Genomic DNA, 143,419 nt, shown 5'->3' on the forward strand with positions numbered 1-143,419 from the left:
TTCAGAAAAGCAGACTTTGACTCCCTCAGGGAACAGATGGGCAGGATCCCCTGGGAGAAAAACATGAAGGGCAAAGGGGTCCAGGAGAGTTGGCTGTATTTTAAAGAATCCTTATTGAGGTTGCAGGAACAAACCATCCCGATGTGTAGAAAGAATAGTAAATATGGCAGGCGACCAGCTTGGCTAAACAGTGAAATCCTTGCTGATCTTAAACGCAAAAAAGAGGCTTATAAGAAGTGGAAGATTGGACAAATGACCAGGGAGGAGTATAAAAATATTGCTCAGGCGTGCAGGAGTGAAATCAGGAAGGCCAAATCACACTTGGAGTTGCAGTTAGCAAGAGATGTTAAGAGTAACAAGAAGGGTTTCTTCAGGTATGTTAGCAACAAGAAGAAAATCAAGGAAAGTGTGGGCCCCTTACTGAATGAGGGAGGCAACCTAGTGACCGAGGATGTGGAAAAAGCTAATGTACTCAATGATTTTTTTGCCTCTGTCTTCACGCACAAGGTCAGCTCCCAGATTGCTGCACTGGGCAGTACAGCATGGGGAGAAGGTGACCAGCCCTCTGTGGAGAAAGAAGTGGTTCGGGACTATTTAGAAAAACTGGACGTGCACAAGTCCATGGGGCCGGATGCGCTGCATCCGAGGGTGCTAAAGGAGTTGGCGGGTGAGATTGCAGAGCCATTAGCCATTATTTTTGAAAACTCATGGCGATCGGGGGAGGTCCCAGATGACTGGAAAAAGGCTAATGTAGTGCCCATCTTTAAAAAAGGGAAGAAGGAGGATCCGGGGAACTACAGGCCAGTCAGCCTCACCTCAGTCCCTGGAAAAATTATGGAGCAGGTCCTCAAGGAATCAATTCTGAAACATTTAGAGGAAAGGAAAGTGATCAGGAACAGTCAGCATGGATTCACGAAGGGGAAGTCGTGCCTGACTAACCTAATTGCCTTCTATGATGAGATAACTGGCTCTGTGGATGAGGGGAAAGCAGTGGATGTGTTATTTCTTGACTTTAGCAAAGCTTTTGATACTGTCTCCCACAGTATTCTTGCCACCAAGTTAAAGAAGTATGGGCTGGATGAATGGACTGTAAGGTGGATAGAAAGCTGGCTAGATCGTCGGGCTCAACGGGTAGTGATCAATGGCTCCATGTCTAGTTGGCAGCCGGTTTCAAGTGGAGTGCCCCAAGGGTCGGTCCTGGGGCCGGTTTTGTTTAATATCTTTATTAATGATCTGGAGGATGGTGTGGACTGCACTCTCAGCAAGTTTGCAGATGACACTAAACTAGGAGGCGTGGTAGATACACTAGAGGGTAGGGATCGGATACAGAGGGACCTAGACAAATTAGAGGATTGGGCAGAAAAAAACCTGATGAGGTTCAACAAGGACAAGTGCAGAGTCCTGCACTTAGGACGGAAGAATCCCATGCACTGCTACAGACTAGGGACCGAATGGCTAGGTAGCAGTTCTGCTGAAAAGGACCTAGGGGTCACAGTGGACGAGAAGCTGGATATGAGTCAACAGTGTGCTCTTGTTGCCAAGAAGGCTAACGGCATTTTGGGCTGTATAAGTAGGGGCATTGCCAGCAGATCGAGGAACGTGATCGTTCCCCTTTATTCGACATTGGTGAGGCCTCATCTGGAATACTGTGTCCAGTTTTGGTCCCCACACTACAAGAAGGATGTGGAAAAATTGGAAAGAGTCCAGCGGAGGGCAACAAAAATGATTAGGGGTCTGGAGCACATGACTTATGAGGAGAGGCTGAGAGAACTGGGATTGTTTAGTCTCCAGAAGAGAAGAATGAGGGGGGATTTGATAGCAGCCTTCAACTACCTGAAGGGGGGTTCCAAAGAGGATGGAGCTCGGCTGTTCTCAGTGGTGGCAGATGACAGAACAAGGAGCAATGGTCTCAAGTTGCGGTGGGGGAGGTCCAGGTTGGATATCAGGAAAAACTATTTCACTAGGAGGGTGGTGAAACACTGGAATGCGTTACCTAGGGAGGTGGTGGAGTCTCCTTCCTTGGAGGTTTTTAAGGCCCGGCTTGACAAAGCCCTGGCTGGGATGATTTAGTTGGGAATTGGTCCTGCTTTGAGCAGGGGGTTGGACTAGATGACCTCTTGAGGTCCCTTCCAACTCTGATATTCTATGATTCTATGATTCTATGAAAGATACAGCACGCAGGGCTGTTTGCTCCCCCTGCTGGCCTGTCAGCACAGCCATATCCCCCCTGGCAGGGCTCCCAGTGCTGTGCGGAGAATCAGCCCCCCGATGGAGCACTCAGCTCGCCAACAGCCTGACCAGCAGGGTCCTTCCTTCCCCCACTGCCTCTGGCTGGGCTAGCACCATAGGTGCCGACTCCATGGGTGCTCCAGGGCTGGAGCACCCACGGGGAAAAATTAGTGGGTGCTCTGCTACCCACCAACAGCCAAGCTCCCCCTACCTCTCCCATGCCCCACCTCCTCCTCCTCTCCTGAGTGCGTCGCGTCCCCGTTCCTCCACCTACCTCCCAGCGCTTCCCACCTGGCTGCCACCAAACAGCTGTTTGGCAGCGTTAGCAAGCTCCGGAAGGGTGGGGGAGGAGCGGGAACGTGGTGCACTCAGGGGAGGAGGCAGGGAGTGCGGGGTTGCTCCGCCACCTCTCTGGCCAGGCTCCACAGCCAGTGAAGCCCCTGCAGTCAGGTTCCCTCGGCCCTGGTGCACAATGCATTTTAGAACTTAACATAAGAACATAAGACTGGCTCTAGTGGGTCAGACCAAAGGTCCATCCAGCCCCGTATCCTGTCTACCGACAGGAAGCAGCTGGGTTATGTCAGTACCAGCAGCAGCCTGGAGGTGTTAGATGCCTTTTGACACTGCACGGGCAGGAAGGGACAAGCTGGCGGGGGGGAAGAGATGGGCTCCGCAAAAACACGAGCCAGGTCATCCCCCACTCCTCCCTTGTCGCTGGAAGAAGCTCCTATCCCTTCCCTCCTGCACAGTGCTGAAAGACTGCTGCTGGCCCCATTCTGGTGTAAACCCTGGCAGAAATCAGAGGGCATGTGAACCTGCGTGCCCCGCCACATGTTGCCTTGGGAAGACGCGGTGCCAGCTACCAGGAATGGTAGATCCATCCCAGGGGCCCAGCCAGAGGTGACAAGGGTCACCCCCTTGTGTGAGAGAGGTGCACAGGAATGTGTGTGTCACCTCTCCTTGTGTGAATCCCAAAGCCTTAAAGATAAGAAGGTAAATAAAAATAATCTAACTATGCAGTATTTCTTTTTAATAGGGGCTCAGTCAACTTGATGTTAATTTGGACGTTTGTCCTGCATAGTTCTGATTGATTGCCGCTGAACTCACTTGAATACAAGTAATTTTACCAGGTGTCCTGTATTCAGCCTAAGGAAATATGGTCACCCTACCCAAAGGTTTGGTAAAAGTTTGAGTTGGCCCCTAATCCAAGTTTGCTCACTGCCCCTAACTCAGATTGGTGACCTGGCCCCACACACTCTGAAGCTAGGATGTGCTGGGGCAGCTGTGTGGTTGGGGGGCACTGTTATACCTCTCTGAGTTTGAGAGGGAACCTACATAGCTTCAGAACTTCGGGGGACTATTCATCACTGAATGATGTGATTCAACTGTATGTTTTGGACCATGCGAATCAGTCACCATGTGGAAGGCACCACCTGGCCGCTCTGTTTTATAATGGCCTCGTCTTGAAAAATGTAATTCAATAATACCGAGGTAGTTGGTGCCAGCCAAGAAGGAAATCTGCTTGCCTCAAAGGCAGAGCTAGCCTGGCTCCATGGGTGTAACTTCACCTCCAGAAATGAGGTCTGGATGTGCACTGCTGTGCATGCATCTCACATGGCTGGGAGCGCAGCCAGCACCCGGCCCCGTTCCATGTTCCAGGCCTGCCTGCTGGAACCAGCAGCAGCTCCTCTTGGTGCCAGGAACAGGAGGGAAGCCTGGAAAAGGATTTTGAAGGTGGGGGGACAAATAGGACAGCCTGGCTTCATTCATAGAATCTCAGGGTTGGAAGGGACCTCAGGAAGTCATCTAGTCCACCCCCTGCTCGAAGCAGGACCAACCCCAACTAAATCATCCCAGCCAGGGCTTTGTCAAGCCGGGCCTTAAAAACCTCTAAGGATGGAGATTCCACCACCTCCCTAGGTAACCCATTCCAGTGCTTCACCACCCTCCTAGTGAAATAGTGTTTCCTAATATCCAACCTAGACCTCCCCCATTGCAACTTGAGACCATTGGTCCTTGTTCTGTCATCTGCCACCACTGAGAACAGCCGAGCTCCATCCTCTTTGAAACCCCCCTTCAGGTAATTCAAGTCTGCTATTAAATCCCCCCTCACTCTTCTCTTCTGCAGACTAAACAAGCCCAGTTCCCTCAGCCTCTCCTCGTAAGTCATGTGCCCCAGCCCCCTAATCATTTTCATTGCCCTCTGCTGGACTCTTTCCAATTTGTCCACATCCTTTCTGTCCTGGGGGGCCCAAAACTGGACACAATACTCCAGATGTGGCCTCACCAGTGCCAAATAGAGGGAAATAATCACTTCTCTCGATCTGCTGGCAATGCTCCTACTAATGCAGCCCAATATGCTCTTAACCTTCTTGGCAACAAGGGCACACTGCTGACTCATATCCAGCTTCTCATCCACTGTAACCCCCAGGTCCTTTTCTGCAGAACTGCCACTTAGCCAGTCGGTCCCCAGCTTGTGAGTGTAGCCTATAGGATTAACCTGCTTGCTTGCATATATATCTATCTGTTCTTATAGTTTAAGTATTTGGTTTATTGTAATAGGTTTATAGATTTATATTCAAGTAAGTTCGGCTGTAATGCAAGGGACCTACAGGTCTTATTCTGTATGTTAAGCTAAGGCAAAGTTAGCATATCTATATCTGGGACCGTTCACCCAGATAGATAATGGTAGAATGGCAAAGGGGGTTTCCAAGTCTGTACCCACAAACTTAGCAGGCACACCACAAGGAAAGAACCGACATAACCAGGAGAACAAAAATAACGTATGTTTGTATGATCTAATGTCATTAATATGTATCAAGTATCAGAGGGGTAGCCGTGTTAGTCTGGATCTGTAAACAGCAACAAAGAGTCCTCTGGCACCTTATAGACTAGCAGAAGTTCTGCCTGGTAGCCCAGGTACCCCTGGAAGCGAGAGGCCGCTTCAGATGGAAGCGGCTGGGGGTGTTGGAGAGCCTACCGTAGCCGGTAGTGTTAGGCAGGGACTGGGGCCCACTACCTGGAAGGAAGCGGTGGGGTGCCCTGAGGGAGGGGGCGAATATCCCCAGCCCAAGGATCCCAGGATGGGGGGATGAGCAAGGTCCCAGAAATGGCAAAGAAACTCCTAGACAACAAAGCCCAGAGAGGGTGGACCTGTGGGAAGCGTATATGGGGGAGCAGGCTGGCCAGAATCCATCAGATGAAGGGACGGACCCAGGGAAGCCACCCTTAACACCGCTCCCCACAGAGGAGGCCCCGAACCCGCAGGAAGGTACGGGGGAAACTGAGGTGCAGGGGGCCCTGCCCGAGAGTGGGGAGAATTTAGTACCCCGACCCGAGGTACAGGAGGAACTGGGGGGGGGGTGCTGTGACTGGTGTGACGACCTGCGGGTGGAGGCGGAATTAGGGGGGCCACCCCTCCGGGAGCAGTGTACATTCTGTGGAAGAGGGGTGGAGGAATCACCAACAGAGGTGGCCGGGGAGCACCCGGTCAGGAGTGGGGAGTCTTCCCTGAAAGGGTCCCCCCACGGGTAGAAGGCGAAAGGGCTGAGGGGCGAAAGGGCTGAAGTAGGCCGGGCCTTGCCCGTCTTAATGGGGCAGGCATGTAACAGGAGCTGGCCAGGAGACCTGTGCCAGGCCCCTGTTAGCCCAGCTCCAAGTAAGGAGTATTAATTGGGGCTGGCTGGGTGTGGCTCGCCAAAGGGTTTAAGGAAAAACACCTGTGGGCCTAATCAGCCAGGAGACTATATAGAGCTGGCAGGAAGGAAGTGGGGGGAGGAATAGGGAAAGAAGGAGCCTGTGGTTGGAGTTCCCTGCTAGCTGAAGAGACTAGCTGTCCCCCAGGGAGCTGGCTGTATTGAATGAACTGTATATAGATGGTGGTGGGAACAAATACTGCAAATAAAAGGGCATTGGTGCTTGCACAGAAGCGGTCTCTGGCTGTTTTTTTGAGAGGAGCGGTGAAGGGCACCATTACAGTGAGAAATGAAGTTTGGGCATAGAAGGAGGGTTCAGACCCTTGTGCCCTATAAAAAAGGGCCTTGCTAGAGAGCCTGTACTTGTTTTTCTTAAAACTTTCTACGTTCCAAGGGGACTAGGCTAAGCTTGGTTTTCCTAAGCTTTTGTTCTTAGTTTTGTGTATTAGGGTTTAAGTTTAAGTTAGTTAAGTTAACTCTAAGTTAGCTCCGATAGCTCTTAGCTCCAGGTTCTTCTAAGCTCTGCCCCTCTCACCCAAGAATTTAAAAACCTGACCCTCCAGAGGCGAGGCTGGGCCTGTGTCTCTCACCACCAGGTTATCACGGAAGGGGGATTTGTAGCATAGAACACCATAATGCCATATGTATCTCTTAAATAGCAGTAACACAATTGTAACTTTGTAACTCTGATTATTTTACCATTTAATTACTACTTCGTTTATCTTAATAAAAAGTCTTTAAGGCTCTATCTGTCTCCGTGTGAGCTGCCTGTCATACCCACGAGGGTCCTTTGTAAATTCGGTGGAGCCTGATTCAGGACAAGAACCTTATTATCTTCTGATCAAACAGATCGGCGAGCTTAAAACCCACACTATCCCAATTAATATTATTAACCTCCTCAATCAGGCAACAGACTGGCAAGCAGCCAGGAGACTCGAGGAGTGTGTGACAGGGATTTTCAGGGATTCCAGGCATCTTTAGACCCCCAGAATCTCGCCTGAGGAATAAGTAATGAGTTAGAGAGCAAGATTGTGTGTTTCACTCACTCACTCTTAAGAACACAGGAACCTGATTTCCTGTGACTGCTTCTTGGCACCGTTCCCAGTATTTCCTGTTATGAACTGTGGTGTGACTTAGTGTTTTAGCTTAGAGGTTTTGAATTTAATCTTGGAAGCTAAAGAGTAATAGCGGTATTATTTAAAGTGATATGCGCTTTTAAGGGGCTTTGTTGAAGGTTGAAGTTATAATGAACGATACCGATAAGATATTAGCAGTACATCGGACCCGATGACCTACACTAGTTGATAAATCTGTGTATTAATTGCCACCAAGAGGCTGCAGTAACTCAGAACTTGTACAGTACGAGCTACCTTATTTCAGTTCCCTCAACTCTCCCGGGCTGAACCTCTGATCTATCTGTCTCAGTTCCCCCCAGCTCTTTGGCAGGTCCTGAAAGAGGAAAGAGACCTCTCGATCAGCTACGAGCCATTGAGGGAAGAAAGGGGAACGCGCCTCCACCCCTCTATTGTTTACATGGGACTTATTGAACTAAGCGTAAAATCCGGTTTGGGGTGTTGTTTCCTGTTGTTTCTGTAAAGGGACACTTTCAGTTTTCAGAGTAAAGAACAGCAGTGTTCATGTATTTATCTATCTATCTAGTTTATTACATAGGCTAATCAATAGTGAAGTTCTAGAATTGAAATGAGTTCTATGTTACGTGTTAAGGTGAGTGGAGCAAGGGCAAGAGTAGAGACTGTTAGAGTTACCCGCAGTCTGGCTTTAGAAAACTTCGCCAGGAAATCCATTCAGGAACATGGAGGAGGTTTAGTACAGGTGAGGAATAGTGAGATGATCTCTGAGCATTGTAACCCATGGGGTTTTGTGAGTGAGGTGTTTAATGTAGAAACAGAGCAGAAAAAAAGAGAGGCTAAACTGGTGAAGGGAATAGCTGTTGAATGTCTGCTAGAGGCTTGTAGTTTGCTGGGAAAGAAATGGAATAAAAAATTAGAGTTACTCAGGAAAGCCCTGCAAACTTTGGATGAGGGAGGAAAGGTTATTCAGGATTTAACAAATCAGCTACATGTAGTGTCAGAGGAGCAGTCAATACTTTTCCAGAAGAAGCAGCAGTTAAAATAAAAATAAATAAATGAATGAATGGAGATATCCCATCTCCTAGAACTGGAAGGGACCTTGAAAGGTCATCAAGTCCAGCCCCCTGCTTTCACTAGCAGGACCAAGTACTGATTTTGCCCCAGATCCCCAAATAGCCCCCTCAAGGACTGAACTCACAACCCTGGGTTTAGCAGGCCAATGCTCAAACCATTGAGCTATCCCTCCCCCCAAGAGAAAACGTTAGAATGGTGAAGGTACCAGGTACAGGACGCAGGAGAGGAAGCACGGAGTTGGCAGGAGCAAGTGGCTGACAGCTTAAGCTCACTGGACGGCAATAAATCAGACCGTGGTCGGCTGTTGGAAAGAATCAGAGAGCTGGAAAAGATAGGAGATGTGTTAGAGGAGGACAGAGAATCTGTTCCCATCCCCGTTGGCATGGTGGAACCGACGGAGACAGAGAAACCTGCAGGGCCAATTGCTAGAAGTAGGGCGAGAGAGGGAGTTCAGTCTGATACGGTACCTTCAGAAGCAGAGTTGGAGATTGAGTCTCAGGAGCCACAGGGAGAGTCGGGAGAGGAAGGTGGCAGTGCAGAAGCTACTAGCAGTCTGCAGATAGAAAAAGGAGATCCCAGGGTGTCATCAGAGGAGGTGGAGTTGAATGTCATCATAGAGGAAGCGACTAGTAATGTAAAAGGGGGAGGAAATATCTTCTCCTGTGTTAGAGTCTGCCCCGATAGTGAAGAGGGAGCGCCTTTAGAGACTGCGATTGTTCAGGGACTAGAAGATGAGATGTCACAAGTAACACAAGTAGCTAGTGCCTGTGATGTAGTAATCTCTAGGTTACAACAGAGAGAGATGCAATTCCTGCTCCTCCACCCAATGTTACATTGGCACCATATAGATCAGGAGACCCAGCCCCTTTGGGTGGACACTTATTAACATTTGGGTGATCATCAACATTGCCTAGGTCCCTAGAATTTCGTGGACCTTCTACACCCGCTTGGTATATTCTGGTATCTCCTGGTGTACCGGTAGAACACCCTATTACACCAGATCTTAATGGACTGAGAGATGTCCTGCCTCAGTGTGGAGATGCCTTGAGTGTAGGATGTAGAGGTTTTACGGAAAGTTACCCTGCTCAACCAGGATTCTTTCCAAAGGAAAGTTCTGGTCGCTCTGATAAGGAAAATGTGGACGTGGACAGGAGAAGTCAAAACATAGAAATTATAGATTCCAACTCAAATAGAAGCCCAGATCCAGATCGGGAGAAAAGATCCCCAGATTCTAATTCTGATTGCCCTGTAGCAGTTGTTACAAATATTAAGACCCTAGATCTGGTAGCTAAGCAAGTAGGGAAGATGGAGGATTCTTCGGTTGCAATGCATGCACAACGTGTACAAGAAACAGCAAAAGTGTTTGGCTTCCCAAGGGAAGATTGGGTTAAAATCTTACAACTCACAGTGAATCGAGCATTAGGGAGTCCTTTGCCACCTGAGTTTAGGGCAGGAGAGAGCTCTTTTAAAGACACAGTAGCCCTGTTGGAACATAATCAGCATCCGGGGCAGGCTGGAGTGGCATTCCTGTCTAACTTAAAGCAGAGACCTAATGAGTCCCCACATCAGTTTCACCCTGCCGTTAAGTGCAGCATGGCACAGTCACGTGGCAGAGGAAACAGAGGAGCCACCGTACGTTAGTTTGTTGGTCGATAACTCTCTTCCCCATTTGCAGGAAATGGTTAACATGCATGTAACTGATAGCACTTCTTTGAAGGAGGCATTAGCCTTACTGGCCAAGGCACATTCTCAGGGAGACCTTAAAATAGGTCAGCGTGGAGCCCCTGTTGCAATACTTCAGGAACCACGGGCTGACCCCACCGTGAGGATTGAGGGACCCCCAGGGTTAGGCCGAGGTGTTCCTAAATTCCCTAGGTACCAGCGTTGGCAAAATGACCCTAACCCACGTAATAATCCTGGATCTTCGAGTGGGTGTGCCCCTCAACAGGGTTATGCGTTTGGACCCCATGTAGGGGCCTGGGACCGTGTCCCTTTCTTTTCAGATGTCGCTCAGAACAATTCACACCTGCAGAGATCCAAGTCACGCCTCCCCACAGAGATGAGGACTCAGTTGTAATGATGTTTAAGACAGTGCAGCAGACGCTTGAAGCTCAATGACGGGATATCCGGGAACTCTGAGCACGCATGAATAAACTGATGATGGAAGGCCAAGGCCCAGCACCCTCAAACTGTCCGGTGGCATCCGTTGACCCATTTCCTTCTCTCCGGTCGACAGCCTCTCCTCTTTCAGAGTTGGCTGCCTCCAAAGAGACAGAAGGAGAACATGTAGATTATTTGTCTGCATACTCTACAAATTACTAGGCATGGTGCCAACTGGCCCTGAGTGTAGTCATAGCCCCTTTAGGCAGGGATGCAAGCAGGAGACCCACAGTATCTGCAGTGGTAGGGGGCAGCTACAGGAATTTTATTATAAATACTGGGGCAGCAATTAGCATTATCCATGTCGAGGATCCTAGATCCTCTTCTCTCTCATCAGGGCGTACAAAAACACTTGCAACTTTTGCAAGCAATCAGGTTGTTACCACACTTTCTAAACCCATTGAAGTACAAATAGGTCACCTAAGAAAGGTTCATACCTTTGCGTTGACGAAATTAGCAGACCCAAGGAATTGTCTATTGGGAACTGATTTCCTATACAAACAGGGATGTGTCCTTGATTTGGGTAACCAATTGTTGTGTCTTACTGTAGAACAGGCAAAGGATGTTTCACCAGTGATCATACCTGAATGTGACATGGTGTCTCCAGTGGAGGACTCTGAACCTGAGGGGTATGATTTGAACAAAATAGTGGCTAATCATGCAGACCAACCTGAGTTACAGGCTTTACTTCGCAAGCATGTGGATGCCTTTGCTAAACACAAACATGATTGTGGATGTATGGCAGTCGCTATTGTTGTGAAAGGAGGAGATATATCAGCCCAAAGACAATATCCTTACCCAGACCAGCAAACCCATACACAGGAAAGACTATCAAGTCTTTACTGACACAGGGAGTACTACGTAGATGTACTTACACTGCCAGTTCCCATATTTGGCCTGTAAAGAAACCAAATGGATCTTGGCATCTCACAATTAATTACAGACGCCTGAATCAGGTCACACCCACTTGTGCCCCTACAGTGGCCAAAATGCCAGATCTAATCAAGTTCTTTGATCCAGAGGCTGTGTGGTTTACTGTCCTTGACATCAGTAACAGTTTTTGGACATCACCATTGGCCCACATTTCACAGTATCGTTTTGCATTTAGTTTCCAGGGGGTTCAATATTCCTGGACATGATTACCCCAGGGGTATAAAAATTCTCCAGCTTTATTCCATGCACAAATAAGGCGAATACTGTCACAATTTTCTAAACCAACTGTTCTGTTTCAATACGTATATGACCTTTGTTTAGCAACACGAACCAAGAAAGAGCATCTGAAAAGACTTGACGAGCTCCTGCAGATCCTAAAGGAAGCAGGGCTAAAATGAAATCTGGCCAAGGCACAGCTAACGGCCAATCATGTCTCTTTCTTGGACCGCACCCTGACAAAATGGGGTAAAACCCTGGTGTAACAAAAAGTGGATACAATCCAAACATTGCCTTTACCACAGGACCCAATGGCTTTTTGGGTTTAACGGGGTACCACAGGGATTTCATCCCCAATTTTGCTTCAATTGCAGGTCCCTTGTACCAACTGTTAAATAAAAGTGTCCAATAGAAATGGAATGAGCAACACACGGAAGCAGTATCCCAGCTAAAACACGCCATTGTCAAGGCTCTGGTGTTGATCACTCCAAATCTTGAGATACCCGATCATCTGGAGGTTGCGATCACTGGAGCAACTTCCTCCTCAGGACTTAAGTGAACAGCATCCGACAGAATCACGACAGCTGGAGTCCAGCAGATTGCAACCATAAACTGGACATTGATATTTCTGATTTACTACACCCTTATCGTTGCTCTAAGGGTAAGACTGAGCCAAAATCAGGAATTTGGGACATGAAACCAGACGACACGGTCGTGCTCAATGGCCTGAGCATGTAAAACAAAACATACCAACACAAAAGGGGCGGACTAATATACTCAACCCAGAACTTATCCACAGTCCTATACACCAGGTTAAGGAGATTAGAGGGAAAGATGTCACCTTTGAATATCAATTGGTTGGAGTAATCTCCTTGCCATCCAGTGGCTGGAAAAAGCTTTGGCCCTTAGATGATAACTCAGAGGGGGAGGATGTAAAACCTATACCTTCTCACCAACCAATTCAACTTCCCTGAGACACAGAATACCTTATGGAACTTGAAGAAACAAAGCTATTTGTAATACTCTGATAATGCGGCGGAGTTTAACCTTATATAAACTTGAATGAAGGACGATATAAAGTGCTCATTATAGCTACTTTTCAGACCAAATCAAAAAGTAAAAGATATGTACTAAATGTAACATTTAAACTTAAGGTTCCGGATCCAATTATTAACCATAATTATAACAATCCAATACCACATGATGCAACTTGTCCAATGATAAACCCAGGACCTGCTAGTGGTCTCTCCACAACGTCCATAATAGGGGAAGTAATTACTCAGGTTCGGTTTATGCATATTCCTGTAGTGTTAAATTTGTCTAATTGGTATCTAGGAAAATTTAGCTATTGTCAGCACACCAAAGTGGCTTCCTTTTTCTCAGTACGACTTGTGGATAAGATTGCAGCCTATCAACAACAAGTGCAAAATATTGTTCTGTTGGGGATGGATAATGAAATCCATAAACCACATACCTCTAGGAGAAAGTGTAGCGTAAATCTTCTTAGAAGTATAGGATCCCTAACAGGACTGTTTGGTTCAGAAAGTTGATTTGGAACCGAGCAGATATTTGAAAAATTCGCAAACATATAGATTATGTGTTACAAGAGGAAGCCAACCAAGTGGTCAATCCAATGTTACAGGAAATAAAGGGATTGTCACAGAAAAAGCGATTTACTGTTTATAATATGCATGACATAACCCAACTATTTAATGAAACCCAATGTAAAATTAATCAGCTAATTACTTTAAACAGTAATCAGTACAGGGATCAACATTTAGGAAAGGAAATTATATGTTCTGCATATGGGGAATACATTGTAAATGCGATCACTGGTACATTGCAATCCTTAAGATTGGGAAAGGTTCCTGACTTAATTAAAGATGAGCAACTGTTAAGTTGGTATTGTCCCAAATGGTTTCAAAGGCTGGAAAAGGAACGATCCACATGTTTAAATTCATGCCAGCATTTATCAGTGGGTGCTATGAGAAAGATGGGATCTGTGACATCTCTCCCCAACTGAGACGGTTGTTCTCTTTCTAAAGATTGTAGGATGGCACGATCCTTGTATGTCTCATTCGCAGCCTCGTTACCAGTGTTAGACTCAGACAAGGATGTGTACAGGCAATTGGAGCTGTCCATTCTATAGGTCACCTTGAAGGTGACATCTATAGGGAACGCACCTCCCTTGGTGGTCTATCGCACTCCAATTCAGACCTGAAAAGTACCACTGATGGCCTGTTGCTCTGAAAACGGGCCTCAGTATATCTGTAGGTGTAACGTGTTTGAGACAGACACTGTTCTGTGTGGACTATGTGGATTTAGTTGGGGAATGGTCCTGCTTTGAGCAGGGGGTTGGACTAGATGACCTCTATGCTGGCCAGGATGGTGTTTTCAGGAAGATCACCAATGCATTGTAATTTCCTCAGGAAGTCGGTGGGGTCTCGAAGAGAGCTGGGAGTGCTGGTAGCGTAGGGTCTGAGGAGAGAGTCCAAATAGCCAGATAATCCTGCTGCAAGAGTGCCAATGCCCGAGATGATGGGGTGTCCAGAGTTTCCAGGTTTATGGATCTTGGTTAGCAGATAGAATACCCCTGGTTGGGGTTCTGGGGGTGTGTCTGTGTAGATTTGTTCCTGTGCTATAGCAGGGAGTTTCTTGAGCAGACAGTGTAGTTTCTTTTGGTACTCCTCCATGGGATCAGAGGATAGTGGCCTGTAGAATGTGGTGTTGGAGAGTTGCCTGGCAGCCTCCTGTTCATGATCCGACCTGTTCATGATGACTACCGCACCTCCTTTGTCAGCCCCTTTGGATTATAATGAAAACATCATCCTGGCCACCATGGATGTAGAAGCTCTTTACACCAATATTCCACATGAGGATGGACTACAAGCTGTCAGGAACAGTGTCCCTGATGAGGCCACAGCACACCTGGTGGCTGAGCTTTGTGACTTTGTCCTCACCCACAACCACTTCAGGTATGGGGATTGTGACGGTACCTCCCATAAGGCTTTATGGGAATATGACATAACTGGAATATGTTTTGTGCTGCCTGTGCCATGTAACAAAGCTCTGTAAAGGTTATGGTCTACTATATCTATTAATCCTATTTGTACACATGTATCATTTTGTACTTGAGGTTAAGAATATGGGCTGTATGCTTGCTTGATTTCTAAGTAAGCTTTGTGAGGCATTTGGTCAGCTTCTTTAGGAAGGAATTCACCAGGTTAAGTACCTGATCAGGAAACACTTGGGGAACAATGCATCTTGGAATGCTCCAATCCACATAAGAAGTCTTCCTGGAGACATACAAGATACCATGTGGACAAGGCTTCCGCCTATAAAGACTGTGAGTCATGCATGGACATGTGACTTGCCCAGGTGACTCCAGAACTCCATCTTGGAGCTGGACTTTGCATAGAAGTAAGGAGGGAGGGTCTCCACCCACAAGAGAAAGTCTATTTAAACCCGTGGGAGACCCCTCCACTTTGTCTTCAGCTGGCTAAAGAGAGAGCCTCTCCACCCTCCAGGATACTTGGAAGAAACTGGAACAAAGGGGTGTGAGTGATTGCTGGACCCAGGCTAAAAGGAGATTAGTCTGTAAAAGGGAGCATTCTGGAACTGGTGAGGATCTTATCTGTATTCAATTTGATTAGACATAGATTTGCGCATTTTATTTTATTTTGCTTGGTGACTTTGTTCTGTCTGTTCCTACTTGGAACCACTTAAATCCTACTTTCTGTATTTAATAAAATCACTTTCTACTTATTAGTTAACTTAGAGTATGTATTAATACCTGGGGGAGTAAACAACTGTGCATATCTCTCTATCAGTGTTATAGAGGAAGAACAATTTATGAGTTTACCCTGTATAAGCTTTATGCAGGGTAAAACGGATTTATTTGGGTTTAGACCCCATTGGGAATTGGGCATCTGAGTGCTAAAGACAGGAACACTTCTGTGAGCTGTTTTCAGGTAAACCTGCAGCTTTGGGGCAAGTAATTCAGACCCTGGGTCTGTGCTGGAGCAGACGGGAGTGTCTGGCTCAGCAAGACAGGGTGCTGGAGCCCTGAGCTGGCAGGGAAAGCAGGGATAGAAGTAGTCTGGGCACATCAGGTGGCAGCTCCCAGGGGGGTTTCTGTGATCCAACCCGTCACACCGTGGAGTCGCGGTTTAATAGGCTCTCGCAGTGCTCCTTCCAACATTGTTTAATGGCAGCATTGTCCTTGAGGAGGGTGGAGCCGTCCTGGGAACATAAGGGGGTTGGGCCTTGGGAGCTTGGCCCATATATAACTTTTCTGCTTGAAAGAAGCTTCTCATGTCATCCTGGCCTATGAAACCCTGGATCTCAGAGGCCTTCTCTTGCCACCACTTGGTTTAGAGGTCATGTAGCCCCCTTTGGACTTGGGCTTTGAGCAGGTGATAAGCCTCATGTTTTCGTTGGTTAAAGGAATCATTTTGCCAGTTACAGAATGCTTTTCTTTTCTGTTGAATTAATGCCAGGATTTCCTCGTTGTTTTCGTCAAAGCAGTGTTGGTGCTGATGAGTGGAATATCCTATGGTTTCAGCACATGCCCTATGAATGGTATTTGTAAGTTGATCCCAGTGCTCTTAAATGTCAAGGAAGTTGTCAGGCAAGTTAGAGAGTTCCTCAGACAGGTGTTGCTGGAACGTCTCGCAGCTGGCTTGGTCTTGAAGTGTTTTGACATTGTACTGTTTTCGCTTAGTCTTTGGCTGTTTGCAATGTGGTCACGTGAGCTGCAGGTACATGATTGATCTTACTAATCGATGGCCTGTCCAACAATGATCTGTGCCTCTCATAGCTCATGCTACACAGACATCCATGTAATCTTGGGCTCTGACTATAACATGGTCAAGAAAGTGCCAGTGTTTGGGCTGAGGATGTTTCCAGGTGGTCTTAAATTTGTTGCTCTGCCTAAAGAGGGTATTTGTGATGAGCAGATCATGCTCCACACATTTGCTGAGGAGGAGAATACTATTAGGGTTTACATTTCCCACCCCTTCTTTGGCTATTGTGCCACTCCCGAGTTGGGAGTCCCATCCAACTCTGGCACTGAAATCTCCCAGGAGATTGAATTTGTCGGCCTTAGGTGTGGCTGAGGACTGCATTGAGAGCGCTATAAAAGTGCTCCTTGTTGTCTTCCTCATCATCAAGTGTTGGAGTGTATGCGTTGATCACTGTAGCAATTGGTTGTTTTTAAGCTTGAGCTGAAGAGTCATGAGACACTCATTGATCCCCAGGGGAAGCTCCAAACGCTGACTGGCGATCTTATTTTTGATGGCAAAGCCAATCCCGTGAATGCGACTCTCTTCAGGTGGGTTTCCTGGCCAAAAGAAGGTGTAGCCACCTCCAGCCTCTTTTAAGTGGCCCTCATCGGCCTGGTGGGTCTCACTAAGAGCTGCAATGTCAATGCTGAGTCTTGCCAGTTCTCTGACAATTATGGCAAATCTTCTTTCTGGGCATTCACTGTGCGGAGTCCATAAGGTGCGGCCATTCCAGGGGGTGAAATTCATTGTCTTCTATCTCTTGTTTCGGCTGTGGAGTTGAGTGATCCCACTGACTGCAGCCATCCAATCGGAAGAGCAGGGGGTGGGACTAGATACCGCCTGAGCTCTCTTCCAACCCTCATCTCCTATGATTCTAGGAGTGTAAGACAGCCTATGTTTGGGGGCAACTTTTCTAGCCCCCCTCCCCATTTCGGGTGAGCAGAGGGAATCCGAAAAAGACCTGCTCGGTCATAACCGCCGCTGCCGAAACGCCCTTCTGTCTCATCCAAGCACAAGACGACCTTCCCATGGCCACTACCTGCGGGCAGATTGTGACGGAAAACTCCCTGGGATCACGGCTCCTGTCTTCCCTGCCACTCATCCGTCACTGCAGGGCTTTGGGCGGGTGTGAGCCCTTTGGAAGAGGCCTGCACGTGAAATCTTTTAGTGTGGGGAAACCAGTGCACAGGTGGTAATCACACGAGACTTGACAGGAGGGAAACCCTGACCCAATGGCAAGGGGATCCACTACCACCAGGGGCCGCCCTCCTGCTGCAGCCCTCATCCGCCTTCACAGCTGCAGAGTCTAGAAGTTCCTCTTATGCGCCCAATCCACCATTGGGGTCTTGTGAAGTTCAGACCCCGGTTACTCAGGAGCCTTGCCCTCCAACCTGGTCACCAAGGGTGACCTTACCAGGAGTATGAAAGAGCTGGGGAATTAGCTCTGATTGTCTTTAGCCCACGCAAGTCTCTCCACCACGACAAGGTTGTGGTCTATCAGAGAGGAGTCCCAGGTTACCTAATGTGACACAGGCATGTCCAGCCAGGCCCATTACACCTATGTCTGACCAGCTTCTCGATACTTCACCAAAGGTGGGGGGGTCACGTGTGTTCTCTGCCAGAAGCTAAATATGAACCCGTCATCACGGTTATTGCAAGATGTTTGTATGGAGAATACTTTAAGAGATATTGAAAATGTAGAATATTGAGTTCCAAAACCGTTGGAGATGAAGCATGTCACTGACCCAGGGCAGGTCTCAGCTAACTCAGTCAACCCTGAGAATAATCAACATCTTTCGACCCAGCCCTGTGGTTACTGGCTGGACTAGATTCAGGCCTGGGCAAAAGACAAAAGAATCTGAAGAAAAGACTCTGACATGGAGGCCCTTCAGGGCTAGCTGAAGATGAAATGCCCTGATTAGGAAAAGAGACAAAACGTCTGGGACTCTAGAAGAGAAGAACGGTCACAAGCTGTTATCCGTTACAGAGGCGCTACTCTGCCAGTGACAGTCTCTCATGAAAAGTGGATCCCAGCTCTCTGCACTGGGCAAGTGCTGCAAACAGAGGCACTGGAAGCAGGGGGGCCATGACTGCCCCTATTCTAACCTGGGTGTAGTTTGGAGGCCAGGGGCCGTGTCGCTCCCACAAACTGCAGGCCTTGGGCAGGTGTGGAGTGGCACCAGCCAGGGCTGCGCTTCGTGTTGGGGGAGCCCTGCCACAAAGTGTAGCCCCTGTTAGAAGCACCAGCCTCTTCCCAGTGTGTGTGTGGGGGGAGGGGAAGATGGCCCTTAGCCCCCCGTTGCCATGGGGCCCTGCTGCCTGCTCCTCCTCTCCCTCCCGAGGCCCAGCCTGCTGGCCATGCTGCAAGCCCGAACCGGGCCATGGTAAGAGCCGCCCAGGGATCCCAGACTGCTGTGGGGAGCCCCGGACCCTCCACACGCCCTGTTGGCCTCTCACGTCTACTGAGGTTACGGCGCTTCTGGCTGCAAGGATGGACTATTGGGTGAGAAATACCTTACCAGACTCTCCTTGTACTTGCTTTAATGGCTCAGATATCTCCTCAGTCAGCCCCTTGTGTGTTCTAGGATGCATTTCATCAGGCCCTGATGACTTGAACACATCTAATTTGTCTAAGTAATTTTTAACGTGTTCTTTTCCTATTTTAGCCTCAATATCTGTTACATTAACTTCAGTTGGTTTTACTATAGACACGTCTAAGTGCCTTGTGCTAAGGGGAGTGTTGAACTGAGGGGAAAGCAGGGAACTGGGGGGCACTGCTCCCCCAGAGGCAGCGGAGCGATGTAGATTGCGGTTTGTGGATGTCCAGAAGACAAGGGACTGGGCACTCGAACGTAACAAGAGCGGGGATGTAAATCGCTAGCCTGCAGAGGGAAACAGCGAGACGTGTGGTAGCCCAGGGTGGACTGCTTGTTTTGCCAGCAGCAGGTACTTGGGGAGAACTTTCCCCAGTGGGCACTGTGGAGATACGTGGACCTAAAAATGGTCCCTAATTCTGAGTTCAACTCTAAAGAGTGATTGAAAGTTCATAAGACGTCACAATAACCTATAAGAACAAATTTTGATTTGAAAAGATACAAAAGAGAAAGAAAGATTGAATTAGTCCGAACATAATGGCCTGATATAACTCAAGGGTGGTGTTAAGATCATGCCTGGTAAACAAGTGTGGAACTAGCACCCAATAAACCAATAATTGGGGCATTGGAAACTAGATTTAACTGTTGGACAAAATAAGGTGGGGATGGGCTATTGCAGCCGCCATTCCCGTTAAGAGGAGACTGTCTAGTGAAAATAAGGAAGATGAGATGGAGGATAGCAGAGCAAGTTTCACAGCGTTGCCAGCCCCACCATCTCTTGGGACCTTGGACCTTCTTTGCCCTTATTCTGAGAGACGTCCAGGCCAGACCAGGCCAGAGAGAGACCCAGAGGACACCACCACTTCTACTGGGTCCAGCTGAATCCCAAACACCACCTGGGATGAAACAGGATAAGACTTTAACAATAGCAGCAGTAATGACATCTCCAGCCCATCTCAACTAACTTCTATCCTTTTCCCCAAAGGATAGTTATTACCAGCTTTGACGCCATCTAAGAGACAGTCAGCCAGGAGGCTTTTTCTTCTAAAACTCTCCCCACCTAAAGAGAAAGGAAACACAGAACGCTGTTAATATAAAAGCCTTACTTAATACTTCAAATGCTTTAATAGTTTTTCCTTTTTTTCTTTAATAAAAGGTTGACATGCTTTTTAATGGTGTGTTCGCCATGGTACTAAGCAGGCTGAAGGCTCTATATACCAAACCCCAAACCTTGTTTAACGCTGCTTAATGTTGGACAGGGACTGGGTTATGTTATGCCCTCTAGCCCATATAGTCCATCTAAATGAATACAGCAGCACAGACGAAATTCCCTCATGCTGTAAGCAGATGGTAGCAATTCACACCAGACACCCGGTGAACCCTGAAAAGAGTCAAACCTACCAGGGATTAATAAAAAATCATGGCCTCCATAATAAAATAATTATAAACAAATATAATAAACCCGCGAGTGCAAAGCGGTTTGTTATAAATAAAATAAATTTTCCCTCGCTAGTGACACCCATTGTAAATAATCCAGATTTTAACCCAAATCATGAATGAGTGTATTTGAAAGACAGGAGACCCATGGAATACATTGGTTGGCCAGCAGTTCTCCCTGGTAGCCACCCCCTGGTTAGGGGTTGATGGCGGCTAAAAGGCTTGGGGATCAAAGCCTCGTTAAGAAGCGCTCAGCCCTGCCTAACAGGCCGCTAGGCTCAGCACACGGTCCCCCAAACAACAGACCACACCGTATACTTCAGTCAAGCAGCACGTACACAACAAACAAGCACACACACTACAGACAACAAACTCACCCCCAGGGTCACACAGTCACTCCTCCTTCACCTGGAGAACTCTTCGCAAAACTCCCATTAGCTGCTCCTGCTCACCAGCTCCTCGGGTCACTTAGAGTTAAGGCCTTTCTGTGCACTTCTGATTTGTGTGTCTCCTTTTGTGGGCATCATTCCCACACCATCTCTTTTTACTTACAAGTAGGGAAGTGGGACTTTCCATGTGAAATATACTAATGGAAATCCTTTGCTTTACCAAAACAAAAATATTTTTGTGACCCTCCGGGTTATGGTCTGTGGTTCAGTCTGGTGTTAATGTTATTTCCAATCTTAGGAAATCAGTCAAGCTTGCTTACCCAGAATGCTCTCCTGCTAAGGGCAAGATGGACTGATAACTGACCTAGCTTTGCTAATAACCCAGAATAGGAAGTATCAGCTGGTCTGCACTGTTTGCTAGAAAGAACAAACATGGGATAGTACTTCTGGGGGATTAAAACTACAGTGAAAATGAAAGAGAAACTAGAATCAGAAACAACAAACTGATCTGTGTGGCTGTAACTAGCTGAAACAGGCACCAGGAGCACAGGTGACTGCCTGCAACCTTCATTCTATATCAACAAACTTTGGGCATGTGAATTTCCCTGATAAGGATCAACTGTTCACTTGGCTTTGAAGATGACTTGTCCCTCACGCACAATGTTAAATTGATCTTAATGTTTACCAGAAAGATAAAACATGAGCAGTATGTGTGAAAACAAATGAAAAAGAAAGAGAATTTAACTAGCAATGAACTGATTCGCTTCCGCGTTGACCCGTTGCCATGCCACCACGGCAGGGTGGGACCCAGCTAACTCAATCAACACTAAGAATAATCAATATCTTTTGACCCAGCCTTGTGAATTGTGTAAGCTACCAAAGGTTTACTCCATTCAGATGTCAGTCTGCCACCCACAGACAGACGGTTACTGGAGGGCTTCAACAGGACCCTGAAGGTGATGCTGAAGAAGTTTGTGGCCTCAGACCCTCTGCCACTGGGACCGACTCCTACCACCCCTACTGTTCATCATACAGGAAGTCTCTCAAGCCTCCACAGGGGATATTTGAACTGCTGTATGCAAGACAGCTAAGGGGGATTTTGGATCTCTTTCGGGTAGCCTGGGAAGAATGGGAACACAGGGCTACAGGCACAGTAGAGTACTTGCTCCAGCTCTGGAAGAGGCTAAAGGCACTAGGGTGGGTTGCAAAGGAGAACCTCACTTAAGCCCAGCATTGCCTGGAACACTACAATAGAGAAGGCTGGTTATGCGAGTTTGAGTCTGGCAATAGGATATTTTTGATGCTACCAAGCTCTGATTCGAAGCTGTGGGCCAGATGGCAAGGACCGTTTGACATGGTAAGAAGGGAGATTCATCAACCTGGGAAATGGAAAGAGATGTAGACATGGCAAAGCAGGATCGGCATTTAAGACTATTGAAGAAGGCTGAACAAAGCAAAGCAAACATATGGCAAGTCATTCCTGAATACAGAAACGCACCCACAGAAGGCCTTGGTAGCAACCCAGTACAACACTTGACATCAAGATGCCTGCATGCCTAGGTGCCTATAGCCCAAGGGTTCCTACAACCAGCAGCAGTGGAAAGAGTAACAGACAAAAAGAAAGAGATGCACAAAGAACAAAGCCTACTATGACCGACAAGCTGAAGACCCCCCAGAACTACAACCCAGATACTCTATCAGGTTCAAATGATTTCCTCAGGATAAATCATGCACTTGGGAGCAACCTACATGTGTTGAATAGATAAATCCTCATCCAAATGATACAGTAGTTGATGGGTATATATTGCAAAGAAACCGCCAGTATGTTCACTCATTATGAACACAAGACAAACATGGACTTGGAGGGCAGTGAAATACACACTCTGCTGAGACTTGATCAGCAGGACACAGGACGAACACAGGCCAGTGAGGGACCAATAGATGTTGGAACAGACTCTCAAAATGCCACGCCACCAAAAGAACCAAATGCAAAGCAGTCTCCTGTTGTCACAAGAAAGAGCTCTGTTTTAGCCGTGTCGAGATTCACCTGATGGCTAGACATCATGAGGCAATGTCAGAGAGACAGGCCAAAATTCTAGTCTGGATGGAAGGAGACCGCTCTGGAGTATGGAGGTAGACGTGAGAGTTATCAGTGTGGAGATGGTAGTGGAATTTCTGTTTGCAGAGGAGGTTACCCAGAGATGAAGTGTGGAGAGAGAAGAGACGGGGCCCAAAGACAGAGTTCTGTGGAACCGCAGCAGAAAGTTGGAGGGGGTGGGTGGGATGCAGGGCTGGCTCTAGGATTTTTGCCGCCCCAAGCAAAAACAATTTTGGCTGCCCTCCCACCCCGTTTTTTTCTTACCCCACCCCTGGCCCTGCCTCAACTCCACCCCTTCCCCAAATCCCTAGCCCTGCCTCCTCCCCCCTCAAGCCTAGGAGGGAGAGGGAGCAGCGGCGTGCGAGCGGCAGCAGCGGTGTGAGTTAGGGCGGCCGGGGCACATTTTTAGGGGCGGCATGGGCCGTGCCAGAATGCCGCCCCTAAAAATGTTCCACCCCAAGCACCAGCTTGTTTTGCTGGTGCCTAGAGCCGGGCCCTGGTGGGATGAGGCAGTTCCTCCAAAGGACAAACTGAAGGAGTAATTACAGAGGTAGGAGGAGAAGAACCGAGAGAGAACAGACTCACAGAAACCGAGGGAGGACAGGATTTCAAGCCAACACCACTCGTGAGGGTGAGGAACAGCAGGGAGCGGCTGGGGTGAGGAAGGACACAGGTCACAGCCATGCGAACCCACTTTGGCACGTGCATGTCAGAATGGGTCATTTATGTTGCTGCTGGTTTTTAATATTAAAAAAATGAAGAGGCTGGCAGATATTACTGCGCCATGTATTCTGGGCACCCTGGAGGATGTGGGTCCCCAGGCAGGATTTAAATGAGAACAGGAAGTGGCTTGGTAGTCGGGGATAAGGAGGCTGTTCCATGCGTAGACGACAGCCTGAAAAGAGTCAAGGAGCAACAGAATATTCACAGAGCTGCCCAATAGGCTCTCACTATTAGAGCACATCAGGAAACACAAGTCTTCCTTGTGATTTTAAACAGGAAAGTCCTGCTAAGAGTCGGCCCAGACCCTGCCAGGTCTCACTTTGCCTGGTGTTTACATGACTAACCTGACACTCCGGTCAGAACTTCGCTTAGTGGCCAGCAGCTTATGTTTTCCACCCTTTCCAAAACATTGTGATTTACAAGTTATTGGCAAACTACTAAAACTGAAACTTTGCAGTACAAACAGCCTTGCTGAGTCACCGGTTTGCGAATGAGGAAAGAGTGGAGCAAGTACAGAGCAGAGCAGAGAGCTGGAAAACGTTGGCGATATAAGGTACAGTGCTGGCTCTAAGGAACTTGGGAATTCTCACACATTGTGGGCACCCTGGAAGATGTGGGTCCTCAGGTAGGATCCACCCCGCCCAGTATCCCTCCTCCCCCATGCGTAGCCTCCAGCAGGGGCAAATATGCTTGCTCCCCCTTGGGGCTAAAATGCTTAGTTAGGGGTCTGGCTGCAGGGAGCCGTTCTGATGGCAATGCAAGGAGGTTGCTGGGAAGTGACAGTATTAATTTAACCCTTAGTGACCCTTTCCCTGTGCTCCCCTGGTCCCAGCCTCTCCTCTCAAATGTCTCTCTACTGTACCATCTCCTCCTACCGTCTCTCCCCCACCCAGGGGTGAAAGTAACTTAAAGGACTTACCGGTACGCCGGAGTCCTGAGCGGGGGTGTGGCCTCGACCGGAAAAGGCGGGGCCTTTCAAGTGTAAGCAGAGTCAGGATGAGCTCTACCCTGACATCTGGTGGTGAATTATGGCGAGTGTGGAAAAGAACTCCAGGGGCTGATCTTGTTTGCATAGGCACACCCACCCGCCTGGCATGAAACAACAGCAACTCAAAGTGGTTACTTTGGCTGGTGTGGGATCCCCAGTTTCTCTGTTATTGGGGCAGGGAGAATAAAGTTTTGTTACCCTGATTCTCTGAATCAAGGCCAGTGGAACTGTTGTATGACAGAAGGACTCACCATTACCTAAGTAGCACTTGCTTGACAAGGGGCATGGGTTACAAAACCTAGTGAATTGAGAGAGGCTGGAGGTAGGTATTTGTACCTGGGGGTGTGGGTGCCTTTTTGGAGCTTGAAACACCAATTGCACCTCCTCCTCCTCTCTCTACTGTTGAATGTCAGAGCTAACTTTGATTCCATTAGGAGTCTAGTTACAGGCTGCTGAGCTGAGTTCACTTCGGGCCAATAGTGCACCAGCACTGGGGCTCCCCTATTACTAGCTGAAATCACTAAGAGCTGCAATCACAAAAGAGCTAAAGTTATTAAGAGCTGAGATCACTGAGGCTGTGTTAACTATTGGGGGAGCCTGAAGCTATATTGCTAAGCGGCTGGCGGAGCAGCTAGCAGAGTGGAGCCTTGCGGGGATGGTTGGAGCGGAGCCGAGTGGCTCACAGGTCAGTGAGCAGAGCGGAGCGGCTGGAGGAGCAGCTAGCAGAGCGGAGCCTTGTGGGAGTGGCCCAAGGGATGGCTGAAGTGGAGCGGAGCCGAGCGGCTCACAGGTCGGTGAGCAGAGCGGAGCAGCTGCCAGAGCAGTTTGTGGGACAGCAGGAGTGGCTCACGGGATAGCTGGTGGAGTGGAGCAGCTCGTGGTGAAGGCTGTGGTGGAACCCCATGGAGAGGGAGCCGGTCGGCCTCGGATCACGTAAGGTGCCCCTTAACACCCTGCGTGCCCCCGCCTTGAACTCTGGGGCTGCATTGACCAGGGACAGAGACTTTGGGGGGTTGTTGAACTTTTGGGACTTTGGTGATTCTTGGGTTGCTGGTTTCAAGAACCAACGGGAGAGGACACGGCCCAATCTGCTGGGGTGGGTCTTCGCTCATGGTTTGATCTATGAACTCTAGTTGTGGTGTTTTCCCAATTTAATGCTATGTCATTTACCTCATGTTATTAAACATTTTCTGCTACACCAAGGCTTTGTGCTTGCGAGAGGGGAAGTATTGCCTCTTGGAGGCGCCCAGGGGTGTGTGTAAGATTTTCCCAGGTCACTGGGTGGGGGCTCAAGCTGGTTCTGTGTCACGCTGTTGGGAAGGGACCCCTATGTACTGAACCCAGCCCTTGCTGCTATCAACTGGCCTGGCAGAAGGGTTACACAAGATTTAAAGGCCCTGGGGCTCTGGCTGTGGCTGGGAGCCTTTAAATCACCCTGGAGCTACCAGCTGCAGAGGCGGTTGGGAGCCCTGGGGCTCAGGGGCAAATTAAAGGGCCCAGGGCTCCGGTCGCCGCGGAGCTCCAGGCCCTTTAAATCACCACGGGAGCCAGGCTGCCGGAGCTCCGGCGGGGATTTAAAGGGCCTGGGGCTCCCTGCAGCGGCAGGATCCCTGGGCCCTTTAAATCACCGCCGCGGAAGCCGGTCCAGTCCGGCACGGCGTACTGGCTCTTGCCGGTATGCCTGACTGTACCGTACCGGCTTACTTTCACCTCTGCCCCCACCCCACCTCCCCCACCACCAGCAATTCACCACAGCCTCATTCACATGACTCCATCCCCTCGGCACTAACCCCTGACCACCCAACCCACCTCCCGCCTACTTCAGAACCACCCAAACCCCGTCATTCCCTCTATCCCGTCACACACTCTCCCGCCCCGAGCACAGGCTGGGAGCCCCTCTTTTGCTACATCTCACCGCAGCTCACACCCACACCTCAGCTCTGAGCCATCCCTCACCCAACTCCCCCAGACTCAAACTACAACCCCCACCCTCCAAGCACAGAAAACCCACCCCCAAGTGCAGAACTCTTCCTCTGACCACCTGACACCCACCACCACCAGGCTCAGAAACCCCCTACTTGTGCTGGCTCTGGGAAAGCAGGAACAGGGGATGTGTGGGTCTGTGATCTGAAACAGCCCCCCAGAAGCTTGTATTCCTTTTTCGTCATTCACAGACAGGGCTGGCTCCAGGCACCAGCAAAACAAGCAGGTGCTTGGGGCGGCACATTTCTAGGGGTGGCATTCTGGCGCCGGCCATCATAGGCACTGACTCCAGGACATGGGGGAAAAGTGCCCCCGCCGCCCCAGCTCGCCGCTCCAGCTCGCCTCCGCCTCTGCCTGCTCCCCGGAGCGCGCCGCCGCCGCTCCGCTTCTCCCTCCTCCCTCCCAGGCTTGCTGCACGCAAAACAGCTGTTTCGCACAGCAAGGCTGGGAGGGAGGAGAAGCCAAGCGGTGGGCGCTCGGGGGAGGCAGCGGTGGTGGAGCGGAGGTGAGCTGGAGCGGGGAATGGTTCCTCTACCCCCCCATTACTTCCTGCGCCCCCCCACCGTAGAGAAGTGGAGTGGCAGCGCGCCCGGGGCAACAGGCGGAGCGGAGGTGAGCTAGGGCGGGAGGTCGCGGGGGGCCCGCAGGAACCAATGGGGGGGGGAAATGCAGAACGCCCGGAGGAGGAGGTGGGGCCGGGGATTTGGGGAAGGGGTTCGGAAGGGGTGGAGTTGAGGCAGGGCCAGGGGGGTACAAAAAAAGGGAGGGGCGGCCAAAATTTGTTTTGGTTGGGGCGGCAAAAATCCTAGAGCCGGCCCTGTTCACAGAGGCGTCCTGCAGCCTGGAGAGGTTGGAACAACTCCAGAGTCCACCAGGCACCCCCCAGTGGCAGCAGGGGGTACTGCACTCTGCAGTACCCCAACCACACCGCACAGCTGTGCTGATATTGGTGGGACTTAGCCCCATTATTCCCTAAGCTGCCCCAACCGCTGAAATACAAATGACAGTGACGGAGACGTCCGTAATGTCACGCTGCCTGGAGTGGCTCACAACTGTGAGAGCCGACCTCAGGGCAGACTGTCAGAAAACAGGGCAAACCCCTCAAGCTGGGGGATGGTCTATAATTAGATTTCCCCAAGCCAGACACAAATGTGAACTGCTCGATCACTAGACCAGTCTTACCACGGAGTCACAGACAGTCTCCTCAGACTCTCCAGCCTATCTCGCTACCCAGACAAACTGGGCTGAGTGATAAAAGGTCAGTCAAACCAAAAATCACTTCACAGCAGGTTGCTCCCAGTCCCACGAGACCAGTCACCCCAGATCAATTGGTACATTAGATCTTTCACCAAAGACAACACCGGCAGCCAATTCTATAGTAAACTAACTATAGGTTTATTAGCGAAGAAAAGAAAATGAGGGTTATTGAGAGGTTTAAGTAGGTAAAATATATACACAGGTAAGTCTCATTTGTCTAAGTGCCTAGCTGGTCCCAAAGCTGCACCTAGTCCAATGTCAGAAGCACCTGTACACAGCACACATGGTTTTCTGCAATCAGGGGAGACCAAAACAGGCTTTTTAAGACAATACCTCCTTTATGTTCTGGAAGCCTTTCTCACAGGCCTCTGTCCAGGCCACCCCATCTGGTTTCCCCACAATGGGGGCACAATGTCACCAAACCCCTTTACAAACCTTTGGTGATAGTTGCCCAGACCAATAAAGGATGGACCTGCTTCTTGGTTTGAGGGGCAGGCCAGTTCCGAATGGCTTCTACCTTTAAAGGGTTGGGGTGAACCAACCCACTGCCCTGCCTGTGTCCTAGGTAGGCTACCTCTGCAGCCCCCTCTCAAGCATGCTCTCCACCTCCTCCTGGATTGGTTTCTGCATTTCCCCTTTAGCATTCTCTGCTAGGAGCTGGGCAGGGCCAGGAGGTTTGAATAGAATGTACAATCTCATCAGCTAAACCTGGCTGGTTGGAACATACCCGTTTGTGGTGCTTTAAAGGGGCCGCATCTCCTACTTTTGGGTTGGAATTAAACCCTCCTGAATTCAATGTTTTTCAGAGGAGTTTCTTCCCTGCTCTCCTTGACCAAATCAATTAAAGGGGTGGAGAATGTTTCCTCATCAGCACAACAAATCCTGTTTACTGCCATCTCCCTTTCATGGTAAGCTTTTAATCTATTGATATGCAGTTTGCACAGCTCCTCTGCCATGGGGCTTCCTTACTTCATATGTGTGACAGTCTATTTCTTGGGGGGCGCACCCTGTAACCTCCATATTCCTCATTTATATATAATTGTGATCTTGCATATAAAGCAGGCCATGTGAGGGAAAAGGTTATGATCAGCTGAAAGTCACTGTTCTATCTATATATGTACATATTTAGCGTATATGAAGTTATGAGAATTGTGTTATATGGTTGTCACCAAAACATGCTGTAAGTTGGGGAATCAGCCAGATATCAGCTCCCCAGAAACAACAGCAAGGAAAATAACCAACGCCCGGGCGGGATGTCAAACAACCATCAACGGCCATTGTCCAGCAAGGGAGCTATGTTCAGACTCACCTGCATGAGGCCACACCAGGGGGATTGCTCAGCCTCGCCTGGGGACTCAGCAATGCCCCCAGACATGCCTGGACTTGTGCTCCCCAAGCACATGGACTGAGGATATAGAACAGAGAGAGTGGCCCATGCTTTGCCGTTCTCCTGGCCCCACCTATGCTGCCGGCAACAAAGACACCCAGAAGAAGACGAAGACTCCAACAGAGGAGACTGGGCCAAGCCAGACCTGTATATTAAGGACTGCAATATCCAGTGGGGTGAGAAAAACTAGATGTTAATCTCGATATTGCCCAGTCTAATAGGGTTGAGAGTTTAGACTATGTGCTTATATTTTATTTTATTTTGGTAACTAACTCTGACTTTTTGCCTATCACTTATAGTCACTGAAAATCTGTTTTTTTAGTAATAAATTTGTTTAACTGTTTATCTTTACCAGTGAGTTTGCCTGAAGCGTGTGGTAAATCTGCCCAGGTTTTACAAAGGCTGGTGTATATCCACTTTCCATTGATGAACCAATTAATAAATTTGCGCTGCTTATCTTGAGCAGTGCAAGATGGTATATTCCGTAGGTGCAGTTCTGGGAGCTGCGGGGGATTCGCCTGGTGCTTTTCTCTGTGTGATTCATAGAATCGAGGACTGGAAGGGACCACAATAGATCATCTAGTTCAGTCCCCTGCACTCATGGTGGGACTAAGCATTATCTAGACCAGTAGTTCTCAAACGTTTGTCCTGGTGACCCCTTTCACATAGGAAGCCTCTGAGTGCTACCCCCCCTTATACATTAAAAACACTTTTTAATATATTTAACACCATTATAAACGCTGAAGGCAAAGCGGGGTTTGGGGTGGAGGCTGACAGCTCGCGACCCCCCATGTAATAACCTCACGACCCCCTGAAGGGTCCTGACCCTCAGTTTAAGAACCCCTGATCTAGACCATCCCTGACAGGTGTTTGTCTAATCTGCTTTTAAAAATCTCCAATAATGGAGATTCCACAACCTCTCTAGGCAATTTATTCCAGTGCTTAACCACCCTAATGTCCAACCTAAACCTCCCTTGCTGCGATTTAAGCCCATTGCTTCTTGTCCTATCCTCAGAGGTGAAGGAGAACAATTGTTCTCCCTTCTCTTTGTAACAACCTTTTAGGTACTTGAAAACTGTTATCATGTCCCCTCTCAGTCTTCTCTTTTCAAGACTAAACAAACCAAATTTTTTCAATCTTCCCTCATAGGTCATGGTTTTTTTTGACCTTTCATCTTTTTATTGCTCTTCTCTGGACTTTCTCCAATTTGTCCATATCTTTCCTGAAATGTGGCGCCCAGAACTGGACACAGCACTCCAGTTGAGGCCTAATCAGCGTGGAGTAGAGCGAAAGAATTACTTCTTGTCGTGCTCACAACACTCCTGCTAATACATCCCAGAACGATGTTTGCTTTTTTTGCAACAGTGTTATACTGTTGACTCATATTTAGCTTGTGGTCCACTATGACCCCCAGATCCCTTTCCGCAGTACTCCTTCCTAGACAATCATTTCCCATTCTGTATGTGTGCATCTGATTGTTCCTTCCTAAGTGGAGTACTTTGCATTTGTCCTTATTGAATTTCATCCTATTTACTTCAGACCATTTCTCCAGTTTGTCCAGATCATTTTGAATTTTAATCCTGCCCTCCAAACCACTTGCAACCCCTCCCAGCTTGGTATCGTCCGCAAACTTTTTGCCATCATCTAAATTGTTGATGAAGATATTGAACAGAACCGGACCCAGAACTGATTTCTGTGGGACCCCACTCGTTATGCCCTTCCAGCATGACTATGAGCCATTGATAACTACTCTCTGGGAACGATTTTCCAACCAGTTTTGCACCCATCTTATAGTAGCTCCAATCCATCTATGCTGTATTTCCCTGGTTTGAGATATACCACATCTACTGCTTCCCCACATCCACAAGGCTTTTTACCCTGTCAAAGAAAGCTCTCAGGTTGGTTTGACATGATTTGTTCTTGACAAATCCATGATGACTGTTACTTATCACCTTATTATCTTCCAAGTGTTTGCAAATTTATTTAATTGCTTAATTATTTGCTCCATTATCTTTCCAGGTACAGAAGTTAAACTAACTGGTCTGTAGTTTCCTGGGTTGTCCTTATTTTCCTTTTTATAGATGGGCACTAGATTTGCCCTTTTCCAGTCTTCTGGAATCTCTCCCGTCTTCCATGACCTTTCAAAGATAATTGCTAATGGCTCAGATACCTCCTCAGTCAGCCCCTTGTGTATTCTAGGATGCATTTCATCAGGCCCTGATGACTTGAACACATCTAATTTGTCTAAGTAATTTTTAACTTGTTCTTTTCCTATTTTAGCCTTGGATCCTATCTCACTTTCACTGGCAGAGGGGCCACCCAGGTCTGTGTACTGCCTCAAGGCTAGGTAGGGTATTGGCTAGAGTAGGACAAAGGGTGGCTTTGTTACAAACATATCAGTTAAAATGTGTGAAGGCTCCTGTGACAGAACACACCCCTGTATTCACACCCTACATGCTACTGCACTGATCTTTGTCCTAAATATGCTTTGCAAGTATCATTTGAAAACTAGTAACTCACCGGTCAATAATAACATGGTCAAATGTACATAACAACATTAAATGTAAAGTTATGAACATCAGCTGAAATCACGACTGAAGTGTGTTTACCGGACAGGTCTGGGGAGGGGGTTAATTTATTTATCAAAGCAACAGAGAGTCCTGTGGCACCTTTAAGACTAACAGATGTATTAGAGCATAAGCTTTCGTGGGTGAATGCCCACTTCGTCGGATGCAAGTTGCATCTGACTCGCTGTTGCTTTTTACAGATCCAGACTAACACGGCTACCCCTCTGTTATTTATCAAAGACAAAGGACAAGCTGATGCCTGGCCAGATGTTATCAGCACTGACGGGCCATCACCTAGCAAGTGGCCCTTCTTTGGCCAGAAAGGGAGTGGGAACAAACTCACATTCCCCCATTAGGCACAACTGGTCAAACGGGTCTTAAACAAGGGGCTGAGAGTTTATCTCAAATTTACATATAAGCTGTTAACAGAGTCCTCAGGCCGCGAGAGGGGGAAGAGAGGAGACAAAGACAAACTGCATCTCAGCACAGGAAAGAGAACAGCAAGAAGCACCTGCCACACTGTGACCAGACACATGGTTTCCTTCTTCTCAGCTGAAAATGCTTTTCACAAGGGGGCTGAACTATACACACCCCAGGAGACCCCCGTCTCGCTCCCGGTTCATCTCATTCTTTGCACCTGAGAAGACAAAAGCAGCCGCCCTTGGGCTCTGGGGGAGGGGTCCTGACCTGAAGGGTGGTAGTAACACTGCTGGAAGCCTGTGGTGAGAACCTTTGCTTTGAATCTAACACACTTTGTTCAGGGGTGTAGCCAGGTGGAGGGAACAGGTGGAGCACTCAAAAAAAAAGGCTCCACCCGCTGCAGCACTTTCATTTTTCTCACCCGGCGGCGCTCCGGGTCTTCGGCGGCGGGACCTTCACTGGCTCCGGGTGTCTTCGGCAGCACTGAAGGTCCCGCTGCCGCAGTGCCACCAAGACCTGGAGCGTCGCCGGGAGAGTAAAATAAAAGCGTCGCAGTGGGTGGGGCCTTTTTTTTTAATTGCTCCCCCGGGTGAGTAAAAAGGCGCCAAGAAATTGACAAGGCGCCACTTGTGCTCAGTTGGGGAGCGGCCGCTCCCCCGCTCCCCCCAGCTACGCTACTGAGTTTGTTACGGCAGGCACTAAAAAGCGTTTTAGCTTTATATCTCCTGTGACTATTTCTGAATTTTATGCTCGTACTCACTGAAAATCTCTCCCTTTGTAGTTAATAAAGTTGTTTTATTGTTTTACCAAAGCCAGTGTGTTTAAGCTAAAGTGTCTGGGTAACTCCATTTAAGGAGGCAACGTTGTGGTATCTTGTACCCTTAGACAGACAACGAATCTAACATCTCTGCACTGGCCAGGAGAGGGCCAGGCAGCACAGGACATACAGTTCTGGCAGGAAATCCGGGACTGGGGGTGTGCTGGGGTCACCCTGCGTATAACCAGCTGGGGAGAGCCAGAGTGCGGCTGGTGTGCCGCTGACAGGCTGCTGGGGTCAGAGTCTCTGGCCCAGGGCTGGAGCCATGCACAGACGTGCAGGGTGTGACGTGCATGCTCGAGGCTGTTTGTGAGCAACTCAGGGGAGAGCTACAGCAGCAAGGTGCTGTGAGACACCCCTGATTGCAGGGCAGGGGGGACACAGCCCCTCACTGTACCCTGATATGTTATAAGGGGGTGGGGTGTCTTTGCAAACCTATTAAAGTGGGTTAAAGGCTCCCCTCCAGAATTCACCGCCACCAGCTACACCAGGGTTCACCCCCTATTTAAACGGCATGCCACAGCTGTGCAGTACCATTTGAAGTGGGCAGGTCGTGCCATATGCAGAGGGGCCTGAGGGGAGCCACTCACAGGGGGTTAGTTATTGGGGTGGAAGTGCCTTGCTCACTGCCTGTAGCAGTGGGCCACTCCCCAGCAAGTCTTCCACCCATGAACCCACCAGCCCAGAGCAGCTCCTGCCCTCAGGCACCTCCACTGTCCCCTCCAAAGCCCCCTGCTCCCCGAACTCCGATCACTCCCCGTTCCCTTCCCTTCTGAGTCCCCAAGCCCCTGCTGCCCCATCCCCCCTCTCTCCCTTCCCCTCCCCAGCCCCAAAGCAGCCTGCTCCCCCTCAAAGCTTCTTGCTCTCCAATCCTCCCCAGTCTTGCACAGCCCCCAAGGCCCCTTCTCGGCTCCCTCCAGCCCCCTTGCTCTGGCTCTCCCAGCCCTGTCCCTGTAATCCCAGCTGGGCCCTCTCTCCCCACAGCTGGGCCATGATCACCACCAGGCACCACTCCTGACTCACTATCCATTGGGTCCAGTTGCTTCCTCTGTGCTGCTGGTTCCTAGACCCCACTGCCAGGGGCCCAGCGAAGCGAGAGCATGGGGATGGAGAGAAGCATTTCTGGGACACACGTGGGGCAGGGAAGGATGTGTGGGGGGAGGGCAGGGCAGTCTCTGTCTTCAAATGAAAGAGTCTCATGGCTCAGGTGTCTGAAAAGTGCCAGGCCATGAGCTGGGTTGTCCACCCGCCCGGCTCCACAACTTATGGTAAAACTACATCTTGCCTCGTCTACTCTAGGATTTAGACATGAGGTGGCCATCACGTTTCCAAAATGCACCCGTTTCCTAGCGAACACAAGCCCCGAGAAGCCCAACAGCAAATGCAATCCCAGTGCCCCGAACCACTGCCTGGCTAGCCAACACATCCTTAGCCAAACAGAGGCAAGAGAGGACTCGACCAAAACTAACCCCTTGATAGGACACAGCTTCTGAGCTAGATAATCCCCCGAAGCATCTCCCGGTAGATGCAGAAAGGAGGATCCTTGTGTAACCCTTCAGCCAGGTGTTGGCAGCAGCAAAGGGGGCCGGGTCTGATGTCATGGGGGTCCCTCTGAAATCTTAACACTGGCTCAAACCCCAAACCAGAAACCTGGGAAAATTAAATAGTTCTCTGGGCTCCCTAGGTAGGCAATACTGCCCCCTCGCATGCACCAAGGCCACTGCACAAAGCAAAGCCAGCATTACTGGGAGAAAAGGGGACACAGAATAAACTTGATAATCCAGTAACAATAAATCAACAATATCTGTACGTATCAGATAAATCAGACTCCTTCTCCCCTCCCAGCCACCTTGTCTTGTCGATAGACAAACTCAGCCCTTCTCTCTGGGTGAGTGTCCCATAAGGGAATTCATTCCTGAAATAGCCACATTGCTCCTCTGCTGCACCCCCACTCACGCTGTTGTCCAGGGCTGGGAAAGTCTTCAGCTTGGGCAGGTCCAACTCCATCTCCTAAGCGAAGTGCTGTCTGGTCTGATTAGGGGGCTCTTCCAGTGGATTACAGCTTCTACTCCTAGATATAACACCCTTCACCAGAGCGTCTCACTTAAACTGCTGACTTCTAGGACTTAAACAGAAACATCTCTTTCTAAAGTCTCCAGGGAGATGAGCAGCACTGTCAAGGCTGCTTCCCCACTTTGAACTTTAGGGTACAAATGTGGGGGCCTACATGAAAAATTCTAAGCTTAACTACCAGCTTAGATCTGGTCCGCTGCCACCACTCCCAAAATGCTAATTCCCTTCCCTGGGTAGCCTTGAGAGACTCTTCACCAATTCCCTGGTGAATACAGATCCAAACCCCTTGGATCTTAAAACAAGGAGAAATTAACCATCCCCCCTCCTTCCTCCCACCAACTCCTGGTGGATCAAGATCCAACCCCCTTGGATCTTAAAAACAAGAAAAAATCAATCAGGCTCTTAAAAAGAAGGCTTTTAATTAAAGAAAAAGGTAAAAATCATCTCTGTAAAATGAGGATGGAAAATAACTTTACAGGGTAATCAAACTTAAAGAGCTCAGAGGACCCCCCTCTAGCCTTAGGTTCAAAGTTAAAGCAAACAGAGATAAGCACTCTAGCAAAAGGTACATTTACAAGTTGAGAAAACAAAGCTAAAAACTAACACGCCTTGCCTGGCTGTTTACTTACAAGTTTGAAATATGAGAGACTTGTTCAGAAAGATGTGGAGAGCCTGGATTGATGTCTGGTCCCTCTCAGTCCCAAGAGCGAACAACCCCCAAAACAAAGAGCACAAACAAAAGCCTTCCCCCCACCAAGATTTGAAAGTATCTTGTCCCCTTATTGGTCCTTTGGGTCAGATGTCAGCCAGGTTACCTGAGCTTCTTAACCCTTGACAGGTAAAAGGATTTTGGAGTCTCTGGCCAGGAGGGATTTTATAGTATTGTACACAGGAGGGCTGTTACCCTTTCCTTTATAGTTATGACACGCCCCCCAAATCACAGATAGTGTTGGACAGCCGGTTCCACACTGGCTGTGATTTCTTCCTGGACCTCTAGGAGAAAACAGAGTTAATAAGACACATGCACCTTTAGACATACTACTGATTATATAAAAACTAACAATATGTTCCACATTCCAAGAACAATGTTTAACCAGTTGATTCTGGGAAACTTTCCCAGGAAAGTGCATCAGCCACTTTGTTAGAAGCTCCTGAAATGTGTTGTATTTCAAAATCGAAATTTTGGAGAGCTAAACTCCACCGAAGAAGTTTTTTGTTATTTCCCTTGGCGGTATGAAGCCACTGTAGCGCAGCATGGTCTGTTTGTAGTTGGAAACGCCGTCCCCAAACATACAGGCATAGCTTTTCCAGCGCGTACACAATGGCGTAGCATTCCTTTTCGCTGATTGACCATTGGCTTTCCCTCTCACACAGTTTCTTGCCGAGAAACACAACAGGATGAAATTCTTGATCCGGTCCTTCCTGCATTAAAACTGCTCCCACGCCCCACTCGGATGCATCTGTGGTTACTAGGAACGGTTTGTCAAAGTCTGGGGCTCTTAGCACAGGGTCAGACATGAGTGTCGCCTTAAGCTGGTTAAAGGCCTTTTGACACTCATCAGTCCATAGAACTGCATTTGGCTGTTTCTTTCTGGTTAGGTCTGTCAGTGGGGCGGCGATTTGGCTGTGGTGTGGTACAAATCGCCTATAATATCCGGCCAAGCCTAAGAAGGATTGGACCTGTTTCTTTGACTTTGGAACCAGCCACTTTTGGATAGCATCCACTTTGGCCTGTAAGGGATTTATAGTTCCTTGACCCACCTGGTGCCCCAGGTAAGTCACTCTGTTTTGGCCTATTTGACACTTTTTAGCCTTAACAGTTAGTCCTGCCTGCCTGATGCGCTCGAAGACTTTCTCCAGGTGCTCCAGGTGTTCTGCCCATGAATCAGAAAAAATGGCCACATCATCGAGGTAGGCAACTGCAGATTCTCCCAATCCCGCTAGGAGACCATCTACAAGTCTTTGGAAGGTGGCGGATGCATTTTGCAGCCCGAAAGGGAGTACATTAAATTCATACACCCCTGCCTGGGTGACGAAGGCTGACCTTTCCTTAGCGGGTTCATCTAGTGGTACTTGCCAGTACCCTTTGGTTAAGTCTAAAGTAGAGATGAATTGGGCATGTCCCAATTTCTCCAATAGCTCATCTGTGCGTGGCATTGGATAGTTGTCAGGACGAGTTACAGCATTTGGCTTACGGTAGTCCATGCAAAAGTGTATTTCCCCATCTGGTTTGGGAACTAGAACCACTGGAGATGCCCATTCACTGTTAGAGGGGCGGATTATACCCATCTGTAGCATGTCCTGGATCTCCCTTTGTATAGCAGTTTGGGCATGAGGTGACTCCCAGTAGGGTGGGGTTCTAATTGGGTGAGCATTACCTGTGTCAATGGAGTGGTATGCCCGTTCGGTCCGTCCTGGAGTGGCTGAGAAAATTGGTGCAAAGCTTGTGCACAGCTCCTTGATCCGCTGTCGCTGCAGACGTCCAAGGGTCGCGGAGAAGTTCACCTCTTCCACACCACCATTACTTTTTCCTTCGTAGTAGACACCTTCAGGCCACTCCGCGTCATCTGTTTCCTGGGCTGTAAACTGGCAAACGTTTAATTCTCTGGAATAAAAGGGCTTAAGAGAATTAACATGGTATACCTTAGGCTTTATGTTGGAGTTGGGGGAGGCTATGAAATAGTTAACAGCTCCTAGGCGCTCCTGGACTGTGAATGGTCCTTCCCACGACGCTTCCATTTTATGGGCCTGGAGCGCCTTTAAGACCATGACTTGCTCTCCTACTTTGAAGGACCGTTCTCTGAAATGTTTATCATACCATGCCTTTTGTTCTTCCTGAGCATCCTTTTGGTTTTCTTTAGCAAGGGCTAAAGAGTGTCGGAGGGTGCTTTGTAGGTTGCTTACAAAGTCTAGAATGTTAGTTCCTGGAGAAGGCGTAAACCCCTCCCATTGCTGCTTCACCAACTGTAATGACCCCTTAACCTCGCGGCCATACACAAGTTCAAATGGTGAAAACCCTAAACTGAGATGTGGTACAGCCCTGTAGGCAAAGAGCAACTGCTGCAATACTAGGTCCCAATCATTGGAGTGTTCATTTACGAATTTACGTATCATGGCCCCCAAAGTTCCATTAAACCTCTCCACCAGGCCATTGGTTTGATGGTGGTAAGGGGTGGCAACCAAGTGATTCACCCCATGAGCTTCCCACAGGTTTTTCATGGTCCCTGCCAGGAAATTAGTTCCCGAATCTGTAAGGATGTCGGAGGGCCAACCTACCCTGGCAAAAATGTCTGCTAATGCCTGGCACACACTTTTAGCCCTGGTGTTGCTTAAGGGTACTGCTTCCGGCCACCGGGTAGCAAAATCCATGAAAGTCAGTATGTACCCCTTTCCTCTGGGGGTCTTCTTTGGGAAAGGACCCAAAATATCCACAGCTACTCGCTGAAATGGGACCTCAATTATGGTTAATGGCTGGAGAGGGGCTTTAACCTGGTCTTGGGGCTTTCCCACTCGTTGGCACACCTCACAAGACCGGACATAATTAGCAACGTTCTTGCCCATTCTCTCCCAGTGGAAGGACTTCCCCAACCGGTCTTTGGTTCTGTTCACCCCAGAATGGCCACTGGGATGATCATGGGCTAAGCTCAAGAGCTTTACCCGATACTTAGTGGGAACTACCAACTGTCTTTGAGGATGCCAGTCTTCCTGGTGCCCACCAGAAAGAGTCTCCTTGTATAAAAGTCCTTGTTCTACAACAAACCGGGATCGGTTAGAAGAGCTGAGAGGCGGTGGGGTGCTCCGCGCCGCCACCCAAGCTTTCTGAAGGTTGTCATCTGCTTCCTGCTCAGCCTGGAACTGTTCCCTTGATGCTGGAGACATCAGTTCCTCCTTGGACTGTGGACTGGGGCTTGGTCCCTCTGGAAGCGATGCAGGTGCTGGGGCTGTTTCCATTGACTGTGAACCGCTGTCCGCTGGTGCACTATGTGGTATTTCAGGCTCTGGCTGAGCCTCTTGGGTAGGGTTATCTGCTGCTTCCGCCAGTTCAGGTTCGCTGGCGCACCCTGGCGTTGGAGTTGTAGATGGGTTTGCAAGCGCTGGACTCAGTGCTGGCAATGGTTCTGGCGCTGGTTGTGTTGCCAGTTCTGGTTCTGGGACTGGCTTTGGCTGGGTCTCTGGGATTGGATCCACTACGGCTGTTGCAGTCATTGGCAGGGGATCCGGTTTCACCACATTTGTTTGGGTCTCTGGTAACACAGATGGGGCCCTGGTGGACGGCTCAGGAACAGGGATGGGGGTGCAAGCTTGCTTAGCCTGGCTGCGGGTGACTATTCCCACCCTCTTGGCTAGCTTCACATGGTTGGCCAAGTCTTCCCCCAGCAGCATGGGGATGGGATAATTGTCATAGATTGCAAAAGTCCACATTCCTGACCAGCCCTTGTACTGAACATACAACTTGGCTGTAGGCAAGGTTACGGACTGTGACATGAAGGGTTGAATTGTCTCTGGAACCTCCGGGTTGATGAGTTTGGGGTCCACTAGGGATTGGTGGATAGTTGACACTTGTGCCTCAGTGTCCCTCCAAGCGATAACCTTCTTTCCGCCCACTCTCAAGGTTTCCCTTCGCTCCGAGGGTATGAGAGAGGCATCTGGGTCTGGGGATCTTTTGTGTGATTGTGGTGTAATGAACTGTAATCGGTTGGGGTTCTTGGGGCAGTGAGCCTTTATATGTCCCAGTTCATTACATTTAAAACATCGCCCTGCTAAGGTATCACCGGGGCGATGTTGGTTGGTGGAGACTGGTGTGGTGGGGTGAGAAGGCGTCTGGGCTTTCCCTTGGGATGTGGGTGGGGCCTTGGGTTGTCCCCGGTGGTAAGGTTTGGTTTCAGGTTGCCCCTTCTGATATTCGCTCCAACTGCTACTAGTTTTTTTCTTTTCTGCCACCTCCACCCATTTGGCTCCAATCTCCCCCGCCTCGGTTACAGTTTTGGGCTTCCCATCTAGGATGTACCTTTCTATTTCCTCAGGAACACCCTCTAAAAACTGCTCCATTTTTACTAGGAAAACCAGATGTTCCAGAGATTTAACAGTTGCTCCTGCTACCCAGGCATCACAATTTTTGTCAATGTGGTAGGCATGTCGGGTAAATGACACGTCTGGTTTCCACCTTAGGGCTCTGAACCGCCGACGGGCATGCTCGGGTGTTAGCCCCATTCTGAGTCTGGCCTTGTTTTTAAAAAGTTCATAACTGTTCATGTGTTCCTTAGGCATTTCAGCCGCTACCTCTGCTAAGGGTCCACTGAGCTGAGGCCTCAGCTCTACCATGTACTGGTCTGTAGTGATGCTGTATCCAAGGCAGGCCCTTTCAAAATTTTCTAAGAAGGCCTCAGTATCATCGCCTGCCTTGTAGGTGGGGAATTTTCTGGGATGGGAAGTGGTACCTGGAGAGGGGTTGCTAGGATTGGGTGGTATATCCGGCCTAGCCCGTGCTAATTCCAGTTCATGCTTCCTCTCTTTTTCCCTCTCCTCCATCTCTTTTTCTTTCAGCTCCATAGCTCTCTTGTGGGCCTCCTCTTTGGCTTTCTCTTCAGCTTCTTTCTCGAGTTTTTTAAATTGAAGTAGTCTCTGATGTTTTCTTTCATTTTCTTCTGCTTCTAGTCTGGCCAGTTCTAGTTTGTTAGCTACTTCTTTGGTGGTCATTTTCCTGTTTTCTTGTGCTGGGCCACACCCCTCTGCAGTTGACTGAAACTGGGATGCACTCAGCTCAGGCTGCTGCTGAGGTAACAGAGACTTTCTAACTGGCTATCCCCGAGAGGTAGAAAGAAAAAAAAACAATTCAGCTTGTAAATTCCTTTTACCAGCTGTTTGCTCACTGCTTGAACCCTTCTCTTAACAAAGACCCTTATCTTAATACCTCTGCGTTCAGGCAAGGAGAGATAAGATATGCATCTACCTTCAGCTCTGCTTTCCAAGCAGCTAGAAAGGAGAAAAAAAAATCTTACAGGCTTTTGGTTTAAAATGAATCCCACCGCTCTGCCACCATGTCAAGGCTGCTTCCCCACCCTGAACTTTAGGGTACAGATGTGGGGGCCTGCATGAAAACTTCTAAGCTTAACTACCAGCTTAGATCTGGTCCACTGCCACCACTCCCAAATGTGCTAATTCCGTTCCCTGGGTAGCCTTGAGAGACTCTTCACCAATTCCCTGGTGAATACAGATCCAAACCCCTTGGATCTTAAAACAAGGAGAAATTAACCATCCTCCCTCCTTTCTCCCACCAACTCCTGGTGGACCCAGATCGAACCCCCTTGGATCTAAAAACAAGGAAAATTCAATCAGGCTCTTAAAAAGAAGGCTTTTAATTAAAGAAAAAGGTAAAAATCATCTCTGTAAAATGAGGATGGAAAATAACTTTACAGGGTAATCAAACTTAAAGAGCTCAGAGGACCCCCCTCTAGCCTTAGGTTCAAAGTTACAGCAAACAGAGATAAGCACTCTAGCAAAAAGGTACATTTACAAGTTGAGAAAACAAAGATAAAACTAACACGCCTTGCCTGGCTGTTTACTTACAAGTTTGAAATATGAGAGACCTGTTCAGAAAGATTTGGAGAGGATGGATTGATGTCTGGTCCCTCTCAGTCCCAAGAGCGAACAACCCCCAAAACAAAGAGCACAAACAAAAGCCTTCCCCCCACCAAGATTTGAAAGTATCTTGTCCCCTTATTGGTCCTTTGGGTGAGGTGTCAGCCAGGTTACCTGAGCTTCTTAACCCTTTATAGGTAAAAGGATTTTGGAGTCTCTGGCCAGGAGGGATTTTATAGTATTGTACACAGGACAGCTGTTACCCTTCCCTTTATAGTTATGACATTCTCCAAGAGACTCGAACATAGTTTTGCTTGAATGACTAATGCTCTAAAGCTCTAGTCATTACACACACTTTCAAAGCAGTAAAGCTAATGGCGTACTGATTTGCAGTTATTCTTTCTGACTGATGGACATAGTTTTTTCAGCTCTCTGAGTGCATTGTCCTTTGTAATGTTTTTCCATTGAGAAGGGATTTCACCGTAGCCTTCAAACTTTTTACCATGGAGTTCTTCTAGCCTTGTCTTGAAACGACACACAAACCATTTCCAGTAAGACTGCTCTGACATGTCTGATTTGATGCTCCAGTCAGAATAAGGACGTCCTCCTTCCCAATACGTTTTGTATGGAATTCGTTTGTCTTCACTAAGTCTATAGTGTTTATCACTTGCTACAAGACTGGAACAAATATCAGGAACTAGATTGTCTGTTGTATGAAAATACCAGCCAGCCACAGCTTGAGGCCGATGGAAAGGAACACTGTGTTTTCCATCATGACCAGCTATGGTGTTTGTGCAAGGAGCTGTGCAAAAGGGACACTTCTCCCAGCACCCACCAAGCTGTTCAGCTAGTATTTCATGTGGGTTTCTTGAAAATGGCTCCATACCAATGACAGCAAAGGCTTGTTTTAGATTTTCTACCACAAGAGCCAATGCTTTACTCATTGCTTCCTTAAGAAACTCTATATCTGTTACCTCCTGATGTTCAATGCTTTTTAGATCATCTCTTGGAAGGGTTAAATGCTGTAGCAGAGTCCTGCAAAATTCATCCAGCCATAAGGATACATTGCCACTTCTGTCTTTAGTAACTTCAGTTGAGTTGCGAATAGCTGAAAGGACAAGAATATGGAAAGAATCAAGGGAATTGTTTAGGGAATTCTTCAGTTTTGGATTGTTCTTGTCTAAGCAATAATCATCAACACGCTGCTTGATAAAATCCTCAAAAAAGTATTTTGGGAATTGAATGTATCGCTTGTACTCCTCAAAGTCTTCCTTCTCTGCCAGATACACAAGAATAGAGTTTTCCAGATTTAATCTGTTCCCATTGAAAGCTGGAAGTGTAGACTTCATCTCACTGGCTATGTCAATGGCAGTCTTGTCATAGACTGCCTGGCGGAGAGCTGTAGCAAGCTTGGTGCATAGGAAATCAGCAAATGCTGTGATGGAGGCTGCTCCTTGGCAGGAAATCTGAAAACACTTGAAGAAATCTTCTCTTTTACTCTCCAGGTAGACAGTTGGATCATGTGCTGTTTTAAATGCTCTGTGCAGGTCTTCAAACCTTCCTGTTGCCATTTTGCATAAATACACTGATAAATCTATTATGTAATCATCATTAAATGTGTACTTTGGGTTATTAGATGCAGAGTCCACCTCTTGTCTTATTTTATTCAGTATTTCGTGAATGTAACTTGAACTGTAATCCAGTCTCTGCTGCTCTTTCCTATCGATCATTGCTTCGACCCCCTGTCTGATGCGACCTGTAACCTGCTCTATGGTGTCTCTATCAGACTTCTCTAAAGTCTTCTTGAATACATACAATGCTCTCTTTATGGTGACAAACTTGGAAAAATCAGTGGAAAACATATTCTTGCTAGAATAGACCTTAATTTTTTTTGCTACAACAGACTTCTGTTTAAAACGCTCGAGCAGGATGTTTTCTATATCAAGGCTGATATTAGGCTCCTCAACAGGAGGGACATCAGAGGACATTTCAGAGACCCATTTTCCCCATAGGTGGTTAAAGTTCTCTCTCAGTTCATTTTCACTCAATTTCTTGCCTTTTAATGACAGAGCCAACTCTTTGCTCCTTTTGAATAGCTCATTTTCATATTCTGACTTCCTTTCATCCAGTTTGCTTTGGTTGTTCCTTAGTATGATAAGTTCTTCAGATTTCCTCTTAGTTTCATCAATAAGTGACATTTTAAGTTCTGTCAGTTTAATTTCTATGTTTGCTTTCCATTGAATCAATATTTCAGCATCTGGGTCTTCACTGAAATACTTTTCAAGTTGATTCATGATGGCACCATATTTTTCTTTAACTTCTCCTTCAAGGCTTTCTCTGGTGATTTGGAGCATTTCTTTGTTCTTAATTTGATTGTTTAGTTTTATCTGCAGCTCTAGCATGTGACTTCTCAGCTCCCAGGTCCATTGGCTAAACATTGTTTCTAACCTGTTGTAGGCCGCAATCTCCAGCGTGTTCTTAAAGCTGAAAATAAAATTCTCATTTAACAAAGCATTCCACAAATCGCCTATTCGGACTTTTAATCCCGACAGCCTTAAAACACTGCCCTGAGATTCCTTGTTTGCAGCCTTGAGAATATCACTCTTTAGTTCCTGCACATTTTGGCTGTAACTGGGATTCGGAGGTGCCATTGGTGGGTCCCCTTCCCAGAGGTGAGCAAAGTAATGAATGTGGGTCTTCAAGTCAAATCGGATAACGTCACTAAAGCAGGTTGCATCACAGAATTCTTGCTGGGCTGCAGTAACGGTCATTTCATCTAACTTTTGTTGGAGGCGTCTTTGTCCTTCCATATTTTTTTCTTTTGCAGTTATGTCTCCCACATTTTGGTGCACAAACAAACAGCTTGGGGAGAGATTTACTTGCTTCATTCTCAGAAAGGCCTGGACAGCGATCTGCAGGATATCTTGCATTTCTGAAGGGTTCTCACCAAAGATATTGATCACAGTCATGTTGCCAATACCAATGACGAAGGTGGCTAGCTCATTATCATAATTAAGGGACAACTTATTAGCCTTCTCTATGGCCCGAAGCCCTTCCGTATCAACAACTAGAATGTAATCAAGTTTCAAATCCTGTTGGAGGTTCTCATCCACCTTAATCAGCTGCATGAACGCTCCCCTGGTGCATCTCCCTGCACTGACACTAAACTGAAGACCAAACATGGCATTCAGTAGTGTTGATTTCCCAGTGCTCTGAATGCCAAGAACAGAAAGAACAAACACCTTTCTGTCTCCTAGTGTCTCAATTAATGAGTCAAAAACTGCTCCGACCCATTTTAATGGCACGTATGAAGCATCGCCGTCCATCAGCTCGATGGGATAACCTGAAACCATCAGGTCAGCCGCAATTTTAGGTAATTTAAGAAAACATTTATCCTTTTGGACAATTGCATCCAGAGCTTCATAAATCTGACCTACCTCTCTCAAAATGTGTTCAATGCCAAATGTAGAATTATTTATCTCAGCTGAGAGTTTTTCTAAATCATTTTTCAATCTAGTTTTCAAATTATTTTCTTCTTTTTTCTTTATCAATATTTCAGACCATAAGTTGTGGTATTTCTGGTGAAGTTCTGCAAGGTGGTCAGAGGACAAGTCATCCATAAATACTTTCATCCATTGCAGGAAGTACTTTTTGGTGTCCTCTGGATGTGACTGGAGAAAATCAAGCACTGACTTCATTAGGTCATTGGGGGGGGATACCTTACTTAATTGATCACGTCGTATTGCATCTTTATCTGATTCAATTTGGCTCCTGTGCTGTTCAATGCTTATATTGCTTTTTTCTTGCAAGCGAGTAAGTTCCTTATCTTTCTTACACCACCTGTGCCATAATTCTCCTTGAAGAGGCAACAGCTCTTCCTTCAAGCTTGCTAAGGAAGGATTTTTGAAGTGGTCCATCAATTTCTTTGCTTTGTCCTTAGCTTCCTTGCACTCTTTTTTGTCTTCATCAATGAGGAAGCCATGCTGCCGAGCAGTTTTTACACAAGCATCAAGGCTACAAGTGGCAATTGAGCCTGCCAGAAAATCTTTGATTGTTGCTGTTATTTCATCTATTAATTCTGCCTCGTTTCTGTTCTTGATGCCTATTCCTACATTCTGGCTTGATTGACCAGCCACAATGTTCTCTTTTTCAGCAAAAAGGCAGATCAAAGGCTTTTGAGATTGCCAAAGATCACGGATAATTTGCTTGCCCCTTTTGTCATTCTGATCTGTATCTGATAAGAGAACCACATTTATAGAAGCGATCTCCTGTAAAAATTTGACTTGTTGCTTGTGCTCTCGTGCATCCCCGTGAAGATTAGTGAAGGCGATGCAGTTGTCAAATCTATCGTCATCCTTTCCACCTGGACAATACCAGGAGATTTCCACAACCCCGTTCATCAGGAGACAATCTTTGCTGCTGCCTCTACAGTGACGGTGGAAAAAAATGTCATGCTTGTGCTTACTTAGCAGAGCATTCAGGATCTGAGACTTAGAAGAATGAGGCGAATTATCAATCCGTATGAAGGACACCAGGTGTGTATGTGCCTTATACATCAGTTTGTTATAATTTTTAATGCTGGTCTCCCCTCCTGATTTTTCAGCACCTTTCCAGCTCTTTTTAACTTGGCTAAGGGCCAAAAAAGGGAATTCTATTTGTGAAGTAGAAGGATCTGGCACCAGAAGTGGGAGTGCAAACTGGCAGAAAGCGAGCTTTGTTGAAAGATGTTGTCTCATGAAATCATCTGCACAATGAAAAATTGCCATCTGGATGTCCATTGGGTGCACGTGTGTCTGCCTTGTTCCTGCAGATTCATTGGTTCCTTCACAGAAATAAAAAAAGACATCAAACGTATCTGACAAGTCACTGCCTTCATTTGAGGTGTTCAATACTCTTGTTACGCTTGGTTTTGCTTTACTGTCATCCTTACAAACCAAATACCTGACCCGATAGTCCACCATTAACAGCTTTTGCAAAAAATAAAATGGCAGCTCATCCTCTGTGCTGGGCTGGCTGTCATGTAAAGAGATATTGGAAATTATATGGAAGCTGTCTGTCCCCATTTTCCTTGGATAGTACTTTTCAAGTCCAAGTCGCTTCATTAAATTAAGGAACTCTTGGTTTTCAATAGTTCCACATATTTCAAAATCAGTAGATTGCACTTTTGGTTCTAATTTCGATGGTTTTGCTCTTTGATAGCTGTCGTCTAGTTCTTTTATTGTATCCTGTTTCTGCAAATTATCATTTGCAGCTTCAAAATCCCCATTTAAAAGGCAATTTAAGTCTCTTTCCAGTACGTCCCAATCATTCCGTGCACTGTGCTTTCTAAGAACATTTGCTATTTCATCAGACAGTAATTTTCCCATGTGATGTTTCATAAAAGTCAAACGTTTATTCTTCTCCTCCGGAGTTACATCTTTGAATTCAGCTGTCACTGTCAGACCTGTCAAGAGCAGGGAAGCCTGAGCTCGGGAAACATTTTGATCCCTGTGACTCAAATATTCCTCGTGTGCTTTTTGCATTTCCTTTAACATGAATTTAATTTCTTGGCACCCGAGGAGATACTGAAAAGTGTTACTTTCCACTCGGTATCCTGTGCTGGCTGCAACTGAGAGTAATAACAGCTCGATGTCTGTCTGTGTTCGCTCTCTTAGAGCCTGCAGAAAGGAAGACAAAGCTAAGCTCACATTTAAGGTGGCTATTTCCTTTGCTTCTTGCACAGCTGCTGCAGAGGACATAGGGTCATAAGTAACTTCCTGTATGTAATCCTTCATTTCCTGTAGGACTTGAATAAAATCAGCAAATTCAGAAATAGACATATTTTTTTGCTGCTTTTTTTCTTCATGAAAGATCCACTGCATAATAGAGGAAGATTTGGGGAAATTCTTAACTGAATAGACATGAGGGTCCAGAAGGCAGCGCAGCCGAGATCTGATGTATACAGTATTTTGTGCCGGCAAATCTTTGCACAGTGAAACTGTATTTTCCAGGAAATCTTGAAGCCCTTTATCCGACAGGCAAATGTTAATCCATGCACTGTAGTTCTTTGTTTTTTCAGTCAGCTTTTGTTTGAAATTGATCAATTTCACCAGCTGTTCTTCAACCCCAGTGACTTCCCAGGACTTCATTTCCTCTAAGAACAATCTGGCCTCATCCACTGCACTGGCTAATTCCTCTCCAAACAATGTACCGACGCTTTGGTTCATTAGGACTTCGTAGGCATTTCTGAGACTGCTGCTGATTTGATGAACATCTCTAAAATCTTGTCTGTGATTGGACAGGATGATCTCCCACACAGGAATTAGCTGAAAGCCTCGGTCAATGACACTCCAGGTTTTGTTACTGGTCATGAGCCCAGATTGCCATTGGGTGAGAGAATGTGTCTCTGGTGGGCCGCCTGTCTTGGTCACAAACAGCTGAATCTCTGTGTGCATGCGTTTTCGATCTGTGCCCTGAAATGAGGCTTCAGAACCTGATTTTGACACAGTAACACCAGCTGAAATGCTCAAACCAAAGCCACTATAGCTGCCCCCAACATAAGAGCTGAGCGCATCAGATGTTCGTTTCTTCACCTCGTCCAGCTGCTCTGCCCGGAATCCCTCAGAAGATGCTTTCCACCAGAATATCCCACCCAAGTGAAGGGGGCCCTGGTTTACATGAGACCCGAATCTCTTGAAGAAACTCCCGCCCCTGCTCTTCAGCAAGTTGAGCTTGTCCGGCTCTGGGGTGTGACTCAAAAGCTGCTCAATCTCTTTTAACTCTTGCAGCGCTGCACTGGAAAGTCGAAGCTGATCCTTGGGGAAGTAGCATGAGGCCAGTGGGATGTAGCTGTACTTGGTGGTGCAAATGTAAGTGTGCTCAGAGCGGGATTTGTGGGTTTCTTCAGATTCTGAAGAGCTGCTGTAATCTGAGCTGGTTTCAGCACTAAACCCCCCAAATCCACCTTTGGCTGTGACACTAATGCTGAAGCCCAGCTTCTCCATGGCCTTTGTGAATGTGGATTCTGCTTCTGCAGATGAAAACTCCTTCTTCTCAAACAACGGCCCTTGCTCTGGACCAAAGAGCTCGAACCCTTCTGGGATGTCTATGAGCTGTTCTCGCTTCTCCACCATCTCTGCAAGCTTCTTGGTCTGGTAAATGCCCTGCAGGGCCAGCCCTCCTGACGCCCGTCTCAAAACTTCCTCATCAGGGAGATTCTCACTCTGGGACACCGACTGCTCCAGGAGGCCTAATTGCTTATGCGCATTATCCAGCACCTCCATCAGAGGTTTCTCAGATGGTGCCCAATACTCCTGGGGTATTTCCATAGCCACCCATAGCTCTTCTTCTTTCCTTCTTACAGCTTCGTTGTGGTGGATTTTGCCTTCATGTTGCATTTCTTTTAGTTCCTGCAGTGCTGCCTTAACCTGCTCTTTCTGCTTCTTCAGCCTTTCCAAACGCTCCTCCTGCAGCTGCTTCATTGTTGCCTTGCTCTCTGCTATGTTAAGTAGGGTTCGGAGAGCCTGCTTTTCCCATGGGTATTGTACCTGACACTCTAGCTTTAGGTAGTCTTCATATTGCAGGTGTTCCAATGCTTGCGCAGAAGTAACCCCATGTTTATCTTGTAGCGTGGGCAGCCAGTATTCTGAACTCAGTCCCACGGCATTGAGTCTCTTCACCAGTTCTTCCTTCTTGGCAAGCTTTTCTTCTTCAGGGTCTCTCTGGTCAGAATCCTCACAGTTCTCCTCCTCCATAGAGATTGCTTTGAAAAGGGGAAAACATACCTCTGTCACTTTTTCCTGAAAGCATTTACCTTCAGTCAGATAATGTTCTGAATCTTGATTTACTTGGGTATTCTGAGATTTAGTCAGTGTTCAAACTGGGAGAATTCATATGGTTGTAACGACCCTCTCCCCCCCAAAAAATTAATACATAACACAGTAATCCTAGAATTTTCAATCCACTCACCCCCATAGGAACTCCACTGGCCCTTCTCTTTCTGCTCTCTGCAAGCGCTACATGTAAAATATGGAAATGTCACTAAATGAAGGTACATGAAACTTAGTTGTGCATTTCTGCTCTGCTGTCTCCATCCATGTCTATTTTTTCTGTCTCCTACATGCAATCTTTTTCTGGTTCCATTTGCTTTTTCCTCCTTTATGGCTATCATTCTTCTCATCCCTCTGCTTTTCTTCTTTACTGATTTCCTTTTCTCTTCAAATAACTTGTTTTTCCCTTCACATCCCCAATCCTCCTTTTCTCTTATGTTTGTACTTTTCATTTTCTTCCTTAGTTGCCCCTTTCCTCTTCTGTTTTCTCGGCTCTCTCACTCCACCCCTCATTTCTTTGTCATTTTTGTTCCATCAGCTCTCCCTCTTTTTCAGTTTTTTCTCCATCCCCTTTCTCCTACTAATCTGTGTGCCCCACCTTAAATTTCTCCCTCCTCCCATCAAGGACCCAGGTCTTTTTTCCGTGCCCTTCCCAAGGATCTCTGGTATTTTTGCCCTTTCTTCCTTGTTCACTCTCTCCTCTCCTATAATACCACACCTTTGTTTCCTCTTCCAAGGTCCCCAGTATCTGTTGTGTCTCCTTCTGCATCCATGTTTTTTTTTTCTCTCCTCTCTAGAGGACAGTGTGTGTGTGATGGGGGAAAGTAACAGAAGCCTATTTATGTCCCTAATATTACATCTCCCCTCCCTTGGGTGTTCCCCTTCTGATTCCCTGGGAAATGTAGGCTTTCCAGGAAGTATTTAATATGGACAACAAGGCAACGATAAAGTAACTGAAGGAGCAGTGTTGTAAAAGCTAAAGAAAAGGCTAAGTTGGCATTGAAGGAACTAAAAGAAATGCAGGACAAAGGCAAAACTTCGCATGAGGAATTTGGGGGGTGGAGGAGGGAAGTGAATTGTTACTTTTGTAGCTTTTCCCCTTCTCCTCCTCCTCCCTCAGTATCTCTTCTGCCCTCTTTTCCTTCCCTCATACCCCACCCTCTAACTTCCTTGCCTTTCCCCTTTCCCCAGCCCTGGTGGCTCCCTCCATGTTCTCCTCTTCCCTTCCCTTCCCTAGTGGGAAGTTGGAGTTTAGGCACCTAGGTACTTTTGCAGGCCCTAGGATTTCAGCTTGCAGTCCAAACTCAGCTTGCATTGCTGATTAAATTGGTGACAACTAAAGTAGGTCCCCCCGGAAACCTGACCCTCTTTCTCTATTTTCACTCATCATAGTCCAGTTTGAAGATCACCTTTAACCAATGAGTGAAGTCCCTGTTCCTGTGCATCAGTATCAAATGTCCACTGAAAAAGTGACAAACTTTTGCTCCTGCAGCCTGGTGTTCGTGCCCCTTCCCCAGCCAAAGGGCCTGAGAGAGGGGTTGGGACAATGAGACAGAACCGGCAAAGGGAAGACACAGCAGAAGAGCTTGGGAGAGAGGGAGAGAGTCAGAGTTCTGAGAGAACTCTGCAGCCCCTCATCTCACCCTGTGACCTCTGCAGGCATCTCCAGTCTGCACACACGCCTCTGGGCTGGGAGAGAAGAAGGGGAAACTATTAGAAAGGGTCTCAGGGCACAATCTTGAACAGATCTGCCCTTCCAGACCACAGAGATTGTGTCTGGCTTCCTGAGAACGAGTGTGTGGCCCAGACACCAAGCCCCATTTTAACTCCTGTGGGAAGCGAGCACAGACGGCCTGCTGTGGCCTGACCAATGCACTCCTGTTTCCAAGACACCCAGCTGACCTCGCCTGCGCTGTGACTGCTTTGGTGAGTATCCAAGGGATGTGTCTGTTCTATTCTGTCCCACAGGGCTCCAGGTCTGGGATTCCAGGGGACCCCTCCTCATACTTGGTGGGAAGGGAGGAGAGAGACAGTGGAGATAGGGGACAGTGACAGGGTCCAGCTGGCTCTTCGAGGCTGCCTGCCAGAGGCTTGTGGTCCTACTGCACCCAACCCCAGGAAAGGAGCAGTGAAGGTGGGTCCTCCACGCATGTCTAGAAAGGCTGCACAGAAGCAGCCAATCAGAGTGCCGCAGACTCAGATAAAAGGAGCTACAGGGCCTGAGCAGGTCAGTCCCTGGCTGGGACCAGAGGGGTGCGGAAGGGGGCTCCTTGCTGGTCACTGGGGCTCACTAAGAGCCCCCAAAGATGGGTTCTGGTGGTACTTGCATTCAGCGAGGAGGAAGAGGAGTTGAGAACTTCAGTTCTGAGGTCCAAGTGAAGAGAAAGGGGCTACATGGGGAAAGGCCTAGGGAACAGCAGCAGTGAACTAAAGGAATCAGTACATGGCTGCTATGTGTAGGGTCCTGGGCTGGGACCGGAGTAGTGGGTGGACTCAGGTTCCCCTCACCGGCCTACTAGTGAAGTGGCCTAAGCCCTCAGAAGGACAAAGTTCTGTTGGGAAGCCCAAGTGAAAGGCAGGACTTAAAGGGGCCCAGAGACAGGGCTGAAAACATGGTGAGGGCAGACCAACAGTTCTGAATGGATTCTTCACGAAAAGCCTGAGAAAGGGGCTAGGTTAAAAAAACCCAGAGACAGGGCTGAAGACACTAATAAGGGCAGCGAGTTTGTTTGAGTCTTGCTACCCCAGGAGGGGTTCATTCAACGTATTGGCTGTGTGACTTGGCAGGAGGGCTGAGCTAAAGAAGACCCACCTAATAAGGACAACAACCTACAAGGAATGCCGGGAGAAAAAGAGATTGCAACAACACACCTAGCCAACAGGAGGCACTCACGAGAGGTGAGTATCGCCCCATCACAGTGTGGGAAGGACAAGCTACTGTTCTTTCCTCCTCCCCGGCTCTGCAGAATCTCCTTTTGGTGTCTCACTCTGCACTCAGCTGTGCGTTGTGGGGGAGGGGAAACGACACCAAAGGGAAACGTGAGAGTCCTACAAGTAGTCCCCAGTGCTCACCCTGTGAGATCTCCCAAGGCCAGGGGGCAGGACAAGGTGGGGAGTGGGGCAGGCAACAGGGCAGCAAGAAGCCTTGTCCACCAACTCCAGCCCATGTAGAATTTTTATAGTTCCCTGGACCCTTGGCCTAGTAGGTCTGTGGGGCCACCAAACTCTTCTCCTTGTGCATTTCCGACCCTCTCTATTACCCTAGCTCACCAACACAGTTCAAGTCCTCCCACTCCTCCCTCTCCTGGGCAAGCTCAGACCCCCTCCTTCCCGTACTGTCCACTCCCCACCACTTCACCACACCCAAATTCCACCCCCACAGCTCAGTTCCACCCTGCCAGCTCCCCATCTCATCCTCACTCCTTGGCACCCCCATTTCCACTGGCCACTGAACCACCCTGCCCCAGTGCTCACCCCATGGATCCAAGGGCTGGAAGTTAAAGCTAGACACATTCAGACTGGGAGTGAGGTATAGATTTTTAACAGAGGGTAATTAACTATTGGAACAATTTACCAAGGCCGTGGTGGATTTCTCATCAGTGGCAATTTTTAAATCAGGACTGGGCATTTTTCTAAACAATGGGCTCTAGAAATGGCCTGTGTTGTACAGTCAGACTAGATGAGTAAAATGGTCCCGTCTGGCCTCGGGATCTATGAATTCCCCCAGGAAGACTCACTCTTGGAGTCTTCAAGAGGAGACCAGTGGATATTCTGCCTTCCCCTCGTGTTATTTCCTAGCGGGATCGGCTGGCTCACCTCCTTTGTCATCTTTGCAGGGCTGTTAAACAAGGCCACTGTTGCCCCCTTAACAGAGAAATCTGCTGCCCTCCTCCACCTGGTGGGGCTCAGTGACCCAGCTGGGCTCCAGACCCCCTTCATAGCATAAGTAGGTCCCAGGGAAGCACCACCGCCTGATGGACTATGGTGGGGTGTGAAGACATGGGTCAGGTCTCTTTCTGGGGCCTTGGGGAGCTAACAGGAGTAGAGGAGTAAAGAGGATTGTCACCTTGTCTTTGCATTTCCCAGTGTTCTAATGTTTGTTTGTTTTTATTTATTTTTTGGAGGAGGAGTAAGTGACTGTGCTTAATTTGTGCCAGGGCTGAGCCCCGGCACCTCTGGGCTTGCTACATCAGTTCTGAATGTGAAAAAAAATTGCTTGAGCCCCGGCACCTCTTTCATTACAAATAAAGCAATTGGCGAATGTTCTTGTGAGAGACGTTATCTTCACCTCTGCCACAGCTGTGTGACACTGAACGAGTTGGTTAGGTGAGGAAAGTCAGACTTGAGGGAAGACAGCAGGTCTGGAAGCCGGGACATCTGTGTCTGGTCCCAGCTCTGCAACTGACTTCCCTTGAAGACAATAATGCTTCTCTGCCTTTGCAAGTATTTTGCAATTCTCTAGATGAAAACTGCCGGGCAAATTTCAAAGAACTAGATTATTACAGCACCCGGGTAATGGTGCAGCAGTGCTGAAGTGGAAAGTCAGTTGTGCAATACCAGTTGGTCCAGGCCCCAGAGATACAGCGATAAGGCAATGGAGGTAGCAGAGGGTCAGCTAAGAGCAGGTCTCTGAGTTCCCTAATGAATTGCTGTTTCCTTCCCAGTCGCCCCAGCAGTAAACTGAGAATGAACAGACCATCCTGCAGCCCCCAATCACAGCTATACCTACCCCATGCTGGTACAAAGTTTGACAACACCAGCCTGATGAATGGGCACAACCATTGCAATCTGAAATAGACCAGGACGGTGAAGAGGCCAGTGGTAACCATGAAGCCAGGAAAGTGTTCGAAGAGGTACAGGCCACCAAGCACTGCCATCGATAACTGAAACAGAAAGCGCCCCACTCCAGAGTTAGTTTATATTCCTGTAAATTTCACAGTTTCTTCAAAAATATGATCTTACCCTTCAGTGACCTGTGGAAGCGCCTACTGATATTAACTTCCCCCTGATCTCCTGAACTAGTCATAGCCTTGCAGGCATTCTGGAGCTACTTTCTAATTCTTCCCCATCCCCTTTGTCATAGTGACACCTCTTCTTCAGTTAGCAGGACAGGCCACATGGGGGATCAGCCAAGCAAAGAGAGGTCGCTCTAGGAATGTGGTCCCTCACAAACCTCCTTTATAGGCAAGAATCACAACCCAGGCTACCTCACGTTCCCATGTAGCGTTCAGTGTGTCCAGCCGGGCAGCGCATGAGAACGCTGGACCAATGTGATTTTTATGGATGCCTGAAACACAGACTCAGAAGCTGTGTTCCCAGATGAGCTAACCCCTGTACACACCATGTAATCCAACCAATCCGCACTCAGATCTTTCATCATCTAAATACTGGGTGGAGAGCTAGGAACTATCACATTCGTTCTATCATTGACTCTCCCAAGCCTACAAACAGGAGGCACTTGTCCTGTCTGTGCCTCCTCTATAAACTGAGACTGACACCCGCCTCATAGACATCAGGAGGGTGGGGGCCTGACACCTTTGCATTCGTCTAATCAGGAGGAGAACTGGAGGCTGCCTGCCTGTGGAACCACAAGCAGATGTCTTTTGAACTCTCTGCAGGGCTCGGCTCAATGCCATGGGGAGCACAGGGGAAATGGAGATGGCAGGAGCTCTCTTCGGAAGTCTCATAGCTCCCCCACCCATCTCTCCACTAAATGTTCCCGTCTTGGTGATTAGCTAACACTAGAGGGTGGGGGCACAAGCTGATGTGACTTTCCCCCATTGGCCCACAGAGCATGACTTCACCCTACTGGTCCCACCCTAGCACTCGCTGTATGCAAACTGACCCATCCTGGAGCTCCAGAGAATTTCTACCATGCAAGGTACCGAAGTCTCTTCATATTAGGAGATAAAGTCCTTTGTTACCTATGCAAAAGAGCCAGGTACCCAGAGTGACTTACCCAGATAATATATATGTTCATTGTGCTAGTGCCTGGGCTGTATTCTTCTATTAACTCCGCCAGGTAGGACAATCAGTGGCTAGAAGGGAAGACAAAAGGGGTATTTCAGGAGCGGCCTCGCATAAGTTACCGGAAAAACAGAAATCACCGAAGCAGCCAGTAATTTCCAGTGTTTGTGGCAAGGTAAATTCATGTTTAGAAACTCCAGAAGCAGCTGAAACACAGACAGAGGAGTATGTGGATTGGATTTTAAAATGTCCCCATTTCTAGCTATTATTTAGTTGGATTTATAATTAAGAAGACACTTATCTAAGAGCGCTGGATGCCCTGCTTAAATACACACTGAATTTCACAGACCTTTGACAGCTTCACCACATCACAAGATCTAACCATAAATCAATGTCTCCATCCACCTCACACTATTTTCATAAAAGGCCACTAATTTTGACAACCCAGTTTTGACAACTCAGCTTGAGACACGTGATGGGGCCTGATATAATACTTAGTCCTGCCACAAGTGCAGGGGACTGGACTAGGTGACCTCTTGAGGTCCCTTCCAGTTCTATGATTCTATGATTTTCACAGTTGTTCAGACTGCTGGTCCCACTGGAGGAGGTGTAGGGGAGCTCTCACCAACTGGCAGGGGGACAAACAGCCTCCTTAACAGCTCAATGGAGCTTGGTGTGTCGATCAGCCATAAAACATCATCAGTTAAGCCCTCGATAGTACTCATCACCATCTATTCTTTGACACACCCTCTTTAGGGTTTATGTCCCACCCTCCATTCCCATTTCCGGTCATGTACAGGTTTGTTGTCGTCAGCCATTTTGAAAAAAAAAATTAAATTTTTGGACGAAGGAATGTTGTGTGCTTGTGTTTTCACACTTTTGGATGATTTTGTAGAGAAAAGTAAAGGTTATTTTGAAAGTATAGAAAGAGAGGACTTAAAGAAAAAGCAACAGAGGGTCCTGTGGCACCTTTGAGACTAACAGAAGTATTGGGAGCATAAGCTTTCGTGGGTAAGAACCTCACTTCTTCAGATGCAAGTAATGGAAATCTCTAGAGGCAGGTATAAATCAGTGTGGAGATAATGAGGTTAGTTCAGTCAGGGAGGGTGAGGTGCTCTGCTAGCAGTTGAGGTGTGAACACCAAGGGAGAAGAAACTGCTTCTATAGTTGGATAGCCATTCACAGTCTTTGTTTAATCCTGATCTGATGGTGTCAAATTTGCAAATGAAGTGGAGCTCAGCAGTTTCTCTTTGGAGTCTGGTCCTGAAGTTTTTTTGCTGTAAGATGGCTACCTTTACTTCTGCTATTGTGTGGCCAGGGAGGTTGAAGTGTTCTCCTACAGGTTTTTGTATATTGCCATTCCTGATATCTGACTTGTGTCCATTTATCCTCTTGCATAGTGACTGTCCAGTTTGGCCAATGTACATAGCAGAGGGGCATTGCTGGCATATGATGGCATATATAACATTGGTGGACGTGCAGGTGAATGAGCCGGTGATGTTGTAGCTGATCTGGTTAGGTCCTGTGATGGTGTTGCTGGTGTAGATATGTGGGCAGAGTTGGCATCGAGGCTTGTTGCATGGGTTGGTTCCTGAGTTAGAGTTGTTATGGTGCGGTGCGTGGTTGCTGGTGAGAATATGCTTAAGGTTGGCAGGTTGTCTGTGGGCGAGGACTATAGGAGGGGGAGGTTCCATATTTTCTCTAACGTAAAAAATGAATAAAGAGACCGGTAAGGCTGGTGAGAAGAGGAAGAAGACTGCAGGAGTAGACAAAGATCTGTCCACGTTGAAACGAAAACAACGGGATAGTACCCCCAACAGAGTATTGAAGACTCGGGGTGAACTTCCACCAGAAGAGAAGCCATCTGCTTTCAAAAAAACCTTTCAAGACTCGTGGCTTCAAGAAGGTCAGTACAAAGACTGGCTGCAGAAAGTAGAAAACAATCGTTTTTTAGCTTATTGCAAATGTTGTGATGTAAAAATCCAGGCAGGTACTAATGAGTTAGATAAGAACGCTAATGGTAAAAAACATAAACAAAAGGTTGAGACAGTATCTAATACAAAGAAAATTGATGATATGTTTAATAAACAAGATTGTGAAATTAAAAAAGCACAAAAATTTGAAGAGCAAGTTAAAAATGCAGATTAGAATGGCCTGTTACTTTGCTGAACACAATCAGTATTCAATCTGTAGAACACTAGACTGAAGTAGTTAAAAAATGTTTCCCTGATTCCAAAATTGCTGAGGCTGTAACATTAAAGAAAGAGAAATGTCCTGCTATAATTAGCAATGTTTTGAGGAACTTGTAGAAAAATTGAAAGTTAATGAATTTAGATTATTCAGGTCAATTCATGTTTGCAAATATATCTGAACTGGCTAAAAAGGTTTTCACATTACCGCATTCAAATGCAGCATGTGAAAGAATTTTTTCTGACATAAAAAACAAAAAAAGAAACTGTATGGCAACCAAAATACTCAATTCTTGTGCAGTTATAAAGTCAGCTTTGAAAGCAAAGCAAGAGAAATGTTCTAATTTTGTAATTACTATTAAACACATGAATTTACATTGTAAATATATGTACAGTAAAAATGACAGTGATAAAACTAGTACAAATATTAATGATGGTAATGATGTTCCTAGTGACAACTCAGACCATGAGTCAGAAAATGGATAAAACTCAGAGATTATAATAAGGAAAATTATATAAAAAAGTGTTATTTGTTCTGTTTGCTTTTTAATCTTATTTTATAATCATATGTTTACTTTTTATTTTTTCAAAGTAACTTTGATGTACAGTACACTGCAGGGCACATGCTGTACTTATTAATATTTTTGGTTTTAAAATAGTGAAATTTGTGTAAAATACATTGTTTTCTATCATTTCAATCCTACTTATGTGTTAAATGTTTTATTTACTGTATAAGTAACATAAATTTAAAATTGAAAAACATGTCTATATGTATAAAAATTATAATAAATGTGTAATATCTCAAATGAATAATAATAATTTGGATATAATATATATTATATAGTTATTAAAAACACACATATTACATTCCTTTGAGATTTTGAAATAAAAAACTTTATCTGGGAATTTTTCAACAGATTTAGGAAATTTTTAGCACTAGGTTGGGAAAAGTTGGCATTACAATATAGAAGCACTGCCACCAATATGTCTTCACCCCCCCAACCCAGCTCTTAGTAACTTCAGCTCTCTAGTGATTTCAGCTGTTGGGGGGGGATCAAAATGATGCAGTCAAAATTAGTTCTATTATTACAAGGGGGGAGAGGGCACACCCAAGCAACAGCCATGGACATTTCAGACTCTAAAGAGAACCCCGCCCCTCTCAGTTCACTGGGCTTTGGAACCCATGTCCCTTACCTAGCAAGTGCTACTTAGTTGAGGGCAAGTCCCTCCATCATAAAATGCCAAGTACAGTTCTACTGTCCTTGATTCACATAACCAGGATAACAACACTTTACTACTCCTGCCCCAATAACGAAGAGACTGGGGATCCCACAGCAGCCAAAGTGACCATTTGGGCCAGCAGTTCCATCGTGCTAGGCAGGGTGGGTGTGCCCATACAAACAAGATCAGTCCCTGAAGTCCTTTTCCACAGCTCACCACCAGATGTCAGGGTAGAGCCCGTTCTGACTCTGCTTACACTTTTAAAAGATTTTTCTAAAGGAAAACTTTTGTAAAAAAATTATACACACACAGGTTAATTTAAAAGAGTTAACCCTTTTTACCAGAGATAAGAATTCTGTTTTCTTTAGCTCTGTAAAGGGTGAATGCTGTTTGCAATACAAGTTAAAAGGAATAAGATAAATATCCCTTCGCCTTCTGTAAACCAGCAAATCAGAGAGAAGAAGTCTGTTCCCTCCTGCCCCCTTTTTAACGCTTTAAGTCAAAGTTATATTAAGTTTTGTAAAGGAATAAACACTTCCAAAGACAAACTTATTTGAGGAAACATTTCCCCACTACATTTCCCTCCATTTAACACTTTTACACGTGTTTCAATTTAAAAAATTAGTATGCAGAAACACCCTAGGTTAAAACCACAAACCCTTAGTAACAACCAGTTTATAAAAATGATTTAGAAAGTCCTCCCCCTATGTTTTTGCTAACCTTGGTCATTTTTTAGTGGATTAGAAAGAAGTTTGTTTTTCCCATTTTTCTAACTTTTTAAAGGAATTAGTTCTGCTTAAAGTCTTTAGATTAATACAAAGCACACACAAGCTGAGTTAACCCTTTTTATCAGAGATAAGAATTTTGTTTTTTTTTTTTAAGCTTTGTAAAGGCTGAATGTTATTTATAATTGTTAGGATATAGATATTCAGGCCTGTCTGTAAAGGCCTATACTTTAAGAATTTAGGTGTATTCTGATCACTTAGCTAGTTATCGAGGTATAAAAGAAAGAATTAAAATTCCTGTCTGTGTAAGGGCCTTCTCTTACTGTGTCGGTGTGAGGCTCTGTTCTTAGGCTAAGGCCTTCGGCTAAGCAGCAGAGGCCAGCCATAAACTGGGAAGTGAACGATCACATCCTCACATCCCAGACTAGTCCCATGGAAATAAGGTGCTATTGGCTGTTAGGAATCCAATCCTGTCCTGATATTCCTGTCACCTCCAGAGAAAGGGAAGAGCCTAGAAGATGTAAAAGGAAATTTAGTGTGATAGCATCCTGTCTGGCAAGAACTCACTTATCAATAGGTGGGGTGTGAAACCCTCATTTCTGTATTGTTCTATCACTGTAGTCTCCACTTCCCTATTGTTTGTCTGTATAATCTCTGTCTGGTTCTGTGATTGTTTCTGTCTGCTGTATAATTAATTTTGTTCAGTGTAAATCAATTAAGGTGGTGGGATATAACTGGTAAAATAATCATGTTACAATGTGTTAGGATTGGTTAGTTAAATTTCAGTAAAATTATTGGTTAAGGTATAGCTAAGCACAACTCAAGTTTTACTATATAGTCTGCAGTCAATCAGGAAGTAAAGGGGGGGCAAATGGGAACAGGGAATGGGGGTGGGGAAATTGGAATAATGTTTTGCTAAGGGGGGAATGGGAACAGGGATGGCTCTGTGGTGTCAGAGTTGGGAAGGGGGACACTGAGGAAGGAAACTGGAATCATGCTTGCTGGAAGTTCACCCCAATAAACATTGAATTGTTTGCGCCTTTGGACTTCGGGTATTGTTGCTCTCTGTTCATGCGAGAAGGACCAGGGAAGTGAGAGGGTGAAGAAATAAGCCCCCTAACAACAATAGAACAGTATTTTTATTAGAAATAATGCTTTATAAAAGCCAAGGTCATTAAGTTAATCAAAGGGGAAAAGGGTGTAGATTTCAAAGCCTCCTGATGGGAATGTTAATGGTAAACAAATTGGAGAAATGGTCTGAGTTAAACAGGACAAATTGGTCTGAGTTAAACAGGACAAATTGGAGAAATGGTCTGAGTTAAACAGGATGAAGTTTAACAAAGACAAATGCAAAGTGCTCCACTTAGGAAGGAAAAATCAATTTCACACATACAGAATGGGAAAAGACTGTCTAGGAAGGAGTACGGCAGAAAGGGATCTAGGGGTTATAGTGGACCACAAGCTAAATATGAGTCAACAGTGTGATGCTGTTGCAAAAAAAGCAAACATGATTCTGGGATGCATTAACAGGTGTGTTGTGAGCAAGACACGAGAAGTCATTCTTCCGCTCTACTCTGCTCTGGTTAGGCCTCAGCTGGAGTATTGAAGAGCAACAAGAATGATTAAAGGTCTTGAGAACATGACCTATGAATCTATGAAAGAAATAGCAATATGACCATTTCCAAAGTATTTTTTAGGAACTGCATGAAGCATATTTTCACAGGTTTCAGAGTAGCAGCCGTGTTAATCTGTATCCGCAAAAAGAACAGGAGTACTTGTGGCACCTTAGAGACTAACAAATTTATTAGAGCATAAGCTTTCGTGGGTTACAGCGAAGAAGTGGGCTGTAACCCATGAAAGCTTATGCTCTAATAAATTTGTTAGTCTCGAAGGCGCCACAAGTACTCCCGTTCTTTTTGCATATTTTCACATGCTTCCTTGTTATTTGAAATTGTTTTACAATATAACAAAATATTTTTATGAGAAATAATGCTATGTAAAATACTAAAGACTTGTATAGTGGCTTAACATATTACTTTAATTAACTGCATGAAGTAGTGAGATAAACTTTGCGAACAGGGGCTGCTAACAGAGAGTTTCGCAAGGGAGTTCTCCAGGTGAAGGAGGAGCAATACAGCACCCTTTTGGGGTAAGTGACTGTCTGTAGTGTGTGTTTGTTTGTGTTTGAGGGTTACTTACTATGTGCTGAGCTTGTGTTTGTCAGTCTGTTTGTTTGTTTTGGTTGTTTGAAGGACCATGTGCTGTGGCTGGCAGTTGGAAGCTGTGAGCTTCAAAGGAAGGTTTGAAAGCTAGAAGCCTCTGGTAAGTGGCTGAGCCTTCATCAGTGGGTGGGGCATTCATACAGGCCAGGGCTTTATAAAGCAGCGCACAAGCGACCAGGGAGCTTTGCAAACAGGGGCTGCTAACAGGGAGTTTCGCAAGGGAGTTTGGAAGGGGAGCAGGAAGGGGGCGAGGGTCCCTTGCCAGTTCCATCTGTATTTCTCTTGATTCCCCTTAATACCTATAAAGCAACTACATTCATAACTTTTTGCTTAAATAACCCTTTCAGCTGACAGGGGGCTGCAGACGGGAGTTTGACAGAGGGAGGCTTACGATGGTTAGGAAGACCCGCAACACCTGTGCCAGCACTGCTTCTGTCTCCTCCACCTGTGCCTGTAGCCAGACAGAGCGCCTGAGCATGGATGCCTCTACCCAGATCCTGGTGTGGTTTTGCAAAGACTGTAACTTGCAATTTCCACTTACTGATATCCAGGCTGCGGGGACCATCCAATGTGAGATGGTGTCGCCAGGAGGGCTTTGGCTTCCTAGACCACGGGATGCTATTCGAGGAAGAACTGCTAGGCAGAGATGGCGTTCACCTTTTGAGGAGAGGAAAGACCCTATTCGGACACAGACTGGCTAACCTAGTGAGGAGGGCTTTAAACTAGGTTCGACGGGGACAGGTGAGCAAAGCCCACAGGTAAGAGGGGAACATGGAGACCGGGGAGATGGGTTGGAAATGAGAGGGAGTGTGGGCTATATTGGCAGAGAGAAAGGAGAGTCAGGACAAAACTGGGAGGAAAGATCAAACCAGTATCTTAGATGCCTATATACAAATGCGAGAAGTATGGGGAATAAGCAGGAAGAACTGGAAGTGCTAATAAATAAATACAACTATGACATTGTTGGCATCACTGAAACTTGGTGGGATAATACACATGATTGGAATGTTGGTGTGGATGGGTACAGCTTGCTCAGGAAGGATAGACAGGGGAAAAAGGGAGGAGGAGTTGTCTTATATTAAAAATGTACACACTTGGACTGAGGTAGAGATGGACATAGGAGACGGAAGTGTTGAGAGTCTCTGGGTTAGGCTAAAAGGGGCAAAAAACAAGGGAGATGTCATGCTAGGAGTCTACTACAGGCCACCTAACCAGGTGGAAGAGGTGGATGAGGCTTTTTTCAAGCAACTAACAAAATCATCCAAAGCCCAAGATTTGGTGGTGATGGGGGACTTCAACTATCCGGATATATGTTGGGAAAATAACACAGCGGGGCACAGACTATCCAACAAATTCTTGGACTGCATTGGAGACAACTTTTTATTTCAGAAGGTTGAAAAAGCTACTAGGGGGGAAGCTGTTCTAGACTTGATTTTAACAAATAGGGAGGAACTCGTTGAGAATGTGAAAGTAGAAGGCAGCCTGGGTGAAAGTGATCATGAAATCATAGAGTTTGCAATTCTAAGGAAGGGTAGAAGGGAGAACAGCAAAATAGAGACAATGGATTTCAGGAAGGCAGATTTTGGGAAGCTCCGAGAGCTGATAGGTAAGGTCCCATGGGAATCAAGACTGAGGGGAAAAACAACTGAGGAGAGTTGGCAGTTTTTCAAAGGGACACTATTAAGGGCCCAAAAGCAAGCTATTCCGCTGGTTAGGAAAGATAGAAAATGTGGCAAAAGACCACCTTGGCTTAACCACGAGATCTTGCACGATCTAAAAAATAAAAAGGAGTCATATAAAAAATGGAAACTAGGACAGATTACAAAGGATGAATATAGGCAAACAACACAGGAATGCAGGGCCAAGATTAGAAAGGCAAAGGCACAAAATGAGCTCAAACTAGCTACGGGAATAAAAGGAAACAAGAAGACTTTTTATCAATACATTAGAAGCAAGAGGAAGACCAAAGACAGGGTAGGCCCACTGCTTAGTGAAGAGGGAGAAACAGTAACAGGAAACTTGGAAATGGCAGAGATGCTTAATGACTTCTTTGTTTCGGTCTTCACCGAGAAGTCTGAAGGAATGCCTAACATAGTGAATACTAATGGGAAGGGGGTAGGTTTAGCGGATAAAATAAAAAAAGAACAAGTTAAAAATCACTTAGAAAAGTTAGGTGCCTGCAAGTCACCCGGGCCTGATGAAATGCATGCTAGAATACTCAAGGAGCTAATAGAGGAGGTATCTGAGCCTCTAGCTATTATCTTTGGAAAGTCATGGGAGACGGAAGAGATTCCAGAAGACTGGAAAAGGGCAAATATAGTGCCCATCTATAAAAAGGGAAATAAAAACAACCCAGGAAACTACAGACCAGTTAGTTTAACTTCTGTGCCAGGGAAGATAATGGAGCAAGTAATTAAGGAAATCATCTGCAAACACTTGGAAGGTGGTAAGGTGATAGGGAACAGCCAGCATGGATTTGTGAAGAACAAATCATGTCAAACCAATCTGATAGCTTTCTTTGATGGGATGACGAGCCTTGTGGATAGGGGTGAAGCGGTGGATGTGGTATACCTAGACTTTAGTAAGGCATTTGATACGGTCTCGCATGATATTCTTATCGATAAACTAGGCAAATACAATTTAGATGGGGCTACTATAAGGTGGGTGCATAACTGGCTGGATAACCATACTCAGAGAGTTGTTATTAATGGTTCCCAATCCTGCTGGAAAGGCGTAACGAGTGGGGTACCGCAGGGGTCTGTTTTGGGACCGGCTCTGTTCAATATCTTCATCAACGACTTAGATATTGGCATAGAAAGTACGCTTATTAAGTTTGCGGATGATACCAAACTGGGAGGGATTGCAACTACTTTGGAGGACAGGGTCATAATTCAAAATGATCTGGACAAATTGGAGAAATGGTCTGAGTTAAACAGGATGAAGTTTAACAAAGACAAATGCAAAGTGCTCCACTTAGGAAGGAAAAATCAATTTCACACATACAGAATGGGAAAAGACTGTCTAGGTAGGAGTACGGCAGAAAGGGATCTAGGGGTTATAGTGGACCACAAGCTAAATATGAGTCAACAGTGTGATGCTGTTGCAAAAAAAGCAAACATGATTCTGGGATGTATTAACAGGTGTGTTGTGAGCAAGACACGAGAAGTCATTCTTCCGCTCTACTCCGCTCTGGTTAGGCCTCAGCTGGAGTATTGTGTCCAGTTCTGGGCGCCGCATTTTAAAAAAGATGTGGAGAAATTGGAAAGGGTCCAAAGAAGAGCAACAAGAATGATTAAAGGTCTTGAGAACATGACCTATGAAGGAAGGCTGAAAGAATTGGGTTTGTTTAGTTTGGAAAAGAGAAGACTGAGAGGGGACATGATAGCAGTTTTCAGGTATCTAAAAGGGTGTCATAAGGAGGAGGGAGAGAACTTGTTCACCTTAGCCTCTAAGGATAGAACCAGAAACAATGGGTTTAAACTGCAGCAAGGGAGGTCTAGATTGGACATTAGGAAAAAGTTCCTAACTGTCAGGGTGGTTAAAGACTGGAACAAATTGCCTAGGGAGGTTGTGGAATCTCCGTCTCTGGAGATATTTAAGAGTAGGTTAGATAAATGTCTATTAGGGATGGTCTAGGCAGTATTTGGTCCTGCCATGCGGGCAGGGGACTGGACTCGATGACCTCTCGAGGTCCCTTCCAGTCCTATAATCTATGAAAACATGCTCTCTTGTTATTTGAAGCAGCCATTGCTTTGTTACTGCATAAACCCTGTTTAACTAATTAACAATGTAAAATAAGGAGAGGGTTAAAACCACATGCCTGTAAAGAATCACCCCCCTTCTTGACTTTGTTTCCCTTTATTTAAAGGGCGGGAAAAAAGTCAGGAAAGGGAGGGGGGGTGATCACTCCCCCCCCCAGCGCAAGGCTGGCCCAGCCGCTTGCCCAAGCATGACCAAAATGGAACATATGGTGACCCTAAACATGGGGGAAGTAAGAAAGGGGGTGCACACAGAGCTGTTGGCATGGAGAATTGGGAACCCTGATATTAGAGATGGGGAGAATAGATGGCACAGAATCTCTGGCAGGGGAAACTGGGGGGATATGTGGGGAGTCCCTGACATAGAGAAGGATGGGAGGGTAGTACACAAGGAGCTTGTGGGGAGGAATGGAGGGATGCAAGGAGTTAGTTTATGTCGTTAGTACAATTCTAGAAAAATTAAGTCATGCAGAAAAGTGAAAACATAACATTTGATTTGCTTACCTATGTAAGCAGTGTGATTAGAAAATAAATCCAAGAAAGGTTTCAAAAGCTATATAAAGAAAAAAGGGCGGTGACAAGAGAATAGCAGCAAACACCCAAAGCATTGCAAGTCATGGCAGAGGTCTTGGAAGAACTGTGTCATTCAGGGTGTATTCTTTAAACTTCATTGCCTTTTATGGAATGATACACGATACACATTTTTCTACTTCAAGTCTTACTTAACCAGCACCCTCCTGCGGCCAGTTTATTACAAAAACCTTGTGCAAACCGTCAGTAGCAGGAGTCCCCAAACACAGTCTATAGCACCCCAATGTGTATAGTCCTTGTTCTCACCAGGGCCTAGTGTCATCAGTCACATCTAGGTGCCTCCTCCATCCCCTTCTGCCCCTCTGCCAGGAGAGCCGCCCCAGCTCTTCCCAGCAGGACTCCCACAGCCTCTCTGCTGGGATCATCCTTGCTGGGGAGCATCCCTCGTTCCTCCAAGCCCTCTCGCTCTTCCTGGGGGTCCAGCTCTCCAGTAAGGAGATGTCGGTGGCTAGACCCCTCTGCTGCTCCCCCTTGGCCAGTCTCAGAGCCAGCAGGGTTCTCCCGCTGCTGCTCCCCTGCCTTCACCCTCTCCAGCTCTCTGGCCCTGGCTGGGGGATGCCAGCCAGCAAATCCCTCTGGCTGCTTTCCAGCCTTCAGCTTTCGCCTGGGAACCACCTTCTGGCTCTAGCAGCTCCCATTGCCTGTTCTTCTCCTGTCTGACCCAGTCTGCACTGATTCCTGACTGACCTCCTACAGCCCCCTCCCGCCCCTGCTGCCCTGCCCTCTGAATTGGCCCAGCTCAAGCACATGGAGTGGAAGAGGAGAGCTGAACCCAGTTTCATTTAATGGGCTGGCTACCCTGTGACAGTGATCAGTGTCATCCGTGGGTAGCAAAGTTCTGACTGAGCTGTCAGGTAATGTTCTAGAGAAGTAACAGACACGGCAGAGTATGGGACAGGATCCTGTAGCCCAGTGGGCCAGCTTACCTGTATTGTATTTATTGCTTTGTTATCCTGCTTTGTTATATTTAGTAGTAATGCAAGGAACCTGCAGGCTTTTATCCGGTAGGATTTGGCTTTAGTAGACAGTGTGAGGCTTGAGGCCTATAACCTTTGGCATAAATAAACTTAAGTAACTCATAAGTTATAGGGAACTGAATGTGGCATGCCAGAGGGGGGATTTTGTCCAAAATACTGACATCAGCCACTCACAGAACACAGCTGACCCCAGCACAGAACATAGCTAACACCAGCATCCAGAAAGTTCCAGACAGAACCTCCGACCACAAAGCTGCCATGGCAGCAAATTAACGTGTATGCTAATAGGGTAACATGATACATATACTAACCTATAGAAAACAAACACCTTAAGGGGAGGAAATACAAATAAGGACCTTTATTGTATATGCATTGGTCATGGCAACGGCAGCATAACCTACTATAAAAGTAACATTCCAGGGGCAGCAGATGGGTTGGAAAGATGTAGACCTTGGAAGGGGCCAAAATAATGGCCACCGGAAAAAATAAGGACAATGACGGAAATAAAAATAATAATGGTTAAGTATAAAAAATAAGGGTATAAGTATGAACGTCCAAACGTACTTTCTGTATTATCTCTATCTGCTTTGTTAAGTTTAAGTGTGTGTATAATCTTTGCTAAATTATTAATAAATCATATATATATACAAAGTTCCTATACTGTGAGTGTTGCACCTGTGCACATTGGGGTTCCCAAATTATATAATAATTTTACAATAATCTTACTGGGCCTGATCTTGGAACAAAAACCTGTTAATCCTCAAGTTACAATTATATTTACCCAACTTTGGGTCAGGCTACAACCTCTGCAGGATTTTTCGGTTTAAAATCAAACAGAAAAAGGGAATAATTTCGGCCCAGATCCACAAAGGTTTTTCAGCTCTTAACTTCTGCTTCTTCTCTTACCTTCCACTTTCCTGGTGTCTCTGCCTCCATCCAGTGCTTTTTCTGACCCTCTGCCTCCTCCTTTTGGAGTCTGTTCTGGGCTCCCCACTTCTGGGACAAGCTCACCCTGACACTTGTAGGAAAGCATTCTTCTAGCCTCTCGGTCCAAAGTACCTGCTCCTAGTTCTGTTCTCTTTTCAGCCTCAGATTGCTGAGTGCCTTGCAAGCTGCTGCAGCCTTTTCCTGGCCACGGGCTATGATGGGACCCCCAGCAGTGAGGTCGTGCAGAGACCTGGCTGCTACCGTGAATGTGTGCAGTTAAGAGCTAGCGAGAAGCAGCAAGGAACCACCAGTGCCCACTGTAGCTCGCCCCAGACTGTTCAAGGGGCTGGAGCTGGACTTCATGCTCTTCCCTAACCAGAGTAAACTGACAATACTTTCTCCCCGTGACAAGGTGCAAAGGCCCTCTGTAAACTCCAGTGCAGGAGGGGTTAATGCAGAGCCCTGCCTGTCAGGTGGGTGATGGGGCTGGGGGGATAGAAAGGTAGAGGGGAAGTGTCTGTGTGGAAGCTACCTAAGGGAAAGGTGTGCGCTTTCCACTCGCAGCGGGCGCAGGAGCAGGGATGGTCACAGGCAATGGGGATCCCCTGTTCCGAGTGGGTGTTTCTGTTTGGAAACCTTTGCTTCTCTGTCAATAGAAGAAATCCCTAAAGAAAGGGGCTGAAACTCTCCAGTTGTTGCAAGTGTTATTCATCTTCCCTGACTAGTTCTGCCCCCCAGCCTACACATCCAAACTGTATTTTGAGGCCAACTCTGTTTTTTTCAGTGGTTTGATGGCGATGAGCTTTGGATTTCTTGGCAATTGGCCCATCTGCAGAAAAAGCTGTGAGTTCACCAAAGTATGTAGCTATGTGATCTTTAATACATTCCACTAAATATGTTTCAGCCCAGGAACTACTGTGTCTCTCTGACACCTGCAGAATGAAAAAACAAAACAAAAGGAAGCTAAAAATTCAGCCCTACTGAGAGTCTGCAGAATATGGGACGGACACTCCAAATGAAATGTTAAGTTACAACCATTTTTCCATTTGAAAGTCTTGCTAAGAGTCTACCCCAGACCCTGCCACGTGTTGACATCACTTACCTGATACTCCAGCCAGAATTTTTTCTTAGCCAGCAGTTTTACATTTTTTACCCTTTCAAAAAATGTTGTGATTTACAACAAATCCGGGGCAAATTATGAGCAAGTTACCAAAACTGAAACTTTGCTGTACAAATAGCCTTGCAGAGTCACTGGTTTGTGAGTGAGGAAAGAGCAGAGCAAGTACAGAACAAAGCAGTGAGCTGGAAAACACTGGCAAATTAAGGAACGTGGGAATTCTCACATACTATGGGCATCCAGGAAGATGGGGGTCCCCAGGCAGGATTTAAATGAGAACAATGATCCACCTTGTCCAGTATCCTGTCTCTGACAGTGATCAATAGATGCTTCAGAGGAAGGTGCAAGAAATGGGTAATTATTTATGGGATGACCTGCCTCTAGCATAAATTTTTTCCTAATCATAGACTCATAGAATATCAGGGTTGGCAGGGACCTCAGGAAGTCATCTAGTCCAACCCCCTGCTCAAAGCAGGACCAATTCCCAGCTAAATCATCCCAGCCAGGGCTCTGTCAAGCCTGACTTTAAAAACCTCTAAGGATGGAGATTCCACCACCTCCCTAGGGAACCCATTCCAGTGCTTCACCATCCTCCTAGTGAAATAGTGTTTCCTAATATCCAACCTGGACCTCCCCCACTGCAACTTGAGACCATTGCTCCTTGTTCTGTCATCTGCCACCACTGAGAACAGCCGAGCTCCATCCTCTTTGGAACCCCCCTTCAGGTAGTTGAAGGCTTCTATCAAATCCCCCCTCACTCTTCTCTTCTGCAGACTAAATAAGCCCAGTTCTCTCAGTCTCTCCTCAGAAGTTATGTACCCCAGCCCTCTAATCATTTTCATTGCACTCCACTGGACTCTCTCCAATTTGTCCATGTCCTTTCTGATGTGGGGGGCCCAAATCTGGACACAATACTCCAGATGTGGCCTCACCAGTGCCGAACAGAGGGGAATAATCACTTCCCTCGATCTGCTGGCAATGCTCCTACTAATGCAGCCCAATATGCTCTTAGCCTTCTTGGCAACAAGGGCACACTGCTGACTCATATCCAGCTTCTCATCCACTGTAACCCCTAGGTCCTTTTCTGCAGAACTGCCACTTAGCCAGTCGGTCCCCAGCCTGTAGTGGTGTGTAGCCTATAGGATTAACCTGCTTGCTTACATATATATATATCTATCTTCTCTTATAGTTTAAGTATTTGGTTTATTGTAATAAGTTTATAGATTTATATTAAAGTAAGTTCGGCTGTAATGCAAGAGACCTACAGGTCTTATTCTGTATGTTAAGCTAAGGCAAAGTTAGCATATCTATATCTGGGACCGTTCACCCAGATAGCAAAGTCAACACACACACACACGTCTGGGACCTTTCATCTAGATAGATAATGGTAGAATGGCATAGGGGGTTCCAAGTCTGGACCCTCAAACTTAACAGGCACACCACAAGGAAAGAACCGAAATAACCAGGAGAACAAAAATAACATGTTTGTATGCTCTAATGTCATTAATATGTATGTACATGTCATCAATACGTACAAACATACTAGCCTATGGAGTAAGTGTACCCTAACATTTTGTGGGTGAGAAATGAAGTTTGGGCAGAGAAGGAGGGTTCAGACCCCTGTGCCCTATAAAAATGGTCCTTGCTAGAGAGCCTGTACTTGTTTTTCTTAAAACTTTCTACGTTCCCAGGGGACTAGGCTAAGCTTGGTTTCCCTAAGCTTTTGTCTTAGTTTTGTGTATTAGGGTTTAAGTTTAAGTTAGTTAAGTAAACTCTAAGTTAGCTCCGATAGCTCTTAGCTCCAGGTTCTTCTAAGCTCTGCCCCTCTCAGCCAAGAATTGAGGAACCTGAACCTCCAGAGGCGAGGCTGGGCCTGTGTCTCTCACCACCAGGTTATCAGGGAAGGGTGATTTGTAGCATATAACACCATAATGCCATATGTATCTCTTAAATAGCAGTAATACAATTGTAACTTTGTAACTCTGATTATTTTGCCATATAATTCGTTTATCTTAATTAAAGTCTTCGTTTATCTTAATTAAAAGTCTTTAAGGCTCTATCTGTTTCAGTGTGAGCTGCCTGTCATACTCACGAGGGTCCTTTGTAAATTCGGTGGAGCCTGATTCAGGACAAGAACCTTCTTATCTTCTGATCAGACAGATCGGCGAGCCTAAAACCCACACTATCCCAATTAATATTATTAACCTCCTAAATCAGGCCACAGACTGGCAAGGAGCCAGGAGACTTGAGGAGTGTGTGACAGGGATTTTCAGGGATTCCAGGCATCTTTAGACCCCGAGAATCTCGCCTGAGGAATAAGTAAAGAGTTAGAGAGCAAGATTGTGTGTCTCACTCACTCACTCTTAAGAACACAGGAACCTGATTTCCTGTGACTGCTTCTTGGTAGCATTCCCAGTATTTCCTGTTATGAACTGTGGTGTGACTTAGCGTTTTAGCTTAGAGGTTTAGAATTTAATCTTGGAAGCTAAAGAGTAATAGTATTATTATTTAAAGTGATATGCGCTTTTAAGGGGCTTTGTTGAAGGTTGAAGTTATAACAACGATACCGATAAGATATTAGCAGTACATCGGACCCGATGACCCACACTAGTGGTGGCGGGGGAGTTGATAAATCTATGTATTAATTGCCACCAAGAGGCTGCAGTAACTCAGAACTTGTACAGTTCGAGCTACCTTATTTCAGTTCCATCAACTTTCCCGGGCTGAACCTCTGATCTGTCTGTCTCAGTTTCCCCCAGCTGTTTGGCAGGTCCTGAAAGAGGAAAGAGACCTCTCGATCAGCTACGAGCCATTGAGGGAAGAGAGGGGAACGCGCCTCCACCCCTCTATTGTTTACATGGGACTTATTGAACTAAGCGTAAAATCCGGTTTGGGGCGTTGTTTCCTGTTGTTTCTGTGAAGGGACACTTTCAGTTTTCAGAGTAAAGAACAGCAGAGTGTTCATTTATTTATTTATCTAGTTTATTACATAGGCTAGTCAATAGTGAAGCTCTAGAATTGAAATGAGTTCTATGTTACGTGTTAAGGTGAGTGGAGCAAGGGCAAGAGTAGAGACTGTTAGAGTTACCCGCAGTCTGGCTTTAGAAAACTTCACCAGGAAATCCATTCAGGAACATGGAGGTTTAGTACAGGTGAGGAATAGCGAGATGATCTCTGAGCATTGTAACCCATGGGGTTTTGTGAGTGAGGTGTTTAATGTAGAAACAGAGCAGAAAAAAAGAGAGGCTAAACTGGTGAAGGGAATAGCTGTTGAATGTCTGCTCATGGCTTGTAGTTTGCTGGGAAAGAAATGGAATAAAAAAATTAGAGTTACTCAGGAAAGCCCTGCAAACTTTGGATGAGGGAGGAAAGGTTATTCAGGATTTAACAAATCAGCTACATGTAGTGTCAGAGGAGTGGTCAATACTTTTCCAAAAGAAGCAGCAATTAGAGAAAACGTTAGAATGGTGAAGGTACCAGGTACAGGACGCAGGAGAGGAAGCACGGTGTTGGCAGGAGCAAGTGGCTGCCAGCTTAAGATCACTGGACGGCAATAAATCAGACCGTGGTCGGCTGTTGGAAAGAATCAGAGAGCTGGAAAAGATAGGAGATGTGTTAGTTGGAGGACAGAGAATCTGTTCCCATCCCTGTTGGCATGGTGGAACCGACGGAGACAGAGAAACCTGCAGGGCCAATTGCTAGAAGTAGGGCGAGAGAGGTAGTTCAGCCTGATACGGTACCTTTAAGAGCGGAGTTGGAGATTGAGTCTCAGGAGCCACAGGGAGAGTCGGGAGAGGAAGGTGGCAGTGCAGAAGCTACTAGCAGTCTGCAGATAGAAAAAGGAAATCCCAGGGTGGCATCACAGGAGGTGGAGTTGAGTGTCATCATAGAGGAGGCGACTAGTAATGTAAAAGGGGGAGGAAATATCTTCTCCTCTGTTAGTGTCGGCCCTGATAGTGAAGAGGGAGTGCCTTTAGAGACTGCGATTGTTCAGGGACTAGAAGATGAGATGTCACAAGTAACACAAATAGCTAGTGTTCTAGTAATCTCTAGGTTACAACAGAGAGAGATGCAATTCCTGCTCCTCCACCCAATGTTACATTGGCACCATATAGATCAGGAGACCCAGCCCCTTTGGGTGGACACTGTAATAGGTCCGTGACGGGGCTCGACCCTCCTGGCCAGGAGGGGAGCCACACCGACTCACTACTGCTTGAATAAACAGTCAGTTAGTTCCGAACTCCGACCCTCCGGCACAGGGGCGGGGCAAAAACCACCAGCTAGCTCAGGGCTCAGGCCCTCCGGTGCAGGGGCTGAGCCGACAACCGTTAATTCAGGGCTCAGGCCCTCTGGTGCAGGGGCTGAGCCGACAGCAGTTAGCTCCAGCCTCAGGCCCTCTGGTGCAGGGGCTGAGCAAGCAAGCAGTCAAAGAGCCCAGGCCCTGGGTCAGGGCGGGGCACACACCGTTATGACTCAGGCCCTTGGTTGCAGGGGCTGAGCGAGCAAACAATCAAGGCACGCCTAGGCTCCTACAGCCAAGCGTTAGGTGAGGGGGAAGCCTGCCACCCGTGAGCGAGGGTGGCAGAGGGGAACGCAGGCCCACCCACTCCACTGCGTTCCAGCCCGGGGCCCTAGCAGCGGTTACTGCCGCTGCTGGTCAGTGGGGTGTCCTGACCGAAACACACTGACATCGGCTCACAGGCCTCTGCAGCCGGACCGGGGTCGGCTACCCCCGGGCTACTTCCATGTTCCCCCTCAGGGCCTACCTCGTTCGTCGCACCGGGCTCGGGCCAGTCCATCTGCATGGGCGCCTCTCGGCCAGGGCTTGGTGGCAGGTCCGGTAGCTCTGCCGGGAAATCAGGCCAGTTGCACTCGGGCGGCTCCTCCGGTAACAGCAGGGGCGGAGGGGTTCTGGTGCAGTCTCACCTTCCGGGTTAGTGTGGGGGGGCTCCCAGGGATTCTCCCAGCGACGGGCGCGGACGGGCTCCGGCGGCTCCTCCTCGTAGTGGGCCCAGGGCAGCTCTGGCCAGTTAGGGCTCGGGCCTCGGAGATCTCCTGGCCGGGAGCTCCCGGCCGCACGTCTGCTCCCTGTGGTGACTGGCCGCTGACTGAGCTCTGGCGACCGGCCTTTATACTTCCTGTCCCGCCCCTTGACTTCCGGGGGGCGGGGACAGGCGGCGGTGGCTCCACCCACTCTGGTGCCTGCACGGGGGCTCCCTCTTCTGGGCAGGAGGGGAGCCACACCGACTCACTACAGACACTTATTAACATTTGGGTGATCATCAACATTACCTAGGTCCCTAGAATTTCGTGGACCTTCTACACCCGCTTGGTATATTCTGGTATCTCCTGGTGTACCGGTAGAACACCCTATTACATCAGATCTTAATGGACTGAGAGATGTCCTGCCTCAGTGTGGAGATGCCTTGAGTGTAGGATGTAGAGGTTTTACGGAAAGTTACCCTGCTCAACCAGGATTCTTTCCAAAGGAAAGTTCTGGTCGCTCTGATGAGGAAAATGTGGATGTGGACAGGAGAAGTCAAAACATAGAAATTATAGATTCCAACTCAAATAGAAGCCCAGATCCAGATCGGGAGAAAAGATCCCCAGATTCTAATTCTGATTGCCCTGTAGCAGTTGTTACAAATATTAAGACCCTAGATCTGGTAGCTAAGCAAGTAGGGAAGATGGAGGATTCTTCGGTTGCAATGCATACACAATGTGTACAAGAAACAGCAAAAGTGTTTGGCTTCCCAAGGGAAGATTGGGTTAAAATCTTACAACTCACAGTGAATCGAGCATTAGGGAGTCCTTTGCCACCTGAGTTTAGGGCAGGAGAGAGCTCTTTTAAAGACACAGTAGCCCTGTTGGAACATAATCAGCATCCGGGGCAGGCTGGAGTGGCATTCCTGTCTAACTTAAAGCAGAGACCTAATGAGTCCCCACATCAGTTTCACCCTGCCGTTAAGTGCAGCATGGCACAGTCACATGGCAGAGGAAACAGAGGAGCCACCGTACGTTAGTTTGTTGGTCGATAACTCTCTTCCCCATTTGCAGGAAATGGTTAACATGCATGTAACTGATAGCACTTCTTTGAAGGAGGCATTAGCCTTACTGGCCAAGGCACATTCTCAGGGAGACCTTAAAATAGGTCAGCGTGGAGCCCCTGTTGCAATACTTCAGGAACCACGGGCTGACCCCACCGTGAGGATTGAGGGACCCCCAGGGTTAGGCCGAGGTGTTCCTAAATTCCCTAGGTACCAGCGTTGGCAAAATGACCCTAACCCACGTAATAATCCTGGATCTTCGAGTGGGTGTGCCCCTCAACAGGGTTATGCGTTTGGACCCCATGTAGGGGCCTGGGACCGTGTCCCTTTCTTTTCAGATGTCGCTCAGAACAATTCACACCTGCAGAGATCCAAGTCATGCCTCCCCACAGAGATGAGGACTCAGTTGTAATGATGTTTAAGACAGTGCAGCAGACGCTTGAAGCTCAATGACGGGATATCCGGGAACTCCGAGCACGCATGAATAAGCTGATGATGGAAGGCCAAGGCCCAGCACCCTCAAACTGTCCGGTGGCATCCGTTGACCCATTTCCTTCTCTCCGGTCGACAGCCTCTCCTCTTCCAGAGTTGGCTGCCTCCAAAGAGATAGAAGGAGAACCTGTAGATTATTTGTCTGCATACTCTACAAATTACTAGGCATGGTGCCAACTGGCCCTGAGTGTAGTCATAGCCCCTTTAGGCAGGGATACAAGCAGGAGACCCACAGTATCTGCAGTGGTAGGGGGCAGCTACAGGAATTTTATTATAAATACTGGGGCAGCAATTAGCATTATCCATGTCGAGGATCCTAGATCCTCTTCTCTCTCATCAGGGCGTACAAAAACACTTGCAACTTTTGGAAGCAATCAGGTTGTTACCACACTTTCCAGACCCATTGAAGTACAGATAGGTCATCTAAGAAAGGTTCATACCTTTGCGTTGACGAAATTAGCAGACCCAAGGAATTGTCTATTGGGAACTGATTTCCTATACGAACAGGGATGTGTCCTTGATTTGGGTAACCAATTGTTGTGTCTTACTGTAGAACCGGCAAAGGATGTTTCACCAGTGATCATACCTGAATGTGACATGGTGTCTCCAGTGGAGGACTCTGAACCTGAGGGGTATGATTTGAACAAAATAGTGGCTAATCATGCAGACCAACCTGAGTTACAGGCTTTACTTCGTAAGCATGTGGATGCCTTTGCTAAACACAAACATGATTGTGGATGTACGGCAGTCGCTATTGTTGTGAAAGGAGGAGATATATCAGCCCAAAGACAATATCCTTACCCAGACCAGCAAACCCATACACAGGAAAGACTATCAAGTCTTTACTGACACAGGGAGTACTACGTAGATGTACTTACACTGCCAGTTCCCATATTTGGCCTGTAAAGAAACCAAATGGGTCTTGGCATCTCACAATTAATTACAGACGCCTGAATCAGGTCACACCCACTTGTGCCCCTACAGTGGCCAAAATGCCAGATCTAATCAAGTTCTTTGATCCAGAGGCTGTGTGGTTTACTGTCCTTGACATCAGTAACAGTTTTTGGACATCACCATTGGCCCACATTTCACAGTACTGTTTTGCATTTAGTTTCCAGGGGGTTCAATATTCCTGGACACGATTACCCCAGGGGTATAAAAATTCTCCAGCTTTATTCCATGCACAAATAAGGTGAATACTGTTGCAATTTTCTAAACCAACTGTTCTGTTTCAATACGGATATGACCTTTGTTTAGCAACACGGACCAAGAAAGAGCATCTGAAAAGACTTGACGAGCTCCTGCAGATCCTAAAGGAAGCAGGGCTAAAATGAAATCTGGCCAAGGCACAGCTAATGGCCAACCATGTCTCTTTCTTGGGCCGCAACCTGACAGAATGGGGTAAAACCCGATGCAACAAAAAGTGGATACAATCCAAACATTGCCTTTACCACAGGACCCAACGGCTTTAAGATCCTTTTGGGGTTTAACGGGGTACCACAGGGATTTCATCCCCAATTTTGCTTCAGTTGCAGGTCCCTTGTACCAACTGTTAAAGAAAAGTGTCCAATGGAAATGGAACGAGCAACACACGGAAGCAGTATCCCAGCTAAAACAAGCCATTGTCAAGGCTCTGGTGTTGATCACTCCAAATCTTGAGATACCCGATCATCTGGAGGTTGCGATCACTGGAGCAACTTCCTCCTCAGGACTTAAGTGAACAGCAACCGACAGAATCACGACAGCTGGAGTCCAGCAGATTGCAACCATAAAATGGACATTGATATTTCTGATTTACTACACCCTTATCGTTGCTCTAAGGGTAAGACTGAGCCAAAATCACGAATTTGGGACATGAAACCAGACGACACGGTCGTGCTCAATGGCCTGAGCATGTAAAACAAAACATACCAACACAAAAGGGACGGACTATTATACTCAACCCAGAACTTATCCACAGTCCTATACACCAGGTTAAGGAGATTAGAGGGGAAGATGTCACCTTTGAATATCAATTGGTTGGAGTAATCTCGTTGCCATCCAGTGGCTGGAAAAAGCTTTGGCCCTTAGATGATAACTCAGAGGGGGGAGGATGTAAAACCTATACCTTCTCACCAACGAATTCAACTTCCCTGAGACACAGAATACCTTATGGAACTTGAAGAAACAAAGCTATTTGTAATACTCTGATAATGGGGCGGAGTTTAACCTTATATAAACTTGAATGAAGGACGATATAAAGTGCTCATTATAGCTACTTTTCAGACCAAATCAGAAAGTAAAAGTTATGTACTAAATGTAACATTTAAACTTAAGGTTCCGGATCCAATTATTAACTATAATTATAACAATCCAATACCACATGATGCAACTTGTCCAATGATAAACCCAGGACCTGCAAGTGGTCTCACCACAACGTCCATAATAGGGGAAGTAATTACTCAGGTTCGGTTTATGCATATTCCTGTAGTGTTAAATTTGTCTAATTGGTATCTCAGAAAATTTAGCTATTGTCAGCACACCAAAGTGGCTTCCTTTTTCTCAGTACGACTTGTGGATAAGATTGCAGCCTATCAACAACAAGTGCAAAATATTGTTCTGTTGGGGATGGATAATGAAATCCATAAACCACATACCTCTAGGAGAAAGCGTAGCGTAAATCTTCTTAGAAGTATAGGATCCCTAACAGGACTGTTTGGTTCAGAAAGTTGATTTGGAACCGAGCAGATATTTGAAAAATTCGCAAACATATAGATTATGTGTTACAAGAGGAAGCCAACCAAGTGGTCAATCCAATGTTACAGGAAATAAAGGGATTGTCACAGAAAAAGCGATTTACTGTTTATAATATGCATGACATGACCCAACTATTTAATGAAACCCAATGTAAAATTAATCAGCTAATTACTTTAAACAGTAATCAGCACAGGGATCAACATTTAGGAAAGGAAATTGTATGTTCTGTATATGGGGAATACGGTGTAAATGAAATCACTGATACATTGCAATCCTTAAGATTGGGAAAGGTTCCTGACTTAATTAAAGATGAGCAACTGTTAAGTTGGTATTGTCCCAAATGTTTTCAAAGGCTGGAAAAGGAATGATCCACATGTTTAAATTCATGCCAGCATTTATCAGTGGGTGCTATGAGAAAGATGGGATCTGTGACATCTCTCCTCAACTGAGACGGTTGTTCTCTTTCTAAAGATTGTAGGATGGCACGATCCTTGTATGTCTCATTCACATCCTCATTACCAGTGTTTGACTCAGACAAGGATGTGTACAGGCAATTGGAGCTGTCCATTCTATAGGTCACCTTGAAGGCGACATCTATAGGGAACGCACCTCCCTTGGTGCACCTCCCTTGGTGGTCTATCGCACTCCAACTCAGACCTGAAAAGTACCACTGATGGCCTGTTGCTCTGAAAAAGGGCCTCAGTATATCTGTAGGTGTAACGTGTTTGAGACAGACACTGTTCTGTGTGGACTATGTGGATTTAGTTGGGGAATGGTCCTGCTTTGAGCAGGGGGTTGGACTAGATGACATCTATGCTGGCCAGGATGGTGTTTTCAGGAAGATCACCAATGCATTGTAATTTCCTCAGGAAGTCGGTGGTGTCTCGAAGATAGCTGGGAGTGCTGGTAGCGTAGGGTCTGAGGAGAGAGTCCAAATAGCCAGATAATCCTGCTGTAAGAGTGCCAATGCCTGAGATGATGGGGCGTCCAGGGTTTCCAGGTTTATGGATCTTGGTTAGCAGATAGAATACCCCTGGTTGGGGTTCTGGGGGTGTGTCTGTGTAGATTTGTTCCTGTGCTATAGCAGGGAGTTTCTTGAGCAGACAGTGTAGTTTCTTTTGGTACTCCTCCGTGGGATCAGAGGATAGTGGCCTGTAGAATGTGGTGTTGGAGAGTTGCCTGGCAGCCTCCTGTTCATGATCCAACCTGTTCATGATGACTACCGCACCTCCTTTGTCAGCCCCTTTGGATTATAATGAAAACACCATCCTGGCCACCATGGACGTAGAAGCTCTTTACAACAATATTCCACACAAGGATGGATTACAAGCTGTCAGGAACAGTATCCCTGATGAGGCCACAGCACACCTGGTGGCTGAGCTTTGTGACTTTGTCCTCATCCACAACCACTTCAGGTTTGGGGATTGTGACGGTACCTCCAATTAAGGCTTTATGGGAATATGACATAACTGGAATATGTTTTGTGCTGCTTGTGCCATGTAACAAAGCTCTGTAAAGGTTACGGTCTACTATATCTATTAATCCTATTTGTACACATATATCATTTTGTACTTGAGGTTAAGAATATGGGCTGTATACTTGCTTGATTTCTAAGTAAGATTGGGATTCACAAGGTTAAGAACCTGATCAGGAAGCACTTGAGGAACAATGCATCTTGGAATGCTCCAATCCACATAAGAAGTCTTCCTGGAGACATACAAGATACCATGTGGACAAGGCTTCCGCCTGTAAAGACTGTGAGTCATGCATGGACATGTGACTTGCCCAGGTGACTCCAGAACTCCATCTTGGAGCTGGACTTTGCATAGAAGTAAGGAGGGAGGGTCTCCACCCACAAGAGAAAGTCTATTTAAACTCATGGGAGACCCCTCCACTTTGTCTTCAGCTGGCTAAAGAGAGAGCCTCTCCACCCCCCAGGATACTTGGAAGAAACTTGAACAAAGGGGTGTGAGTGATTGTTGGACCCAGGCTAAAAGGAGATTAGTCTGTAAAAGGGAGCATTCTGGAACTGGTGAGGATCTTATCTGTATTCAGTTTGATTAGACATAGATATGCGCATTTTATTTTATTTTGCTTGGTGACTTACTTTTTTCTGTCTGTTACTTTTTTCTGTCTGTTACTTCCCTTGGGATGTGGGTGGGGCCTTGGGTTGTCCCCGGTGGTAAGGTTTGGTTTCGGGTTGCCCCTTCTGATATTCGCTCCAACTGGTACTAGTTTTTTTCTTTTCTGCCACCTCCACCCATTTGGCTCCAATCTCCCCCGCCTCGGTTACAGTTTTGGGCTTCCCATCTAGGATGTACCTTTCTATTTCCTCAGGAACACCCTCTAAAAACTGCTCCATTTTTACTAGGAAAACCAGATGTTCCAGAGATTTAACAGTTGCTCCTGATACCCAGGCATCACAATTTTTGTCAATGTGGTAGGCATGTCAGGTAAATGACACGTCTGGTTTCCACCTTAGGGCTCTGAACCGCCGACGGGCATGCTCGGGTGTTAGCCCCATTCTGAGTCTGGCCTTGTTTTTAAAAAGTTCATAACTGTTCATGTGTTCCTTAGGCATTTCAGCCGCTACCTCTGCCAAGGGTCCACTGAGCTGCGGCCTCAGCTCTACCATGTACTGTTCTGTAGTGATGCTGTACCCAAGGCAGGCCCTTTCAAAATTTTCTAAGAAGGCCTCAGTATCATCGCCTGCCTTGTAGGTGGGGAATTTTCTGGGATGGGAAGTGGTACCTGGAGAGGGGTTGCTAGGATTGGCTGGTATATCCGGCCTAGACCTTGCTAATTCCAGTTCATGCTTCCTCTCTTTTTCCCTCTCCTCCATCTCTTTTTCTTTCAGCTCCATAGCTCTCTTGTGGGCCTCCTCTTTGGCTTTCTCTTCAGCTTCTTTCTCGAGTTTTTTAAATTGAAGTAGTCTCTGATGTTTTCTTTCATTTTCTTCTGCTTCTAGTCTGGCCAGTTCTAGTTTGTTAGCTACTTCTTTGGTAGTCATTTTCCTGTTTTCTTGTGCTGGGCCACACCCCTCTGCAGTTGACTGAAACTGGGATGCACTCAGCTCAGGCTGCTGCTGAGGTAAGAGACTTTCTAACTGGCTATCCCCGAGAGGTAGAAAGAAAAAAAAAACAATTCAGCTTGTAAATTCCTTTTGCCAGCTGTTTGCTCACGCTTGAACCCTTCTCTTAACAAAGACCCTTGTTAAAAAAATCTTAACACCTCTGCCTTCAGGCAAGGAGAGATCAGATATGCATCTACCTTCAGCTCTGCTTTCCAAGCAGCTAGAAAGGAGAAAAAAAAATCTTACTGGCTTTTGGTTTAAAATGAATCCCACCGCTCTGCCACCATGTCAAGGCTGCTTCCCCACTCTGAACTTTAGGGTACAGATGTGGGGGCCTGCATGAAAACTTGTAAGCTTAACTACCAGCTTAGATCTGGTCCACTGCCACCACTCCCAAATGTGCTAATTCCCTTCCCTGGGTAGCCTTGAGAGACTCTTCACCAATTCCCTGGTGAATACAGATCCAAACCCCTTGGATCTTAAAACGAGGAGAAATTAACCATCCCCCCTCCTTCCTCCCACCAACTCCTGGTGGATCAAGATCCAACCCCCTTGGATCTTAAAACGAGGAGAAATTAACCATCCCCCCTCCTTCCTCCCACCAACTCCTGGTGGATCAAGATCCAACCCCCTTGGATCTTAAAACAAGGAGAAATTAACCATCCCCTTTCTTCCTCCCACCAACTCCTGGTGGATCAAGATCCAACCCCCTTGGATCTAAAAACAAGGAAAAATCAATCAGGCTCTTAAAAAGAAGGCTTTTAATTAAAGAAAAAGGTAAAAATCATCTCTGTAAAATCAGGATGGAAAATAACTTTACAGGGTAATCAAACTTAAAGAGCCCAGAGGAACCCCCTCTAGCCTTAGGTTCAAAGTTACAGCAAACAGAGGTAAACACCCTAGTAAAAGGTACATTTACAAGTTGAGAAAACAAAGATAAAACTAACACGCCTTGCCTGGCTGTTTACTTACAAGATTAAAATATGAGAGACTTGTTCAGAAAGATTTGGAGAGGATGGATTGATGTCTGGTCCCTCTCAGTCCCAAGAGCGAACCACCCCCAAAACAAAGAGCACAAACAAAAGCCTTCCCTCCACCAAGATTTGAAAGTATCTTGTCCCCTTATTGGTCCTTTGGGTCAGGTGTCAGCCAGGTTACCTGAGCTTCTTAACCCTTTACAGGTAAAAGGATTTTGGAGTCTCTGGCCAGGAGGGATTTTATAATATTGTACACAGGACAGCTGTTACCCTTCCCTTTATAGTTATGACATTCTCCAAGAGACTCGAACATAGTTTTGCTTGAATGACTAACGCTCTAAAGCTCTAGTCATTACACACACTTTCAAAGCAGTAAAGCTAATGGCATACTGATTTGCAGTTATTCTTTCTGACTGACGGACATAGTTTTTTCAGCTCTCTGAGTGCATTGTCCTTTGTAATGTTTTTCCATTGAGAAGGGATTTCACCGTAGCCTTCAAACTTTTTACCATGGAGTTCTTCTAGCTTTGTCTTGAAACGACACACAAACCATTTCCAGTAAGACTGCTCTGACATGTCTGATTTGATGCTCCAGTCAGAATAAGGACGTCCTCCTTCCCAATACGTTTTGTATGGAATTCGTTTGTCTTCATTAAGTCTATAGTGTTTATCACTTGCTACAAGACTGGAACAAATAACAGGAACTAGATTGTCTGTTGTATGAAAATACCAGCCAGCCACAGCTTGAGGCCGATGGAAAGGAACACTGTGTTTTCCATCATGACCAGCTATGGTGTTTGTGCAAGGAGCTGTGCAAAAGGGACACTTCTCCCAGCACCCACCAAGCTGTTCAGCTAGTATTTCATGTGGTTGTCTTGAAAATGGCCCCATACCAATGACAGCAAAGTCTTGTTTTAGATTTTCTACCACAAGAGCCAATGCTTTACTCATTGCTTCCTTAAGAAACTCTATGTCGGTTACCTCCTGATGTTCAATGCTTTTTAGATCATCTCTTGGAAGGGTTAAATGCTGTAGAAGTCTCCTGCAAAATTCATCCAGCCATAAGGATACGTTGCCACGTCTGTCTTTAGTAACTTCAGTTGCATCACGAATAGCTGAAAGGACAAGAGTATGGAAAGAATCAAGGGAATTGTTTAGGAAACTCTTCAGTTTTGGATTGTTCTTGTCTAAGCAATAATCATCAACACGCTGCTTGATAAAATCCTCAAAAAAGTATTTTGGGGATTGAATGTATCGCTTGTACTCCTCAAAGTCTTCCTTCTCTGCCAGATACACAAGAATAGAGTTTTCTAGTTTGGCTCTGTTCCCATTGAAAGCTGGAAGTGTAGACTTCATCTCACTGGCTATGTCAATGGCAGTCTTGTCATAGACTGCCTGGCGGAGAGCTGTAGCAAGCTTGGTGCATAGGAAATCAGCAAATGCTGTGATGGAGGCTGCTCCTTGGCAGGAAATCTGAAAACACTTGAAGAAATCTTCTCTTTTACTCTCCAGGTAGACAGTTGGATCATGTGCTGTTTTAAATGCTGTGTGCAGGTCTTCAAACCTTCCTGTTGCCATTTTGCATAAATACACTGATAAATCTATTATGTAATCATCATTAAATGTGTACTTTGGGTTATTAGATGCAGAGTCCACCTCTTGTCTTATTTTATTCAGTATTTCTTGAAAGTAACTTGCATTGTAATCCAGTCTCTGCTGCTCTTTACTATCGATCATTGCTCTGACCCCCTGTGTGATGCGACCTGTAACCTGCTCTATGGTGTCTCTATCACACTTCTCTAAATTCTTCTTGAATACAAACAATGTTTTCTTTATGGTGACATGCTTGGAAAAATCAGTGGAAAACATATTCTTGCTAGAATAGACCTTAATTTTTTTTGCTACAACAGACTTCTGTTTAAAACGCTCGAGCAGGATGTTTTCTATATCAAGGCTGATATTAGGCTCCTCAACAGGAGGGACATCAGAGGACATTTCGTAGACCCATTTTCCCCACAGGAGGTTGAAGTTCTCTCTCAGTTCATTTTCACTCAATTTCTTGCCTTTTAATGACAGAGCCAACTCTTGGCTCCTTTTGAATAGCTCATTTTCATATTCTGACTTCTCTTCATCCAGTTTGCTTTGGTTGTTCCTTAGTATGATAAGTTCTTCAGATTTCCTCATAGTTTCATCAATAAGTGACATTTTAAGTTCTGTCAGTTTAATTTCTATGTTTGCTTTCCATTGAATCAATATTTCAGCATCTGGGTCTTCACTGAAATACTTTTCGAGTTGATCTATGATGGCACCATATTTTTCTTTAACTTCTCCTTCAAGGCTTTCTCTGGTGATTTGGAGCATTTCTTTGTTCCTAATTTGATTGTTTAGTTTTATCTGCAGCTCTAGCATGTGACTTCTCAGCTCCCAGGTCCATTGGCTAAACATTGTTTCTAACCTGTTGTAGGCCGCAATCTCCAGCGTGTTCTTAAAGCTGAAAATAAAATTCTCATTTAACAAAGCATTCCATAAATCACCGATTCGGACTTTTAATCCCGACAGCCTTAAAACACTGCCCCGAGATTCCTTTTTCGCAGCCTTGAGAATATAACTCTTTAGTTCCTGCACATTTTGGCTGTAACTGGGGTTTGGAGGTGCCATTGGTGGGTCCCCTTCCCAGAGGTGAGCAAAGTAATGAATGTGGGTCTTCACGTCAAATCGGATAACGTCACTAAAGCAGGTAACATCACAGAACTCTTGCTGGGCTGCAATAACTGTCATTTCATCTAACTTTTGCTGGAGGCGTCTTTGTCCTTCCATATTTTTTTCTTTTGCAGTTATGTCGCCAACATTTTGGTGCACAAACAAACAGCTTGAGGAGAGATTTACTTGCTTCATTCTCAGAAATGCCTGGACAGCGATCTGCAGGATATCTTGCATTTCTGAAGGGTTCTCACCAAAGATATTGATCACAGTCATGTTGCCAATACCAATGACGAAGGTGGCTAGCTCATTATCATGATTAAGGGACAACTTATTAGCCTTCTCTATGGCCCGGAGCCCTTCCGTATCAACAACTAGCATGTAATCAAGTTTCAAATCCTGTTGGAGGTTCTCATCCACCTTAATCAGCTGCATGAATGCTCCCCTGGTGCATCTCCCTGCACTGACACTAAACTGAAGACCAAACATGGCATTCAGTAGTGTTGATTTCCCAGTGCTTTGGATGCCAAGTACAGAAAGAACAAACACTTTTCTGTCTCCTAGCGTCTCAATTAATGAGTCAAAAACTGCTCCGACCCATTTTAATGGCACGTATGAAGCATCACCATCCATCAGCTCAATGGGATAACCTGAAACCATCAGGTCAGCCGCAATTTTAGGTAATTCAAGAAAACATTTATCCTTTTGGTCCATTGCATCCAGAGCTTCATAAGTCTGACCTACCTCTCTCAAAATGTGTTCAAGACCAAATGTAGAATTATTTATCTCAGTTGAGAGTTTTTCTAAATCATTTTGCAATCTAGTTTTCAAATCATTTTCTTCTTTTTTCTTTATCAGCATTTCAGACCATAAGTTGTGGTATTTCTGGTGAAGTTCTGCAAGGTGGTCAGAGGACAAGTCATCCATAAATACTTTCATCCATTGCAGGAAGTACTTTTTGGTGTCCTCTGGATGTGACTGGAAAAATTCAAGCACTGACTTCATTAGGTCATTGAGGGGGGATGCCTTACTTAATTGATCACGTCGTATTGCATCTTTATCTGATTCAATTTGGCTCCTGTGCTGTTCAATGCTTATATTGCTTTTTTCTTTCAAGCGAGTAAGTTCCTTATCTTTCTTACACCACTTGTGCCATAATTCTCCTTGCAGAGGCAATAGCTCTTCCTTCAAGCTTGCTAAGGAAGGATTTTTGAAGTGGTCCATCAATTTCTTTGCTTTGTCCTTAGCTTCCTTGCACTCTTTTTTGTCTTCATCAATGAGGAAGCCATGCTGCCGAGCAGTTTTTACACAAGCATCAAGACTACAAGTGGCAATTGAGCCTGCCAGAAAATCTCTGATTGTTGCTGTTATTTCATCTATTAATTCTGCCTCATTTCTGTTCTTGATGCCTATTCCTACATTCTGGCTTGATTGACCAGGCACAATGTTCTCTTTTTCAGCAAAAAGGCAGATCAAAGGCTTTTGAGATTGCCAAAGATCACGGATAATTTGCTTGCCCCTTTTGTCATTCTGATCTGTATCTGATAAGAGAACCACATTTATAGAAGCGATCTCCTGTAAAAATGTGACTTGTTGCTCGTGCTCTCTTGCATCCCCGTGAAGATTAGTGAAGGCGATGCAGTTGTCAAATCTGTCATTATCTTTTCCACCTGGACAATACCAGGAGATTTCCACAACCCCATTCATCAGGAGACAATCTTTGCTGCTGCCTCTACAGTGACGGTGGAAAAAAATGTCATGCTTGTGCTTACTTAGCAGAGCATTCAGGATCTGAGACTTAGAAGAATGAGGCGAATTGCCAATCCGTATAAAGGACACCAGGTGTGTATGTGCCCGATACATCAGTTTGTTATAATTTTTAATGCTGGTCTCCCCTCCTGATTTTTCAGCACCTTTCCAGCTCTTTTTAACTTGGCTAAGGGCCAAAAAAGGGAATTCTATTTGTGAAGTAGAAGGATCTGGCACCAGAAGTGGGAGCGCAAATTGGCAGAAAGCGAGCTTTATTGAAAGATGTTGTCTCATGAAATCATCTGCACAATGAAAAATTGCCATCTGGATGTCCATTGGGTGCACGTGTGTCTGCCTTGTTTCTGCAGATTCATTGGTTCCTTCGCAGAAATAAAAAAAGACATCAAACGTATCTGACAAGTTACTGCCTTCATTTGAGGTGTTCAATACTCTTGTTACGCTTGGTTTTGCTTTACCGTCATCCTTACAAACCAAATACCTGACCCGATAGTCCACCATTAACAGCTTTTGCAAAAAATAAAATGGCAGCTTATCCTCTGTGCTGGGCTGGCTGTCATGTAAAGAGATATTGGAAATTATATGGAAGCTGTCTGTCCCCATTTTCCTTGGATAGTACTTTTCAAGTCCAAGTCGCTTCATTAAATTAAGGAACTCTTGGTTTTCAATAGTTCCACATATTTCAAAATCAGTAGATTGCACTTTTGGTTCTAATTTTGATGGTTTTGCTCTTTGATAGCTGTCGTCTAGTTCTTTTATTGTATCCTGTTTCTGCAAATTATCATTTGCAGCTTCAAAATCCCGATTTAAAAGGCAATTTAAGTCTCTTTCCAGTACGTCCCAATCATTCCGTGCACTGTGCTTTCTAAGAACATTTGCTATTTCATTAGACAGTAATTTTCCCATGTGATGTTTCATAAAAGTCAAACGTTTATTCTTCTCCTCCGGAGTTACATCTTTGAATTCAGCTGTCACTGTCAGACCTGTCAAGAGCAGGGAAGCCTGAGCTTGGGAAACATTTTGATCCCTGTGACTCAAATATTCCTCGTGTGCTTTTTGCATTTCCTTTAGCATGAATTTAATTTCTTGGCACCCGAGGAGATACTGAAAAGTGTGACTTTCCACACGGTATCCTGTGCTGGCTGCAATTGAGAGTAATAACAGCTCGATGTCTGTCTGTGTTCGCTCTCTTAGAGCCTGCAGAAAGGAAGACAAAGCTAAGCTCACATTTAAAGTGGCCTTTACCTTTGCTTCTTGCACTGTTGCTGCAGAGGACATAGGGTCATAAGTAACTTCCTGTATGTAATTCTTCATTTCCTGTAGGACTTGAATAAAATCAGCAAATTCAGAGACAGACATATTTTTTTGCTGCTTTTTTTCTTCATGAAAGATCCACTGCATAATGGAGGAAGATTTGGGGAAATTCTTAACTGAATAGACATGAGGGTCCAGAAGGCAGCGCAGCAGAGATTTCATGTACACAGTATTTTGTGCCGGCAAATCTTTGCACAGTGATACTGTATTTTCCAGGAAATCTTGAAGCCCTTTATCTGACAGGCAAATGTTAATCCATACACTGTAGTTCTTTGTTTTTTCAGTCAGCTTTTGTTTGAAATTGATCAATTTCACCAGCTGTTCTTCAACCCCAGTGACTTCCCAGGACTTCATTTCCTCTAAGAACAATCTGGCCTCATCCACTGCACTGGCTAATCCCTCTCCAAACAATGTACTGACGCTTTGGTTCGTTAGGACTTCGTAGGCATTTCTGAGACTGCTGCTGATTTGATGAACATCTCTAAAATCTTGTCTGTGATTGGACAGGATGATCTCCCACACAGGAATTAGCTGAGAGCCTCGGTCAATGACACTCCAGGTTTTGTTACTGGTCATGAGCCCAGATTGCCATTGGGTGAGAGAATGTGTCTCTGGTGGGCCGCCTGTCTTGGTCACAAACAGCTGAATCTCTGTGTGCATGCGTTTTCGATCTGTGCCCTGAAATGAGGCTTCAGAACCTGATTTTGACACAGTAACACCAGCTGCAATGCTCAAACCAAACCCACCATAGCTGCCCTCAACATAGGAGCTGAGTGCATCAGATGTTCGTTTCTTCACCTCGTCCAGTTGCTCTGCCCGGAATCCCTCAGAAGACGCTTTCCACCAGAATATCCCACCCAAGTGAAGGGGGCCCTGGTTTACATGAGACCCGAAGCTCTTGAAGAAACTCCCGCCCCTGCTCTTCACCATGTTGATCTTGTCCGGCTCTGGGGAGTGACTCAAAAGCTGCTCCATGACTTTTAACTCTTGCAGCGCTGCACTGGAAAGTCGAAGCTGATCCTTGGGGAAGTAGCATGAGGCCAGTGGGATGTAGCTGTACTTGGTGGTGCAAATGTAAGTGTGCTCAGAGCGGGATTTGTGGGTTTCTTCAGATTCTGAAGAGCTGCTGTGATCTGTGCTGGTTTCAGCACTAAACCCCCCAAATCCACCTTTGGCTGCAACACTAATGCTGAAGCCCAGCTTCTCCATGGCCTTTGTGAATGTGGATTCTGCTTCAGAAGATGAAAATTCCTTGTTCGCAAACAGCGGCCCTTGCTCTGGACCAAAGAACTCGAACCCTTCTGGGATATTAACCAGCTGCTCTCGTGTCTCTAGCATATCTGAGAGTTTGTGAGTTTTATAAATGCCCTGCAGGGCCAGCCCTCCTGACGCCCGTCTCAAAACTTCCTCATCAGGGAGATTCTCACTCTGGGACACCGACTGCTCCAGGAGGCCTAATTGCTTATGCGCATTATCCAGCACCTCCATCAGAGGTTTCTCAGATGGTGCCCAATACTCCTGGGGTATTTCCATAGCCACCCATAGCTCTTCTTCTTTCCTTCTTACAGCTTCGTTGTGGTGGATTTTGCCTTCATGTTGCATTTCTTTTAGTTCCTGCAGTGCTGCCTTAACCTGCTCTTTCTGCTTCTTTAGCCTTTCCAAACGCTCCTCCTGCAGCTGCTTCATTGTTGCCTTGCTCTCTGCTATGTTAAGTAGGGTCCGGAGAGCCTGCTTTTCCCATGGGTATTGTACCTGACACTCTAGCTTTAGGTAGTCTTCATATTGCAGGTGTTCCAATGCTTGCGCAGAAGTAACCCCATGTTTATCTTGTAGCGTGGGCAGCCAGTATTCTGAACTCAGTCCCACGGCATTGAGTCTCTTCACCAGTTCTTCCTTCTTGGCAAGCTTTTCTTCTTCAGGGTCTCTCTGGTCAGAATCCTCACAGTTCTCCTCCTCCATAGAGATTGCTTTGAAAAGGGGAAAACATACCTCTGTCATTTTTCCTGAAAGCATTTACCCTCAGTCAGATAATGTTCTGAATCTTGATTTACTTGGATATTCTGAGATTTAGTCAGTGTTCAAACTGGGAGAATTCATATGGTTGTAACGACCCTCCCCCCCCCAAATTAATACATAACACAGTAATCCTACAATTTTCAATCCACTCACCCCCATAGGAACTCCACTGGCCCTTCTCTTTCTGCTCTCTGCAAGCGCTACATGTAAAATATGGAAATGTCACTAAATGAGGGTACATGAAACTTAGTTGTGCATTTCTGCTCTGCTGTCTCCATCCATGTCTATTTTTTCTGTCTCCTATATGCAATCTTTTTCTGGTTCCATTTGCTTTTTCCTCCTTTATGGCTATCTTTCTTCTCATCCCTCTGCTTTTCTTCTTTACTGATTTCCTTTTCTCTTCAAATAACTTGTTTTTCCCTTCACATTCCCAATCCTCCTTTTCTCTTATGTTTGTACTTTTCATTTTCTTCCTTAGTTGCCCCTTTCCTCTTCTGTTTTCTCATCTCTCTCACTCCACCCCTCATTTCTTTGTCATTTTTGTTCCATCAGCTCTCCCTCTTTTTCAGTTTTTTCTCTATCCCCTTTCTCCTACTAATCTGTGTGCCCCGCCTTAAGTTTCTCCCTCCTCCCATCAAGGACCCAGGTCTTTTTTCCTTGCCCTTCCCAAGGATCTCTGGTATTTTTGCCCTTTCTTCCTTGTTCATTCTCTCCTCTCCTATAATACAAGGTCCCCAGTATCTGTTGTGTCTCCTTCTGCATCCATGTTTTTTTTTCCTCTCCTCTCTAGAGGACAGTGTGTGTGTGATGGGGGAAAGTAACAGAAGCCTATTTATGTCCCTAATATTACATCTCCCCTCCCTTGGGTGTTCCTTTTCTGATTCCCTGGGAAATGTAGGCTTTCCAGGAAGTATTTAATATGGACAACAAGGCAACAATAAAGTAACTGAAGGAGCAGTGTTGTAAAAGCTAAAGAAAAGGCTAAGTTAGCACTGAAGGAGCTAAAAGAAATGCAGGACAAAGGCAAAACTTCGCATGAGGAATTTGCGGGGTGGAGGAGGGAAGTGAATTGTTACTTTTGTAGCTTTTCCCCTTCTCCTCCTCCCTCAGTATCTCTTCTGCCCTCTTTTCCTTCCCTCATACCCCACCCTCTAACTTCCTTGCCTTTCCCCTTTCTCCAGCCCTGGTGGCTCCCTCCATGTTCTCCTCTTCCCTTCCCTTCCCTTCCCTAATGGGAAGTTGGAGTTTAGGCACCTAGGTACTTTTGCAGGCCCTAGGATTTCAGCTTGCAGTCCAAACTCAGCTTGCATTGCTGATTAAATTGGTGACAACTAAAGTAGGTCCCCCCGGAAACCTGACCCTCTTTCTCTATTTTCACTCATCATACTCCAGTTTGAAGATCACCTTTAACCAATGAGTGAAGTCCCTGTTCCTGTGCATCAGTATCAAATGTCCACTGAAAAAGTGACAAACTTTTGCTCCTGCAGCCTGGTGTTCGTGCCCATTCCCCAGCCAAAGGGCCTGAGAGAGGGGTTGGGACAATGAGACAGAACTGGCAAAGGGAAGACACAGCAGAAGAGCTTGGGAGAGAGGGAGAGAGTCAGAGCTCTGAGAGAACTCTGCAGCCCCTCATCTCGCCCTGTGACCTCTGCAGGCAGCTCCAGTCTGCACACACGCCTCTGGGCTGGGAGAGAAGAAGGGGAAACTATTAGAAAGGGTCTCAGGGCACAATCTTGAACAGATCTGCCCTTCCAGACCACAGAGATTGTGTCTGGCTTCCCGAGAGCGAGTGTGTGGCCCAGACACCAAGCCCCATTTTAACTCCTGTGGGAAGCGAGCACAGACGGCCTGCTGTGGCCTGACCAATGCACTCCTGTTTCCAAGACACCCAGCTGACCTCGTCTGCGCTGTGACTGCTTTGGTGAGTATCCCAGGGATGTGTCTGTTCTATTCTGTCCCACAGGGCTCCAGGTCTGGGATTCCAGGGGACCCCTCCTCATACTTGGTGGGAAGGGAGGAGAGAGACAGTGGAGATAGGGGACAGTGACAGGGTCCAGCTGGCTCTTCGAGGCTGCCTGCCAGAGGCTTGTGGTCCTATTGCACCCAACCCCAGGAAAGGAGCAGTGAAGGTGGGTCCTCCACGCATGTCTAGAAAGGCTGCACAGAAGCAGCCAATCAGAGTGCCGCAGACTCAGATAAAAGGAGCTACAGGGCCTGAGCAGGTCAGTCCCTGGCTGGGACCAGAGGGGTGCGGAAGGGGGCTCCTTGCTGGTCACTGGGGCTCACTAAGAGCCCCCAAAGACGGGTTCTGGTGGTACCTGCATTCAGCGAGGAGGAAGAGGAGTTGAGAACTTCAGTCCTGAGGTCCAGGTGAAGAGAAAGGGGCTACATGGGGAAAGGCCTAGGGAACAGCAGCAGTGAACTAAAGGAATCGGTACATGGCTGCTGTGTGTAGGGTCCTGGGCTGGGACCGGAGTAGTGGGTGGACTCAGGTTCCCCTCACCGGCCTACTAGTGAAGTGGCCTAAGCCCTGAGAAGGACAAAGTTCTGTTGGGAAGCCCAAGTGAAAGGCAGGACTTAAAGGGGCCCAGAGACAGGGCTGAAAACATGGTGAGCGCAGACCAACAGTTCTGAATGGATTCTTCACGAAAAGCCTGAGAAGGGGCTAGGTTAAAAAAACCCAGAGACAGGGCTGAAGACACTAATAAGGGCAGCGAGTTTGTTTGAGTCTTGCTACCCCAGGAGGGGTTCATTCAACGTATTGGCTGTGTGACTTGGCAGGAGGGCTGAGCTAAAGAAGACCCACCTAATAAGGACAACAACCTACAAGGAATGCCGGGAGAAAAAGAGATTGCAACAACACACCTAGCCAACAGGAGGCACTCACGAGAGGTGAGTATCACCCCATCACAATGTGGGAAGGACAAGCTACTGTTCTTTCCTCCTCTCCATCCCATCTCTTTAAAGGCTCTGCAGAATCTCCTTTTGGTGTCTCACTCTGCACTCAGCTGTGCGTTGTGGGGGAGGGGAAACGACACCAAAGGGAAACGTGAGAGTCCTACAAGTAGTCCCCAGTGCTCACCCTGTGAGATCTCCCAAGGCCAGGGGGCAGGACAAGGCAGGGAGTGGGGCAGGCGACAGGGCAGCAAGAAGCCTTGTCCACCAACTCCAGCCCATGTAGAATTTTTATAGTTCCCTGGACCCTTGGCCTAGTAGGTCTGTGGGTCTTGGCCACCAAACTCCTCTCCTTGTGCATTTCCGACCCCCTCTATTACCCTAGCTCACCAACACAGTGCAAGTCCTCCCACTCCTCCCTCTCCTGGGCAAGCTCAGACCCCCTCCTTCCCATACTGTCCACTTCCTCCCCACCACTTCACCACACCCAAATTCCACCCCCACAGCTCAGTTCCACCCTGCCAGCCCCCCATCTCCTCCCCCATTACTAATGCTGACTTCCCCAAGAACTCCTACTGCTCATCTTCACTCCTTGGCACCCCCATTTCCACTGGCCACTGAACCACCCTGCCCCAGTGCTCACCCCATGGAGCCAAGGGCTGGAAGTTAAAGCTAGACACATTCAGACTGGGAGTGAGGCATAGATTTTTAACAGAGGGTAATTAACCATTGGAACAATTTACCAAGGCCGTGGTGGATTTCTCATCAGTGGCAATTTTTAAATCAGGACTGGGCATTTTTCTAAACGATGGGCTCTAGAAATGGCCTGTGTTGTACAGTCAGACTAGATGAGTAAAATGGTCCCGTCTGGCCTCGGGATCTATGAATTGCCCCAGGAAGACTCACTCTTGAAGTCTTCAAGAGGAGACCAGTGGATATTCTGCCTTCCCCTCGTGTTATTTCCTAGCGGGATCGGCTGGCTCACCTCCTTTGTCATCTTTGCAGGGCTGTTAAACAAGGCCACTGTTGCCCCCTTAACAGAGAAATCTGCTGCCCTCCTCCACCTGGTGGGGCTCAGTGACCCAGCTGGGCTCCAGACCCCCTTCATAGCATAAGTAGGTCCCAGGGAAGCACCACCGCCTGATGGACTATGGTGGGGTGTGAAGACATGGGTCAGGTCTCTTTCTGGGGCCTTGGGGAGCTAACAGGAGTAGAGGAGTAAAGAGGATTGTCACCTTGTCTTTGTATTTCCCAGTGTTCTAATGTTTGTTTGTTTTTATTGATTTTTTGGAGGAGGAGTAAGTGACTGTGCTTAATTTGTGCCCGGGCTGAGCCCCGGCCCCTCTGGGCTTGCTACATTAGTTCTGAATGTAAAAAAAAAAATTGCTTCTTTCATTACAAATAAAGCAACTGGCGAATGTTCTTGTGAGAGACTTTATCTTCACCTCTGCCACAGCCGTGTGACACTGAACGAGTTGGTTAGGTGAGGAAAGTCAGACTTGAGGGAAGACAGCAGGTCTGGAAGCCGGGACATCTGTGTCTGGTCCCAGCTCTGCAACTGACTTCCCTCGAAGACAATAATGCTTCTCTGCCTTTGCAAGTATTTTGCAATTCTCTAGATGAAAACTGCCGGGCAAATTTCAAAGAACTAGATTATTACAGCACCCGGGTAATCGTGCAGCAGTGCTGAAGTGGAAAGTCAGTTGTGCAATACCAGTTGGTCCAGGCCCCAGAGATACAGCGATAAGGCAATGGAGGTAGCAGAGGGTCAGCTAAGAGCAGGTCTCTGAGTTCCCTAATGAATTGCTGTTTCCTTCCCAGTCGCCCCAGCAGTAAACTGAGAATTAACAGACCATCCTGCAGCCCCCAATCACAGCTATACCTACCCCATGCTGGTACAAAGTTTGACAACACCAGCCTCATGAATGGGCACAACCATTGCAATCTGAAATAGACCAGGACGGTGAAGAGGCCAGTGGTAACCATGAAGCCAGGAAAGTGTTCGAAGAGGTACAGGCCACCAAGCACTGCTATCGATAACTGAAACAGAAAGCGCCCCACCCCAGAGTTAGTTTATATTCCTGTAAATTTCACAGTTTCTTCAAAAATATGATCTTACCCTTCAGTGACCTGAGGAAGCGCCTACTGATATTAACTTCCCCCTGATCTCCTGAACTAGTCATAGCCTTGCAGGCATTCTGGAGCTACTTTCTAATTCTTCCCTGTCCCCTGTGTCAGAGTGACACCTCTTCTTCAGTTACCAGGACAGGCCACATGGGGGATCAGCCAAGCAAAGAGAGGTCGCTCTAGGAATGTGGTCCCTCACAAACCTCCTTTATAGGCAAGAATCACAACCCAGGCTACCTCACTTTCCCATGTAGCGTTCAGTGTGTCCAGCCGGGCAGCGCATGAGAACGCTGGACCAATGTGATTTTTATGGATGCCTGAAACACAGACTCAGAAGCTGTGTTCTCAGATGAGCTAACCCCTGTACACACCATGTAATCCAACCAATCTGCACTCAGATCTTTCATCATCTAAATACTGGGTGGAGAGCTAGGAACTGTCACATTCGTTCTATCATTGACTCTCCCAAGCCTACAAACAGGAGGCACTTGTCCTGTCTGTGCCTCCTCTATAAACTGAGACTGACACCCGCCTCATAGACATCAGGAGGGTGGGGGCCTGACACCTTTGCATTCGTCTAATCAGGAGGAGAACTGGAAGCTGCCTGCCTGTGGAACCACAAGCAGATGTCTTTTGAACTCTCTGCAGGGCTCGGCTCAATGCCATGGGGAGCATAGGGGAAATGGAGATGGCAGGAGCTCTCTTCGGAAGTCTCATAGCTCCCCCACCCATCTCTCCACTAAATGTTCCTGTCTTGGTGATTAGCTAACACTAGAGGGTGGGGGCACAAGCTGATGTGACTTTCCCCCATTGGCCCACAGAGCATGACTTCACCCTACTGGTCCCACCCTAGCACTCGCTGTATGCAAACTGTTTGACCCACCCTGGAGCTCCAGAGAATTTCTACCATGCAAGGTACCGAAGTCTCTTCATATTAGGAGATAAAGTCCTTTGTTACCTATGCAAAAGAGCCAGGTACCCAGAGTGACTTACCCAGATAATATATATGTTCATTGTGCTGGTGCCTGGGCTGTATTCTTCTAGTAACTCCGCCAGGTAGGACAATCAGCGGCTAGAAGGGAAGACAAAAGGGGTATTTCAGGAGCAGCCTCGCATAACAGCTACCAGACAGACAGAAATCACCGAAGCAGCCAGTAATTTCCAGTGTTTGTGGCAAGGTAAATTCACTTTTAGGAACTCCAGAAGCAGCTGAAACACAGACAGAGGAGTATGTGGATTGGATTTTAAAATGTCCCCATTTCTAGCTATTATTTAGTTGGATTTATAATTAAGAAGACACTTATCTAAGAGCGCTGGATGCCCTGCTTAAATACACACTGAATTTCACAGACCTTTGACAGCTTCACCACATCACAAGATCTAACCATAAATCAATGTCTCCATCCACCTCACACTATTTTCATAAAAGGCCACTAATTTTGACAACCCAGTTTTGACAACTCAGCTTGAGACACGTGATGGGGCCTGATATAATACTTAGTCCTGCCACGAGTGCAGGGGATTGGACTAGGTGACCTCTCGAGGTCCCTTCCAGTTCTATGATTCTATGATTTTCACAGTTGTTCAACCCCCACAGCTTCAATTATCTTCAGCTGAAAATGTAGGCCTTCTGCCTCCAAGCAGGTTGGTAAACAGGGGTCATTGGAAACAGTCCTGTTTCTGTGAACAAACTAAGCCACCTTGAACTGAAGACCTTGAAGCCAGCAATGACCAGATGGCCCAAGGCTACTCTGGGCCTATAGGAGTCCAACGAGCCTTGATAGCACAAAACCAGACCTGCAGTGACCTTAAATCTAACCAGAGCAGCTCCAAGCCCTAGCTCTGTAATGCAACTGTGGCTGCTGGCTGAAAATTACAAACCTTGGTCATTAAAGATACCAAGGTGCTTTTTACAAGTGTCGGGGATTAGCTGGAGCCCTGAGCAGGGGCGGGCTGTGGAATAGGCTGGCAGGGGGCACACCAGGGGGTAGCAGCAGCAAGGGGTGTAATAAGAAGCAAGGGTAGAATGCAGAAGCCCCATCCTGCCCTAATACTCCTGAAAGGCTCTGGGCTTTCCCACTCCCAACTGCCCCCCGGCTGCCTCAAGTTCCTCCCCCACGTCTTCTTTTTTCAGATGACCCCCAGGCTCCCTCCACCACAATGTGCCCCGATTCCCTCCAGTACCCTGGTTCCTACTGGTGGCTCCAGGCTCCCCAGTGCCCCGTGACTCCCTCAAACTGTCCTTTCTGCTCCTTCCCCTTCCCAGTGCTCAGGGTCAGTCAGAGGGAGACACAGGTGACTCCTGAGGGGAAGGATGGTCTTGTGGAGGCGTTGGACCAGATGTCAAGAGAGCTGAGATCAGTTTCTGATTGTGCCACAGACTAGTGTGACCATGAGCAAGTCACACAGGCATGATTTAGCAAAGCACATAAGTATGTGAATGGTCCTTTGACTTCAGTGACTGACTACTCATGTTAGTCTCACTGTGCTTAAATGCCCTGCTGAATTGGGGCCTTACTCTGTCTCCACCTCCATTCCCACCTGTGAAATGGGGATAACAACTCTTCCTTTTTCCTGTGCTTTGTCGGTCTTGTCTATTTAGACTGTAAACTCTTTGGGGCAGAAACAGGCTCTTCCTGTGTATTTCCAGTGTCCAACACAACAGGGCCCCAGTCTTGGTTGGGAATCTGAGAACCCCAGGAGAGTCCCAGGCAGAGAACGTCTCCCCGAACCCTCAAACAGCTGTTGAAAGGATCTTCTCATCCCAATCCCTTCCATCTACAGCCAGCTGTGTACTTGGTTTAGTTAATTCGCACAGTGAGAACACATCTTTGAAAACTGCTGTTATACTTAAATACCATTCCAGTGTGAGGTAATGTACCACAGACGTTCCACATGTGGGCCATTGATCTGACATTGTGACGGCCCATGTCACATTTACAGGTGTGAAGGTTGGCAGGTGTGGGAATGGAGTGAGCAGACAGCTGGTCCCACTGGAGGAGGTGTAGGAGAGCTCTCACCAACTGGCAGGGGGACAAACAGCCTCCTTAACAGCTCAATGGAGCTTGGTGTGTCGATCAGCCATAAAACACCATCAGTTAAGCCCTCGATAGTACTCATCACCATCTATTCTTTGACACACCCTCTTTAGGGTTTATGTCCCACCCTCCATTCCCATTTCTGGTCATGTACAGGTTTGTTGTCATCAGCCATTTTGAAAAAAAAAATTAAATTTTTGGACGAGGGAATGTTGTGTGCTTGTGTTTTGACACTTTTGGATGATTTTGTAGAGAAAAGTAAAGGTTATTTTGAAAGTATAGAAAGAGAGGGCTTAAAGAAAAAGGAGTTTTTTAAAAAATAAAGATTTTTGGTTAGGTTTAGTGAGGAGAGAGGGTTTTAGAGAAAAAAATGAAAGAAGGATTATTAAATAGAAGAAAGAGGGGAAACTATAGAAAGCAGCAAGAGAGGGGAGATTGTTTTAAAGGTTAGTGAGCACATAGTAAGAAGATCCTTTTTTGTTAGAATTAAAAAAGACTAGAGAAAAATAGGAGTTATTTTGAAATAAAAGAGGAAAATATAAAGGTGGGTTAAGAGAGGAGCAAAAAGGGCTTTAGAGAAAAACAGGAGTTATTTGGAGGTACGTTGAGAGAAAGCACATGCCAGAAAAAAGGAATTTTAAAAATTAGCTAGAGCGCCTGTGTTCAGTGACACAGGGCTGCGTGAAAGAGATAAAGTACAGAAAACTGCAAGAGACAGAAAGATCCTTTTTTGCCCGCAGCTGTCCCTAGGGAAATGATAACTGTTCTGTGGGCTGTGAGCCTTGCGAGCAAACCCTGCTGGACCAATCAGAAGATGTTCTACAGTCCACCGCTGCCACCTTCTCCCCCGCATCCCCTCCCTTTAACTGACTAATCTTTATCTAAAAAGCAGCCCCCAATCCCCTTCCCTGACTTTTTCCCTCCATTTAACACTTTTACATATGTGTTTCAATAAAAAAAAAAAGAGCATGCAGAAACTAACCACAAACCTTTAGTAACAGTCAGTTTATAAAAGTAATAGAAAGTTTTCTCCCTATTTTCTAGTGAGGACAATTTGAAGCTGCAGCAAAAGCAGTTACCAAAAGTGGCTTTTGTCAGCCAGTGGATTAGAGATAAAAAGACTGTTAGACGACCGGAACAAAATATGAAACCTCTAGGCTTGCTTTTGTAATCCTTTTGCCCATCTGAGTTGGCAGCAACAAGGGCTGGGTTCTGTATCTAGGGGTTCCGTTTCCATAACCCAATGCAAAACCGGCTCGAGCCCCCACCCAGTGACCTGGGACAATTACATACCACTCCCGGCGCCTCTAAGAGGCAATACTTCCCCTCGCGCAAGCACGGAGTCTGAGTGTAGCAAAAGCCTTTTAATAAAGGAGGGAAACAATGTGGCATTATGTTGGGGAAACACCACAAACAGGATTAATAACACAAACCATGAGCAAAAGACCCACCCCCAAGTAAGTTTGGCAGTGTCCTTTTCCCCTCAGGGTCTTGAGTCCAGCCAGCCAACAGTCACCCCACCCACAGTTTCTAGCCCCGGTCAGTGCAGCCTCAGAGTTCAGAAGTTTATCTGCAGAGTTTACCTCCTAGCCTTGGTGGAAGTGGAGGGAGGTATGGGGGGTGGTCGGGGGAATCTTACATGCTCCACTGCTCATGTCAACGACCGATTGCCACGCCTCTCCATGGGGTTCTGCTGCAGTCTTCACCATCAGCTGCGCCTCTCCACCAGCCACCCACCAATCAGTGCTTCTATATCCTGGGAAATTTCCCAAAATCTGGGAATTTTTGAGTCAAATGTTTCAACTTGGGAAATTGGGAATTTTCATTCAAAACCTATATAATCCTGGGAAAATTTCATAAAAGTAAAAGACTTTCCAAATCTCAAAAATCCTGGGAAATTTTCATAAAAAGTAAAATATTTGCGCTTCTTTTAAATTTCCCTCAAAATGCGTTCTTCGATTGGTGAATATTTGTCACATGATTTTCATAATCAGGCTGTGCTGCTGTCCTATTGGTGGTGCTTCAACGTACTATATCATGATGGCACAAGTGAAGTGACAAGTGTGCACATCCACTCACAACAAACAAACCTCAGCAGCAGCTGGCTGGCGGGTAATGAGGAGATGGTTATCAAATTTATCTTCTAGGTAAGGTTTCTTCCAATAATTAAATATATAGAAATACTTACTGATTATGATTAGTTTCTTGATCTGTCATTAAATCTCTAAAATTTTGTATTTCGTGCTTGCAGTTGCACAGAGAATGTGGACCAGAGCATTTGGCTGTTCAGAAATTTGTAACAGCACCTTCCTCCAGGCAAATATTAAATATCTTCACCTACTGTGTTAGGTAATAATATATAATATGTTCCTTTCTTCAATTTAAATATAAATTGAAATATACATTATACTAATTATCGCATTCCATTATTTCAGAGATCTCTTTCCATATTTTATCTAACGTAGAAAATGAATAAAGAGACCGGTAAGGCTGGTGAGAAGAGGAAGAAGACTGCAGGAGTAGACAAAGATCTGTCCACGTCGAAACGAAAACAACGGGATAGCACCCCCAACAGAGTATTGAAGACTCGGGGTGAACTTCCACCAAAAGAGAAGCCATCTGCTTTCAAAAAAACCTTTCAAGACTCGTGGCTTCAAGAAGGTCAGTACAAAGACTGGCTGCAGAAAGTAGAAAACAATCGTTTTTTAGCTTATTGCAAATGTTGTGATGTAAAAATCCAGGCAGGTACTAGTGAGTTAGATAAGCACGCTAATGGTAAAAAACATAAACAAAAGGTTGAGACAGTATCTAATACAAAGAAAATTGATGATATCTTTAATAAACAGGATTGTGAAATTAAAAAAGCACAAAAATTTGAAGAGCAAGTTAAAAATGCAGAGATTAGAATGGCCTGTTACTTTGCTGAACACAATCAGTATTCAATCTGATTCAACCAAAATACTTAATTCTAGTGCAGTTATAAAGTCAGCTTTGAAAGCAAAGCAAGAGAAATGTTCTAATTTTGTAATTACTATTAAACACATGAATTTACATTGTAAATATATGTACAGTAAAAATGACAGTGATAAAACTAGTAAAAATATTAATGATGGTAATGATGTTCCTAGTGACAACTCAGACCATGAGTCAGAAAATGGATAAAACTCAGAGATTATAATAAGGAAAATTATATAAAAAAGTGTTATTTGTTCTTTCTGTTTGCTTTTTAATCTTATTTTATAATCATATATTTACTTTTTATTTTTTCAAAGTAACTTTGATGTACAGTACACTGCAGGGCACATGCTGTACTTATTAATATTTTTGGTTTTAAAATACTGAAATTTGTGTAAAATACATTGTTTTCTATCATTTCAATCCTACTTATGTGTTAAATGTTTTATTTACTGTATAAGTAACATAAATTTAAAATTGAAAAACATGTCTATATGTATAAAAATTATAATAAATGTGAAATATCTCAAATGAATAATAATAATTTGGATATAATATATATTATATAGTTATTAAAAACACACATATTACATTCCTTTGAGATTTTGAAATAAAAAACTTTATCTGGGAATTTTTCAACAGATTTAGGAAATTTTTAGCACTAGGTTGGGAAAAGTTGGCATCACAATATAGAAGCACTGCCACCAATATGTCTTCACCACCCCCAACACAACTCTTAGTAACTTCAGCTCTCTAGTGATTTCAGCTGTTGGGGGGTAGGGGGGGAAGAGCGAGAGAGAGAGAGAGAGAAAAAAAAGGGGAAAGCTGGTGCTGGCACACTCAGAACCACTAGCCCGAAGTAGGTCTAATACTCAGACCCAGGTATCAGTAATTTTAACACTACAGCATGCAATAAGACTTCTGGTGCAGTCAAAATTAGTTCTATTATTACAAGGAAGGAGCAGGCACACCCAAGCAACAACCATGATCATTTTAGTCTCTAAAGAGAACCCCTCCCCTCTCAGTTCACTGGGCTTTGGAACCCATGTCCCTTACCTAGCAAGTGCTACTTAGTTGAGGGCAAGTCCCTCCATCATAAAATGCCAAGTACAGTTCTACTGTCCTTGATTCACATAACCAGGATACCAACACTTTACTACTCCTGCCCCAATAACGAAGAGACTGGGGATCCCACAGCAGCCAAAGTGACCATTTGGGCCAGCAGTTCCATCGTGCTAGGCAGGGTGGGTGTGCCCATGCAAACAAGATCAGCCCCTGAAGTCCTTTTCCACAGCTCACCACCAGATGTCAGGGTAGAGCCCGTTCTGACTCTGCTTACACTTTTAAAAGATTTTCCTAAAGGAAAACTTTTGTAAAAAAATTATACACACACACAGGTTAATTTAAAAGAGTTAACCCTTTTTACCAGAGATAAGAATTCTGTTTTCTTTAGCTCTGTAAAGGGTGAATGTTATTTGCAATACAAGTTAAAAGGAATAAGATAAATATCCCTTCGCCTTCTGTAAACCAGCAAATCAGAGAGAAGAAGTCTGTTCCCCCCTGCCCCCTTTTTAACGCTTTACAAATACAAGTCAAAGTTATATTAAGTTTTGTAAAGGAATAAACACTTCCAAAGACAAACTTATTTGAGGAAACATTTCCCCACTACATTTCCCTCCATTTAACACTATTACACGTGTTTCAATTTAAAAAATTAGCATGCAGAAACACCCTAGGTTAAAACCACAAACCCTTAGTAACAACCATTTTATAAAAATGATTTAAAAAGTCCTCCCCCTATGTTTTTGCTAACCTTGGTCATTTTTTAGTGGATTAGAAAGAAGTTTGTTTTTCCATTTTTCTAACTTTTTAAAGGAATTAGTTTTGCTTAAAGTTTTTAGATTAATACAAAGCACACACAAGCTGGGTTAACCCTTTTTATCAGAGATAAGAATTTTGTTGGTTTTTTTTAAGCTTTGTAAAGGCTGAATGTTATTTATAATTGTTAGGATATAGATATTCAGGCCTGTCTGCAAAGGCCTATACTTTAAGAATTTAGGTGTATTCTTATCACTTAGCTAGTTATCGAGGTATAAAAGAAAGAATTAAAATTCCTGTCTGTGTAAGGGCCTTCTCTTACTGTGTCGGTCTGAGGCTCTGTTCTTAGGCTAAGGCCTTCGGCTAAGCAGCAGAGGCCAGCCATAAACTGGGAAGTGAACGATCACATCCTCACATCCCAGACTAGTCCCATGGAAATAAGGTGCTATTGGCTGTTAGGAATCCAATCCTGTCCTGATATTCCTGTCACCTCCAGAGAAAGGGAAGAGCCTAGAAGATGTAAAAGGAAATTTAGTGTGATAGCATCCTGTCTGGCAAGAACTCACTTATCAATAGCTGGGATGTGAAACCCTCATTTCTGTATTGTTCTATCACTGTAGTCTCCACTTCCCTATTGTTTGTCTATATAATCTCTGTCTGGTTCTGTGATTGTTTCTGTCTGCTGTATAATTAATTTTGTTCAGTGTAAATCAATTAATGTGGTGGGATATAACTGGTAAAGTAATCATGTTACAATTAAATTTCAGTAAAATTATTGGTTAAGGTATAGCTAAGCAGAACTCAAGTTTTACTATATAGTCTGCAGTCAATCAGGAAGTAAAGGGGGGGCAAATGGGAACAGGGAATGGGGGTGGGGAAATTGGAATCATGTTTTGCTAAGGGGGGAATAGGAACAGTGAATGGGAACAGGGATGGCTCTGTGGTGTCAGAGTTGGGAAGGGGGACACTGAGGAAGGAAACTGGAATCATGCTTGCTGGGAGTTCACCCCAATAAACATTGAATTGTTTGCGCCTTTGGACTTCGGGTATTGTTGCCCTCTGTTCATGCGAGAAGGACCAGGGAAGTGAGAGGGTGAAGAAATAAGCCCCCTAACAACAATAGAACAGTATTTTTATTAGAAATAATGCTTTATAAAAGCCAAGGTCATTAAGTTAATCAAAGGGAAAAAAGGTGTAGATTTCAAAGCCTCCTGATGGGAATGTTAATGGTAAAGAAATAGCAATATGACCATTTCCAAAGTATTTTTTAGGAACTGCATGAAGCATATTTTCACAGGTTTCAGAGTAGCAGCCGTGTTAGTCTGTATCCGCAAAAAGAACAGGAGGACTTGTGGCATCTTAGAGACTAACAAATTTATTAGAGCATAAGCTTTCTTGGGTTACAGCGAAGAAGTGGGCTGTAGTCCACGAAAGCTTATGCTCTAATAAATTTGTTAGTCTCTAAGGTGCCACAAGTACTCCTGTTCTTTTTGCATATTTTCACATGCTTCCTTGTTATTTGAAATTGTTTTACAATATAACACAATATTTTTATTAGAAATAATGCTATGTAAAATACTAAAGACTTGTATAGTGGCTTAACATATTACTTTAATTAACTGCATGAAGTAGTGAGATAAACATGCTCTCTTGTTATTTGAAGCAGCCATTGCTTTGTTACTGCATAAACCCTGTTTAACTAATTAACAACGTAAAATAAGGAGAGGGTTAAAACCACATGCCTGTAAAGAATCACCCCCCTTCTTGACTTTGTTTCCCTTTATTTAAAGGGTGGGAAAAAAGTCCCTCGTTCCCCCAAGCCCTCTCGCTCTTCCTGGGGGTCCAGCTCTCCAGTAAGGAGATGTCGGTGGCTAGACCCCTCTGCTGCTCCCCCTTGGCCAGTCTCAGAGCCAGCAGGGTTCTCCCGCTGCTGCTCCCCTGCCTTCACCCTCTCCAGCTCTCTGGCCCTGGTTTGGGGATGCCAGCTAGCAAATCCCTCTGGCTGCTTTCCAGCCTTCAGCTTTCGCCTGGGAACCACCTTCTGGCTCTAGCAGCTCCCATTGCCTGTTCTTCTCCTGTCTGACCCAGTCTGCACTGATTCCTGACTGACCTCCTACAGCCCCCTCCCGCCCCTGCTGCCCTGCCCTCTGAATTGGCCCAGCTCAAGCACATGGAGTGGAAGAGGAGAGCTGAGCCCAGTTTCATTTAATGGGCCGGCTACCCTGTGACAGTGATCAGTGTCATCCGTGGGTAGCAAAGTTCTGACTGAGCTGTCAGGTAATGTTCTAGAGAAGTAACAGACACGGCAGAGTATGGGATAGGATCCTGTAGCCCAGTGGGCCAGCTTACCTGTATTGTATTTATTGCTCTGTTATCCTGCTTTGTTATATTTAGTAGTAATGCAAGGAACCTACAGGCTTTTATCCTGTAGGATTTGGCTTTAGTAGACAGTGTGAGGCTTGAGGCCTATAACCTTTGGCATAAATAAACTTAAGTAACTCATAAGTTATAGGGAACTGAACGTGGCATGCCAGAGGGGGGATTTTGTCCAAAATACTGACATCAGCCACTCACAGAACACAGCTGACCCCAGCACAGAATATAGCTAACACCAGCATCCAAAAAGTTCCAGACAGAACCTCCGACCACAAAGCTGCCATGGCAGCAAATTAACGTGTATGCTAATAGGGTAACATGATACATATGGAAGGGATAGCTCAGGGGTTTGAGCATTGGCCTGCTAAACCCAGGGTTGTGAGTTCAATCCTTGAGGTGGCCATTTAGGGATCTGGGGCAAATCTAGGGACTAGTCCTGCTTTGAGCAGGGGGTTGGACTAGATGATCTCCTGAGGTCCCTTCCATCCCTGATATTCTGTGATTCTGTGATATACTAACCTATAGAAAACAAACACCTTAAGGGGAGGAAATACAAATAAGGACCTTTATTGTATATGCATTGGTCATGGCAGCGGCAGCGTAACCTACTATAAAAGTAACATTCCAGGGGCAGCAGATGGGTTGGAAAGATGTAGACCTTGAAAGGGGCCAAAATAATGGCCACCGGAAAAAATAAGGACAATAACGGTAATAATAATGGTTAAGTATAAAAAATAAGGGTATAAGTATGAACGTCCAAATGTACTTTCTGTATTATCTCTATCTGCTTTGTTAAGTTTAAGGGTGTATAATCTTTGCTAAATTATTAATAAATCATATATATATACAAAGTTCCTATAGTGTGAGTGTTCATAGAATCATAGAATATCAGGGTTGGAAGGGACCTCAAGAGGTCATCTAGTCCAAACCCCTGCTCAAAGCAGGACCAATTCCCAACTAAATCATCCCAGCCAGGGCTTTGTCAAGCTGGACCTTAAAAACCTCCAAGGAAGGAGACTCCACCACCTCCCTTGGTAACGCATTCCAGTGCTTCACCACCCTCCTAGTGAAATAGTGTTTCCTAATATCCAACCTGGACCTTTCCCACTGCAACTTGAGACCGTTGCTCCTTGTTCTGTCATCTGCCACCACTGAGAACAGCCGAGCTCCATCCTCTTTGGAACCCCCCTTCAGGTAGTTTCAGGTGTTGCACCTGTGCACATTGGGGTTCCCAAATTATATAATAATTTTACAATAATCTTACTGGGCCTGATCTTGGAACAAAAACCTGTTAATCCTCAAGTTACAATTATATTTACCCAACTTTGGGTCAGGCTACAACCTCTGCAGGATTTTTCGGTTTAAAATCAAACAGAAAAAGGTAATAATTTAGGCCCAGATCCACAAAGGTTTTTCAGCTCTTAACTTCTGCTTCTTCTCTTACCTTCCACTTTCCTGGTGTCTCTGTCTCCATCCAGTGCTTTTTCTGAACCCTCTGCCTCCTCCTTTTGGAGTCCGTTCTGGGCTCCCCCTTCTGGGACAAGCTCACCCTGACACTTGTAGGAAAGCATTCTTCTAGCCTCTCGGTCCAAAGTACCTGCTCCTAGTTCTGTTCTCTTTTCAGCCTCAGATTGCTGAGTGCCTTGCAAGCTGCTGCAGCCTTTTCCTGGTCACGGGCTATGATGGGACCCACAGCAGTGAGGTCGTGCAGAGACCTGGCTGCTACCGTGCATGTGTGCAGTTAAGAGCTAGCGAGAAGCAGCAAAGAACCAACAGTGCCCACCGTAGCTCGCCCCAGACTGTTCAAGGGGCTGGAGCTGGACTTCATGCTCTTCCCTAACCAGAGTAAACTGACAGAATACTTTCTCCCCGTGACAAGGTGCAAAGGCCCTCTGTAAACTCCAGTGCAGGAGGGGTTAATGCAGAGCCCTGCCTGTCAGGTGGGTGATGGGGCTGGGGGGATAGAAAGGTAGAGGGGAAGTGTCTGTGTGGAAGCTACCTAAGGGAAAGGTGTGCGCTTTCCACTCGCAGCGGGCGCAGGAGCAGGGATGGTCACAGGCAATGGGGATCCCCTGTTCCGAGTGAGTGTTTCTGTTTGGAAACCTTTGCTTATCTGTCAATAGAAGAAATCCCTAAAGAAAGGGGCTGAAACTCTCCAGTGGTTGCAAGTGTTATTCACCTTCCCTGATGGTTCTGGCCCCCAGCCTACACATCCAAACTGTATTTTGAGGCCAACTCTGTTTTTTTCAGTGGTTTGATGGCGATGAGCTTTGGATTTCTTGGCAATCGGCCCATCTGCAGAAAAAGCTGTGAGTTCACAAAAGTATGTAGCTATGTGATCTTTAATACATTCCACTAAATATGTTTCAGCCCAGGAACTACTGTGTCTCTCTGACACCTGCAGAATGAAAAAACAAAACAAAAGGAAGCTAAAAATTCAGCCCTACTGAGAGTCTGCAGAATATGGGACGGACACTCCAAATGAAATGTTAAGTTACAACCATTTTTCCATTTGAAAGTCTTGCTAAGAGTCTACCCCAGACCCTGCCACGTGTTTATATCACTTACCTGATACCCCAGCCAGAATTTTTTCTTAGCCAGCAGTTTTACATTTTTTACCCTTTCAAAAAATGTTGTGATTTACAACAAATCCGGGGCAAATTATGAGCAAGTTACCAATACTGAAACTTTGCTGTACAAATAGCCTTGCAGAGTCACTGGTTTGTGAGTGAGGAAAGAGCAGAGCAAGTACAGAACAAAGCAGTGAGCTGGAAAACACTGGCAATTTAAGGAACGTGGGAATTCTCACATACTATGGGCATCCAGGAAGATGGGGGTCCCCAGGCAGGATTTAAATGAGAACAATGATCCACCCTGTCCAGTATCCTGTCTCTGACAGTGATCAATAGATGCTTCAGAGGAAGGTGCAAGAAGTGGGTAATTATTTATGGGATGACCTGCCTCTAGCATAATTTTTTTCCTAATCATAGACTCATAAAATATCAGGGTTGGAAGGGACCTCAAGAGGTCATCTAGTCCAACCCCCTGCTCAAAGCAGGACCAATTCCCAGCTAAATCATCCCAGCCAGGGCTTTGTCAAGTCGGACCTTAAAAACCTCTAATCCCCAGCAAAGCAGTTAGCGGTTGGCTCATGCCTTGACATAGGAGGGTCTTGTCCCTTCCAAACTTTTGTTTTTAAAATCCCTGCTATTGTAACGCTGAAAGTTCTCAGAGAACCACAGGGTTAGAAGGGTCATCTAGTTTGACCCCGCCAAGGTGCAGGATGTGTTGTGTCTAAACCATCCCAGACACATCTAAACCTCCCTAGGCATCTGTTCCATTGTCCAACTGTTCTTACAGTTAGGAAGTTTTGCCTGAGATTTAATCTAAATCTGCTGTGCTGTAGTTTGACCCCATCGCCTCTTGTCCTGCCCTCTGAGGCAGGAGAGAACAGCTTTTCTCCATCTTGTTTATGGCAGCCTTTCAAGGATTTGAAGACCACTATCATGTCTCACCTCAATCTCCTCTTTTCCAAATGAAACATACCCAGTTCCTTCAGCCTTTGCTCATATGCCTTGCATTCCATCCCTTTGATCATCTTTGTCACTCGCCTCTGGATCAGAGAATCATAGAATATCAGGGTTGGCAGGGACCTCAGGAGGTCATCTAGTCCAACCCCCTGCTCAAAGCAGGACCAATCCCCAACTAAATCATCCCAGCCAGGGCTTTGTCAAGCCGGGCCTTAAAAACCTCTAAGGATGGTGTGACGATGCAGTTCTGGCGGAACCCAACTGAGAGCGCAAACTCAGGACAAATTGCTCAAACAGGGCAGTTGCAGCCCAAGGCTGGGGTTTTTCCACCTCTAAGGCAAACCAAACCAGCCAGACTAGGAGGACTTCGGTCTCACCCCACTGGCTAACCACAAGTCTCACAAGCAATTCCCTTAGACACTCCAGTTTCCCAGTATTACCACCAGTGCCACTCATTATGGGGATAAATGGTTATGAAAACCAAGGCCCCAGTAAAAGAAAAAGGTTCTCCCGATCCCAAAGGACCAAGCCCCAGACCCAGGTCAATAGACAAATCAGATCTTACCCACAAATCGCGCTGTTGCCAATCCTTTAGAATCTAAAATCTAAAGGTTTATTCATAAAAGGAAAAAGATAGAAATGAGAGTTAGAATTGGTTAAATGGAATCAATTACATACAGTAATGGCAAAGTTCTTGGTTCAGGCTTGCAGCAGCGATAGAATAAACTGCAGGTTCAAATCAAGTCTCTGGAATACATCCCCCGCTGGGATGGGTCCTCAGTCCTTTGTTCAAAGCTTCAGCTTGTAGCAAAGTCCCTCCAGAGGTACGAAGCAGGATTGAAGACAAGATGGAGATGAGGCATCAGCCTTATATAGTCTTTTCCAGGTGTAAGAACACCGCTTTGTTCTTACTGTGGAAAATTACAGCAAAATGGAGTCTGGAGTCACATGGGCAAGTTCCTGCATACTTTGCTGAGTCTAAAGGCACATTTGCCTTCTCTCAATGGGTCCATTGTATAGCTGATGGTACTTAATGGGCCATCAAGCAGGCTAGGCAGAGCTAACACCAGTTTGTCTGGGATGTCACCCAGCAGCATAGCATAAGTTTGAAATACAGACAGTATAGAGCCAATATTCATAATTTCAACTACAAAATTGATACACACATATAGACAGCATAATTATAACCAGCAAACCATAACCTTGTCTTAGACACCCCATTTGACCCTCTTTATACAAGATTTGGGTGCCACTACAGGACCTTGGTTGCAACAATGATCTATATGGTCCCAGATTATATCAATAATGTCACAGATGGAGATTCCACCACCTCCCTAGGTAACGCATTCCAGTGCTTCACCATCCTCCTAGTGAAACAGTGTTTCCTAATATCCAACCTCGACCTCCCCCACTGCAAGTTGAGACCATTGCTTCTTGTTCTGTCATCTGCCACCACTGAGAACAGCCGAGCTCCATCCTCTTTGGAACCCCCCTTCAGGTAGTTGAAGGCTGCTATCAAATCCCCCCTCACTCTTCTCTTCTGCAGACTAAATAAGCCCAGTTCTCTCAGTCTCTCCTCAGAAGTCATGTGCTCCAGCCCCCTAATCATTTTTATTGCCCTCCACTGGACTCTCTCCAATTTGTCCATGTCCTTTCTGATGTGGGGGGCCCAAATCTGGACGCAATACTCCAGATGTGGCCTCACCAATGCCGAATAGAGGGGAATAATCACTTCCCTCGATCTGCTGGCAATGCTCCTACTAATGCAGCCCAATATGCCGTTAGCCTTCTTGGCAACAAGGGCACACTGCTGACTCATATCCAGCTTCTTGTCCACTGTAGTCCCCAGGTCCTTTTCTGCAGAACTGCTGCTTAGCCAGTCATCCCCAGCCTGTAGTGGTGTGTAGCCTATAGGATTAACCTGCTTGCTTGCATATATATATATATCTTTTCTTATAGTTTAAGTATTTGGTTTATTGTAATAGGTTTATAGTTTTATATTAAAGTAAGTTCGGCTGTAATGCAAGGGACCTACAGGCCATATGCTGTATGTTAAGCTAAGGCAAAGTTAGCATATCGATGTCTGGGACCGTTCACCCAGATAGATAATGGTAGAATGGCATAGGGGGTTCCAAGTCTGGACCCTCAAACTTAACAGGCACACCACAAGGAAAGAACCAAAATAACCAGGAGAACAAAAATAACACGTGTGTATGATCTAATGTCATTAATATGTATGTACATGTCATCAATACGTACAAACATACTAGCCTATGGAGTAAGTGTACCCTAACATTTTGTGGGTGAGAAATGAAGTTTGGGCATAGAAGGAGGGTTCAGACCCCTGTGCCCTATAAAAAAGGGCCTTGCTAGAGAGCCTGTACTTGTTTTTCTTAAAACTTTCTACATTCCCAGGGGACTAGGCTAAGCTTGGTTTCCCTAAGCTTTTGTTCTTAGTTTTGTGTATTAGGGTTTAAGTTTAAGTTAGTTAAGTGAACTCTAAGTTTGCTCCGATAGCTCTTAGCTCCAGCTTCTTCTAAGCTCTGCCCCTCTCACCTAAGAATTTAAAAACCTGAACCTCCAGAGGTGAGGCTGGGCCTGTGTCTCTCACCACCAGGTTATCAGGGAAGGGGGATTTGTAGCATATAACACCATAATGCCATATGTATCTCTTAAATAGCAGTAATACAATTGTAACTTTGTAACTCTGATTATTTTACCATTTAATTACTACTTCGTTTATCTTAATAAAAAGTCTTTAAGGCTCTATCTGTCTCAGTGTGAGCTGCCTGTCATACCCACGAGGGTCCTTTGTAAATTCGGTGGAGCCTGATTCAGGACAAGAACCTTATTATCTTCTGATCAAACAGATCGGCGAGCCTAAAACCCACACTATCCCAATTAATATTATTAACCTCCTCAATCAGGCAACAGACTGGCAAGGAGTCAGGAGACTCGAGGAGTGTGTGACAGGGATTTTCAGGGATTCCAGGCATCTTTAGACCCCAAGAATCTCGCCTGAGGAATAAGTAAAGAGTTAGAGAGCAAGATTGTGTGTCTCACTCACTCACTCTTAAGAACACAGGAACCTGATTTCCTGTGACTGCTTCTTGATAGCGTTCCCAGTATTTCCTGTTATGAACTGTGGTGTGACTTAGCATTTTAGCTTAGAGGTTTTGAATTTAATCTTGGAAGCTAAAGAGTAATAGTGTTATTATTTAAAGTGATATGCGCTTTTAAGGGGCTTTGTTGAAGGTTGAAGTTATAACGAACGATACCGATAAGATATTAGGAGTACATCGGACCCGATGACCCACACTAGTGGTGGCGGGGGAGTTGATAAATCTATGTATTAACTGCTGCCAAGAGGCTGCAGTAACTCAGAACTTGTACAGTTCGAGCTACCTTATTTCAGTTCCCTCAACTCTCCCGGGCTGAACCTCTGATCTGTCTGTCTCAGTTTCCCCCAGCTGTTTGCCAGGTCCTGACAGAGGAAAGAGACCTCTCGATCAGCTACGAGCCATTGAGGGAAGAGAGGGGAATGCGCCTCCACCCCTCTATTGTTTACATGGGACTTATTGAACTAAGCATAAAATCCGGTTTGGGGTGTTGTTTCCTGTTGTTTCTGTGAAGGGACACTTTCAGTTTTCAGAGTAAAGAACAGCAGTGTTCATTTATTTATCTATTTATCTAGTTTATTACATAGGCTAGTCAATAGTGAAGTTCTAGAATTGAAATGAGTTCTATGTTATGTGTTAAGGTGAGTGGAGCAAGGGCAAGAGTAGAGACTGTTAGAGTTACCCGCAGTCTGGCTTTAGAAAACTTCACCAGGAAATCCATTCAGGAACATGGAGGTTTAGTACAGGTGAGGAATAGCGAGATGATCTCTGAGCATTGTAACCCATGGGGTTTTGTGAGTGAGGTGTTTAATGTAGAAACAGAGCAGAAAAAAAGAGAGGCTAAACTGGTGAAGGGAATAGCTGTTGAATGTCTGCTAGTGGCTTGTAGTTTGCTGGGAAAGAAATGGAATAAAAAATTAGAGTTACTCAGGAAAGCCCTGCAAACTTTGGATGAGGGAGGAAAGGTTATTCAGGATTTAACAAATCAGCTACATGTAGTGTCAGAGGAGCGGTCAATACTTTTCCAAAAGAAGCAGCAGTTAAAATAAAAATAAATAAATGAATGGATGGATGGAGATATCCCATCTCCTAGAACTGGAAGGGACCTTGAAAGGTCATCAAGTCCAGCCCCCTGCTTTCACTAGCAGGACCAAGTACTGATTTTGCCCCAGATCCCCAAGTAGCCCTCTCAAGGATTGAACTCACAACCCTGGGTTTAGCAGGCCAATGCTCAAACCATTGAGCTATCCCTCCCCCCAAGAGAAAATGTTAGAATGGTGAAGGTACCAGGTACAGGACGCAGGAGAGGAAGCACGGTGTTGGCAGGAGCAAGTGGCGGACAGCTTAAGATCACTGGACGGCAATAAATTAGACTGTGGTCGGCTGTTGGAAAGAATCAGAGAGCTGGAAAAGATAGGAGATGTGTTAGAGGAGGACAAAGAATCGGTTCCCATCCCCATTGGCATGGTGGAACCGACGGAGACAGAGAAACCTGCAGGGCCAATTGCCAGAAGTAGGGCGAGAGAGGTAGTTCAGTCTGATACGGTACCTTTAAGAGTGGAGTTGGAGATTGAGTCTCAGGAGCCACAGGGAGAGTCGGGAGAGGAAGGTGGCAGTCCAGAAGCTACTAGCAGCCTGCAGATAGAAAAAGGAAATCCCAGGGTGGCATCACAGGAGGTAGAGTTGAGTGTCATCATAGAGGAGGCGACTAGTAATGTAAAAGGGGGAGGAAATATCTTCTCCTCTGTTAGTGTCGGCCCCGATAGTGAAGAGGGAGCGCCTTTAGAGACTGCGATTGTTCAGGGACTAGAAGATGAGATGTCACAAGTAACACGAGTAGCTAGTGCCTGTGATGTAGTAATCTCTAGATTACAAAGGAGAGAGATACAACAACCAAGGGATGCAATTCCTGCTCCTCCATCCAATGTTACATTGGCACCATATAGATCAGGAGACGCAGCCCCTTTGGGTGGACACTTATTAACATTTGGGTGATCATCAACATTGTCTAGGTCCCTAGAATTTGTGGACTCTCTACACCCCCTTGGGATATGCTGATATCACCTGGTGTACCGGTAGAACACCCTATTACACCAGATCTTAATGTACCGAGAAATGTCCTGAGTCAGTGTGAAGATGCCTTGAATGTAGAACGTAAAGGTTTTATGGAAAGTTACCCTGCTCATCCAGGATTATTTCCAAAGGAAAGTTCTGATAGTTATGATGAGGAAAATGTGGATTTGGGTAGGAGAAGTCAAAACATAGAAATTTTAGATTCAAACTCAGATAGAAGCCCAGATCTCGATCCGGACAAAAAGATCCCCAGATTCTAATTCTGATTGCTCTGTAGCAGTTGTTACAGATATTAAGACCCTAGATCCGGGAGCTAAGCAACTAGGGATGATGGAAAATTCTTCGGTTCCAGTGCATAAACAACGTGTACAAGAAACAGCAAAAGTGTTTGGCCTACCAAGGGAAGATTGGATTAAAATCTTACAATTCACAGTGGATCGAGCATTATAGAGTACTTTGCCACTTGAGTTTAGCGTAAGAGAGGGTTTTTTTAAAGACACAGTAGCCCTATTGGAACATAATCAGCATCTGGGTCAAACTGGAGTGGCCATCCTGTCTAACCTAAAACAGAGACCTAATGAGTCCCCACATCAATTTCACCTGCGGTTAAGTGCAGCATGGCACAGTCACATGAAAGAGGAAACAGATAAGGCACCATACGTTAGTTTGTTGGTCAATAATTCTCTTCCCCATTTGCAGGAAAACATTAACATGCATGTAACTGATAGGACTTCTTTGAAGGAGGCATTCGCCTTACTGGCCAAGGCATATTCTCAGGGAGGCCCTTAAATAGGTCGGCGTGGAGCCTCTGTTGCAATACTTCAGGAACCACGAGCTGATCCCACCACGAGGATTGAGGAACCCCCAGGGTTAGGCCGAGGTATTCCTAAATTCCCTAGGTACCAGCGTTGGCAAAATGACCCTAACCCACGTAATAATCCTGGACCTTCAAGTGGGCGTGCCCCTCAACAGGGTTATGCATTTGTACCCCATGTAGGGGCCCGGGACTGTGTTCCTTTCTTTTCAGATGTCACTCAGAACAATACACACCTGCAGAGATCCAAGTCACGCCTCCCCACAGAGATGAGGACTCAGTTGTAAGGAGCTCAACGACGGGATATCCGGGAACTCCGAGCACGCATGAATAAGCTGATGATGCAAGACCCAGGCCCAGCACCCTTGAACCGTCCAGTGGCCTCCATTGACCCATTTCCTTCTCTCCGGTCGACAGCCTCTCCTCCTCCAGAGTTGGCTGCCTCCGAAGAGATAGAAGGAAAACCTGTAGATTATTTATCTGCATACTCTACAAATTACTCGGCATGGTGCCAACCGTCCCCAAGCATAGTCATAGCTCCTTTAGGCAGGGTGCAAGTGGGAGACCCACAGTATCTGCAGTGGTAGGGGGCCACCACAAGAATTTTATTATAGATACTGGGGCAGCAATTAACATTATCCATGTCGAGGATCCTAGATCCTCTTCTCTGTCATCAGGGCGTATAAAAACACTTGCAACTTTTGGAAGCAATCAGGTTGTTACCACACTTTCTAAACCCATTGAAGTACAGATAGGTCACCTAAGAGAGGTTCAGACCTTTGCGTTGATGAAATTAGCAGACCCAAGGAATTGTCTGTTGGGAACTGATTTCCTATACAAACAGGGATGTGTCCTTGATTTGGGTAACCAATTGTTGTGTCTTACTGTAGAACAGGCAGAGGATAACTCACCAGTGATCATACCTGAGTGTGGCCTGGTGTCTCCAGTGGAGGACGCTGAACCTGAGGGGTATGATTTGAACAAAATAGTGGCTAATCATGTAGACCAACCTGAGTTACAGGCTTTACTTCACAAGCATGTGGATGCCTTTGCTAAACGCAAACATGACTGTGGATAAAGCAACAGAGGGTCCTCTGGCACCTTTAAGACTAACAGAAGTATTGGGAGCATAAGCTTTCGTGGGTAAGAACCTCACTTCTTCAGACGCAAGTAATGGAAATCTCCAAAGGCAGGTATAAATCAGTATGGAGATAACGAGGTTAGTTCAACCAGGGAGGGTGAGGTGCTCTGCTAGCAGTTGAGGTGTGAACACCAAGGGAGGAGAAACTGCTTCTGTAGTTGGATAGCCATTCACAGTCTTTGTTTAATCCTGATCTGATGGTGTCAAATTTGCAAATGAACTGGAGCTCAGCAGTTTCTCTTTGGAGTCTGGTCCTGAAGTTTTTTTGCTGTAAGATGGCTACCTTTACATCTGCTATTGTGTGGCCAGGGAGGTTGAAGTGTTCTCCTACAGGTTTTTGTATATTGCCATTCCTGATATCTGACTTGTGTCCATTTATCCTCTTGCGTAGTGACTGTCCAGTTTGGCCAATGTACATAGCAGAGGGGCATTGCTGGCACATGATGGTGTTAGGCCAAAAAAATATGGAGTACAGAACACTGTTTGGCCAGCTTAGCCAAAGTTAGGCTAACTGTAGTTGCTGGGCCATTCCTGTCTCTCTGTGAAACATGAGGACATGCTTGCTTGGGCTACAAAGAATAAGATAAAGGGCGGGGGGCCGTATTCTTGTACCAAATGTACTAGGAACGGTTTGTTTGGACATATGGAGACTTGCAATCTCCACTCCCTGTTTCTGTTCTTAACTCCCTACTTTCTCCTAGTTTCTAGTGCATGACGAAAAAGCTGATAAGCTGCTGAGGCATCATGAACTGTTTGTACTGTCAAAGAACATAGATATGCATGAATATTAGAAGCTTTTAACTAGTAAAGGGGGGGATTGGGTTGCTTTAACTATGACACGACGGAACTGTCTATATAATCTCACTAGTTATTGTAATCGTGGCTGGTTCTCTCTGGAGACGGGCCGCTCTCTATTGTTGTGTGCACTCTTCAATAAAGAGCTTGTATTGGACCTTGCTGGTGTTGCCTGTCTCTCACTCTGCGGTCAGACAACGAACCTTGCCGTCTGGGTTAAAAAGTCCCCGACAGATTTGGCGACTCCGCCGGGACTCGTCTGACTCTCCGGTGCGGGATCAGACTCCGAAGCAACGCAGCGCGCATCCTCTGGCTTCGAGGAGCCTTGCCCGGTAACCTGATCCCTGCATCGGCGATAAGGCGAGTACTGTGAACCAGCTGAAGCCCGTAGTAACCCAGCAATGTCCACCTACCCATTGAGTAGGATCCAGGTCTTCGGGGTTCGAGTCCCTGGGGAGGTCAGGTCTTCGGGGTTCGAGTCCCTGAATAAGGTAAGCGATCGCCGGCAAGGGGTTAGAGTCCCCGGGAAAGGGGTTAGAGTCCCCAGAGAGGGGTTAAAGTCCCCAGAGAGGGGTTAGAGTCCCCAGTGAGGGGTTAGAGTCCCCGGAGTAGGGTTAGAGTCCCTACAGGCTAAATGGGACAGTTTGGCAGCAAGTGCCCGGGGGACGCCCCGTTGTCTCTGGTACTTAGAAATTGGAAGGAAATCTCTGGAACAACCGGTTTGACTAAATCTAAATGAGAAACTTATGCCAAATTCAATGGCCTTCCTTTACTACCCATTTGTCCCCGACTAAAGACTGGCCAAGGTGCGGAACCTTTTCTGTTGACAGGATGGATTCCCTCAGGAATATCCTGGTTGGTCTTAGACCGGGACAAATGGATTATTTATTTGTATGGTATAACTATAAACCAAAAGAAAAAACTGCTTTCGTCCCCAGCTGGCTGTGAAAAAATATAGACAGAGGCAAACCAAAGGCAGTACAAGTTACAGTGCTGAGCTTACATTTGCAAAGCTTAACTGTCCAGTGAGATCCAACAGTCTGCCTTTGAGACCCTGGAGCTGGTGTAGTTTGGGGACGCTGAAGAAGCCCCAGGCAGCCGGCCTGGACTAGAATCTCTGAAAGAGACGTCTCAGGAGACCCCAGGGTGTAAAAGAACAGCCCTCCCAAGAGTGAGAAGTTAACTCTATAGTTGCTAGAGGGAATTAAGCAGTGAAACTTGGTAAGAATTTCTGTAAGTAATCCAGGCAAGAAGTTATTTAAGTGGAATTATTCGACTATGAATACCTTAGTCTAATTTGCTAAAGAACACTCCTGCTGTGTACAATCTGTATTTTATAAGTTTAAGATGAATTGGTATTGTTTAAAGTTGCAAAACCGAGAATACTTTTGCCAGGCCCAGGAAACTCGTGTTGTTTAAGGTATTTAGCATTTAATCCTTAAAGTGACTTAATGCTACAAGATTTAAAATGTTTTAAATAAAGACCAAAGGTTGTGGCTGCAGCAAGGTAGTCAGAGCTAAAAGAATAAAAGATTTAAATTTTGTTTTTGGGTAACAAAATAGCAGATAAAAGATCTGGTAAAGAGAGAGAAGGACAGTGCCCCTGGCTCTGTGTGGTTGAGCTGACACTTTGCTGTGGGTGCATGGAGATTTTGTAAGCATAAAAGAAACAGTTACACCTTGTGTAGAAATTGATGTGGCTAGTGTTGTGGAAATTGAATTGTGGAGAAGATGTGCATTTTCCCCAGAACATGTGCAGTGTATATTGTAGTAAAGGTAAAAGAAATGCAAACCTACCAATATAGGTTGTGTTGTCTTTTTCAGATCACTGTGTGTTTGAAAGCAGGAGTTAGAAGTAAAAGGCAATCAAAAGTCTGGGAAAGTTAATTGTGTCCTTTTTTTTAAAGTAAATCTTTAAGCTGTGGATAGCTTTAGATCTGGAAGCAAGCCAGAAAGCATCTGTATTAATGCAAATTATCTTACTAATAAGGTAGAAGCCACTGAAACCTGGGCTGCCTATGAAACAAATACAAGGAAATATGGGGTAATTCCTCTGTTTTGTCTAAAATCAACAAGAGTATGTGTATATAAAAGAAATATTTTAAGTAAATAATGTCTTTCAAATCATCAGAGAAAACGGATGCCAGCTGAACAGCATTCAACGTACCATGCATTTACTAGTACAATAGGAATTATTTTTGTGTTTTATGTCCTGTCTTGTGGAGTTTGTCTTGTGGCCAGAATTGTTGTGTTTAATATTTTCATAAGACAGTCTAGTTCAAAATTAAATAAAAGGGTTAAATAAAAAAGCAGATACTTGTTTTATTCAACTTGGAATACAAAGTGTTTGAATAAATCAAGAAAAATGTAATATACTAAAGTCTAATACATTTGCTTAAGTAAAAAAAAAAAAAGCTTAATTGGTCAGATCTTTTAATTGAAAAAATGTTGTTAAAATTTGCATATCAACAGTCTTTGGAAGCAAGGACATGGAAGGTTAACCCACTCCCCATATTGCACATGGGATCCTTCTGGCTACCTCAGATTTCTAGCCAAAGGGCTGGGGAGGGAGGAAAGCTATTGGACACAAGAGGTTGTACCGAGTGGACTCCTCAAAGGTGGGTGTGCTTGTCCTGGTTTGTTGCTCCAAAGCTCTGTATAAAAGTTATTTTACCAGAAGGGTGTATATGGCATACATTGAATAATAAGACTAATGTACTGTATAATAGCAATGTGTATGTGTTCATTGTTGGAAAAAAGTGTATGAGTAAAAAGTAGAAGTTTCCTTTGTAGGTTAAAAAAAGCCAAAAAAGAAAAAAAGAAAAAGAACAGAACGAGTTAACTAGAAAAAAAAATAGCTAGCAAGCTCAGTCTAAAGATAAGATGCTGGCCCATCCAAAGGCACTGCCCACAGCTAAGACTTGGCTAACAGCCAAGAAAAGGGGGGCCTGAATGTGCCCAAGCAGCTGTAAAATCTGCAAAACACTGCCAGGCATTAATGAAATGTGTTAGGTTTTTCTCACAGGTAAAGAAGTGCTACCTAAAGACCGTAGCAGCCCTGCCATTTATTGAAACCAGGAGACTGAGTCTACATAAAGTCCATCAACGAAAGACTGCTTTGACCATGCTGGAAAGGCCCTTTCCAAGTGCTGTTAACCACCGACACCGCTGTGAAGTGCCAAGGACTACCTACCTGGACTCATGCTTCTCACTGCAAAAAGACCCCTCCACCTCGGGAGGACTCTCCGACTGATGATCAGCCTATTCCTCCTTCTAACTCTGCTGTGCCTTCTGGACAGCAGGGAAAAGAAAAAAAAAAAGACAAGGTGAAGTGCTAGTAACCTCTCCCTTGTCCACTGACAGACCTACTGTGCCTTTGAATTTTTTTCTAAAAAAAAGCAAAACCCATTACAGGGTAATGTGCTAGTAACCTCTCCCCTGTATGATGCTGAACCACACTGTTTCAGAAAAAGAGAAGAAGGAACACTCGCTCCATTGAAACCACCAAAGTCCAGGAATTCCTGACTACAAAAAAAAAAAAAAAAAACATTAAGAACTGACCCTGGTAAAAAAACAAAGAATTATACACTGGCAGGAAAAAACTTGTAGGACCCATGCTTGGGAATGTGGTTTTGATTGGATTTTGGGGTTTATTCTACAGGCTGCGCCCTGTGTTTTGAATGAGTCCTTCAGCATGTATTGCCCTCCCTAATTAGATTTTAAATGCAAAAGGGGCTGCTATTAGATTAGCACAACAGAGGGCTTGGGTTATTTCCTCTAGAAAGAAAAGAGACTTAACCGGATCCCTATAAAATAAGGCCAATAGTACAGCAGCAGTTTAAAATATTTTTAAAAAACCAAAAACATAATAAGAAATAAGAAACTAAAGAAGGCCACAAGCCTTATTTGTGGAGCACAGCTAACCCAAGTACAAGCTGGAATTGGTGAGTTACATGTTATCTCCGCCCTTAGTACTATGACCCAGAAGTTGCTAATAGAGATGGTATTAAATATCACTAAGGCTGGGAAGGCATTGCAGTGGGATCTAGCATGTTCAGGCTTGGCCCACTGCCCTTACAGACACATCAGGAGTACCATCTGATCTGTGGCCATAAAGAAATACTTGGAGACTTTCCTGGTGGAAGTGCGGACATTCTCAATGCTCCTTCCAAGCATATGGACCGGTTAGGGAGGTGTGAGCTCCCACATACCGAATCCTGCCGGGTACATGGGGAGGATGCATGTGAGATTGGGTAATTCACCGAGACATCTGGGAAATTAGACTAACGCCGATGCCCTGGTGGACTTAGTAACAGCACAGAGAAAACTAAGGCAGATGGTTCTCCAGAACCACTTGGCTCTAGATATTTTACTGGCCTCTCAGAGAAGAACATGTGCATTAATTGGACAAGAATGCTGTGTGTATGTCCCAGATGTTTATAATGCCACTTAAGAAAGAAAAAACCACCTTATAGAGGTAGCAAAGGACCACGGAAAGAAGCGAATTGAATCCTGGTGGAGTAACCTGTTCAGTTGGATTCCAGATATAGGTGGTTGGCTCCATAATGTACTCCGAAGTGCCGTTGTAATTATATGTGGCCTGCTAGCTTTGTATGTTATGATAAAAGTTGGACGTTGGATGAGCGCCAAGGTGTGTTCTGCCCAAAAGTAACCAACCCCAGTCTTTCTGCTCAGTAGTTGTCCCAGGAGTCCCTCCAAGGTACTCCAGGGACAAAAGGGGGGACTGTTAGGCCAAAAAAATATGGAGTACAGAACACTGTTTGGCCAGCTTAGCCAAAGTTAGGCTAACTGTAGTTGCTGGGCCATTCCTGTCTCTCTGTGAAACATGAAGACATGCTTGCTTGGGCTACAAAGAATAAGATAAAGGGCGGGGGGCCGTATTCTTGTACCAAATGTACTAGGAACGGTTTGTTTGGACATATAGAGACTTGCAATCTCCACTCCCTGTTTCTGTTCTTAACTCCCTACTTTCTCCTAGTTTCTAGTGCATGACGAAAAAGCTGATAAGCTGCTGAGGCATCATGAACTGTTTGTACTGTCAAAGAACATAGATATGCATGAATATTAGAAGCTTTTAACTAGTAAAGGGGGGGATTGGGTTGCTTTAACTATGACACGACGGAACTGTCTATATAATCTCACTAGTTATTGTAATCGTGGCTGGTTCTCTCTGGAGACGGGCCGCTCTCTATTGTTGTGTGCACTCTTCAATAAAGAGCTTGTATTGGACCTTGCTGGTGTTGCCTGTCTCTCACTCTGCGGTCAGACAACGAACCTTGCCGTCTGGGTTAAAAAGTCCCCGACAATGGCATATATAACATTGGTGGACATGCAGGTGAATGAGCCGGTGATGTTGTAGCTGATTTGGTTAGGTCCTGTGATGGTGTTGCTGGTGTAGATATGTGGGCAGAGTTGGCATCAAGTCTTGTTGCATGGGTTGGTTCCTGAGTTAGAGTGGTTATGGTGTGGTGCGTGGTTGCTGGTGAGAATATGCTTAAGGTTGGCAGGTTGTCTGTGGGCGAGGACTGGCCTGCCTCCCAAGGTCTGTGAAAGTGAGGGATCATTGTCCAGGATGGGTTGTAGATCACTGATGATGCGTTGGAGAGGTTTAAGCTGAGGACTGTAAGTGATGGCCAGTGGAGAAGACTGTGGATGTATGCCAGTCGCTATTGTTGTGAAAGGAGGAGATGTATCAGCCCAAAGACAATATCCTTACCCAGACCAGCAAACCCATACACAGGAAAGACTATCAAGTCTTTACTGATACAGGAAGTACTATGTAGATGTACTTACACTGCCAATTCCCATATTTGGCCTGTAAAGAAACCAAATGGATCTTGGCATCTCACAATTAATTACAGACGCCTGAATCAGATCACATCCACTTGTGCCTCTACAGTGGCCAAAATGCCAGATCTAATCAAGTTCTTTGATCCAGAGGCTGTGTGGTTTACTGTCCTTGACATCAGTAACAGTTTTTGGACATTACCATTGGCCCACATTTCACAGTACTGTTTTGCATTTAGTTTCCAGGGGGTTCAATATTCCTGGACATGATTACCCCAGGGGTATAAAAATTCTCCAGCTTTATTCCATGCACAAATAAGGCGAATACTGTCACAATTTTCTAAACCAACTGTTCTGTTACAATACGTATATGACCTTTGTTTAGCAACACGGACCAAGAAGGAGCATCTGAAAGGACTTGACGAGCTCCCGCAGATCCTAAAGGAAGCAGGGCTAAAATGAAATCTGGCCAAGGCACAGCTAATGGCCAACCATGTCTCTTTCTTGGGCCGCAACCTGACAAAATGGGGTAAAACCCCGATGCAACAAAAAGTGGATACAATCCAAACATTGCCTTTACCACAGGACCCAACGGCTTTAAGATCCTTTTGGGGTTTCATCCCCAATTTTGCTTCAATTGCAGGTGCCTTGTATCAACTGTTAAAGAAAAGTGTCCAATGTAAATGGAACAAGCAACACACGGAAGCAGTATCCCAGCTAAAACGGGCCATTGTCAAGGCTCTGGTGTTGATCACTCCAAATCTTGAGATACCCGATCATCTGGAGGTTGCGATCACTGGAGCAACTTCCTCCTCAGGACTTAAGTGAACAGCATCCGACAGAATCACGACAGCTGGAGTCCAGCAGATTGCAACCATAAAATGGACATTGATATTTCTGATTTACTACACCCTTATCGTTGCTCTAAGGGTAAGACTGAGCCAAAATCACGAATTTGGGACATGAAACCAGACGACACGGTCGTGCTCAATGGCCTGAGCATGTAAAACAAAACATACCAACACAAAAGGGACGGACTAGTATACTCAACCCAGAACTTATCCACAGTCCTATACACCAGGTTAAGGAGATTAGAGGGGAAGATGTCACCTTTGAATATCAATTGGTTGGAGTAATCTCGTTGCCATCCAGTGGCTGGAAAAAGCTTTGGCCCTTAGATGATAACTCAGAGGGGGAAGATGTAAAACCTATACCTTCTCACCAACGAATTCAACTTCCCTGAGACACAGAATACCTTATGGAACTTGAAGAAACAAAGCTATTTGTAATACTCTGATAATGGGGCGGAGTTTAACCTTATATAAACTTGAATGAAGGATGATATAAAGTGCTCATTATAGCTACTTTTCAGACCAAATCAGAAAGTAAAAGTTATGTACTAAATGTAACATTTAAACTTAAGGTTCCGGATCCAATTATTAACTATAATTATAACACTCCAATACCAAATGATGCAACTTGTCCAATGATAAACCCAGGACCTGCTAGTGGTCTCACCACAACGTCAATAATAGGGGAAGTAATTACTCAGGTTCGGTTTATGCATATTCCTGTAGTGTTAAATTTGCCTAATTGGTATCTAGGAAAATTTAGCTATTGTCAGCACACCAAAGTGGCTTCCTTTTTCTCAGTACGACTTGTGGATAAGATTGCAGCCTATCAACAACAAGTGCAAAATATTGTTCTGTTGGGGATGGATAATGAAATCCAATAGGGGGGAGGGATAGCTCAGTGGTTTGAGCATTAGCCTGCTAAACCCAGGGTTGTGAGTTCAATCCTTGAGGAGGCCACTTAGGGATCTGGGGCAAAATCAGTACTTGGTCCTGCTAGTGAAGGCAGGGGACTGGACTCAATGACCTTTCAAGGTGCCTTCCAGTTCTATGGGATACGTATATCTCCATAAACCACATACCTCTAAGAGAAAGCATAGCTTACATCTTCTTAGAAGTATAGGATCCCTAACAGGACTGTTTGGTTCAGAAAGTTGATTTGGAACTGAGTAGATATTTGAAAAATTCACAAACATATAGATTATGTGTTACAAGAGGAAGCCAACCAAGTGGTCAACCCAATGTTACAGGAAATAAAGGAATTGTCACACAAAAAGCGATTTACTGTTTATAATATGCATGACATAACCCAACAATGTAATGAAACCCAATGTAAAATTAATCAGCTAATTACTTTAAACAGTAATCAGCACAGGGATCAACATTTAGGAAAGTAAATTGTATGTTCTGCATATGGGGAATACATTGTAAATGCGATCACTGGTACATTGCAAACCTTAAGATTGGGAAAGGTTCCTGACTTAATTAAAGATGAGCAACTGTTAAGTTGGTATTATCCCAAATGTTTTCAAAGTCTGGAAAAGGAACGATCCACATGTTTAAATTCATGCCAGCATTTATCAGTGGGTGCTATGAGAAAGATGGGATCTGTGACATCTCTCCCCAACTGAGACGGTTGTTCTCTTTCTAAAGATTGTAGGATGGCACGATCCTTGTATGTCTCATTCACAGCCTTGTTACCAGTGTTTGACTCAGACAAGGATGTGTACAGGTGTCATAACTATAAAGGGAAGGGTAACAGCCCTCCTGTGTACAATACTATAAAATCCCTCCTGGCCAGACTCTCCAAAATCCTTTTACCTGTAAAGGGTTAAGAAGCTCAGGTAACCTGGCTGATACCTGACCCAAAGGACCAATAAGGGGACAAGATACTTTCAAATCTTGGGGGGGGGGAAGGCTTTTGTTTGTGCTCTTTGTTTTGGGGGTTGTTCGCTCTTGGGACTGAGAGGGACCAGACATCAATCCAGGTTCTCCACATCTTTCTAAGCAAGTCTCTCCTATTTCAAACTTGTAAGTAAATAGCCAGGCAAGGCGTGTTAGTTTTCCTTTGTTTTCTCAACTTGTAAATGTACCTTTTACTAGAGTGTTTATCTCTGTTTGCTGTACTTTGAACCTAAGGCTAGAGGGGGGTCCTCTGGGCTCTTTAAGTTTGATTACCCTGTAAATTTATTTTCCATCCTGATTTTACAGAGATGATTTTTACCTTTTTCTTTAATTAAAAGCCTTCTTTTTAAGAACCTGGTTGATTTTTCCTTGTTTTTAGATCCAAGGGGGTTGGATCTTGATCAACCAGGAGTTGGTGGGAGAAAGGAGGGGGGATGGTTAATTTCTCCTTGTTTTTAGATCCAAGGGGGTTGGATCTTGATCCACCAGGAGATGGTGGGAGAAAGGAGGGGGGATGGTTAATTTCTCCTTGTTTTAAGATCCAAGGGGTTTGGATCTGTATTCACCAGGGAATTGGTGAAAAGTTTCTCAAGGCTTCCCAGGGAAGGGAATTAGCTTTGGGATGGTGGCAGCGGACCAGATCTAAGCTGGTAGTTAAACTTAGAAGTTTTCATGCAGGCCCCCACATTTGTACCCTAAAGTTCAGAGTGGGGAAGTAGCCTTGACATGGTGGCAGAGCGGTGGGATCATTTTAAACCAAAAGCCAGTGAGATTTTTTTTTCTCCTTTCTAGCTGCTTGGAAAGCAGAACTGAAGGTAGATGCATATCTGATCTCTCCTTGCCTGAAGGCAGAGGTGTTAAGATTTTTTTAACAAGGGTCTTTGTTAAGAGAAGGGTTCAATCAGTGAGCAAACAGCTGGTAAAAGGAATTTACAAGCTGAATTGTTTTTTTTTCTTTCTACTCTGGGATAGCCAGTTAGAAAGTCTCTGTTACCTCAGCAGCAGCCTGAGCTGAGTGCATCCCAGTTTCAGTCAACTGCAGAGGGGTGTGGCCCAGCACAAGAAAACAGGAAAATGACTACCAAAGAAGTAGCTAACAAACTAGAACTGGCCAGACTAGAAGCAGAAGAAAATGAAAGAAAACATCAGAGACTGCTTCAATTAAAAAAAACTCGAGAAAGAAGCTGAAGAGAAAGCCAAAGAGGAGGCCCACAAGAGAGCTATGGAGCAAAAAGAAAAAGAGATGGAGGAGAGGGAAAAAGAGAGGAAGCATGAACTGGAATTAGCAAGGGCTAGGCCGGATATACCAGCCAATCCTAGCAACCCCTCTCCAGGTACCACTTCCCATCCCAGAAAATTCCCCACCTACAAGGCAGGCGATGATACTGAGGCCTTCTTAGAAAATTTTGAAAGGGCCTGCCTTGGATACAGCATCACTACAGAACAGTACACGGTAGAGCTGAGGCCGCAGCTCAGTGGACCCTTAGCAGAGGTAGCGGCTGAAATGCCTAAGGAACACATGAACAGTTATGAACTTTTTAAAAACAAGGCAGACTCAGAATGGGGCTAACACCCGAGCATGCCCGTCGGCGGTTCAGAGTCCTAAGGTGGAAACTAGACATTTCATTTACCTGACATGCCTACCACATTGACAAAAATGGCGATGCCTGGGTATCAGGAGCAAATGTTAAATCTCTGGAAGATCTGGTTTCCCTAGTAAAAATGGAGCAGTTTTTAGAGGGTGTTCCTGAGGAAATAGAAAGGTACATCCTAGATGGGAAGCCCAAAACTGTAACCGAGGCGGGGGAGATTGGAGTCAAATAGGTGGAGGTGGCAGAAATGAAAAAAACTAGTAGCAGTTGGAGCGAATATCAGAAGGGACAAGCCGAAACAAAACCTTACCACGGGGGACTACCCAAGGCCCCACCCACATCCCAAGGGAAACCCCAGATGCCTTCTCACCCCACCACACCAGTCTCCACCAACCAACATCGCCCCGGTGATACCTTAGCAGGGCGATGTTTTAAATGTAATGAACTGGGACATATAAAGGCTCACTGCCCCAAGAACCCCAACCGATTACAGTTCATTACACCACAATCACACCAAAGATCCCCAGACCCAGATGCCTCTCAAATACCCTCGGAGCGAAGGGAAACCTTGAGAGTGGGCGGAAAGAAGTTTATCGCTTGGAGGGACACTGGGGCACAAGTGTCGACTATCCACCAATCCCTAGTGGACCCCAAACTCATCAACCCGGAGGCTCCGGTGACAATTCAACCCTTCGTGTCACAGTCTGTAACCTTGCCTACAGCCAAGTTGCATGTCCAGTACAAGGGCTGGTCAGGAATGTGGACTTTTGCAGTCTATGACAATTATCCCATTCCCATACTGCTGGGGGAAGACTTGGCCAACCATGTGAAGCTAGCCAAGAGGGTGGGAATAGTCACCCGCAGCCAGGCTAAGCAAGCTTTCACCCCCATCCCTGTTCCTGAGCCATCCCCCAGGGCCCCGTCGGTGTTACCAGAGACCCAAACAAAGGTGGTGGAACCGGATCCCCTGCCAACGGCTGCAACAGCCGTAGTGGATCCAATCCCAGAGACCCAGCCAAAGCCAGTCCCAGAACCAGAACTGGCAACACAACCAGCGCCAGAACCATTGCCAGCACTGAGTCCAGCGCTTGCAAACCCGTCTACAACTCCAACACCAGAGGGCACCAGCGAGCCTGAACTGGCAGAAGCAGCAGATAACCCTACCCAAGAGGCTCAGCCAGAGCCTGAAATACCACATAGTGCACCAGTGGACAGCGGATCACAGTCAATGGAAACAGCCCCAGCACCTGCATCGCTTCCAGAGGGACCAAGCCCCAGTCCACAGTCCAAGGAGGAACTGATGTCTCCAGCATCAAGGGAACAGTTCCAGGCCGAGCAGGAAGCAGATGACAGCCTTCAGAAAGCTTGGGCGGCGGCACAGAGCACCCCACCTCCTCTCAGCTCTTCTAACCAATCCCGGTTTGTTGTAGAACAAGGACTTTTATACAAGGAGACTCTTTCTGGTGGGCACCAGGAAGACTGGCATCCTCAAAGACAGTTGGTAGTTCCCACTAAGTATCGGGTAAAGCTCTTGAGCTTAGCCCATGATCATCCCAGTGGCCATTCTGGGGTGAACAGAACCAAAGACCGGTTGGGGAAGTCCTTCCACTGGGAGGGAATGGGCAAGGACGTTGCTAATTATGTCCGGTCTTGTGAGGTGTGCCAATGAGTGGGAAAGCCCCAAGACCAGGTTAAAGCCCCTCTCCAGCCACTACCCATAATTGAGGTCCCATTTCAGCGAGTAGCTGTGGATATTCTGGGTCCTTTCCCAAAGAAGACCCCCAGAGGAAAGCGGTACATACTGACTTTCATGGATTTTGCTACCCGATGGCCGGAAGCAGTACCCTTAAGCAACACCAGGGCTAAAAGTGTGTGCCAGGCATTAACAGACATTTTTGCCAGGGTAGGTTGGCCCTCCGACATCCTTACAGATTCGGGAACTAATTTCCTGGCAGGGACCATGAAAAACCTGTGGGAAGCTCATGGGGTGAATCATTTGGTTGCCACCCCTTACCACCATCAAACCAATGGCCTGGTGGAGAGGTTTAATGGAACTTTGGGGGCCATGATACGTAAATTCGTAAATGAACACTCCAATGATTGGGACCTAATATTGCAGCAGTTGCTTTTTGCCTACAGGGCTGTACCACATCCCAGTTTAGGGTTTTCACCATTTGAACTTGTGTATGGCCGCGAGGTTAAGGGGCCATTACAGTTGGTGAAGCAGCAATGGGAGGGGTTTATGCCTTCTCCAGGAACTAACATTCTAGACTTTGTAAGCAACCTACAAAGCACCCTCCGACACTCTTTAGCCCTTGCTAAAGAAAACCTAAAGGATGCTCAGGAAGAACAAAAGGCATGGTATGATAAACATTCCAGAGAACGGTCCTTCAAAGTAGGAGACCAAGTCATGGTCTTAAAGGCGCTCCAGGCCCATAAAATGGAAGCGTCGTGGGAAGGACCATTCACGGTCCAGGAGCGCCTAGGAGCTGTTAACTATCTCATAGCCTCCCCCACCTCCAACATAAAGCCTAAGGTATACCATGTTAATTCTCTTAAGCCCTTTTATTCCAGAGAATTAAACATTTGCCAGTTTACAGCCCAGAAAACAGATGACTTGGAGTGGCCTGAAGGTGTCTACTACGAAGAAAAAAGTGATGGTGGCGTGGAAGAGGTGAACCTCTCCACGCCCCTTGGACGTCTGCAGCGACAGCAGATCAAGGAGCTGTGCACCAGCTTTGCACCAATTTTCTCAGCCACTCCAGGACGGACCGAACGGGCATACCACTCCATTGACACAGGTAATGCTCACCCAATTAGAACCCCACCCTACCGGGAGTCACCTCATGCCCAAACTGCTATACAAAGGGAGATCCAGGACATGCTACAGATGGGTATAATCCGCCCCTCTAAAAGTGCATGGGCATCTCCAGTGGTTCTAGTTCCAAACCAGATGGGGAAATACGCTTTTGCATAAAGTACCGTAAGCTAAATGCAGTTCAGTGGACTGATGAGTGTCAAAAGGCCTTTAACCAGCTTAAGGCGACACTCATGTCTGACCCTGTGCTAAGGGCCCCAGACTTTGACAAACCATTCCTAGTAACCACAGATGCGTCCGAGCGAGGCATGGGAGCAGTTTTAATGCAGGAAGGACCGGATCAAGAATTCCATCCTGTCATGTTTCTCAGCAAGAAACTGTCTGAGAGGGAAAGCCACTGGTCAATCAGCGAAAAGGAATGCTACGCCATTGTGTACGCGCTGGAAAAGCTACGCCCATATGTTTGGGGACGGCGTTTCCAACTACAAACAGACCATGCTGCGCTACAGTGGCTTCATACCGCCAAGGGGAATAACAAAAAACTTCTTCGGTGGAGTTTAGCTCTCCAAGATTTTGATTTTGAAATACAACACATTTCAGGGGCTTCTAACAAAGTGGCTGATGCACTCTCCCGGGAAAGTTTCCCCAAATCAACTGGTTAAAAATTGTTCTTGGAATGTGGAACATATTGTTAGTTTTTATCTAATCAGTAGTATGTCTAAAGGTGCATGTGTCTTATTAACTCTGTTTTCTCCTAGAGCTCCAGGAAAAAATCACAGCCAGTGTGGAACCGGCTGTCCAACACTATCTGTAATTTCGGGGGCGTGTCATAATTATAAAGGGAAGGGTAATAGCTGTCCTGTGTACAGTACTATAAAATCCCTCCTGGCCAGAGACTCCAAAATCCTTTTACCTGTAAAGGGTTAAGAAGCTCAGGTAACCTGGCTGACACCTGACCCAAAGGACCAATAAGGGGACAAGATATTTTCAAATCTTGGGGAGGGGAAGGCTTTTGTTTGTGCTCTTTGTTTTGGGGGTTGTTCGCTCTTGGGACTGAGAGGGACCAGACATCAATCCAGGCTCTCCAAATCTTTCTGAACAAGTCTCTCATATTTCAAACTTGTAAGTAAACAGCCAGGCAAGGCGTGTTAGTTTTTATCTTTGTTTTCTCAACTTGTAAATGTACCTTTTTGCTAGAGTGTTTATCTCTGTTTGCTGTAACTTGGAACCTAAGGCTAGAGGGGATTCCTCTGGGCTCTTTAAGTTTGATTACCCTGTAAAGTTATTTTCCATCCTGATTTTACAGAGATGATTTTTACCTTTTTCTTTAATTAAAAGACTTCTTTTTAAGAACCTGATTGATTTTCCTTGTTTTTAGATCCAAGGGGGTTGGATCTTGATCCACCAGGAGTTGGTGGAAGGAAGGAGGGGGGATGGTTAATTTCTCCTTGTTTTAAGATTCAAGGGGTTTGGATCTGTATTCACCAGGGAATTGGTGAAGAGTCTCTCAAGGCTACCCAGCAAAGGGAATTAGCATCAAGAGTGGTGGCAGCGAACCAGATCTAAGCTAGTAGTTAAGCTTAGAAGTTTTCATGCAGGCCCCCACATTTGTACCCTAAAGTTCAATCACCATCACGTTGCCACTTCAATTGTAAGTCCTCTTGGGCAAAAGTTTGTATGTATCAGATAATCCAATACAATAAAATAATTGTATAATACATTTCTTATTCAGTGACAATACATTAACTATGGTAAATATATTTCACATCTCTTTAATATTCATTGTCACATAGAATTAAGGTATTTTATTGTAATGGCACTCAGTGTTCAACTTTCAATATATGTCACAAGTGCACATAAAACAAAATTTTGCACTGAAGCCAATGGAGTTACGCAGGGGTAAATCAGGGCAAAATCTGGCCCGTAATGTTTTGAATTCCTTTTCAGAGTAGTTCTAATTATATTATTTCTAAGTACAAAAAATTCCTGTTGCTTATACTAGCCAGAGTCATTAATAAAAAAATTGGGTGTATGTGTGTTTTGGGGAAAAAATTAAAGCATGGAGGATAGTTCACAGTAAACCTCATTTGTTTGATTCACTTGTCATGGAAAAGCATTTCTAGAAGAAATCGATCATTCTGGAGAGGGTTACATTATACTTGTCTACAATTATTTCGATTTTATAATGTGCTGGTGTGTCTGGATAGTGATTAAACACCCCATTTTGATCACTGAAGCGTGTGAGTTGTGGTTATCTAAATTTGTGAAAAAATGCAGTTAGCAGAGTGGTTGTATACAACTATTCTTTATTACAGAATTTCTCAGCCACATGCTCACATGAGCGATAGAACGCACAGGAAATACGAAAAAGCTGTACATAAATAGCAAGACTATCACTCTGAACTCTGTCCCGTACCTTCCTTTCAGTCTCCATAAAAATCACTTCCTTGAAATAAAAAAGATGTATTATTTCTGCTAAATCAACCTTGCCAAGATTCTAGGCCCTAGACTTACTTTTAGGCACAATTCCAAATAAAGTTCATTTTAAAAGCAGTTTCATTTTTATTTTGCAAAATGTGGTGTATTTTAAAAAAGTGTGTGTGTGTGTGAGAGAGAGAGAGAGAGAGAGAGAGAGAGAGAGAGGGGTCTGTGCAAGACATAGGTGTGGGTTTGGTTGCAAACTGTTTGTTTTAAACTAACAGGATTTTTTTTACTGTGCAAATGTTGGGGGGCTAATTGCAAACACTGCCCTAAGCAGGAATTTCTTGATCAAGGCGCGTGTTCAGGAAGAAATGTCTGTCTTCTCTCTTCCCATAATTTGCAGAAGTGCAAATGCTCCTGGTTCATCCATTGGAACAGAGGATGTGGGATTGCAGGAAAGGACTCCAGAGCAATTAAATGCTTCACAAAGAGAGGATCCTGATGTCAGAATCGTGTGTGGTTTGGAAATCAATTGGCAAATGCTGCCATCTTGGAATGTAGGGTCCCTTCACAATACCACAGTAAAAGCTTTCTGGTCACGGGGGAAAGCCTGGAGTTTAAAGATGAAATTTTGCATAGGAGAAACCAGCTAGCAATGGCTTCAGATATCAGGTGATTAGACCAGATACACTGAAAAGGGAGGTTCTTTGGTTATGTCATGATCTTAAAACTGCTGGACACTTTGGGGTTGCAAAAACCTTAGCAAAGTTAAGGGGGAATTTCTATTTGGTAAAATGCAGGCAGAATATAGAAAATTGGTGCAGGAAAATGTGATCTTTGCACTGCAAAGAAGGGTTCCCCTTAAACTGGGAAAGCCCCTTTGCAGCATAAGAACATAAGAAAAGCCATACTGGGTCAGACCAGCGGTCCATCTAGCCCAGTATCCTGTCCTCTCACAGTGGCCAATGGCAGGTGCCCCAAAGGGAATGAACAGAACAGGGAATCATCAAGTGATCTATGCCCTGTCACCCAATCCCAACTTCTGGCAAACAGAGGCTAGGGACACCATTAATGCCCATCCTGGCTAATAGATTCATGGACGATAGGTCCATCAATGGCTATCTAGCTCCCTTTTGAACCCCGTTATAGTATTGGCCTTCACAACACCCTCTGGCAAGGAGTTCCAGAGGTTGACAGTGTGTTGCGTGAAAAAAATACTTTTTTTCAGCAGTATCTTGAAATCTGTCTGAGCCAGCAAATTCCACAGAAACAATGGACTCAGGCAGTGAAGACAGATCTCCCTGAAAGAGGTCTCTCCCAGTTGCATGAAAGGAAATCCAGGGCAAAAAGACTCCAAGGAGATTTGGATGGGAGTAAAATTATTTGGGTTGGGGGTGGGGGGGGATGTGAAAACATCCTGAAAGAAAAACATGTAAATAATTAAAATTGTATCATTTGAAATCTGTTAAAATCTTTCTTGGCTTTCTGCAGAGAATGTGTTCTTAGGGTGACACCATTTTAGGATGATGTTATAGGTTGGGTTCACCCTTGTTTAAAGCAGAGACATAACAACCTCCCTTCATTCAGGTTAAATAGGAGAAACAACAGGGAGCTAAACCAAAACACGAACACACATCACTGCCTAAAACAAAGGCACATGCCAGTCCACCCAGGAATGAGAACTGTGTGGGCTGAGAGCTTCCCTGGGTTTTGTTTTGGGAAGGGGGTGAGAGAAGCAATAGAGAGAGACAGAGAAGGAGCAGAACGAGAGACACAGCCTGCACAAGCAGAGTCTGGTGCTGGCTAAAAGAGGCCTGGGGCTGTGAGCAAGGAAACTGTCACCTGTTATTTGGTTCCTCCTGTGTTCAGGGAAACAGGACAGAGGGAGGTTGTGGAATCCCCATCACTGGAGGTGTTTAAGAACAGGCAGAACAAATATCTAACAGAGATGGTTTAGGTTTACTTGGTCCTGCCTCAGCGCAGGGGGCTGGAGTTGATGACCTCTTGAGGTCCCTTCCAGCCCTATATTTCTGTGATTGTATTAAAAGAATAACAAAAGAAAGCCGTTGATGTTAAGTGCTCTCCCATTGAAATAGAATCGCTCTAAACAACAGATTCGCCCCTAGGAAAACTGGTTCAGCAAGAGTCACCTGGCAGGGGTCTGTGGTCACCTGCTGAAGCTGAGGAGGTGGTCACTGAAAAGGGGACTGAAGGTTATCAAAGGGCAGAAGCTGCTTTACTCAGGGGGGCATTTTGCTCCCTCTCAAGAGGAGGGAAGCTGCTGCAGGAGCCAGATAGGCAAATGGGGGAGGGGAAGGACCCAGATTGGCAGAGGCCCTGGGGCTTTTTTTGCCTTCCTCTGTAGCATGGGGCATGGGTCACTTGCTGGAGGATACTCTGTACCTTGAAGTCTTTAAACCATGATTTGAGGACTTCAATTACTCAGACATAGGCTAGGGGTTTGTTACAGGAGTGGGTGGGGGAAGATTCTGTGGCCTGCGTTGTGCAGGTCAGACTAGACGATCACAACGGTCCCTTCTGACCTTAAAGTCTATGAGTCTATGAGACTGACCGACTGAACACACATGATCCCCCAGGGAAGGGTGAGAAATTGAGGGGCATTGTATCTAGGATGTTTTATTTTCTCCGTAGGATTTGTTCTCTCTGGACTTTATGTGATTAAATCAAGAGCATGCAGGTGAGACTGCAATTACCACGTGCCTCCTGAGAGAGTTACATGGTAACCCAGAAGGCTCACATAGAATCTCAGGGTTGGAAGGGACCTCAGGAGGTCATCTAGTCCAACCCCCTGCTCAAAGCAGGACCTAATCCCAACTAAATCATCCCAGCCAGGGCTTTGTCAAGCCGGGCCTTTAAAACCTCTAAGGATGGAGATTTCACCACCTCCCCTAGGTAACGCATTCCAGTGCTTCACCACCCGCCTAGTGAAATAGTGTTTCCTAATATCCAACCTAGACCTCCCCCACCGCAACTTGAGACCATTGCTCCTTGTTCTGTCATCTGCCACCACTGAGAACAGCCGAGCTCCATCCTCTTTGGAACCCCCCTTCAGGTAGTTGAAAGCAGCTATCAAATCCCCCCTCATTCTTCTCTTCTGGAGACTAAACAATCCCAGTTCCCTCAGCCTCTCCTCATAAGTCATGTGCTCCAGACCCCTAATCATTTTTGTTGCCCTCCGCTGGACACTTTCCAATTTTTCCACATCCTTCTTGTAGTGTGGGGCCCAAAACTGGACACAGTACTCCAGATGAGGCCTCACCAATGTCGAATAAAGGGGAATGATCACGTTCCTCGATCTGCTGGCAATGCCCCTACTTATACAGCCCAAAATGCCGTTAGTCTTCTTGGCAACAAGAGTACACTATTGATTCATATCCAGCTTCTCGTCCACTGTGACCACTAGGTCCTTTTCTGCAGAACTGCTACCTAGCCATTCGCTCCCTAGTCTGTAGCGGTGCATGGGATTCTTCCGTCCTAAGTGCAGGACTCTGCACTTGTCCTTGTTGAACCTCATCAGGTTTTTTTTGGCCCAATCCTCTAATTTGTCTAGGTCCCTCTGTATCCGATCCCTACCCTCCAGTGTATCTACCACTCCTCCTAGTTTAGTGTCATCTGCAAACTTGCTGAGAGTGCAGTCCACACCATCCTCCAGATCATTAATAAAGATATTAAACAAAACCGGCCCCAGGACCATCCCTTGGGGCACTCCGCTTGAAACCGGCTGCCAACTAGACATGGGGCCCATTGATCACTAATCTATTGATCACCATCTATGATGGGATTCTGGGAGAGGGTGTGTTTAAGCTACTAGGGTACCTTGGGGGTCAGTGCTGGTCCTGGGGCCTAGGCAGGAGGACTGAGGGGCTCCATTTCCATGAAGGGGGAACAGACTGAGTCGGTGCCCAGGAAATGTGCCAGAGAGGCCAAGGCAGGAAACAGTGATGTAGCCTGCTGAGACCCAGAGAAGCTTAAAACATCCAGGGATCCAGGGGCTTGGACTCTCTCAGTGCATTCTATGGAATGGCCAACAGGGGGCACTCAACTAGGATCTGTGACATCAAATAATAATGCAAAATATTTGCTGCTGAGACATTCAAGACATGTTGACTCTTGAGGAGAACATTTTGTTTGTATTTTACTGCCTCACACATATAGCGTTGCCAACTTTCTATTGGCACAAAACAGAACACCCTAGCCCCGCCCCTTCCCTGAGGCCCTGCCCCTTCCCTGAGGCCCTGCCCCACTCACTACATTCCCCCTCCTTCGGTGACTCTCTCTCCCCAACCCTGACTCACTTTCACTGGACTGGGTCAGGGGGTTGAGGTGTGGGCGGGGGTGGGGGCTCTAAATGGGGGTGCAGGCTCTGAGGTGGGGCCAGAAATGAGGGGTTTAGTGTGTGGGAGGGGGCTCTGTGCTGGGGCAGGAAGTTGAGGTGCAGAGTGAGGGCTCTGGGCTGGGGGTGTGGTCTCTGGGGTGCAGGAGGGGGCTCTGGGTTTGGGGGGAATCAGGGCTGGGGTGAAGGAGGGGTATGAGCTCTGTGGTGGGGGTGCAGGCTCTTTGGTGGGGCCAGGGATGAGGGGTTTAGGGTGCAGGAAGGGGCTCTGGTTTTGGGGGGGCGCTCAGGACTGGGGAAGGGGGTTGGGGCTCAGGGATGGGGCGCGGGCTTACCTGCAGTGGCTCCCGGTCAGCGACGCAGCAGGACGAAGGCAGGTGGCCCCGGAAGCAGCCAGTGGTCTGGCTCCTAGGCAGGGGGGCAGGAGGCTCCACGACGCCCGCTGCTCTGGTCTGCTGCTGGCACCACCCCCACAGCTCCCATTAGCCAGGAACCGGCCAACGGGAGTGCAGAGTTGGTGCTCAGGGTGGGGGCAACGTGCACCACGGAGCCTCCTGCTCCCCCTCCTCCCCTGCCTAGGAGCCGGACCTGCTGGCCACTTCCGGGGCGCAGTGTGGTGCCCCAGGACAGGTAGGGACTAGCCTGCCTTGGCTCTGCAACACTGTCGACTGGACTTTTAATGGCCCGGTTGACGGTGCTGATTGGAGCCGCCAGGGTCCCTTTTCTAACAGTTGTTCCCAAAGGAAGAAAGGAGAGCAGCAGAATATGGACCCTGGACTTCAGAAAAGCAGACTGACTCCCCCAGGGAACTGATGGGCAGGATCCCCTGGGAGAATAACATGAGGGGGAAAGGGGTCCAGGAGAGCTGGCTGTATTTTAAAGAATCCTGATTGAGGTTGCAGGAAAAAAACATCCCGATGTGTAGAAAGAATAGTAAATATGGCAGCCGACCAACTTGGCTTAACAGTGAAATCCTTGCTGATCTTAAAGACAAAAAAGAAGCTTACAAGAAGTGGAAGATTGGACAAATAACCAGGGAGGAGTATAAAAATATTGCTCAGGCATGCAGGAGTGAAATCAGGAAGGCCAAATCACACTTGGAGTTGCAGCTAGTGAGGGATGTTAAGAGTAACAAGAAGGGTTCCTTCAGGTATGTTAGCAACAAGAAGAAAGTCAAGGAAAGTGTGGGCCCCTTACTGAATGAGGGAGGCAACGTAGTGACAGAGGATGTGGAAAAAGCTAATGTACTCAATGCTTTTTTTGCCTCTGTCTTCACGCACAAGGTCAGCTCCCAGACTGCTGCACTGGGCAGCACAGTATGGGGAGAAGGTGACCAGCCCTCTGTGAAGAAAGAAGTGGTTCGGGACTATTTAGAAAAGCTGGACGAGCACAAGTCCATGGGGCCAGATGCGCTGCATCCAATGGTGCTAAAGGAGTTGGTGGATGTGATTGCAGAGCCATTGGCCATTATCTTTGAAAACTCATGGCGATCGGGGGAGGTCCCGGATGACTGGAAAAATGCGTCCATGCACCAGCAATGGAGATACAGGTGAGCAATCGTTTCCATGTTCTCTCTACAGGTGCTAATGCGGAGAGTGGACTAGATGGCCCATCTGAGGGAAGGGAGCAGAAGGAGACTCCACCGATTGGAAGGCAAAAGATGCACTGTCCTAGGGATGCGGGTTCCACGACCACCACTCCCAAGAGGAGGAGGAGGGTGGTGGTGGTCGGGGACTCCCTCCTCAGGGGGACTGAGTCATCTATCTGCCGCCCTGACCGGGAAAACCGAGAGGTCTGCTGCTTGCCAGGAGCTAGGATACACGATGTGACGGAGAGACTGCCGAGACTCATCAAGCCCTCGGATCGCTACCCCTTCCTGCTTCTCCACGTGGGCACCAATGATACTGCCAAGAATGACCTTGAGCGGATCACTGCAGACTACGTGGCTCTGGGAAGAAGGATAAAGGAGTTTGAGGCGCAAGTGGTGTTGTCGTCCATCCTCCCTGTGCAAGGAAAAGGCCGGGGTAGAGACCGTTGAATCGTGGAAGTCAACGAATGGCTACGCAGGTGGTGTCGGAGAGAAGGCTTTGGATTCTTCGACCATGGGATGGTGTTCCAAGAAGAAGGAGTGCTAGGCAGAGACGGGCTCCACCTAACGAAGAGAGGGAAGAGCATCTTCGCCAGCAGGCTGGCTAACCTAGTGAGGAGGGCTTTAAACTAGGTTCACCGGGGGAAGGAGACCAAAGCCCTGAGGTAAGTGGGGAAATGGGATCCTGGGAGGAAGCACAAGCAGGAGAGCGCAAGAGGGGAGGACTCCTGTCTCATGCTGAGAAAGAGGGACGATCATTGAGTTATCTTAAGTGCCTATACACAAATGCAAGAAGCCTGGGAAACAAGCAGGGAGAACTGGAAGTCCTGGCACAGTCAGGGAACTATGATGTGATTGGAATAACAGAGACTTGGTGGGATAACTCACATGACTGGAGTACTGTCATGGATGGATATAAACTGTTCAGGAAGGACAGGCAGGGCAGAAAAGGTGGGGGAGTTGCATTGTATGTAAGAGAGGAGTATGACTGCTCAGAGCTCCGGTATGATACTGCAGAAAAACCTGAGTGTCTCTGGATAAAGTTGAGAAGTGGGAGCAACAAGGGTGATGTCGTGGTTGGAGTCTGCTATAGACCACCAGACCAGGGGGATGAGGTGGACGAGGCTTTCTTCTGGCAACTAGCAGAAGTTGCTAGATCGCAGGCCCTGGTTCTCATGGGAGACTTTAATCACCCTGATATCTGCTGGGAGAGCAATACAGCGGTGCACAGGCAATCCAGGAAATTTTTGGAAAGCGTAGGGGACAATTTCCTGGTGCAAGTGCTGGAGGAACCAACTAGGGGCAAAGCTTTTCTTGACCTGCTGCTCACAAACAGGGAAGAACTAGTAGGGGAAGCAAAAGTGGATGGGAACCTGGGAGGCAGTGACCATGAGATGGTCGAGTTCAGGATCCTGACACAAGGAAGAAAGGAGAGCAGCAGAATATGGACCCTGGACTTCAGAAAAGCAGACTTTGACTCCCTCAGGGAACAGATGGGCAGGATCCCCTGGGAGAATAACATGAAGGGCAAAGGGGTCCAGGAGAGCTGGCTATATTTTAAAGAATCCTTATTGAGGTTGCAGGAACAAACCATCCCGATGTGTAGAAAGAATAGTAAATATGGCAGGCGACCAGCTTGGCTAAACAGTGAAATCCTTGCTGATCTTAAACGCAAAAAAGAGGCTTATAAGAAGTGGAAGATTGGACAAATGACCAGGGAGGAGTATAAAAATATTGCTCAGGCGTGCAGGAGTGAAATCAGGAAGGCCAAATCACACTTGGAGTTGCAGTTAGCAAGAGATGTTAAGAGTAACAAGAAGGGTTTCTTCAGGTATGTTAGCAACAAGAAGAAAATCAAGGAAAGTGTGGGCCCCTTACTGAATGAGGGAGGCAACCTAGTGACCGAGGATGTGGAAAAAGCTAATATACTCAATGCTTTTTTTGCCTCTGTCTTCACGCACAAGGTCAGCTCCCAGATTGCTGCACTGGGCAGTACAGCATGGGGAGAAGGTGACCAGCCCTCTGTGGAGAAAGAAGTGGTTCGGGACTATTTAGAAAAACTGGACGTGCACAAGTCCATGGGGCCGGATGCGCTGCATCTGAGGGTGCTAAAGGAGTTGGCGGGTGAGATTGCAGAGCCATTAGCCATTATTTTTGAAAACTCATGGCGATCGGGGGAGGTCTTAGGCTTGGTCTACACTACCCCCCCCCCAATTCGAACTAAGGTACGCAACTTCAGCTACGTGAATAACGTAGCTGAAGTCGAAGTACCTTAGTTCGAACTTACCTTGGTCCACACGCGGCAGGCAGGCTCCCCCGTCGACTCCGCGGTACTCCTCTCGCCGAGCTGGAGTACCGCAGTCGACGGCAAGCACTTCCGGGTTCGACTTATCGCGTCCAGACTAGACGCGATAAGTCGAACCCAGAACTTCGATTTCCAGCCGTCGAACTAGCTGGTAAGTGTAGCCAAGGCCCCAGATGACTGGAAAAAGGCTAATGTAGTGCCCATCTTTAAAAAAGGGAAGAAGGAGGATCCGGGGAACTACAGGCCAGTCAGCCTCACCTCAGTCCCTGGAAAAATTATGGAGCAGGTCCTCAAGGAATCAATTATGAAACATTTAGAGGAAAGGAAAGTGATCAGGAACAGTCAGCATGGATTCACGAAGGGGAAGTCGTGCCTGACTAACCTAATTGCCTTCTATGATGAGATAACTGGCTCTGTGGATGAGGGGAAAGCAGTGGATGTGTTATTTCTTGACTTTAGCAAAGCTTTTGATACTGTCTCCCACAGTATTCTTGCCACCAAGTTAAAGAAGTATGGGCTGGATGAATGGACTGTAAGGTGGATAGAAAGCTGGCTAGATCGTCGGGCTCAACGGGTAGTGATCAATGGCTCCATGTCTAGTTGGCAGCCGGTTTCAAGTGGAGTACCCCAAGGGTCGGTCCTGGGGCCGGTTTTGTTTAATATCTTTATTAATGATCTGGAGGATGGTGTGGACTGCACTCTCAGCAAGTTTGCAGATGACACTAAACTAGGAGGCGTGGTAGATACACTAGAGGGTAGGGATCGGATACAGAGGGACCTAGACAAATTAGAGGATTGGGCAGAAAAATAACCTGATGAGGTTCAACAAGGACAAGTGCAGAGTCCTGCACTTAGGACGGTAGAATCCCATGCACTGCTACAGACTAGGGACCGAATGGCTAGGTAGCAGTTCTGCTGAAAAGGACCTAGGGGTCACAGTGGACGAGAAGCTGGATATGAGTCAACAGTGTGCTCTTGTTGCCAAGAAGGCTAACGACATTTTGGGCTGTATAAGTAGGGGCATTGCCAGCAGATCAAGGAACGTGATCATTCCCCTTTATTCGACATTGGTGAGGCCTCATCTGGAATACTGTGTCCAGTTTTGGGCCCCACACTACAAGAAGGATGTGGAAAAATTGGAAAGAGTCCAGCGGAGGGCAACAAAAATGATTAGGGGTCTGGAGCATATGACTTATGAAGAGAGGCTGAGAGAACTGGGATTGTTTAGTCTCCAGAAGAGAAGAATGAGGGGGGATTTGATAGCAGCCTTCAACTACCTGAAGGGGGGTTCCAAAGAGGATGGAGCTCGGCTGTTCTCAGTGGTGGCAGATGACAGAACAAGGAGCAATGGTCTCAAGTTGCGGTGGGGGAAGTCCAGGTTGGATATCAGGAAAAACTATTTCACTAGGAGGGTGGTGAAACACTGGAATGCGTTACCTAGGGAGGTGGTGGAGTCTCCTTCCTTGGAGGTTTTTAAGGCCCGGCTTGACAAAGCCCTGGCTGGGATGATTTAGCTGGGAATTGGTCCTGCTTTGAGCAGGGGGTTGGACTAGATGACCTCTTGAGGTCCCTTCCAACTCTGATATTCTATGATTCTATGAAAAAGGCTAATGTAGTTCCCATCTTTTAAAAAGGGAAGAAAGAGGATCCAGGGAACTACAGGCCGGTCAGCCTCACCTCAGTCCCTGGAAAAATCATGGAGCAGGTCCTCAAGGAATCAATTCTGAAGCACTTGGAGGAGAGGAAAGTGATCAGGAACAGTCAGCATGGATTCACCAAGGGCAAGTCATGCCTGACTAACCTAATTGCCTTCTATGAGGAGATAACTGGCTCTGTGGATGAGGGGAAAGCAGTGGATGTGTTATTCCTTGACTTTAGCAAAGCTTTTGATACAGTCTCCCACAGTATTCTTGCCAGCAAGTTAAAGAAGTATGGGCTGGATAAATGGACTATAAGGTGGCTAGAGAGCTGGCTAGATCGTCGGGCTCAACGGGTAGTGATCAATGGCTCCATGTCTAGTTGGCAGCCGGTTTCAAGCGGAGTGCCCTAAGGGTCTGTCTTGGGGCCGGTTTTGTTCAATATCTTCATTAATGACCTGGAGGATGGCATGCATTGTACCTTCAGCAAGTTTGCAGAGGACACTAAACTGGTAGGAGTGGTAGTTACGGATACAGACGGACCTAGACAAATTAGAGGATTGGGCCAAAAGAAATCTGATGAGGTTCAACAAGGACAAGTGCAGAGTCCTGCACTTAGGACGGAAGAATCCCATGCACTGCTACAGACTAGGGACCGAGAGGCTAGGCAGCAGTTCTGCAGGAAAGGACCTAAAGGTTACAGTGGATGAGAAGCTGGATATGAGTTAACAGCGTGCTCTTGTTGCCAAGAAGGCTAACGGCATTTTGGGCTGTATAAGTAGGGGCATTGCCAGCAGATTGAGGGACGTGATCATTCCCCTCTGTTCAGCATTGGTGAGGCCTCATCTGGAGTACTGTGTCCAGTTTTGGGCCCCACACAACAAGAAGGATGTGGAAAAATTGGAAAGAGTCCAATGGAGGGCAACAAAAATGATCAGGGGGCTGGAGCACATGAGTTATGAGGAGAGGTTGAGGGAACTGGGATTAGTCTGCAGAAGAGAAGAATGAGGGGGGATTTGATAGCTGCTTTCAACTACGTAAAGGGGGTTCCCAAGAGGATGGATCTAGACTGTTCTCAGTGGTGGCAGATGACAGAACAAGGAGTAATGGTCTCAAGTTGCAGTGGGGAAGGTCTAGGTTGGATATTAGGAAAAACTTTTTCACTAGGAGGGTTGTGAAGCAGTGGACTGGGTTACCTAGGGAAGTGGTGGAATCTCCTTCCTTAGAGATTTTTAAGGTCAGGCTTGACAAAGCCCTGGCTGGGATGATTTAGTTGGGGACTGATCCTGCTTTGAGCAGAAATACCAAACTTCTGCACATGTGCAGCACTCCCCATCCGCC

At 46.1% G+C, this 143,419-nt stretch overlaps 3 protein-coding genes and 2 long non-coding RNA genes across 5 annotated transcripts in view; 2 read left to right on the forward strand and 3 right to left on the reverse strand.

The window, feature by feature from the left end:
• LOC101942234 (interferon-induced very large GTPase 1-like) overlaps positions 1 to 13,540 on the reverse strand; it is a 34,548-nt gene extending 21,008 nt beyond the window's left edge. Inside the window, exon 1 of the mRNA XM_065587412.1 lies at positions 8,557 to 13,540. The gene's annotated coding sequence lies outside the window, so the exon portion shown is untranslated. The remainder of the gene's footprint in view (positions 1 to 8,556) is intronic.
• Positions 13,541 to 35,309: 21,769 nt separating this feature from the next.
• LOC101951965 (interferon-induced very large GTPase 1-like) lies at positions 35,310 to 73,291 on the reverse strand. The gene is made up of 4 exons (XM_065587411.1): positions 72,737 to 73,291; positions 55,262 to 55,340; positions 54,032 to 54,185; positions 35,310 to 49,235 (listed from the first exon to the last, which is right to left on the reverse strand). The coding sequence occupies exons 2-4, from the start codon at positions 55,280 to 55,282 to the stop codon at positions 41,866 to 41,868; spliced, it is 7,545 nt and encodes a 2,514-aa protein (XP_065443483.1). The 5' UTR covers positions 55,283 to 55,340; positions 72,737 to 73,291; the 3' UTR covers positions 35,310 to 41,865.
• A 5,604-nt stretch (positions 73,292 to 78,895) lies between these two features.
• Positions 78,896 to 96,969, reverse strand: LOC135972175 (interferon-induced very large GTPase 1-like). The gene is made up of 3 exons (XM_065587364.1): positions 96,134 to 96,969; positions 94,900 to 95,053; positions 78,896 to 90,069 (listed from the first exon to the last, which is right to left on the reverse strand). Exons 1-3 carry the CDS (start codon positions 96,152 to 96,154, stop codon positions 82,700 to 82,702), a joined length of 7,545 nt encoding a protein of 2,514 aa, XP_065443436.1. The 5' UTR covers positions 96,155 to 96,969; the 3' UTR covers positions 78,896 to 82,699.
• A 2,956-nt stretch (positions 96,970 to 99,925) lies between these two features.
• On the forward strand, positions 99,926 to 101,556 carry LOC135982123 (uncharacterized). The gene is made up of 3 exons (XR_010599304.1): positions 99,926 to 100,325; positions 100,430 to 100,527; positions 100,614 to 101,556. It is a non-coding gene; the product is annotated as an uncharacterized LOC135982123 (long non-coding RNA).
• Positions 101,557 to 116,449: 14,893 nt separating this feature from the next.
• LOC135982133 (uncharacterized) lies at positions 116,450 to 122,053 on the forward strand. The gene is made up of 2 exons (XR_010599321.1): positions 116,450 to 117,290; positions 117,738 to 122,053. It is a non-coding gene; the product is annotated as an uncharacterized LOC135982133 (long non-coding RNA).
• The last annotated feature ends 21,366 nt before the right edge of the window (positions 122,054 to 143,419 follow it).

This window comes from Chrysemys picta, chromosome 3, assembly GCF_011386835.1.
Source record: "Chrysemys picta bellii isolate R12L10 chromosome 3, ASM1138683v2, whole genome shotgun sequence".
NCBI classification, from domain to species: Eukaryota; Metazoa; Chordata; order Testudines; family Emydidae; genus Chrysemys; species Chrysemys picta.

Coding starts and splice junctions, on each gene's coding strand:
- LOC101951965 (XM_065587411.1), bottom strand. CDS start 55,282: ATGAACATATATATTATCTGG. Junction 54,186..55,261: donor TGAACATATATATTATCTGG/GTAAGTCACTCT, acceptor TTTCTGTTTCAG/TTATCGATGGCAGTGCTTGG. Junction 49,236..54,031: donor AAACTTTGTACCAGCATGGG/GTAGGTATAGCT, acceptor CCCTTTTCAAAG/CAATCTCTATGGAGGAGGAG.
- LOC135972175 (XM_065587364.1), bottom strand. CDS start 96,154: ATGAACATATATATTATCTGG. Junction 95,054..96,133: donor TGAACATATATATTATCTGG/GTAAGTCACTCT, acceptor TTTCTGTTTCAG/TTATCGATAGCAGTGCTTGG. Junction 90,070..94,899: donor AAACTTTGTACCAGCATGGG/GTAGGTATAGCT, acceptor CCCTTTTCAAAG/CAATCTCTATGGAGGAGGAG.